Below are 144,179 nucleotides of genomic sequence, written 5' to 3' on the forward strand. Positions count from 1 at the left end.
CTGGCTGTCTTTAGCCAGAGGCAGAATTTGAAAACTGGGAATTTACTGCTTGGAAATGGGATAGAATTCTAAACATTTCCTTTTTGAGGGTTTATTCAGATGAATCCTGGGCCCCTAGTCTTAGGGAGCTGGAAGGCTGTCTTTCTGGAACAGGTATTCACTACTTCCTGGTCTCAGCTAAGTAGACCTGGAGCTACTCCCTGGCAGAATCTGGTGCACTCTTCTGGGCGCCTCCTCTTCCTATCTCCCCTCCAACATCCAGCTTCCACGCTACCCTTTCCAGAAACATTTCCAATTCCCATCAGCTAGGTTTTCTTTTATGGATTCCCTCTTGCATTCCTTGCATACATCACTTGGTACTTGGTACTTTGTCACGCTGTCTTCTAGACCTTAAGCTGGTTAGCTTGAGGGCAGGGCTGCATGCTGTTCATGTGTGCTCTGCCTGGTCTGGCACAGATGTAGCTGCTCCATGGCTACCTGCTGGGTCACTGAGCTGAAGCAGGTGGATGCTTGATACATTTTCTGGGGCTGGCTCTGATTAATGCTGAGTGAGTTCACCTCACATTAAGATGCTGGTAAGGTGGCTCGTGCCTGTAATCACAAATTGGGAGGCCAAGTTGGGAGGATCACTTGAGTCTAGGAGTTCGAGACCAGATTGGGTAACATAGCGAGACCTAGTCTCTATAAAAATTTAAAAAATTTTTATATGTCATGTCAGCCAAGCATGATGGTATACACCTTTGAGTCCCAGCTACTAGGGAGGCTGAGGTGAGAGGATTGCTTCAGCCCATGAGTTTGAGGCTACAGTGAACTACAGTTGTGCCACGGCATTCCAGCCTGGGTGACCAGACTGTCTTAAAAAAGAAAGATGCTGGTTTTTTTCAGACTGTAAAATAGTAGCAACAGGTCAAGGTATCTGAAAATCTTCTTTAGCAGTCATATATGGTTAGTGTAAATCTCTGTGATAAAAGATCTGGAATTGATACCAAAGCAGCTCAGTACTTTTTAGTGTACTAACGTTTTAATAACTTGTTCACAGCCAGTGCAATGTTCAGTTGGAGGATCAATAACCAATAACCTCTCCATAAGCATCTAGCGTATTACTGGACTCGTAATCTCTCAGCCTTCTAGGTTTTATTTCCACACATTTTCCTTCCCTTCAACCTGATTCCAACTAACTTCTTTTTTTTTTTTTTTTTTTTTTGAGACAGAGTCTCGCTGTGTCACCCAGGCTGGAGTGCAGTGGCGCGATCTCGGCTCACTGCAAGCTCCGCCTCCTGGGTTTACGCCATTCTCCTGCCTCAGCCTCCGAGTAGCTGGGACTACAGGCGCCCGCCACCACGCCCGGCTAGTTTTTTGTATTTTTAGTAGAGACGGGGTTTCACCATGTTAGCCAGGATGGTCTCGATCTCCTGACTTCGTGATCCACCGGCCTCGGCCTCCCAAAGTACTGGGATTACAGGCTTGAGCCACCGCGCCTGGCCTCCAACTAACTTCTTAGTATGCAGTTATTAAACAGGAGTGTTCCCCTAGCTTCTTCTTTTTTTGTTTTTAAAGGATGGAGTCTTGCTCTGTCGCTCAGGCTGTAGTGGTGCGACCTTGGCTCACTGCAACCTCCACCTCCAGAAGTCTAGAAATTCTCCTGCCTCAGCCTCCCAAGTAGCTACAGGTGCCTGCCACCATGCCCTGCTGATTTTTACATTTTTAGTAGAGATGGGGGTTTCACCATATTGGCAAGGCTGGTCTTGGAACTCCTGTCCTCATGATCTGCCCGCCTTGGCCTCCCAAGGTGTTGGGATTATAGGCATGAGCCACCGTGCCTGGCAAGTCTTGTTTTTTTCAAGAAGTTACTTGGGACTTAGGCAGGTATGATCCGTTGTCTTAGGTCCTCCTCCTCATCCCTGTAAGATGGTGATTAGAAGACCATGTGGTCATCCTTAAGCGATCCTGTATCAAGGTGTTAAGTAGGTATCACTTCCACCTTGACTGTTAGCTGGTACCTGCAGTACTTTTTCCCAGAACTTTGGACAAATTAACCAAGATCTACTTGTGAAAAACTGTATGTAGTAAAGAGGCTATAAGCTAATGCTTTCACTTTTTCCTCTGAATCCTAAGCACCGGGCACTTAAACTGGTGCACACCAAGACAAAGATGTGTTATCAAGTGAAACAAAGTCAGGGTGTCTGTCTCACACAGTTTATTTAACAATAGGTAATAAGAAATCAAATTTAACAGTCTATACAGTGATCCAAAGTTCATATTTATAAGTAATCAACTTTAATTGCATGATTTACAACAGTTGAGGGTTTTTGCTCTCTATTTTCAAGTTTTATAGAAAGTGTGTGTGTGTGTGTGTGTGTGTGTGTGTGTGAGTGGGGGTAGGGTAAGGAAGAAGAAAGCAAGCAAAGAAACCCCCAGGGACATTTTGCATGTTAAAATCATCCCACCGGAATCGTTTCTTACCCTCTTTTTAATTTTTTTCCTTTGTTAGATGTAAAAATAACGAAAAAAATTCTTTCAAGAAACAGAAACCACAATATATAATACATCAATTTGGCAGCTGCCCCTGTATATTTTTGAAAAAGTCATTTTTCTCTCTACATGTACAAATTATTTTAATACTTGAAGTTTTACGCTCAGACTTACAGAATAGAAAATTTTCTGGAGCACAAAAGTTGACTTGAGGGGAAGAAAGGGAGTTTTTTTTTTTTTTTTAAACGTTTTTTAAAAGAATGAACATCTTTGCACCCAGAGAAAAAAAATTGGTATTTTAATATATATTTATATATATTTATATATATATATAGAATGTAATTTTAAAGTAACATTAACCCCTTTTGTCCTCTGGTTTTAGAAATGTTTTAACTCTTCCATAAAGTGAGGAAAATAGGGAAAAATGTCAACCATCTGCACCAGTAAATAATAACTATTAATATTACATATTTTCATTAATTTAAAAAAAATAATAAAACCTATTGGAGGTGCAAGGCAGGAGCATATTGTTTGGCTTCACAGGCCTCAGCCTCCTCCCAGTGCACACTTGAACCACACACACAAGGGGAAAAAAAAGGCTGGTGGTAACCAGCCATAACAAAAATATATTCTTTGTATTCTATCATCCCTCAGGTTCATCTTGCATGTTTGCTTTAAACCACAAACGGCTACTGCACAGTTCTTATATGTTCCAAGGAAAATTGTCTTTTAGGCTATGAAAGATTCAAAAAAATTGTTTTCAGTACAAAAAGTCTTAAGAGAAAATAATTTTTGCTCCCAAAATACTACAAGGTGTCTCTAGTGTATGTCTAGTGTACTCTGTGAGAGGTTTGAATTCAAGTCTGAGTTATCGGTGCTGAGTCCCAGGTCTGTGGCGCTTGCACCATGGAGGTTTGCCATGCCTGGATTGCTAGCAAGCTGAGAAAGCATTGAATTCTGGTCCGGGCTGGCAAAATGCCCTTGTTCCATGGGGTTGGCCTGGGCAGCTACCAGTCCAGGATGCGGGGAACTTGTCTGTGGGGAAACGTGGTGTGGAGAAGGCTGAGGCTGCATCCTTGGAGAAGGGCTGGAGTGGGGGGGCTGGGACTGTGGCCGTGGAGAAGGGACAGGCTGCGGAGAGCGCACTTGATTGGAGAGAGAATTAGGGATCTGCTGGCCTTGTAGGTGTGGAGACTGGGCCTGATTTGGGAGCATATGCTGCTGGGGGCTCATGGGGTTGGGCTGAGCAGGAGATCCCATCTGTTGCTGAAGGAGTCGCTGCTGATAGGCCTGTAGACTGGCACCTGCCTCTGCTCCCAAGGCCTGGGGGAGCTGGCCCATCTGTCCCATATTTCCTTGTTGCATCTGTTGCATGTGATGTTGCATCCGCTGCTGCTGCTGTGGTGGGTAGCCAACTCCTTGGGGTTGCTGGAACTGGTTATGGTTAGCCATTCCTGGGCCTATTCCTGGCCCTGCTCCCTGTTGCTGCTGCTGTTGCATCATCTGTTGTCGTCTCAAGATGTCTCGGAATTGTGAAGGCATGGTGTTGTGGTTCATGTTCATCTGCTGAGACTGGGGGCTCATCCCTCCCATGGGCGGCTGGAGTTGCTGCTGGGGTTGCTGCTGGGGCAGGCCAGCCCTCTGGACGCCCGCCTGCATTGGATTCATGTTCTGCATGGCTGGATTGGAGTGGACCCCCTGCTGACCTGGCATGGTAGGTGGCTGCAGCCCTGGCTGCCCCTGGGGCATGCCAGGCTGCCCAGGGATGGGTTGTGGATTAGAGTTGGCATACTTGGCAGCCCGCTGCTTGATGAATGCAGCCAACAGCTGGGGGTTGGCGTGAAGGATACTAAGCACCTGTTGCTGCTGTAGGGGAGAGCTGGGAGACCTGAGAGTCCGCAAAAGGTTTTGTAAGGCTTGTTGAGACACAGTGCCTGGTTTGAGTGGGCTCACACCTACCTGGCCCAATCCTGGTTGTGGAGCCATGTTCAAGGGTTGACCATGCTGGGCCACTGACATCATGGCTGGCCTTGGCATCCCAGACTGTAGTTGCTGGGGCTGAGGCAATCCTCCTTGGCCCCAGGGTGGCTGTTGCTGCATCCCCGTCGGTCCCATCCCTGGCTCCAAATGCCCACTGGGACCTCTGGTCATGGGAGGTGGGTTCATACCCATGGGGGCCATGGGAGTCATCGGGGGCATCTGATGTTGGATTGGCCTTTGAAAAATTTGCACGTGGGCCATCTGGCGCTGCGTCTCTGCTGCTCTCTGAATCTGCATTGCCATTTCCACTGCTGCAGGTGGGGGCCCTGGAAGGGGTGGCTGAGCAGTCTGAGGAGGGGTTGGAGGGGTCACCTGGCCTGCTGCCTTACCCTGGGACACAGGGCCAGCAGCTTGAGTCCTGGGCAAGTAGGGTGGCATACTATTGGGAGGGGTAGGCTGAGGCTGAGAGGTGGGCTGGGGCGTCTGTGGGGTGGTTGGCTGTTGGCCAGTTGGTGTCGTTGGAGTGGCAGGAGTGGGGGAAGGGAGGCCCTGTTGCTGCCCGACCACACCAGTCCGCTGCATGCTGGCCATCCTTCTGCGAAGCATTTGGGCCTGTTGTAGTCGGTGCTGCAGCTGCTGCTGCCGGAGCTTCTGCTTGATGTTTAGGCAGAACGGCACTGGGCATTTGTTCTCCTGGCAGTGCTTGGCATGGTAGCAGCAGAGGGCGATGAGCTGCTTGCAGATGGGGCACCCGCCATTGGTTTTCCGTTTGCAACCCTTGGTATGCTGCACAACCCGCTTCATCTTCTGGCAGGATGGCAGGGAGCAATTGGCATTCCGACACTGGCAAGCATGGACCAGAGACTGGATGCAGCGCTGGATACTCAGGCGGCGAGAATCGCCTGGGCTCTGGGTGGCTGCAGCCTGCTGGTTGTTGCTCTCATCATCTAAGCCAAGACCTAGTTTCTCCATTTTGTGGTCATGGTTTTTAGTGTTATAGCAGGTGATACACAAGTCATAATCCTAGAGAAAAAACAGGAAGTGCAGGTAAACTCTCCAAGATTTAAGTCATTCAAAAGTATTTTGGATACTCTCTGGGCTGGAAAAGCCCCTTTTGTAGAACAAAAACCAGCCTCTTCAGCTCTGCCTCGCAAACACAAGGCCAGGCCCCTGCCATCCCACAGGCCTATATACAACACGAGGCTGCATGGCCCCTCAGAACAACGCTGCAGAGCTCACCTCCTTGTTCCCACAACCCAGTGCCTACCTCACAGACAGTACAGTGCCAGCGTGTCTCCACATGGTGCTTGCATTCATTGCAGGTGTAGACAAAGCGGTCCTGGCTCTGCGTGTGCAGCTCCACCAGCATGCACATGGTGGACCACTGGGCTCTTCGGAGTGAAGAGAACTCCAGGTGCTTGTCTCTTGCCAGCGTGAGAAACGCATCCCGACCATCCATCAGATCACAGGGGATGAGAGGGTCAGGATCAACAATGGGAGGCAGGGAGTTGGCAGTAGGGCCAGCAATGAGGCGGATCACAAAGAAGACCTGCAAAACACACAATCTCTTTTTTTGAGACAGGGCCTCGGTCTGTCACCCAGACTGGAGTGCAGTGGTGTGCTCTTGGCTCACTACAACCTCTGCCTCCTGGGCTCAAGCAATTATCCCACCTTGGCTTCCTGAATAGCTGAGACCACAGGCCCACACCACCACGCCTGGCTAATTTCTGCATTTTTTGTAGAGACGAGGTTTTACCATGTTACCCAGGCTAGTCTCAAACTCCTGAGCTCAAGTGATCTGCCTGTTTCAGCCTCCCAGAGTGCTGGGATTACAGGTGTGAGCAGGTAAAGCAGGCTAAGCACCAATGAGACTGGCGAATGCTTAGTTTTTTTTTTTTTTTTTTTTTTTTGAGACAGTGTCTCTGTCACCCAGGGTGGAGTGCAGTGGCCAGATCTCGGCTCACTGCAAGCTCCGCCTCCCGGGTTTACGCCATTCTTCTGCCTCAGCCTCCCAAGTAGCTGGGACTACAGGCACCTGCCACCTCGCCCGGCTAGTTTTTTTTTTTTGTATTTTTTTAGTAGAGACGGGGTTTCACTGTGTTAGCCAGGATGGTCTCGATCTCCTGACCTCGTGATCCGCCCGTCTCGGCCTCCCAAAGTGCTGGGATTACAGGCTTGAGCCACCGCGCCCGGCCATGCTGAGTTAGTTTTACCATACTCCTCCTGCTCTCTTTTCCTGCTTTACCTTTTTGGTATCTTGAGACTGACTATAAATAGAACTGAAATGCACATCCTGTGATTTTTTCTCCCTTATTCAATAACTCCTTCAGAGTAAGAATGGTCTAGGTCAGGTAGAGCACCACACACAGTGGACATTTTGCCCCAAGGCAGTCTACTTTAAGATGCAATCCATGGTTTACCCTCAAACTAATTACAACAAACCAGACAAATCCAAATATGGAGACAGTATGAAAAACAACTGGCCTGGACTCATGAAGGTCCCCTGTGCAACTTTCCTGTGTAACTTTTCCTACAGGTTTGAAAGGGAGTGAAATGGATAAAAAATCTTAGTCCTTGTAGACAAAGCAATAAAATTCTTGTTCACTGAAGTTTGAAAAGAACTCGTTAACAACCATCAATTTTCATAACCATTAGTGTAAAAGGTATAAAAAGCTGGTATTATTATGTATTTGACATTAATTAGTATATAACTATAAATGCCTATTAAAGTAACAAAATGTAAAACATCACCTTAAGAAATTAGGAACTTGTGAGAAACTGCTGTATTGATAACAGATTATTCAACATCTGTGCACACTGGCAGCCACACTCACAGTGTCTCTGGCCAGCAATGTTCGCTGCTTCTGCCACCCTACAACCAGGCCAATACCTACATTTACAACCTAAATTGAATGTGTCCACAATTTAAGTCAAACCTATTACAATATATTCTAAGGGCTTTTCCCGACTGCCTAGGATTCTGTGGCATTACTTACTGCTTGAAATAGCTAGTAACTATTAATTGTTAATAATCATTACCTAAGTGAGGCAACCTCCAAAGTGCTGGGATTACAGGCATGAGCCACCATGCCCAGCGAACAGTGATTTTATTCATTTTTTTTTTTTGGAGATGGAGTTTCGCTCTCGTTGCCCAGGCTGGAGTGCAATGGCACGATCTCGGCTCACTGCAACCTCCGCCTCCTGGGTTCAAGCAATTCTCCTGCCTCTGCCTCCCGAGTAGCTGGGATTACTGGTGCCTGTCACCACACCTGGCTAATTTTTGTATTTTTAGTAGAGACAGGGTTTCACCACGTTGGTCAGGCTGGTCTTCAACTCGTGACCTCAGGTGATCCACCACGCCTGGCCAGAAATCTTGCTGTTTTTCCCCAACTGCGTGGGTGGCTGCATCTTACCTCTTTATGCTTCTCCATGGTGGCATATAGTTTCTGTGAGAGGTCGTTAGATACATTGGGCATCCCAGGTTTCTTCTTGTTGCCCCTACTTAGGCTGCTCTTATTTTTGCTGGTTTTCTTATTATTCTTCTTTTTAGCATTTTTACTGTCTCCCTTGGTCACCTGCAGAGTAGCACAAAGGAGACAAGAAAATAAGGTTTTTGTTAAGTAATCTGGGAATAACACTATTGAATATCTCCATTCTTTGAAACTAGGTATCATAATCTTATGCTTGTATCTTATTTTACTAGCTGTTCTCTTCACTTATTCCTTCTCCTTTGTTATTTGAACTAATTTTCTCCCAGTGAACCTTCATTAAGGCAATGGCAGCCCTTTAGCTTTCTGCCTAGAAGAGGCCACAGAATGTACAGACCCTATAGATTGAATGTATCCCAGATTGGAGTTAGGGAACAAGGAAGGGTTGGCACTTTGGGGTAGTGAAGAGTGTATCAAAATGGGGAGCCAGAAGACCTTGGTTTTATCTCCTTCCACCCACATTCTAAAATGTATGAGCCCACAAATACTAAACGATAAGGCTGTAAGAGTTTGTTAAACTATTTAAGGGAGCCTTTTGTAAGTTAAATTCAATGGAGGTAATTCTAGATATGCTATAGGGAAGTAACTGGTGAGGTTACTAAGCCGTAATAACAGGTAAATTCTGGCTCAGGCCTGTTTTGCATAGCTAAGAATGGTTTTTACATTTAAAAAGAGCGTGTGTGGTTTTAGAAGAGAGAAAATATGCCAGAGATATGTGACACACAAGGCCTATAATATTAATAACCTAGTCCTTCACATAAGTTATCAGTTTTTCAGGATTTCCTTCAGTTTCTTTTATCATTTCACATTACTCATAGTCTGAGATACCATTTTAAAATGGGGTCTGATGTTTTGAAAGTTTAATACCACTGAAACGGAACCCTAGTAACCTTTCTAAGCCAACATTTCTTGCCCAACTTAAAGAGCTCTTTCACACCTGAGAGGTTTAAAACCCAATTGAAAGTTTAGGCCGGGCGCGGTGACTCACGCCTGTAATCCCAGCACTTTGGGAGGCCGAGGCGGGCGGATCACAAGGTCAGGAGATCGAGACCATGGTGAAACCCCGTCTCTACTAAAAATAGAAAAAATTAGCCGGGCACAGCGGCGGGCGCCTGTAGTCCCAGCTAATCGGGAGGCTGAGGCCGGAGAATGGCGTGAACCCGGGAGTCGGAGCTTGCAGTGAGCCGAGATTGTGCCACTGCACTCTAGCCTGGGCGACAGAGCGAGACTCCGTCTCAAAAAAAAAAAAAAAAAGAAAGTTTAAATGCACTTTTGGATTAAATATTATAGAAGTTTCAAAGGAAACTCAATGCCCTTACATCTGTGCTTTCATTGCTGGTGTTTTCTTCTCGTTTTCTCTCTTCTTCCTCCTGTTCCAGTTCCTTAATGCTTTCTTCCAGAACATTGGGCCAGAAATCACCCTCGAAGTAAGGCAATTCCTTTGCACTTGTTAATCTATCTTCAGTAGCTTGTTTAAAAATATCCTGTGAAAACAAGCATGTACAAATAGGAATTCCTATGTTCTTTTAAAGCATTGATTATAAAGAATCATGGCTGACAAGAAACATGAAAGCTTAAAATGTCTTGAAAGCTGGCAGAGACTATATACCTAAGCCATAAACCAGGGAGCTATTTAGAAAAACAGTGAAAAGGCCTGGCCTAAAGTCAGTATTTCTGGTTTTCTATTTCTTCTACCCACAAAAGCAGGGAGCTTATCTGCCTTTATATAATCAAGTGGCAATTATTCTGCGAGGATCGATGTCAGGGTGGTAGCACCATCATGCAAGCCATGGCCCTTACCACAGAGTATGTGGTGTGAGGCATGCCCTCCTCACACCCATCTTTGGAATTTCAGCAGCTTTTATTGATAGCTTTGTTCAAAATGCCCAAAACTACAAATACTGGAAACAGTATCTGCTGCAGAATGATTCGCTGGGCAGCTTAGGAAAACTTCTTTATTTAGTTGAACTACTAAATTGAGGAAGACAAGTCTGTATCATGAGACAGCCTATATTCATGAATGTTTAAAATAGTATTAAGAAAGAATATATTTTTGGCCAGGTGCAGTAGCTCACACCTGTAATCCCAGCACTTTGGGAGGCTGAGGCACGTAGATCACCAGAGGTTGGGAGTTCGAGACCAGCCTGACCAACATGGAGAAACCCCATCTCCACTAAAAATACAAAAAATTAGCCCAGTGTAGTGGTGCATGCCTGTAATTCCAGCTACTCGGGAGGCTGAGGTAGGACAATCGCTTGAACCTGGGAAATAAGAGATTGCAGTGAGCCTAGATCGTACCGTTGCACTCCAGCCTGAGCAACAAGAGTGAAACTGTCCAAAAACAAAAAACAAAAAAAAAAAAACCATATTTTTGGCTGGGTGAGGTGGCTCATGCCTGTAATCCCAGCACTTTGGGAGGCTGAGATGGGTGGATCACTTGAGCTCAGGAGTTTGAGACCAGCCTGGGCAACATAGTGAAATCCTGTCTCTACAAAAAATATACAAAAATTAGCCAGGTATGGTGGTGTGCACCTGTAGTCCCAGCAACTCAGGAAGCTGAGGTGGGAGGATGGCTTGAGCCTGGGAGGCACAGGTTGCAGTGAGCAGATATCATGCCACTGTACCCTAGCCTGGGTGACAGAGAGTGACCCTGTCTGAAAACAAAACATCCCCACCCCTAAAACCCTAACCAACCCAAACCAAACAAACAAAAAGATGTATTTTAAGGCCAGGCACAGTGGCTCATGCCTGTAATCCCAGCACTTTGGACTGCTTGAGGCCAAAAGTTCAAGTCCAGCCTGGGCAGCATGGCGATACCCCAACTGTACCCCCCTAAAAAAAAAAAAAATAAAATTTTGGTTACATGTTTTTTAAAACAGGGATCTCTTGATCTTCTTGATCTACCACTCTTCAAAACCTGGTTTTTCTTACATTAGAAAATTTTGAATATACAAAATAAAAGCAACAAATTAGCATTTTTAGGAATTACATGCAAGAGGTAGAACAAATAAGACTTTTGTTTAAAAAAAAAAAAAGTTAAATGACAGAATACAGAGCAGCAACATTAGTGTATTTCCAGATCTACTGTCAGCACCTGGCCCCCATGTCCCAACTGACCTTGTAGTCATGGACAATACGCTCTGATACAGCCTTGTCAAGCATTTTTTTGTACCATTCCTGCAGTCGCTTGGGCTTGGGTATCTTCTGGTCAGGAGGATGGCAATGGAAGATATAATCATCTCCCTCACTTGGTGGACATGCCCAAATATGCCCTGTTGTGTAACTAGCAATACAAAGAGAACATTAAGGAAAAAAGATCATCTATTCTAGAAGGCTACACTTTAAAACCACAAGGTGGAGTTGATATAGATACCAATAATTTTTCCCAAGATAACACAGTGTATAACCCAGCATGAGATTAACATTGTGAGACCAAAATTAGGCATAACTCACAGTAATTTAAACAATGGATCTCATACTGCCTCTACTTATTTTTGGAGGCCATGGCGGGATGTTGTGAATCTCAGCCAGAAAGCAGATGACTTAGCCCTGGATCCAAAAACCCTAAGTTTGCATGTTAAGACCAAATGAAGATTACGTTGTGAAGGAAAATTGACCCGTTTAACAAGAGAGCTAAATTAAAAGGCACACTATTCAGAGAAACAGTCTTCAAGATGAGGGAATGAATGTTTCCAATGACATACATACTCTAAAGGTAAGAAGTATTTCCAGAGCTGTTTCTGGTCTTGATACCCAGGTTATAAAAGGATCAAATGCAGTTAAAATTCTGCCCTCAAATGAGAGGCACAAATCAAACTTCAAAGCAAACTGGACCCAATAGCTCAGCTGAACAAAACAAAACTGATGTTGGATAGGTGATAGAGTCAACATATCCATTTCTCTCCTACTGACAACATTAACTTCGAAGGGGCTCTAACAAAGTTGAGAGACTTGTTAGGTAAGAACTAAAATGAGGAAAAAAAGGCAAAGAGTTACATATTTGCAAATTTAACCTGTATCTCACCAGAATGTCCTAATAAAAAAAAATTTATCAAAATATGCTTACCCTAATTTCTTGACATATTCTAAATATCCAATCAGGATTTCATGATAGACTGCAGTCCTCAAGCATTTAGGACGGAAGAAATGAACACTATCGAGGTAAGATATGTATACTCTCCTATACAAAATGAAGAGAAAAAAAGAAAAGTCAAATCTACTGAGTTATTTATTCCATGTGCCTAATAACTCTCTCTCACTCTCCCAGGCTCTTTGCTCACATCGTTATTTATGAAACTCATCACAGGCAGGTGGGCGACTCCACTGTGAACCCTTCAGGAAAGTTCAGCGAGCCTGTGGTTTCCTTCTATTTGAAGTAACTAGCAGTGCCTGGCACATACACATCCATCAGTATTTGGTGATTCCTATACATTATCCAGATTTAAGCTCATTTTCTGAAGAGTAGTACGTTTGTTTCCAAATTCCCATTTCAGGTTGCTATTCATATCCTTTATTATTATGGCCACAGAAGAGCAGAATCAAGCAGTTATTTTGTTTGGGGGTTTGCTTTTTAATCTGTTTCACTTTACAATTATTGTATACTTGAGATTTTGCATTTCCAAACCAAGCACACTCAACATTTTCTTGCCTGTTATACTCTTCCGCCTATTATAATTTGGAACTCCCACACAAATCCGGAGCTAGCCACTGTGAGCCAGTCATACCTCTGGTTGGGTGGAGGGCAGTCAGAGCCATACTCTTGAACATGCATGCCAAAGAAGCACAGGTCAACGCCATCAATTTCTTCAAAGGCAAAGAGGGCTTTGGTTCGGTATGGAAAGGATTCTGCCATCTCTCCACTGTCCACAAACCTATACAATTGAGATAGTGGGAGGACCACAACATAAATTCATTCAGATTGCAATCACCAATGGTAACCACGTATGAGCAATTTTGGATCCACAAGAGAAGAAAAGTGAAATGACTAGATACCTTGCTTTCATGCCTGGTTTTACTTCCACGGTTTTGTCAGAAGCATGAACTACTCTAACAGTGACCTCTCCTGACTCAGGGTGATTCTGTCGCCTCAGAAAGTCATTCACACGATTCTCTAGAAAGGTGCCAAGTCTGGTAGATGGCAACCCTAGGAATGTAGAAGTTAAAAGTTACTGAGGTGCAGATTTACTATTGTTAGTCTTAAGGTTCAACCTTAAATCTCATTTGTACTTTTTTCAATACAAACAGGGTAACTTGGTGAAATTTTAAAAAATCACAGCATATTTAAGTATTCACTACTTTGCAGATTTGCATGTCATATTAGTGCAGGGAACATGCTAATCTTCTCTGTATCATTCTAATTTTAATATATGTGCTGTTAAAGCAGACACAGTACTCAATAATTTCTAAATGTCATTTTCCCCAACTTTTCATTTTGAAAAATTTCCAATTTTGGAAGAGTTTATAAAAATACAGAACAGGGGCTGGTTGCAGTGGCTCACACCTGTAATCCCAGCACTTTGGGAGGCTGAGGCGGGCAGATCACCTGAGGTCAGAAGTTCGAGACCAGCCTGGCCAGCATGCTGAAACCCTGTCTCTACTAAAAATACAAGAACTAGCCGGGCATGGTGGCACACGCCTGTAATCCCAGCTACTCAGGAGGCTGAGGCAGGAGAATCGCTGGAACCCGGGAGGCGGAGGTTGCGGTGAGCCGAGATTGTGCCACTATGGGTGTCAGAATGAGACTCTGTCTCAAAAAAGAAAAAAAAACCCAAAAAACAAAAACAAACAGAACAATGGCCAGGACACAAGGCTCACACCTATAATCCTAATCCCTGCACTTTGGGAGGCTGAGGTGGGAGGATTGCTTGAATCCAGGAGTTCAAGATCAGCCTGGACAACACAGTGAAACCTTGTTTCCAAAAAACAAAAACAAAATGCAACCAACGGCCAGGCGCGGTGGCTCAAGCCTGTAATCCCAGCACTTTGGGAGGCCGAGACGGGTGGATCACGAGGTCAGGAGATCGAGACCATCCTGGCGAACACCGTGAAACCCCGTCTCTACTAAAAAATACAAAAAACTAGCCGGGCGAGGTGGCGGGCGCCTGTAGTCCCAGCTACTCGGGAGGCTGAGGCAGGAGAATGGCGTAAACCTGGGAGGCGGAGCTTGCAGTGAGCTGAGATCCGGCCACTGCACTCCAGCCTGGGAGACAGAGCGAAACTCCGTCTCAAAAAAAAAAAAAAAAAAAAAAAAAAAAAAAAAAGCAACCAACCATATATATATATATATATATCTATATAAATATCTATCTATATATATATAAAATATAATGAACATCTCTATGTACTTCACCTAGATTGCAGTACTATTTTAAAGTAACAAAGACTGGGCATTTTGAGAAACCTTACAAGAATCAAAGTAATCTGTAGATCAGTAAAACACACCAAAACTAAATCAAATGCTACATTTAGATTATTAGTGTTAATTACTTATATGATAAAATTTTTGACATCCTCCTGGCACAACAGAAAAGAATCACATACGGCCAAAAGGCAGCCCATATAAATGGTGTAAACTGAGGGGCTGGGTATGGTGGCTCACACCTATAATCCCAGTACTTTGGGAGACCAAGGTGGGTGGATCACCTGTGATCAGGAGTTTGAGATCAGCCTGGCCAACATGGCAAAACCCCATCTCTACTAAAAATACAAAAATTAGCTGGGTGTGGAGGCACATGCCTGTAGTCCCAGCTATACTGGAGGCTGAGACAGAAGAATCACATGAACCTGGGAGGTGGAGGTTGCAGTAAGTTGAGATCGTGCCACTGCACTGCAGCCTGGGTGACAGAGCGAGACTCTCAAAAAATAAAATAAAAAATAATAAATAAACAAACAGAGGGACGGCAATTCTGGCCAATCATTTCCACGCCTTATTCCTCCTTTATGAAATGCCTCAAATAGGGAAAAATATAAGAACAGGAAAAACACATATCTTGTGCATTCTACAAATCCGTTCCTTGGAAATTTTTCTTTGGTCTAATAAATTTCACACCAAAAAGCATATTACAGATCAACTCATAAGGAGATTATAGAATTATTTTATTTTTACTCTGATTACTACTGTGATTAAAAACAAAGTAATTCACTTTGAATGGTTTCTTATCTAGGCTTCAGGTAAGTTTTGCCAAAATTTACCTTTAAGAATAAAACTTACTTTTAGCAGAAAACTTATTTTCTTTCCTAGTTCGTGCACTTTTCTTTAAACAGCCATCACAGACGAATCTAAATGTAAACCAAAACTTTGCTTACACAACTTAAAGAAACCATTAAATTTATATTAACAAAAAGTTAAAATTCAAATCTAGCGGAAGTATTTCTAAACTTCTAGCGAAGAGGTAATAAAACTAATATACAAAGAGCTTTTAGAAACCAGTAAGAACAAAAAAGGTAACTGAAAAACAAGCAACAGACATGAAGGGCATATAAATTGGCTTACACATGAAAAGATGATCAAGGATCACAAATCAAGGTAGGATTTTTTTCCCCAACCACACTGGCAAAACCTAAGTGGTGACATTCCCTATATGCTACTAGTTGGAATGTACATTTTGAGAGTAGAACCAATAGTTTCAGTTACTGCAGATGCACATGATATGTGTCGCTAAGTAGAGTTTCTTGTATAAATTTGTTCACCAACCAAGTAAATAAATGGATTATAGTATATTACAGAATACTATGCATCCATTAAAAATGCAACAGATATACATAAGTGTCTATGACCAGCTGGGTGTGGTGCCTCATGCCTGTAATCCCAGTACTTTGGGAGGCCGAGGTGGGTGGATCATTTGAGGCCAGGAGTTGACCACCCCGACAACATAATGAAAACCTGTCTCTAATAAAAATACAAGAATTAGTCGAGCATGGTGGTACGTGCCTGTAATCCCAGCTACTTGGGAGGCTGAAGCAGAAGAATTGCTTGAACCCAGGAGGCGGAGGTTGCAGTGAGCTGAGATCGCACCACTGCACTCCAGCCTGGGCCATGAAAGTGATACTCAAAAAAAAAAAAAAAAAAAAAAAAAAAAAGTCTATGACCTATAACAAGATACAAAAATTAAATACACATAAATCAAGAAAATGTGCTGGGCGCAGTGGCTCATGCTTGTAATCTCAGCACTTTGGGAGGCCAAGACAGGCAGATCACCTGAGGTCAGGAGTTCAAGACCAGCCTGACCAACATGGAGAAACCTCGTCTCTACTAAAAATACAAAATTAGCTGGGTCAGGCGTGGTGGCACATGCCTGTAATCCCAGGTACTAGGGAGGTTGAGGCAGGAGAACTGCTTGAACCTGGGAGGCGGAGGTTGTGGTGAGCCCAGATTGCACCATTGCACTCCAGCCTGGGCAACAAGAGTGAAACTCCATCTCAAAAAAAGAAAAGAAAATGTATGATTCTATGTACAAAAGAGTGTTATTCCTGTGGCGAGGAATCTGGGTGGGAAGAAAGAAGACTGTCACTTTTTACTTCATAAATTGTCATACTATTCAAATTTTATAATGAACATAAATTACTTTTAAGAAAAAGGAAGCTTAACACAGTAATAACAGATTATTTTCATTCAGCTGACTGATCCTAAATTGGAAGAACCACGAGAAGTCTCTTAATCATTCTTACAAAGTCTGTAAGGAAAGCACTAAAAACGCACACTTAAAAGACAAGTCACGCTGAAGATAAAGTATCCACTAAACCATCACCTATTTTCCTTAGTGTTATTTTCTATGTGAAAATAACAGTGAAAAAAAGAAAAGTGAAATGTGTCAATTAGCCTGCCCTTTCTTGTAACCTCCAAATCAGGAACAACAATCAGTCCAAGAACAGAGCAGAAGACATGGAGATCCCATCCTAATGAGAGGCACTGGATGTCCCATATACCCACTTCCTTTGGAACATGGCTGGGATTAGTTCCTCTTGTACAGAGCGATAGCCCCTCCCTTTTACTAGGCAATTACACTATGACTACAGCCTTATAACTTGCTGTCCCTGCCCTAACCAAAAGGTGACACTTACCAGGGCCAGACCACTTGGTATGCCATTAGCAGCATGATCCTAGTTTCTAGATGCCTGAATAAAAGCATTTACTTTTTGCTTCGAGACAGAGTCTCACTCTGTCACCCAGGCTGGAATGCAGTGGCGTGATCTTAGCTCACTGCAACCTCCCACTCCCAGGTTCAAGTGATTCTCTTGCCTCTGCCTCCCTCCCAAGTAGCTGGATTACAGGCGTGCACCACCACGCCAGGCTAATTTTTCTATTTTCAGTAGAGACGAAGTTCTGCCATATTGGTCAGGCTGGTCTGGAACCCCTGACCTCAGGTGATCCACCCACCTCAGCCTCCCAAAGTGCTGGGATTACAGGCGTAAGCCAGCTTGCCTGGCCAAAAGCATTTACTTTGGATGTGTAATAACTACAATATAATTTAAAAAATCCAGCAGAATATATTTATATGGCTAAAAAGAATGCATAAAAATAAGATAAAAATCTATTTTTGGATACTAGGTTACTTAATTTTAAAAAAGTGAACTGTTAATTATCGAGGCCAAAGAAAACAATTTAAAGATAGTGACTTTGAAGATATAATACAGTCATTGCATAGAATAAAAAAACTTGTTAATATTCATGATAACGAAAAATTCCAGAGAAAGTAACAATGTAAGCCTTACCCAGCGGGCCAGATGATCTCATGGTGAAGGACACAGATCTGATGCATCTTTCTTCCGCACTCTGTACATTCAACAAACCTGGAAGAGCAGAGCCAGTTCCAACATTAACCCCACACCTTAACCAAATGAAAACTTCCAGTATTTCCCATGACTTCTGACAAAGACAGCCAAGGTCATGACCAAATAACCAAAATAGTTTAAATAAAGTTTCTGTTTCTTTAGAGATATGGTCTCTGTTGCATAGGCTGCAGTGGGTGGCATGATCACAGCTCACTGTAACCTTGAACTCCTGGGCTCAAGCCACTTTCCTGCCTTGGCCTCTCAGCTACCTGGCTAGGATAGGCACACACCATCATGCCTGGCTAATTGTTTTTTTTTAGATAGAATCTATCTCTGTCACCCAGGCTGGAGTGCAGTGGATCTCGGCTCACTTCAACCCCTGCCTCCCAGGATCCAGCGATTCTCCTGCCTCAGCCCCCCGAGTAGCTGGGATTACAGGCACGCACCACCACGCACAGCTAATTTATGTATTTTTAGTAGAGACAGGGTTTTGCCATGTTGGCCAGGCTGGTCTCGAACTCCTGACCTCGGGTGATCTGCCTGCCTTGGCCTCCCAAAGTGCTGGGATTACAGATGGGGGCCACCGTGCGCAGCCAAGAGATTACTGGTGCTGAAAATTCCAAATAAATCAAAATACCATCCCATCCATTTTAGGAACATCTAGAAAACACACATTTCAGTCCTCCATGCTCTAAAAGGCCTCACTGCAAACTAGAAGTTTAGATCTTTAATGTTTCGCATTCAACATCAAGAACATTAAAATTAACATTAAGAAATAATCTTCCTTAGTACTTCAATGTTTTCCATAGTTTTACTATCCATTAGATGTATGTTATGTAGATTTAGCCCAAGAATATAGGATCATCTGATTGGTCATGCAAACCAAGAGAATAAAAGGGAAAAAGAAAAAGCGTACTGACTATTCAAGGGGATCGTACTTACAGTTCAGGATCCAGTGTGTCATTTTTTCTTTTGGAAAATTGTTCTTTATTTATTGTACTAAGGAGAGAAAAGGGACACAATGAGAAAAAGTGATAGAGATGAGCAATCTGACTGTATTCTAACCAAAGTAACAAACTTCACAGTATAAACAGATTCAGGTTTTTTAAGAATACATATTTAAATAGCTGCATTCCTGGCTCACACAAAATGCATGTTTATGTAAAGGAATGTTCTATAGGACTTCATAGTAAATAAATTTCCTCTTACCAGAAATTGAGAACCCAGGAAGAACTAGAAATACGATTCCTTCTTTTCCTTTTAAAATCTTGTCTATTACTACCCTTGGTGTTACGTATTTGTATCTTTTTACAGTTTAATGTTCCTAGACTGAATTACAAAAGATGGTGTGTATACTGGGAAGTAAATCACTACTTAAATAAAAAGTCTTTTTTCACAAACAACTTTTTACATCAATATAAAATTTCAACATTAAGAATGCATGTTTTGGGGTAATTTTGAAGTACAAAAATCCCATATTTAACATTTTAAAATTTCACATGGCTTCCCATCCTGAAACCCAGCATTAACACACCGCTCATAGCCTCACTACATACAAAAGCTAACAGTCTTACCATTCTCCAACTAGAATTCACATTAGGGGGCCCAACTTGGACTTCCATTATACTTCCTTACAAAAATGAGGACATGTCCACACTGAAAACTGTGTCTTATACTAGTTATGGTCTAGAGATTCATTCGTCTCTGTTAATAGCCTGTCTTGCTACTCCAAGTGCAATCTGAAGACCAGCAGCACTGGAACAATCTGGGAGTTAGAAACAGACACTTGGGTCCACTATAGGCCTGCAGAATTGGGAAGGGTCTTGTTCCTACACTTTTCAAAGTTAGAGATGTACTGCCTTAAGGTTTAGAGTATTTGGTAAGCCACCTGAGAGAGTTCAATGGCAAGGCTTACATCTCTTCTGGCATCAAGGAAACTTACCCTAGAGCTAACCTTCCTGGCTTAACCAAGTGTCAAAATGTTTCAAGGATCAAAGGCTCCTAGTAACTACTCTCCTAGCTAGCACCCAGACACTGCTATCATTACAACCCAATTTAGAAAAATTAACCAGCTTTTCTCAGAAGCCCCATTTTTACTAGGAACAAGACAATTCCATATGTTTGTGCAATGTCCTAAACAGAAGAAAGAACCTGCAATAATATTAAATTTACACTAAACAATTTTTCCTTCTTAAATAGTCCCAGTATGAATTCTAAAACTATTAGACTATCTGTTTGAAATTTTTTTCTTGGCCATTTACTAAGTGGTAAGAGCTTGCGAGATTGCAAAGCACAAGCAAATCTCTTAAACCCCTGCATGTTGTTAAAGTCTATTATTCACTATAACAGTGACTTGGATCTTCTGTTAACCTACAAGAGAAGGGCATAAGGTGGTTATCAGTTCAATTACCCTCAAACTCAGAACAGTTAATAATGATATTTTCTTGTACTAACCTTCCAATTTTTCGAAGATAAGCTGATTGCTTCCTATACAGAACACTTTTACTAGAACTAAGATGACTGCCTACCGCTGACATATTCCCTAGTTCAGTGATGTCTCATAAAGCTTTATACTATGATGGATATGTTTTCTATCTGTGTTGACCAATATGGCAGCCACCAGACACAGCTATAGCTACTGAACACTTGAAATGTGAGTAGTCCATGTGATAAACAATTTTTATTTAAATTAATTTGCATTTAAATAGCAACATGTGGCTAATGGCTACCATATTCAACAGCATAGCTTAAGTTCATTTAGAAATAAGCCTATGCATAATCACCAGACAACAAATTAATCAGCACTTTTCAAAATAATGCAGTTACTTACGTTTGAGGCTGGGAAGGGTCATCCCCCAAAGAAACGCTCTCCCCTTGGATCTCATTGAAACACTTCTCACAGAAATGATACCTGTCGGCAAGAAGGCCATACTGGGGTGAACTGTTCCGTTCACACAACACAGCCCAAGCCAAGCAACGAAGCCACCAATCACAGCAGGCCAAGGAGGGGGACGGGAGCAGAGAGCAGGTCATCAACGGCGACAAGGACATTCAATGATGCAGATATATGGGCCCCACAGTTTGGGTTTTTTTGTTTTTTTTTGTTTTTTTTTTTTTGTTTTTTTTTTTTGCAATCAAAGCCAAGTGCAGACAACGACAAGCATGAGGGAGAAAAAAAAAACACAAAACAAACGAAGAAATGAGGGATTGCAAGACAACAAAAAACATAAAAGCAAGACAGAACAACACAAAGCAGAAAGCCAAGGCAAAGCACAGATTAGCATTAAATATCTCAAATGGGATCACAAGTAGCAAATGATTACTGCAAATAAAAGCAAAAGTTTCAATTACACAGACCCATATCCTTTCATTTCAGCAATTAACGCTATGTGATGTAAATAATCAAAAGGAGGAAGAAGGATAAATATACCAGGGAGAGAATAACTGCTACTCATTACCTAAGTATAGGCATCACACCTCTTCCCACTTACAAAACAAAAAACCACAGCCCCTGCCCCCGACCCCAAAAGCCCACTATAGATACAACTGCAGAAAACAATAATCTAAAGCAACCATTGCCAGGCACAGTGGCTCATGCCTGTAATCCTAGCACTTTGGAAGGCCGAGAGGGTGGATCACCTGAGGTCAGGAGTTTGAGACCAGCCTGGCCAACATGGTGAAACCCTGTCTCTACTAAAAATACAAAAATTAGCCAGGCATGGTGGCACACATCTGTAATCCCAACTATTTGGAAGGCTGAGGCAGAAGAATCGCTTGAACCCGGGAGGCGGAGGTTACAGTGAGCTGAGATTGCGCCACTGCACTCCAGCCTGGGTGACAGAGTGAGACCCTGTCTCAATAAACAAAGAAAAAAATTTTTTACTGAAAAGCCTGCACAAGTAGTTAAATACTGACTACAGCCATCAAGTGACACATTTCAAAAGGAAGTGATGTGTGCAGGTACCTGATTAAAGATGGCTTGGTGCAAAGATAAACACTTTAGACTACTGTTGTAGTAAACATGAGAAAAGTTTCCTGTCAAGTTACTTGCTTTTTTAAACATAAGATACTTATAAACAACTTGAGTCCCACCTTTTCTAGGTTTCAAATGAATAAAAAGCTAGATTTTTACTCACTGCAAAATCAAAGCATTAGAAGCACACCTAACTTTTTGTAAATAAAAGAAAAAGTTTAAGTGACTTTTCAAAGCTAGAAATGCATCTGCAGCACACAAGTTCAGCAAAAATGAACACCATGGATTTGGTATTAACAAATAAAGGGTAGGCTGGGCACGGTGGCTCACGCCTGTAATCCTAGCACTTTGGGAGGCCGAGGCAGGTGGATCACGAGGTCAGGAGATGGAGACCATCCTGGCTAACATGGTAAAACCCCGTCTCGACTAAAAAGACAAAAAAAAAAAAAAAAAAAAAAAAAAAAAAATTAGCCAAGTGTAGTGGCGGGCGCCTGTAGTCCCAGCTACCCATGAGGCTGAGACAGGAGAATGGCGTCAACCCGGGAGGCAGAGCTTGCAGTGAGCCGAGATAGTGCCACTGCACTCCATCCTGGGTGACAAGCAAGACTCCGTCTCAAAACAAAAACAAACAAAAAAAAACAAATAAAGGGTATTAATACCATCCTGCCTTATTATTGTATCAGAGCCCCAAATAAATACCCAATGCAAGCTGTATTTGTAGGTGATCACTGATAACAGCAGACAAATTGTGGCTAAGATAGATTAGTGAATGCGATTTATGTAATTACAGCCATTGATTGGGCAGGAGAAAATTAGGGAGGTGCCTCGTTTATTAGACTCAAATCATCCTCTGTCACATACAAGGCTGTATTGGGAAAAGTAAGGTAAAACCTATGTGAGGTTTTCCTTTTAATTTGCTTAATGAGGCAAAGAAAAGACTCCAGAATCCTGTTTTCATGTATTCTAAGAACAACTACTTAGGGATAGGCCTCATATAAAAAGGAAACATTTCCAAAAAGCTGTCTAGCGAGTTTCAAAGTTTAAGAATCTTCTCAGTTTTGCCTCAGTCTGTGGTGATCAATAAAAACACAGTAGAAAGAGAAGTGGGGCCTGGCATATAGGCCCATCTATGCCAACAACTCACAAAGTTGCTTAACTTCTCAAGGTTTTGGGAGGAACCCCGGTAACTGATGCAAGGCTCCTTTGATAGAAAATTTTATAATTCTGCAAACAAAGGCAGAAGACAAAAAACAGAACTTGTGCTATACAGCTGTCTTCAAGCAAAATACACATGAACCATGACTGTATGTGTGCTGGCCCATCCGCATGCACTCCCTGGACAAGTGGACGCATGGACCATAGCCCACACCTGGCCAAGCTTACCTGTTCTGGTAACTGTAATAAGTGGCATCACGAGGTATTGTGCACAACTGTTTGCCGTAGCAACACAGTGTCTGTGGAGAGAACTCCAACTGCAAAAGAAACCATTTGTTAAAATGCACAGAGGCCTTAAGGACAAGCTAGAACAGTAAGAATGGCAAATTAGAAACAAAAGTCAGTGGTGTCTTAGTTCTCATTTATGTTAATTATAATGGGCTAATTCAGTTCTTGAAAATCATTCTTGGTTTACTACTACATTATTTCAAAACATTGAGGTAAGCTTAGCAGTCATATCCTTCCATCACTTTACCAAAGAACCCAACAGGAATATGTGGGCAGGGTAGCACATGCCTGCAGTGCTCAGGAAGCTGAGGTGGGAAGACTGCGTGAGCCCTAGAGTTCCAGACCAGCTTAGGTAACACAGCAAGACCACAGTCTTATTTTAAAAACAAAAAACCAATAATGTGAATTAGTATGTACAGGAAAGTCAGCACATGCTGAGGAATCTGCACCCATAGGTGAATATAAGAATGCCCCTACTCCAGATGAGCTCACAGTCTGTTGATTATTTAATTGATCAACTTTTCCATACAATTGCCAGTTCTGAAAAAATGCCTTTAAAGAAAGTCCATTTCTTCTTTCTTTTTTCTTTTTTTTTTTTTTTTTTGAGACGGAGTCTCGCTCTGTCGCCCAGGCTGGAGTGCAGTGGCGCAATCTCGGCTCGCTGCAAGCTCCGCCTCCCGGGTTTACGCCATTCTCCTGCCTCAGCCTCCCAAGTAGCTGGGACTACAGGCGCCCGCCACCTCGCCCGGCTAGTTTTTTGTATTTTTTAGTGGAGACGGGGTTTCACCATGTTAGCCCATGTTAGGATGGTCTCGATCTCCTGACCTTGTGATCCGCCCGTCTCGGCCTCCCAAAGTGCTGGGATTATAGGCTTGAGCCACAGCGCCCAGCCCAGAAAGTCCATTTCATATTAAGAGACATTACTACTGTGGCACACATTAAGAGACTGTGTCGGCTGGGAGAGGTGGCTCATGCCTGTAATTCCAGCACTTTGGGAGGCGGAGGCAGGAGGACTGCTTGAGCCCAGGAGTTCAAGACCAGCCTGAACAACATAAGACCCTGTTTCTATAAAACAAATTTAATAAAAAAACCAGGCATGGTGGCGTACAGCTGTAGTCCCAGCTGCTCAGGAGGCTGAGGCAGGAGAATTGCTTGAGCCCAGGAGGTTGAGGCTGCAGTGAGCTATGACCTCACCACTGCACTCCAGCCTGGGATAGTAAAACCCTGTCAAAAAGAAAAAAGAAAAAGGGGGAGAAAAAAAAAAAAAAAGCCATGTCAAAGCCAGAAGCAGGATATTCTCTTACCCCAGACACCACTGTATTATTCTAGGCATCCTAGAAAAGTTAAAGTCAAATCTGAAACACATTTCTTACCTTTCTGCCACAACAGTATCCAAGGCTTTGCATCACTGGGTCAATTTCTTGTTCAAAGACCTCAGAGAGCTTGGAGCAGTATTTGTATACCCGTGATGTTTTCCGGTTATATAACCAGGCATTATTGAACATAAGCCAAATATCATCGACATATTGCCAGGGCTCCTGATACTGTCCAGTGTCTAACTTCCTCTTAATGGTAGAAAGATCCATGGGGCTCTTCACAATATCAAAGTAATCCTAGAAAGACGACAAGTGATATCAAACATTACTCAAGTCTAACTATTTTTACAGGAGATAGAGTATCATCCATTATCATTGCTAATCTTCCAGGCAGTGTTTTAGTTTCTGGCCTGTCTATATTCCCCAAGAGGTGACTGATGTCTATCACTTCTTTAAATCATTAGTCTACAGAGATATTAAACTACTCAAAGGGCAGAGAAACAGAACTACTATGGACTTTCCAGACTTCAGGCTGATAGTCTACTGAAGCAACTTCAGGTACTTTATGAAAGTACATGTGAGATCAGTAAAGTTAAAGACGCTTAAAATTTTAGTACTAGAAGGGGTGTACAATGAGGAAACTAAGTCCACAGAACTTAAAGTGTTCCATCTGAAATGACAGCAAGATACAGGAAAAGAAAATTCCTAAAAGGCTTTTGTCTCTGGAAGTGCTTGACCTTTGAGACAGAGTCTCTGTCAACATGTTGCCCAGGCTAGAGTGCAGTGGCGCAATCCTGGCTCACTGCAACCTCTGCCTCCCAGGTTCGTTCAAACTATTCTCCTGCCTGAGCCTCCCAAGGGATTACAGGCGTGCACCACCATGCCCAGCTAATTTTTATTTTTTTAGTAGAGATGGGCTTACAAGTTGGTCAGACTGGTCTTGAACTCCTGACCTCAAGTGATCTGCCTGCCTTGGCCTCCCGAAGTGCTGGGATTAGAGGCATGAGCCACCATGCCCGGCCAAGTAACAGTTTAAAACCACCAAATGAAACCTGCCAGCACCCCAGTATATGGAGGCAACTTTAGAGAAACTCCGTCTCTACTAAAAAAAATTAGCCGGGTGTGGTGGCGCATGTCTGGAATCCCAGCTACTTGGGAGACTGAGAGACAGGAGAATTACTTCAACCCGCTAAGCAGAGGTTGTGTTGAGCTGATATCGTGCCATTGCACTCTAGCCTGGGCAACAAGAGTGAAACTCCATCTCAAAATAAAACAAAACAAAACAAAAGTAAACAAACTGTATAACCCAGGAATTCTGCTCCTAGGTAAATACCAAGAAGAAACAAAAACTTAAATCCATACAAAACTTATACATCAATGTTCACTGTGGTCCTATCTTAATAGTCAAAACGTGTAAACAACCTAAATGTCTATCAACTCATCAACAGGTAAAGAAAAATAATGGAATATTATTGGGCCATAAATAGGTATGCGGTACTGATTCATGCTACAACATAACATGGATGAACCTTGAAAACATTATGCTAAGGAACGTCCTGGCACAAATAATCACATACTATATGTTTCAATTTAATGAAACGTGTAGAACAGACAAATAAATCCAGAGAGAGAATGAAGTCTGCTGATGTTGAGGACTGGGGTGCTACGGGAGAAAACAGTGAGTGACTATTAATGGTAAAGGATTTTTTTCAGATGATGAAAATAAAAGTGTCATGCACAACTCTGTGAATATACTAAAAATCACTGAATTAGGCCAGGCCCAGTGGCTCACACCTGTAATTCAGCACTCTGGGAGGCTGAGATGGGCCAATTGCTTGAGTCCAGGCGTTCAAGACCAGCCTGGGCAACATGACAAAACCCCGTCTCTACTAAAAAATACAAAAAACTAGCCAGGTGAGGTAGCGCATGAATGTAATCCCAGCTAACTCAGGAGGCTGAAATGGGAGAATCACCTGAGCCCAGGAGGTGGAGACAGTAGTGAGCAGATTGTGTTACTGCACTCCAGCCTGGGCAACCAGAATAAGACCCTGTCTCAGGAAAAAAAAAAAAACACTGAACTGTAAATCTGAAATGAGTGGCTACACTGTTTGGAAAGTAAATTATCTATCAACAAAGCTGTTATCAAATTAAAAAACAAAGTCAGAAGTACCACCAAATACTTACAGGAATTCCTAAAAGCTGAGGGTCCACAGGTTGACGAAAAGGAAGGGATTCTGGATCCTGACGGTAAAGTGCCTCCAATGTTGGCATCAGTGCCTGTCGTAGTTCTTCTGGTTTGAAAACTTAAAAAGTGCATTTGAAATTAGTTATCAATTAAGCAAAAGAACTTTAAAAAACCATTCAGGCTGAAGCTCTAAAAGCACCCCAAGAATCAAATAACAAAATTAACTACTCTGTCCCCATGGAAATATCGCTACGGGCTCAATTACTGGTTCTAGATTCTAAGCCCTGCTTTGCTTCAGGCAGCTCCTAAAAAACTGCATCTTATCACCTTTAAACACCCTTCACCCTCAGCTTAACTTTTCAGTCACAAATTCAGTGAAGACAGACTTGGTCAATTAGAAACAGAATCCAAAGGCTTCTAAAAATTTATGAAGAGACTGCCAAATGGGACAGTCCACGGGACCAAGCACAGTGGCTTGCGTCTATAATCCCAGCACTTTGGGAGGCTGAGGTGGACGGATCACTTTGAGGTCAGGAGTTTCAGCCTGGCCAACCTGGTGAAACCTCATCTCTACTAAAAATACAAAAAGTTAGTTGGATGTGGTGGTGCGCTAGTCTGTTACTCAGGAGGCTGAGGCAAGAGAATTGCTTAAACTCGGGAGGCAGATGTTGCAGTGAGCCGAGATCGCGCCACTGCACTCCAGCCTGGACAACAGAGTGAGACTCCATCTCCAAAAAAAAAAAAAGGGTTCACAAGATACAAGATACTCATGTTTAGAGGGAGATGCAGTCAAGCAAGAAAGGAAAAGTCTTTCTTCATGACATCAGTATTTAATAAGTCAGGGACTAGACTAGATCTGGTATTGTCTTATACTACAAGGAGTCAGGGGCACACAACAGAAGACTCCTTCATTAAACTGCTTGGTATTTTAGACCCAAAGAAAAAGAGACACGTACTATTTTAATGACGAATGTTAGGTTTAAGTTTAAGAGACGGCTGGGCATGGTGGCTCATGCCTGTAATCCCAGCACCCTGGGAGGCTGAGGCAGGCGGATCATGAGGTCAGGAGATGGAGACCATCCTGGCTAACACAGTGAAACCCCATCTTTACCAAAAATATAAAAAATTAGCTGGGCGTGGTGGCGGGCGCCTGTAATCCCAACTACTCAGAAGACTGAGGCAGGAGAATGGCATGAACCCAGGAGGCAGAGCTTGCAATGAGCCGAGATCGTGCCACCGCACTCCCTCCTGGGTGACAGAGCGAGACTCCGCCTCAAAAAAAAAAAAAAAAAGGCAGGGCGCGGTGGCTCACGCCTGTAATCCCAGCACTATTGGGAGGCCGAGACAGGGGGATCACGAGATCAGGAGATCGAAACCATCCTGGCTAACACAGTGAAACCCTGTCTCTACTAAAAATTCAAAAAAAATTAGCCGGGCGTGGTGACGGGCGCCTGTAGTCCCAGCTACTCGGAAGGCTGAGGCAGGAGAATGGCGTGAACCTGGGAGGTGGAGCTTGCAGTGAGCTGAGATCGTGCCACTGCACTCCAGCCTGGCGATGCAGCGAGACTCCGAATCCAACCAAAAAAAAAAAAAAAAAAAAAAAAAAAAGACAAAGAAAGAAATTATTAAATGAGACAATGTGGGTACTCAGCACACAGGAGGTGAATGACAAATACTATTATTATTGCTATTCTTTCCTGCATTTTAGTCAAGGCTATTTACAAACATTTCTCTCTTGAAAAATAAGAAAATTTTTAGGGGATACTAACACACGGAACCCTGAAGAAATGAGGGGAACGACTAACTCATTGGTTGCTGCAAGTGAATATTAAAAAATAAAGAAAGGAAGAAAGAAAAATTATTAATAACAATGAAGAGACCAGGCCCAGGGCTTCAAGGTTAATGAAATCACATTAATGGCAACTTCTGAGGCCTAAGAGGCATGATTGCAATTCTGCCCTGGGTTTTTGGTTTCTTCATGTTATCTCCAGAACAAACGGTTTAAGAGACTCACTCTTTTTCTTTGACTGTCCTGGAGCTGGAGATGACTGGGTAGCTGAAGTACTTGGCTGATCTTCCTCCTCTTTTATTTCAGTTTTTAACTCAGTGCTTCTCTCTTCTGTTTCTGTAGGTTCCATTTTACAGTCTTCCACTTTAGACTAAAAGGTAAGAGTTTTTAGTATTCCAAAGATATCTAGTTGGGAATCAGTAGTCTGAACATCCTTTCTCATGCAAAATCTATGCCATGAGATCTAATTATCAAAGTATTTTTCTGTAATATTTTTTAAAAACTGGGTTCCTAGACTGGGGTCCTAACCAAATCAAACAGTAATTGCCCTACTCTCTCACCTCTGAAATATCCTCCGGTTGAGTATCTGCTGGTTCTGGTTGATCCACTTCCATTTTGGCCTCCATCTTCACTTCCTGGGAAGGCTGCTTCTCAGGAATGGCCTGAGAATTCACTTCTGCGCTACTAGTAGATGGAGGGTTTGACACCTGTCCTTCAATGCTTACAGCTGGCTGGGAAAGCTGGGCAGAAAAACAAGGGGAGTGGGTGACACACACACAGTGTTTGCCAATGATACAATCAGAATGTAAGGTAAGCAACAAGACAGCAGAATTAGCCACCTATTTCTTGGCTTATATTCATTCACGGTGTTTTCATTTGCTCTGCCCATTTCACCTCCTTTAATTATACTTAAGAACAGGAGAATTAAGACTTGTAAATACTGGTTGTACATCAAAGAGCCAGCAACTATTTCATTGATAACTATCATTATCTGGCAGTGTGTGGGGATTTCAAAGATGTCTGCTTCAGAGGAGCTCACATTTATACAGAAGCGAGTGAAAGAAAATAATAAAGACTGGCTATCTTTTTTTTTTTTTTTTTTTTGAGACGGAGTCTCGCTGTGTCGCCCAGGGTGGAGTGCAGTGGCCGGATCTCAGCTCACTGCAAGCTCCGCCTCCCGGGTTTTTATGCCATTCTCCTGCCTCAGCCTCCCGAGTAGCCGGGACTACAGGCGCCTGCCACCTCGTCCGGCTGGTTTTTTTTTTTTTTTTGAGACGGAGTCTCGCTCTGTCGCCCAGGCTGGAGTACAGTGGCCAGATCTCAGCTCACTGCAAGCTCCGCCTCCCGGGTTTACGCCATTCTCCTGCCTCAGCCTCCCGAGTAGCTGGGACTATAGGCGCCCGCCATCTCGCCCGGCTAGTTTTTTTTGTATTTTTTTAGTAGAGACGGGGTTTCACCATGTTAGCCAGGATGGTCTTGATCTCCTGACCTCGTGATCCGCCCGTCTCGGCCTCCCAAAGTGCTGGGATTACAGGCTTGAGCCACCGCGCCCGGCCCCGGCTAGTTTTTTTTTGTATTTTTTAGTAGAGACGGGGTTTCACCGTGTTAGCCAGGATGGTCTCGAACTCCTGACCTCGTGATCCGCCCGTCTCGGCTTCCCAAAGTGCTGGGATTACAGGCTTGAGCCACCACGCCCGGCCAAGACTGGCTATCTTTTTTGTTTTTACCTTCTCACCAGAGAAAATTTCAAAGATACAGAAAAGGAGACAATAAATATAATGATGTCCCACAGGGTGGCTGTTTGGAATCACTAGATTCTAATGAGATAACTGGCATTCTCTGTCTTTTCCCTAAGGCTTGTCATAAGAAACCTCCTAATGAGAAGTCAGTATTTTCTGGAACTACTTTGATTTTATAAAGAATAAAATCAAGCAGATCCACTGGTTCCTCTCTCATTCTGTCCCTCCTTGTCTATCAGAGGCCACGATGAACCAGTTGTCCATCAAGTACAGTACTTTATAAAATGGCTGTGACTCATGGGACTTCTCAGTTCATCAACGTGACTGAGAATATATTAGTATCGATATCAAAGTAGAAGCTTCTAAACCCTTAAAAAAAGTTATATTAATAAGGATTCAACTATTAGATAAGAATTTGGATTTTTATTATATACATAACCAACCTCTCACAAGGAAGCTACAGGTTGTTCTGGGTATATAATTCTCTCATCTTAGATAATTTTTTAACTTTGGTTAGGGCCACAGGGACTCATAAATCTGCAATTTTTTTTTTCTTTAAAGACAGAGTCTCACTCTGTCACCTAGTCTGGAGTGCAGTGGCGTGATCTTGGATCACTGCAACCTCCACCTCCCAGGTACCCACTACCACGTCTGGCTAATATTTCTATTTTTTTGTAGAGACAGGGTTGACCTGTCTCTGACCACCACGTTGGCCAGGCTGGTCTCAAACTCCTGACCCCAAGTGATCTGCCCGCCAAGGCCTCCCAAAGTGCTGGGATGAAAGGTATAAGCCACCGCGCCTGCCCAAATCTGCAATTTTTCAATTTAATCTCTAAGTTTTAAAGCTCAAACTGTTTGAAAAAGATTCTTTAAATATATGTAAAATTTATGTGTTACACTAAATAATATACTAAATAAAGAGAAGGACTGTGTCCCCTTGTCATACCCCTCTACGTACCTTCAGACCTCAGGATACAACATGAAACATAATGGTCAAAGTCAGAGCTAAATAAAATCTTTACACTCCTGCTACGTTAGGTCCTATCACAGGAATGCAAAACAGGATAAGAAAGTCCCTAATGAAAAACAGATTACACTCTACTTGTGGAGAAAACAGTAAGAGATAAAGCAAAAGAGAGTAATAGAAATGACCCAGAAATAATATAATACTACAGTACAGCTCTAATGATTCTGCCTAAATCAAATCTCTACTTACTGGAGTTGCAGGCTGTGGAGCAAGCAGCGGTGCTGTTGGGGTAGGAACAGACGCTGCTGTGCTCTGCTGTGAGCGAGGCTGCTGCTGGGGCTGGTCAGCAGAAGGTGCAGCAGGAAGTGAAGGCTGTACTTGTTGGGGAAGTTGTGTTGTTGGTGGTGTAGGTGTCTGCCTTGGAGGGGGATGTAGAGCCTGGGACTGTGGTCCAGGTGGCATGGCAGGAGGTGTAGGAACAGGGGCTGGAATTGTTGTTGCTGGTGGCTGCTGAGCCCCTATGCTTGGGGGAGTATGGTGAGGGGTCGGGGTACGACTAGGTACAGGCGAGGGTGAATTCTGATGCAAAGCTGGTTGAGGAAGCTGGGGACAGTGAATGTGGCTCCCCTGAGACCCCGGAGGCATTATAGGAGAGTTCACCGGGCAGGAAGAACTAGACATTTGTGCCTGTTAAAATAAAAAACATAAGATAGCAATTCAAAACAGAATTAAAGAAATACTTACATGGCACGTTATATGAATTTAGGACACAAACTGGTTAAACAAAGAGTAGCAATGTGTCTATTTCAAAATGTGTAAAATACCCTGTTACTGGGGATATAGCTTTGGACAGCACCATTGATACAGTATTTAAGTAAACCGACTTCAAACCACTCAGCCGAATGGCCTCAGCCACTGCAGAAAAACGACAGAATTGAGAGCACAGTGCTCTAGGGCCTGCCTATGCTCTCTTCAGCCAGAATTCCTTCTACATTGTGTTTAATTCTAAGATTTATTTAAAAGTGTTCACTACTAAAAACAAAACCATCCATTTATATTATTTCCTAATTTGTAACAATTAACACCATTGCTATGTCACAGAATAATCTCTTAAGGTTCAGAACACCCTAAGTCTAAAACTGTTATTTTTTAAAAAAATCATCTGTTTTCACCCACTATCTGCTGCCACTCTTTCCTATAAAAACCTACGTCAAGAGAAATTTCAAGAATCAAAAAAAAGTAAAAAATCCACTTATGAGACATACTTGAGACACTGGAGCTTGACCACTGGACGGAGCCAAAGGCATATTTGTTACATTCATTCCCTGTGATGGGAACTGAGTCTGAGGAAGGAACTGGCTCTGGTTGGAAGGCTGTTGCATACGAGGCCCATAGCCCATAGGCTGCAAAAAAACACAGATCACCAAACTGCTTCATTACAGTTATTCTACTATAACTAAAATCATCAAAAGGTCCTAATGTCAGGTTTATTAAGCAAAGTCAAAGACAGGAGTATAGGTGAAGAGGGCTGGAGAGGAGAAGGAAGAAAGTTATAGAACAACTGACTCTTGTGCAGAAAAAGGGAAATAGCCTCACAGTTTACCTAGGTCTACTCTCAAGAAATAGTAAGAGGATGGAACAAACACACATTCTCTTGGTACACAAATATGTCTAGCACAAGGATAGCAGGTAACTTTCTTTGCATGCTCTGTTAAGTGAGGAGAGTTAATCACAATTTCATAAGCTCATGTCAGTGATGTAGTAATAACACAAATTCTAAGACCCATAATATGTAAAAACAAGTAAAATCTTACAAGTTGTGGCAGAATCTGGTAGCATTCATGGTCCACAAATGCTCTAGCAATGCTATATTTCATTTCTAAAATTACCCTACACAAATTCAGGCCTTAAAGAAAGAAATCTCCAAAGGCAAAAAACTTCATAAGACAAGAAGGGGCCCCAAAGGGGCCAAGATTCAGAGGCACCAGCTAACTCTAAAGGGCAGCAGGAGGGTCGGGGTCAAGGTAGAGAGATGAAGTGGTTAAGAGTTCACATAAGGAGCAGAAGCCTAGCCTCTCTTCTCCGAGCTCAAGAACCAGGCAAATGCACCATCAACCTTGCAAAAAGACAGTTCTCTGCCTGGAGAAGGGAAGACAGACATCAGGGAAGAGAGGTGACCATGAAAACGCATGCAGGCCACTAAACATGGACACTCCAGGGACAAGGGCCTGGCTGTTTTCGTTTTTTGGTCAGCTTTCTAGTAGAATTAAATACAGAAGAATTACAGAAGAACTAGGAGTTATGGTCTGTTTAAATAACTGTGAGCATTTATAAATTAGGAACAAACAGGATTTTCAAAATACCAGATAAAGGCCAAAATGATTACTAAAGACGTCAAACTAACCAGGTTGAGCGCTCCAGGCTGAGCCAACTGTCCATGGTGTTGAAGAGGAGCGGTTTGCCGGGGTACGATAGGGGGCTGGGCCATGCTCATCTGGCCAAATTGATTCAAACCTGTGAATATGTGCAAAATATTAGATCTGAACGCCTTTCTGAAACTGAAGAATAAAAGACAGAATTCTTATGTCTGATTCTACATCTTTTTTTGAAACAGAGTCTTGCTCTGTTGCCCAGGCTGGAGTGCAGTGGTGTCATCTCGGCTCACTGAACGCCTCCCGGGTTCACGCCATTCTTCTGCCTCAGCCTCCCGAGTAGCTGGGACTACAAGAGCCCACCACCACGCCTGGCTAATTTTTTATATTTTTAGTAGAGACAGGGTTTCATCGTGTTAGCCAGGATGGTCTCGATCTCCTGACCTCGTGATCCGCCCGCTTAGGCCTCCCAAAGTGCTGGGATACAGGTGTGAGCCACCGTGCCCGGCCCTGATTCTGTATTTTATCAGGACTAATAAACTGGCTTTCAACCTTGTAAGTATAAATAAATATGTCTCACAGCAGTTGTAAACAGACATTATTAACAGGATCTTCAAACCGAATTTTACAAATTTTACAATCTGCTTTTTTTTTTTTTTTGAGACGGAGTCTCGCTGTCACCCAGGCTGGGGTGCAGCAGCAAGATCTCGCTTCACTGCAAACTCCACCTTCTGGGTTTAAGTGATTCTCCAGCCTCAGCCTCCCGAGTAGATGGGATTACAGGCCTGTGCCACCACACTTGGCTAATTTTTGTATTTTTACTAGAAGGCAGGGTTTCGACACATTGGCCAGGATGGTCTCATACTTGACCTCAGGTGGTACACCAGCCTCAGCCTCCCAAGGTGCTGGGATTACAAGCGTGAGCCAATGCGCCCAGCCTGCAGTTGTTTTTAAATGGATGTTTGATCATTTAATGTCACCTGCCCTGTGATCTGCCAACCAACCTGCTCTTCACCCCCTCTTCCTCTATGGGCAGGTAATCATGACACTTGCTGTTGGTATAAAGTGGGTATCAAGGTAGCAAGTATTATCTTGCAGTACACCAGGGATTCTTTTAAAATAAATTTTTTTTTCACTATTTACCAGATTGTGGAGTTATCCGAGGCATCATCTGGTTTGGCACACTGCCACGGATCATAGTTGGGTCAGGCAGAGGACCATCTAGAGTAAAAAAGAGAAATAAAGAAGTATCTTTGCACCATCTGCCCTTAAACAACCAAAAAAAAAAACTCACTGCACACACAAACCCCACAAAATATTTTTAATAATACCTTTGAAAATTGAGTATGAATCACACAAAATAAAGCTCTGAACTAGACAGAAACTTGAAGAAAATGTTATTTCTGGAATACAGAAAAATGTCTCCAAGAGGATTTGTTGGTATTCCTTTATAAGCCCGGGTGCTTTCAATGTTGATAGAAAAATAAGCTATTGAAGCCATTATAGGCCAGGCACAGTGGCTCACGCCTGTAATCCTGGCACTTTGGGAGGCTGAGGTAGGTGGATCACTTGAGGTCAGGAGTTCAAAACCAGCCTAGCCAACATGGCGAAACCCCATCTCTACTAAAAATAGAAAAAAATTAGCCAGGAGTGTTGGTGGGCACCCGTAATCCCAGCTACTCAGGAGGCTGAGGCAGGAGAATCGCATGAACCTGGGAGGCGGAAGGTGCAGTGAGCCAAGATCGCACCACTGCACTCCAGCCTGGGCTACAGAGCAAGACTCTGTCTCACAAAAAAAAAAAAAAAAAAAAAGTGAAGCTATTACAGCATTTAATGTGTTACTGTTTAACAAAGTCTGCCTCTGGTTGGCATGCAACAGAGTATCTCCATGGATAATAGCTATGAATCATGTCTAATGGTGGCCAAATCTGATCATGTAGCACAATGTTTTTATGCACACAAACTGTGAACACTGATTTTAAATAATATGCACATTATACCACACTACATATCATGTACCTCTTAAATACAAAAATAGGAATAATTCTTAATAAAGTAAAATATACATACATAAATCCTAAGGTCTTCTTCCTGGATTATCAGCACATGCTCTAGTGTAGCACTTTCAATACAGTGCACAGAGAAAATAATATTTTTACAGCACCCTGAGAAAGGACAGATGTCTGCAGTGACCTGGCTCCACCCTGGCCACACCCTTCGTCAAGGGCTGTGCACTCAAGCCTAAGGCACAGGAGAGGAAGACATGCCTACTCTTCTAAGTAGATGTCTATTCCTTCAGACAAATTTCAACCTTTAGTAAACAAGCAAAACTGACAGAGGAAATGCTCAACATTTATATAAACTTTTATCTATAACTCTGCAAGCTTTATAAAAAGTACATGCGGCCGGGCGCGGTGGCTCAAGCCTGTAATCCCAGCACTTTGGGAGGCCGAGACGGGTGGATCACGAGGTCAGGAGATCGAGACCATCCTGGCTAACCCGGTGAAACCCCGTCTCTACTAAAAAATACAAAAAACTAGCCGGGCGAGGTGGCAGGTGCCTGTAGTCCCAGCTACTCGGGAGGCTGAGGCAGGAGAATGGCGTAAACCCGGGAGGCGGAGCTTGCAGTGAGCTGAGATCCGGCCACTGTACTCCAGCCTGGGCGACAGAGCCAGACTGTCTCAAAAAAAAAAAAAAAAAAAAAAAAAAAAAAGTACATGCATAATCCATGCTCGTTACATAAAAATTGTGCAGTGGCACAATCACAGCTCACTGCAGCCTCCACCTCCTGGGCTCAAGTAATGTTTCTGCCTCATCCTCCTGAGTAGCTGGGACTACAGGCACACACCCCCATGTCTGGCTAACTTTTGTATTTTTTGTAGAGATGGAGTTTCTCCATGTTGCCAGGCTGATCCTGAATTCCTGAGCTCAACTGATCTGCAGCCTTAGCCTCCCAAAGAGCTGGGATTACAGGCGCGAGCCATCACCATGCTCAACCCTTTTTATGCTTCTTTTATTTTCTGTGTATCAGATAAAGGTAAAAATCTCATTCTACAAAATGTCAGATTTAGTACGAGCTAAAGGTCAATATATACTTAAGGCTGATACTCAGTTCCACTACCATTTATTCCTGCTTACATCAGTACCATACTGTTTATACTGACATTAGAATACAATTTAGTATCTCAGAGACTTTAGACTTGGCTCAAATTTCACCCAGAACTTGAGTAAATTCTACCAAAACCAAGTATCTCATGTATGTCCACTTGTTTTTTTTTTGAGATGGAGTCTTGCTCTGTTGCCCAAGGAGGAGTGCAGTGGCGCAATCTCAGCTCACTGCAAGCTCCGCCTCCTGGGTTCACACCATTCTCCTGCCTCAGCCTCCTGAGTTGCCGGGACTACAGGCGCCTGCCACAACACTCGGCTAATTTTTTGTATTTTTAGTAGAGATAGGGTTTCACCATGTTAGCCAGGATGGTCTCCATCTCCTGACCTCATTATCCACCTGTCTCAGCCTCCCCAAAGTGCTGGGATTACAGACTTGAGCCACCATACCTGGCCTGTCCACTTTATTTTATTTATTTTTGAGACGGAGTCTTGCTCTGTCACCCAGGCTGGAGTGCAGTGGCACAATCTCGGCTCACGGCAACCTCCGCCTCCTTGGTTCATGCCATTCTCCTGCCTCGGCCTCCCGAGTAGCAGGGACTACAGGCACTCGCCACTATGCCCAGCTAATTTTTTGTATTCTTTAGTAGAGACGGGGTTTCACTGTGTTAGCCAGGATGGTCTCGATCTCCTGACCTCGTGATCCACCCGCCTCGGCCTCCCAAAGTGCTGGGATTACAGGTGTGAGCCACTGCGCCTAGCCTTTTTTTTTTTTTTTTTTGAGACAGAGTCTTGCTCTGTTGCCCATGCTGGAGTGCAGTGGCACGATCTCTGCTCACTGCAAGCTCCACCTCCCGGGTTCACGCCATTCTACTGCCTCAGCCTCCCGAGTAGCTGGGACTACAGGCACCCGCCACCATGCCCAGCTAATTTTTTTGTATTTTTAGTAGAGACGGGGTTTCACCAAGTTAGCCAGGATGGTCTCGATCTCCTGACCTCGTGATCCGCCCACCTCGGCCTCCCAAAGTGCTGGGATTACAGGCTTGAGCCACCGCGCCCGGCCTTTTTTTTTTTTTTTAAATCTTTAGTTACTACTCAAGTTCAAATCATGTACTGAAGCAGTCTCAACTCTAATCTCGACTTTTTCATTCCTCAAAATTTGTTCTCTAACAAACTACTCAAAAAATATGTGTTTTTCCTTACTATTGGGCAGCCTCCACATATGCTATTTCCTCAGCAATGTTGCTCCTGCCATCTTTTTACACATTAGAAAACAGTACCTGGCACACTTCAGTTAGCAAATGAGGCTGCTAAAGGCCAGTGGTAACCAATGGTTATTTACTTTACTACTTCAATGAATGCAAGAGATGAACTTCTTAGCCCACCTATAATCTACTGATGGTATGAGGTTTACTACCTGCTGGCTCAGCTGGCACTTTCTGATAGGTCATGAGCATTTCCTAACTCAGTAAATGCAGGTTTTTCCTATCACAGCCTTGCTCACAGCATTTAAACAGCCTGTGTCATTCCTGAAAATGGTGTGCCTGCTCCATATTTCACTACTTTGATCCTACCAATAAGTCAAAGATTAAGACAATTTATCATAGTCTTGGCTATCTGGTTAATTCATCAGGTCAATAATGATGCTATAACCAGAAACTGAAGCTGTCAAAATGTAATTTTAAATGATGCTTCTAGGCAGGGAGCGGTGGCTCATGCCTGTAATCAGTACTTCGGGAGGCCAAGGTGGGCTGATCATTTGAGGCCAGGAGTTTGAGATCAGCCAGGCGAACAGGGCAAAACACCATCTCTATGAAAAATAAAAAAATTAAGACAGGCGTGGTGGCACGTGCCTGTAATCCTTGAACGTGCCTGAATCCTTGCTTGATTGAATCAAGCAATCCCAGGTTGCTTGAACCTGGGAGGCGGAAGCTGCAATGATCCAAGATCACGCCACTGTACTCCAGTCTGGTTGACAGAGTGAGACTTGTCTCTTTTTAAAAAACAAAAACAAAAACAAAAACCTCTTTCTCTAAGCGGCCTGAGGTAATCTGTGAAAATGGTTCGCTGTTCACTTGACCCGGAGAACCCCACGAAATCATGCAAATCAAGAGGTTCCAATCTTCGTGTTCACTTTAAGAACACTCGTGAAACTGCTCAGGCCATCAAGGGTATGCATATTCGAAAAGCCACGAAGTATCTGAAAGATGTCACTTTACAGAAACAGTGTGTACAATTCCGACCTTACAATGGTGGAGTTGGCAGATGTGCCCAGGCCAAGCAGTGTGGCTGGACATAAGGTCGGTGGCCCAAAAAGAGTGCTGAATTTTTGCTGCACATGCTTAAAAACGCAGAGAGTAATGCTGAACTTAAGGGTTTAGATGTAGATTCTCTGGTCATCGAGCATATCCAAGTGAACAAAGCACTTAAGATGCACCGACGGACCTACAGAGCTCATGGTCGGATTAACCCATACATGAGCTTTCCCTGCCACACTGAGATGATCCTTACTGAAAAGGAATAGATTGTTCCTAAACCAGAAGAGGAGGTTGCCCAGAAGAAAAAGAGATCCGAGAAGAAACTGAGGAAACAAAAATTTATGGTAACGGGAGTAAATTCAGCATTAAAATAAATGTAATTAAAAGGAAAAAAAAAAAAGAAAAAAGAAAAAAAGAAAAGCGTTCCCAGCCTTAGAATATTTTATGTCAAGAAGGAAGTGTGACAGTGTAATATGATATTATGTGTGTTACAGGGCTCCTGAACCTGGTCAGCCTACAAACATCTACTGGCTACTTACCACACAAGCCAGTCTCAGAGAAATCTGTGCATATCTGTAGGCTATCGCTTTCCAGGTGTCACTATTAGAGAAGTTTACACCTTGGGCTCTAAAAACATTGCCAGATTATCAAGGTATGTTAAGTACCATGCCCAGACATCTTAAATATACTTGTTCTGCTGTTTCTACTAGTAGATGAGTTATTTTCTCTGCAAAGGCAAATGGTTATTTAAAAAACTCCAGAATAGTTACACAAGCTTATAGAAATTAATGACTCTGGATAGAAACTATTTTATTATCAATTCTCTCAAATAGAAATATAACAAAAAAACACTTACTAGAAGTCATTCCTGGTTGCGGCTGTCCCATGTTAGGCCCTGGATTCATGGAAACTGGAACCATGCCTGCAGCATTTGGTAGCATGTTCTGTTTCTGTAGTCTAGTCCTTCGTTTTTCTTCTAGTTCCTTCTGGATCTTATAGATTTTCTCAGCTAGAAGGTGGTAGTACTCCGCCTTTTGAATTGTTGAAGTAAAATAAGGGAGATGAGGAAAAAAGGAACTACCACCAGGTAACAGAAAAAATCTGAGAACAGATACTAGTTTCATTCTATATGGTGCCAATTTAGAAAGTTCAACTTACGTAGAGAAACTGAACTGCCGTTAACAATAGTAAGTTGCTACTTCATTATATTCCAGTGAAGAGAGAACAGAGCTGTTAACAGCTCAGCACCACCCCCTCCTGTTTTTGGGAGAGACAAGGTCTCCCTCTGTTACCAGTGGCACAACCATGAATCACTGTAGCTTGACTTCCAAGGCTCCGGTGATTCCCCCATCTTAGCCTTTTGAGTAGCTGGGACTACAGGCATGCGCCACCATGCCTGGCTAATTTTTTGTATTTTTTGTAGAGATGGGGGGTTTTGCTATGTTGCCGGGCTGGTCTCCAACTCCTAGGCTCAAGTGATCCGCCCACCTCAGACTTCCAAACTGCTGGGATTACAGGCATCGAGCCACTGCACGCACTCAGCCACTTTTTAGGTTGATAGGACAACCAGATAAAGTGCCACATGAGTGCATTGCATTAGGAGGAAAAACATAAAATTCTTGATGACATACACTTAAGAAATTGCATTGTTATCCTAACTGTGCTTGGTGATAATAAGACAGGTTAGCTACAGCGTGTCCCCGTCTGAAGCACATGTACTACTTGTACATGCCAAAAAGGAATAAAATAACCACAACAGGCTCGATCTTGGCTATTGATAGAAAAAAAACTAGACACTCACTCGATTGTTTGCAGATTCATACATGTCTCCTTCGACTTTCCGAGCATATGCAACTAGGTTTTCCATCCGTCTGTCTTTTAAAGCAGCAGGATCCGGTGTAGGAAATATGGCTTGGACGCTGGAAAAAGAAAATCCTACCAGTGTAATAGCATGTCAGCTTTTTTTTTTTTTTCTTCAGACGGAGTCTCACTCTTGTTGCCCAGGCTGGAGTGCAATGGCACGATCTTGGCTCACCACAACCTCCGTCTCCCAGGTTCAAGTGATTCTCCTGCCTCAGCCTCCCAAGTAGCTGGGATTACAGGCATGTGCTCCCATGCCCCACTAATTTTATACTTTTAATAGAGACGGGGTTTCTCCATGTTGGTCAGTCTGGTCTCAAACTCCCAACCTCAGATAATCCGCCCACCTCGGCCTCCCAAAGTGCTGGGATTATATGCGTGAGCCACTGTGCCCGGCCAGCATGTCAGATTTTAATTAGACTTTTTCCAATTTTTATACACTGAACACATAGAGGAACACATAAAGAAAAAGTGGCAAGGTGAGATACATTAAAATATAATACTTACTGAAATGAAATTGTCTTTCTGTGATAAAAGAATTTTTGTCTGTATTTCCGAGCACAATATAAGAAATGACTCTATAAAAAATACTCTTTGGTCCCTGTTACTGTAGATGTAAAGCAAAATATTACAGTGGGCTACATACTAGAGACAGTGAGGAAAACAGGCCTTGTCATAGTATCAGGTAGCAGAAGCCTTCAGAGCTCCATCTACTCTTCTAAATTTATTACTTAGCTTACTGAAATAAAATTTATTAACCACTCTAAAATGTGAAGACATCAAAAACTTGAAGTGTTCTGACAAAGGCTTATAAAAAACAACCAACCAAAAACCCGAAGTGGAGAGAGCAGAAATTCATAATGATTCTGTTAGATTGTTTTTCACTTTCATGCAATTCCCTAACAGAATGTTTTGCACTAGTATTTCTTATGACTAATAAATGTGGTCTTTAGGCATTAATTTTATTTGGATATCTCGTACTCAGATGCATAGGACTTGAAGGAACCAGATAAAGAAGATATAAATGGAAGTCCAGAAGAATACCGAGTTGGTAGAAAAGTTGAGCATATATAATAAACTTTTAATGTAAAGTCAAATATCAATCCCAAATAATCATCTCTGTCCACTAAATAAAAGTTACTGAATAGTTTGTCACAAAATAAGAGATTGGTTATTCTTTATTAAAGGAATAATTTCATTAAACTTGTGAAGTTCTTTCCTTGTCAAATTCCATTACTTAGTGCTACCAATGAAGAACTCCTGGCTGAACGCAGTGGCTCACGCCTATAATCCCAGCACTCTGGGAGGCCGAGGTAGGTGGATCACCTGAGGTCAGGAGTTCGAGACCAGCCTGGCCAACACAGTAAAACCCCATCTCTACTAAAAATATAAAAATTAGCCAGGTGTGGTGGCATACACCTGTAACCCCAGCTACTTGGGAGGATGAGACAGGAGAATCGCTTGAACCCAGAAGACGGAGGTTGCAGTAAGCCAAGATCATGACACTGCACTCCAGCCTGGGCGACAGAGCAAGACTCTGTCTCAAAAAAAAAAAATTCCTAAATGATTGGCAAGCATGGGTTCCTGGGAGAAAAAAAGAATTCCTAAATGAAACATATATAATTGGTAGTCTGGTGTAACTTAAAAACAAATTAAGACAAAATGATAAATAGTTCCTCAATTAAAAATGGATACAATAAAGGAGACCCTGCTATTAACTGGAAGTGAAATGAAAAGACTTCTCCAAGAAAAAATACTGCATGGTGTTTGAAGGGTAAACTCTGTAATGGGCGAGGTCCAAGCTCTACCTTTTTATGATGCTGAGCACATTTCATTACCTTGCTCTATATGCCTCCCCCTCCTTCATCTGACAAAAACTCTTTAGATTAAGATGGAGTTTGTAAGGGGAGAGTACCTGAAATATATCAACTTCTCAAAAAATAAACTGCCATGTGCACATTTGGAGGACAAGAAGCCCAGAGAGACCAACCTACCAGATTCAACTTATCAACATAATAAAAGTTCTACCAGGACAGGCGCGGTGGCTCATTCCTGTAATCCTAGCACTTTGGGAAGCCGAGGCAGGCGTATCACTTGATGTCAGGAATTTGAAGTCAGCCTGACCAACATGGTGAAATCCCGTCTCTACTAAAAATACAAAAATTAGCCAGGTGTGGTGGCGCATGCCTGTAGTCCCAGCTCCCTGGGCGGCTGAGGCAGGAGAATTGCTGGCACTTGGGAGGCGAAGTCTGCAGTGAGCCAAGATTGTGCCACTACACTCCAGCCTGGGCAACACAGTGAGATTCTGTCTCAAACAAACAAACAAACAAACAAACAAACAAAAAAACCCGCTCCACCAGGAGTAACAGAAAAGGATGTTATCACTGCAATATTTTAATGAGCTGAGGCCTAGTTTTTCTCAGATATTTAAGTTTTGCAAAGGCAATAGCTAAAAACAATGTTTAATTATTTACTGGCACTAGACAGAATAGTTTACATACTATTAAAGCTGAAAGACTACTATAGATGCTGAGAAAGGTTGAAAAGGAAAAAAGCAGCAGCAGTAAGAAATCCACAAGAGTAGAAGTATCGACATCAATGTCCATGCTACAGAAAATTTGCTAATATTCCTTTAGTGATTAAATGCCCAGGAGATTGAAAGCATGTTAACATAACATCTCTTTACGAATGAGAAATGTCCACGATCTTACTTACAGTTTGTGAACAAGATGATTTCGAAGATCCTGAGTAATATCTTCATGCCACTGTTTCCGAATTCCAGTACTGGATGGTTGAGCTGCTGTTGGCATAGGACCCAGGGAGGGCACACTCGCATTTTCACTCATCATTGGGCTTCAAAAAGGGGTCACCAAATAGTTTTAGTTAAGAAAGGTAGGAGAAAGAAGACCTCATTTAATTCAAGCTGACACTTATTATTGTAATGGGATCAATATGCTATGTCACTTCTATTTGCATTTAGGAGTTAGGAAGGGAGAAGTGTGTGACTAGACTGATTTTAAAGTGTGCATGCTCACACCAGGCCGGGCGCGGTGGCTCAAGCCTGTAATCCCAGCACTTTGGGAGGCCGAGATGGGCGGATCACGAGGTCAGGAGATCGAGACCATCCTGGCTAACACGGTGAAACCCCGTCTCTACTAAGAAATACAAAAAATAGCCGGGCGAGGTGGCAGCGCCTGTAGTCCCAGCTACTCGGGAGGCTGAGGCCGGAGAATGGCGTGAACCCGGGAGGCGGAGCTTGCAGTGAGCTGAGATCCGGCCACTGCACTCCAGCCTGGGCGGGCAGAGCGAGACTCCGTCTCAAAAAAAAAAAAAATAAAAAAAATAAAGTGTGCATGCTCACACCTGTGTGAGGGAAAGCTGTATTTCTTTGGAGGGCAGAATGACGTCCTAACACAAATCATAAGCCTTAATTTTCTGGGTTTTGTTGGTTATGTTTTCTTTTTTTCTTTTTTTTTTTTTTTTGAGACAAAGTCTTGCTCTGTCACCCAGGCTGGAGTGCAATGGTGCAATCTTGGCTCACTGCAACCTCTACCTCCCGCGTTCAGGCAATTCTCATGCCTCAGCCTCTTGAGTAGCTGGGATTACAGGCGTGCATCACCATGCCCAGCTAATCTTTTGTATTTTGTTTGTTTTTGAGATGGAGTCTTGCTCTGTCGCCCAGGCTGGACTGTAGTGGCACAATCACAGATCACTGCAATCTCTGCCCTCCTGGGTTCAAGCGATTCTCTTACCTCAGCCTCCGAAGTTGCTGGGATTACAAGGCACCTGCCACCACGTCTGGCTGATTTCGTATTTTAGTAGAGATGGGGTTTCATCATGTTGGTTAGGCTGGTCTCAAACTCCTGACCTCAAGTGATCCGCCTACCTGGGCCTCCCAAAGTGCTGAGATTACAGGCGTGAGCCACTGCACCCAGCCATTATTTTTTCTTGAGACGGAGTGTCACTCTGTTGCCCAGGCTGGAGCGCAGTGGCGTAATCTCAGCTAAATGCGACCTCCGCCTCTGGGGTTCAAGCGATTCTCCTGCCTCAGCCTCCTGCGTAGCTGGGATTACAGGTGGGCGCCACCATGCCAGCTAATTTTCGTATTTTTAGCAGAGACAGGGTTTTGCCATGTTGCCCAGGCTGGTCTTGAGCTCCTAAGATCAAGCAATCTGTCTGCCTCAGCCTCCCAAAGTGCTGGGATTATAGGAGAGCTGCCATGCCCAGCCTACACTTAGTTTTCTAAGGCTTGTGTTATCGGACTAAGCTGTCATTTTAACACAGCTCACCTCAGGGAATTATTTGGATGATGGACTAATTCTTTTTTTAAAATAATAATTATTATTTTTTGAGACACAGTCTCGCTGTCACCCAGTCTGGGGTGCAGTGGTGTAATCACGGCTCACTGGAGCCTTGACCTCCCAGCCTCAAGTGCTCCTCCCACCTCAGCCTCCTCAGTAGCTGGGAGTACAGATGCATACCACCACACCTAGCTAACTTCTTTCTGTTTTCTTGTAGAGAAGACGTCTTGACATATTGCTGAGGATGGTGCACTAATTCTTAACATCAGGATAAGGCCGACTGTTACGGAGCTGTAACCTTGCAACATCCTACTCTATTAGGGAAGGTGTAGGCTACACTAGATAATTAAATACAATTTCGATTAAGGCTGTAGAAAGAAGAAAGAATAGGCCGGGCAGGGTGGCTCAAGTCTGCAATCCCAGCACTTTGGGAGGCTGAGGCGGACGGGGGATCATGAGGTCAAGAGTTCAAGATCAGCCTGGCCAACATGGTAAAACCCCATCTCTACTAAAAATACAAAAATTAGCTGGGCATGGTGGCGTGTTCCTGTAATCCCAGCTACTCAGGAGGCTGAGGCAGGATAATTACTTTAACCGGGAACCAGGAGGCAGAGGTTTCGGTGACCCAAGATCGCACCACTGCACTCTAGCCTGGGCTACAGAGCGAAAAAAGAAAAGAATGGACTCAAACATCTGTCTGTATTCAAAGACATCGTCAAACCGAGGAAACTATGTTAAAAATTCAAACAATTAATTGTTAACCAGTATTTATAATATGACTCAGGGTATAAACCATGGTAAGACTTACTTTTGAGAATTTATGGCTGAATGCAACATTGAGTCAGAAAGAAGACTCGGCGTTTGAACTCCTACACCTCCATTTACTCCCATAGGACTAGCACCTAAGTCAAAATGAAATAACAAAAGACAGAAATAAATACAACAGCCACCATACAATAAATACCATAAAGTTAAGACACAAATGACAAATCAGGAAAAAAATATCAGCAGCACATACAGTAAATAATTGACAATATAACTGGCAACACATATGTAAAGGCTGATTTGAAGTACCCTTATAAGCAGGTAAGAAAAACATGAACCACCCAACAGTAAATCATAGAAATTTAAACAAAAATAAATGAATAAATAAATAAATGCAAATGTGGCCGGGCACAGAGGCTCACACCTGTAATCCCAGCACTTTGGGAAGCCAAGGTGGGCAGATCACGAGGTTAGGAGTTCGAGAACAGCCTGGCCTGGCCAACATGGTGAAACCCCCTCTCTGCTAAAAATACAAAAAAATAGCTGGGCGTGGTGGCAGGCACCTGTGATTCCAGCTACTTGGGAGGCTGAGGCAGGAGAATTGCTTGAACCCAGGAGACGGAGGTTGCAGTAAGCTGAGAACGTGCCACTGCACTCCAGCCTGGGCAACAGAGCGAGAATCTGTCTCAAAAAAAAAAAAAAAAAAAAAAAAAGGCCGGGCACGGTGGCTCAAGCCTGTAATCCCAGCACTTTGGGAGGCCGAGACAGGCGGATCACGAGGTCACAAGATCAAGACCATACTGGCTAACACGGTGAAACCCCATCTCTACTAAAAAAAATACAAAAAACTAGCCGGGCGAGGTGGCAGGCGCCTGTAGTCCCAGCTACTCCGGAGGCTGAGGCAGGAGAATGGCGTGAACCCGAGAGGCGGAGCTTGCAGTGAGCTGAGATCCGGCCACTGCACTCCAGCCTGGGTGACAGAGCGAGACTCCGTCTCAAAAAAAAAAAAAAAAAAAAAAAAAGCAAATTGTGCACAATAGCAATTATGGTTAAACTTAAAACATATTTTCATGTATGAAATTCTCAAAACTTTTAGAAGTTGATTTTCTAAATCCAAGTGTTCAGAATGATGTGTGGAAATACATATTTTCAACCAAAATGCACAGATGTATATAAACTGATAATCTCTTGGAAGAGCTATTTGGCAAGTGCTAACATAAAAACATTCTTGAATATATTCTTAGAATTTCCACTTTTGATGTCTTACAGTTATATATGTCTAGAAGGAGCAAAGAATTCTCAACCCAAAATTGTTTAGAGAATTTAACTACACATGCAAATGCTTCCATAAGCGACAAAAATTTATGTAAGCAGATAGGAGCCTAAGTACAGATCCTTAGAGAGAGGGACACAAAGCAGTGTACGGGTGAAAGAAAAACACATTTTATCGAACATTCCAACACTCCTTCAAAATGGCTTAAATAGCTCTAATGTGCATACAATTACTTCTTCAATTAACACCTTTAATGAATATCCTTTCTTTTTTATTTTTTGAGATGGAGTCTTGCTCTGTCACCCAGGCTGGAGTGCAGTGGCACAATCTCCGCTTGCTGCCTGCTCCGCCTCCCAGGTTCACACCATTCTCATGCCTCAGCCTCCTCAGTAGCTGGAACTACAGGCGCCTGCCACCACGACTGGCTAATTTTTTGTATTTTTAGTAGAGACGGGGTTTGAACACGTTAGCCAGGAGAGTCTCGATCTCTTGAGTTTGTGATCTACCCACCTTGGCCTCCCAAAGTAGATGCCGAGCGCAGTGGCTCACGCCTGTAATCCCAGCACTTTGGGAGGCCAAGCCGGGCGGATCATAAGGTCAAGAGATCAAGACCATCCTGGCCAACATGGTGAAACCCTGTCTCTAATAAAAACACAAAAATTAGCTGGGAATGGCAGCACGCTCCTGTAGTCCCAGCTACTTGGGAGGCTGAGGTAGGAGAATCGCTTGAACCCCGGAGGCGGAGGTTGCAGTGAGCAGAGATCACGCCACTGCACTCCAGCCTGGCTATAAAGCGAGATTCCATCTCAAAAAAAAAAAAAGAGATGAGGGTTCTCACTGCGTTGCCCAGGCTGGTCTCAAACTCCTATGCTCCTGTGTTGGCCTCCCAGTTGTTGGGATTACACGCATAAGCCATCATACCTGGCTGTATATTCTACTGCTTTAAACACTAATAACAACTTAAGTGACTGCAGAGATAAAACAACAAATGAACAAACAAGAAAGAAAAACTAAAAGCATTCAAACCCATGTTGTTCAATGTAAAACAAAAACAAAACAAAACAAACAAAAACACTAAAAACAACCAACAGCAACACTCACATCAAACCAAATTTTCATGTGGTTAAAAGACTTTTGATACACAGTTCTATTAATACACCCCTCAAGTTATTTTTAGTTAAAAACAAAACTTCCCACTAAAATGAAAATAACTGGCTCAATTTACAAACAATTTTTAAAGAGAGAAATGCTGTTGCCTTCCTTCATCATGCTCCCTAAAAGCTTAGGCTAAACTTTCCTTCACTGTTTTGTTTTCGAAACAAGATCTCACTCTGTCACCCATGCTAAAGTACAGGCACACGATGATAACAGCATCCTGAAACTCCTGGGTTCAAGCAATCCTCCCACCTTGGCCTCCCAGTGATGGAATTACAGGCACGAGTCACTGCACCTGGGCAGAATTTTCCTTCTAATATTATCAGGCTCGCTCTCTGAAATTTAGCTGTTAGAAGTGGTCTTTTTCAAATAGAGTTGTGATGTCATTAATTATGTATGTGTTACTGTAAAAATCTTGCGTAAAATTACATTTGTATATAAATTATTAATTTAACAATTTTTTTTTTAGTTCAATGAAATAAAAAACTGATTACACTGTACATGAATCTGCTTATCTTAGTGCCTTCTGATGGTACATGAAAATACAGCTACACATTCTTTCCAAGGTCTCCAGGTCTATTCTAGAGATTTTTGTTCACTAAGACAGTTATTACTACAAAGGTACTATTAACTGAAGAAATAAAAACAAAGGAAACTTGAGTGATCTTAAATCTAATTCTAAATAAGACACCAAGAAATGGGGGGAAAAATCCCCCAAAATTATCATTCAAATAATTCTGTATATATATAAAAGTACATAGGCGAGATAATATAATGAGAGGAAAAGAACTATAATAGGAACTATACATAGAAGTTTGAAAAATAAAATGGAACTACCCAATTACAACAATGAAATTCCAGGCCACGGGAAGACATCAACCTAAGGTCAACATCCTAAAACTTAAGCAAAAAGGTAAGATGCATTCTGCATAACACGGAATGGGAGATAAAAAAAAGTAATGCTGGGCATGGTGGCTCATGCCTGTAATCCCAGCACTTTGGGAGGCTGAGGCGGGCGGATCATGAGGTCAGCAGTTCAAGACCTCCTGGTGAAACTCTCTCTCTACTAAAAGAAAATACAAAAAGGTGGTCTCAGCCACTCTTGGAGGCTGAGGCAGGAGAATCGCTTGAACCCCGGAGGCAGAGGTTGCAGTGAGCTGAGATCGCGCCACTGCACTCCAGCCTGGGAGATAGAGTGAGATGCTATCTCAGAAAGAAAAAGAAAGAAAAAGAAACAAAGAAAAAAAAGAAAGAAACAATGCTAATTTCAAGATAGAAGATATAAAACAAGAGGGGAAAATATGCTAGTCTCCAAGTCCAACTTTCCATTACCCCTATACATGTATTTTCAATAAAGAAGAGGTAAACGGAAGCCTGAAAAGGCAAGATTGCTCCTCATCCCTTTTCCTAGTCCTGCTTAAAAACTCCTCACTCAATAATTATTTAACAAGTTAGCACTGATTGTCATGGAAGTAATGAAAAACACAAACTACTCTGGGAAGTTGAGGCTGGTGGATCACTTGAGCTCCAGAGTTCAAGACCAGACTGGACCACATGGCAAAACCCTGTCTACACAAAACATACAAAAATTAGCCAGGCGTGGTGGTGCATGTGTGTGGTCCCAGCTACTTGGGAGGCTGAGGTAGGAGGATCGCTTAAGCCCAGGAGGCAGAGGTTGCAGGCCAAGATCGCGTTACTGCATTCCAGCCTGGATGACAAAGCAAAACACACACACACACACACACACACACACACACACACACACCAATCTCAAACACACACACGTTTCTAGTTATCCGACCCAGTCTCAAACACACACACGCACAGGGAGACCAATCTCAAACACACAAATGTACGTTTCTACTTATCCAAAATTTATCTAAGAGAACTTATCTAAGTCCCTGATTAGATAAAAAGAAAAACATCCTCTTTGAAAATACTGCTTTCGGCCGGGCACGGTGGCTCAAGCCTGTAATCCCAGCACTTTGGGAGGCCGAGATGGGCGGATCACGAGGTCAGGAGATCGAGACCATCCTGGCTAACACGGTGAAACCCCGTCTCTACTAAAAAATACAAAAAACTAGCCGGGCGAGGTGGCGAGCGCCTGTAGTCCCAGCTGCTCGGGAGGCTGAGGTAGGAGAATGGCGTGAACCCGGGAGGCGGAGCTTGCGGAGCTGAGATCCGGCCACTGCAGCCTGGGCGACAGAGCAAGACTCCGTCTCAAAAAAAAAAAAAAAAAAAAGAAAATACTGCTTTCAAGACTGAAATCAGAAAAAAAAAAAAAAAAAAAAAAAGAATAAAATCAATGGACCAAGTAATAAACAATAACAATAGGGCAGGAATGAAGAATCTGAGGAGTATTAAAGTAGAATCAGTGTGGTACAATGAACATTATTAGCACAACTGTCTAAAGCAGTCATGCCAGTGACTGCAAAATCTGACTTACAAACTTGAATACAAGAAACTCCACGTCACTATCTATCTATCATTTTGGATCTTGAATTATTAAAAGTCAAAATAAAAATTGATGGGTCTAAAAATGTTTGCATTTCGCTCTCATAACTTGCAGTTTCCGACAAAACAGTTGTTAAACAGTTTATGAACACAGGTAGCATTAAAACTTCACTGCACACTGGCTCAATATGTGCTTAAAAGCAGATCACTGGTTTGAAAATACTATTATTACAGTAAAGAAAATATATAGCAAAGAAAAAGCGGAAAAAGAAAACACCCTGAAGATTAATTCAAAAACTAAAAATGGGAGCAACAGAACACAGCAGTGGAAAATAGGAAGAAAGTAAAAAATAGCAGTATGGGTTTGGCATCCCAAATACAAAAATCCAAAACTTTCTGAATGCCAACATGATATTCAAGGAAAATGCTCAATGGAGCATTCTGATTTTTGGATTTGGGATTCTCAACTCAACCAGCAAATATAAACATTCCAAACTCCGAAAAAAATCTGAAGTACTCTGTTTTCAAGCATTTCAGAAAACGGATACTCAATCTGTACTAAAAAACAATCTTAGAGGGCCAGGCATGGTGGTTCATGCCTGTAATCACAGCACTTTGAGAAGCCAAGGCGGGCAGATCACCTGAGGTCAGGAGTTCAAGACCAGCCTGGCCAACATGGAAAACCTTGTCTCTATCTAAAAACGAAAAAATAAAAAAATTAGCCGCGTGTGGTAGAGGGCACCTGTAATCCCAGCTATTTGGAAGGCTGAGGCAGGAAGAATTGCTTGAACCCAGGAGGTGGAAGCTGCAGTGAGCCAAGGTCCGTGCCACTGCACTCCAGCCTGGGTGGCACAGCGAGACTCTGTCTCCGGGGGAGGGAAATAATCTTAGGCCAGGCGCGGTGGCTCATGCCTGTAATCCCAGCACTTTGGGAGGCCAAGGCAGGAGGATTGCTTGAGCCCAGAATTTTAAGACCAGCCTGGACAAGACGACCCCGTCTCTACAATGCTGGATGTCTAACTACTCAAACAAAATAGCTTAGATATTTGAATTGCTTGACAGTAGAGGAATAGACACAGAAAAAAGCTGTTTGATTTTATCATATGCAATTAGAGAAACATACATATTCCAAAATTAAGATACTAGAACAATTCTCCCAATTTTATCGTATGCAATCAGAGAAACATATATATCCCCAAATTAGGATACTGGAATACTACTCCCTCTTCCCTCTCAGTCATACAACAGGAAGTGAGGCAAACAAGTCACAAAAAAAGTATTTGAAAAGGCACACTATTCCTCCTGCCAGACATGAGGAAATCATTACCAACTACACTCACTTCTATATGTTTCAACCCAAAATGCCTCAGGTCAAAACACAACAATTTCTGTTGTATAGTTTAAAACAGCAGAATAATTGCAGATCTTAATGTCCATCTGTAAGAGATTGTTGAGCCGGGCGCAGTGGCTCACGCCTGTAATCCCAGCACTTTCGGAGGCCCAGGCGGGCAGATCACGAGGTCAAGAGATTGAGACCATCCTGGCCAACATGGTGAAAACGCTATCTCTACTAAAAATACAAAAATTAGCTGGGTGTGGTGGCGTGCGCCTGTACTCCCAGCTACTCAGGAGGCTGAGGCAGAAGAACCACTTGAACCCAGAGGCAGAGGTTACAGTGAGCGGAGATCGTGCCACTGCATTCCAGTCCACCTCAAAAAAAAAAAAAAAAAAAAAAAAGCATGACATACTATACAACCATTTAAAATGATACGTGGAGTACTGACTATGAAAGATGTCTACACAGTTTTGTTTTTTTTTTTTTGAGACGGAGTCTTGCTCTATCACCCAGGCTGGAGTGCAACGGCTCAATCTCAGCTCACTAAAACCTCTGCCTCCCAAGTTCAAGCCATTCTCCTGTCTCAGCCTCCCATATAGCTAGGATTACAGGCACGCACCACCACACCCTGTTAATTTTTGTATTTTTAGTAGAGACAGGGTTTCACAGTGTTGGTCAGGCTGGTCTCAAACTCCTGACCTTGTGATCCACCTACCTTAGCCTCCCAATGTGCTGGGATTACAGGCATGAGCCACTGTGCCCAGACCGTCTAAACGATATTAATCAGAGTTTGTTGTGGAATAACATATGGGATCTCATTTCTGCAAATCTAAACTCACATAATGCAAAAAAGGATCAAGGAAGATACAAACCAGTGGCAGTTACCTCTTGCAGATGAACTGTAAGGGCCCTTTTACACTGTAATCTTTAACAAATTATTTCAAAAATTAATCTTGTAGCAGAAAAAACAAAAAGGAGCTAACGACCCTGCATTTATAGCTGTCATTTACTGACACAACCAATACTTTTACTAGGATGACACAAACTTACTCATGTTGCTCATGGGTCGCATGCCTTGGGGAGACTGCCCAGGCTGCTGATTCTGCTGGTTCTTTGCTTGCACCTGGGGTTGTGTCGGCATCTGATTTACTTGATAGGGTAGTCCGAGAGCTGCATAGGCTCTTTCTATAGAGCTGGGATCAATCTGACTAACAGTGCTTAGGTTGGGGGTAGACTGTTGACCCACCCCTAGAGAGCTAGGATTTCCAAGTCCAACAGGTGCTCCAGTCAAAATTGCTAGAGAAGACAAAAGATATAGTATTACAACATTAACGCTGGTGAGAAAAAAAGACTAACATGTCTAATAAAAAAAACACACACACACACAAAATTATTGTTACGTGACTATGAAACATCTGAGTATGTGGATCGTCTTCCATTATTTCCTTGAAGAAATTTCTAGATGCAGAACTGATTCGTAAAGGGGGACCACTGGCATAAAAGACTTTTGATTCTGATGCCCAACAGCCTTCCCAAAGGGCTTTATTAAAGTTCCTATCAAATGCTTTAGAGCCATTCAACTGCCAACACCCAGCAGCATCATTTCTGCCAACACGACAGGAGAGAAATGGTACCTTATTTCTCTTCTTAATAGTGAATTATATTGGGAGTTCCCTTCTCTCCTCCCGCCTCTGGTGAATTGTCTATTTTCTATTCCCAATTCTTGTTATAAAATTTAATTCCATTTTCAAATGCTGTACAATACTTCCCAAATTTGTCCTTTAACCCTAAAAGATTAAATTTTTGTTGCTACACAGATGTGGTAGTTATGCTTTTAAAATGTTAGTCATCTTTTCTCTTAAAAAAAAAAGTTCTCCTCTATCCCAATATTATAAAAATAATCTCAATTTTTTTCTTTTTAAAATAATTTCCAAGTACTGGAACGTTTAGATCACAAGTATAAAAGAGTAACTTGCCCAATGAGAAAGCAACAGTCTTTAAATTTTCATACGTTCAAAGCAGAACATAAATTTACCTATTGCTGCTTGTAAAAAGAATGAATATTGAGAGTTACTGGATCTTATTTTAGATGTTAAGCAGTGTTTAGTTCTTTCTTTTCTTTTTAGACAGGGTATCACTGTGTCACCCAGGCTGGACTGATGTGGTACAATCATAGCTCACTGCAGCCTCCAACTCCTGGATTCAAGCAATCCTCTCATCTCAGCCAGGCACACACCACACACAGTTACTTTTTAAAGTTTTTGGAAGATACAAGGTCTCGCTAAGTTGCCTGGCCTCAAGGAATCCTCTTGCCTTGGCCTCCAAAATTGTTGGGATGACAGGCGTGAGCCACTGCACTGTTTTTTTTTGTTTTTTTTTTTAAATAGAAGCAGGTTCTCACTCCATCACTCAGGCTGAAGTGCAGCAGCATGACCATAGCTCACCGTAGCCTCAAATTCCCTAAGCAGTTCAATTCTATGCACTAATATGAGGGAAGCAGAAAAATTAAAAGGGAAAAAAACATTTATTCAACATAGTACAATACCACAGGTCCCTCACGTAATCAAGTAGTACTATAAATGGCACTGGTGAGACTTTAAAAACTTTTCATATAAACTTTCAAAAGATTTCATCACTTACGCTGTTGATTTCTCTTATCACCAGCATTTTTGAGGGGCAGACACACAGGACAGTCATGTCTTGTACAATTCTTCCAGTGTGAAATGATTTGTCGAGAAGATGCACAGTGTGCCACTAAAGAGAAGAAAAATTTTTTTTTTTTTGTTTTTAAGAGCAGGTTATGTTTTTACATTAATAATAGCTAACTTGTTGACCACTTAATAAGTAATATAAATGCATTCACTTATTTCATCTTCTCAACAGTCCTGTAAGGTAGCTCCTATTAATACTCAGAATTTACAGTCAAGAAAGGCAAAAAGAATGGGTAAGCAATTTGCACAAAATCAGAGAGTACTCAAAGTGAGATTCAACCTCAAGCAGTCTCGCTCTAGAGTCCTCATTTTTCATCATACTATACAACCTACTTTATTCTAAGCAAATGTACTCTAAATCAATGGTACGACACACATGAACACTTTTTAATGATTCCACACAAATTGTATTAGATGGGGTAAAAATGATTCTAGCAAATTGTATTAAACTGAACACTTGCTTACATGACAGCAAACCCTCAATAACATTTAAAGTATGCTATGCTGGGGCAAATAAAAATCAAAGTCTATGAGGATCACCACATGGGAAAACCTTTGAAATTTCTTCTCTTCCCATATCCTTAGATACATGCTCACAAAAATGATACCGTGTTTTGGCTGGGCGCAGTGGCTCACGCCTGTAATCCCAGCACTTTGGGAGGCCGAGAAAGGCGGATCGCGAGGTCAGGAGATCGATACCATCCTAGCTAACACAGAGAAACCCTGTCTCTACCAAAAATACAAAAAAAAATTAGCCAGGTGTCATCGCGGGTGCCTGTAGTCCCAGCTACTCAGGAGGCTGAGGTAGGAGAATGGTGTGAACCCAGGAGGCGGAGCTTGCAGTGAGCCGAGATTGTGCCACTGTACTACAGCCTAGGCGACAGGGCGAGACTCCATCTCTCAAAAAAAAAAAAAAAAAAAAAAAAAAAGATACTGGGCCGGGCGCGGTGGCTCAAGCCTGTAATCCCAGCACTTTGGGAGGCCGAGACGGGCGGATCACGAGGTCGGGAGATCGAGACCATCCTGGCTAACACAGTGAAACCCCGTCTCTACTAAAAAGTACAAAAAACTAGCCGGGCGAGGTGGCGGGCGCCTGTAGTCCCAGCTACTCGGGAGGCTGAGGCAGGAGAATGGCGTGAACCTGGGAGGCGGAGCTTGCAGTGAGCTGAGATCCGGCCACTGCACTCCAGCCTGGGCGACAGAGTGAGACTCCGTCTCAAAAAAAAAAAAAAAAAAAAAAAAAGATACTGTGTTTTTATCATTTCCTAAAATAATGTCACTACCAGTAAAGGAGTCTCAAAATTGATTTTGTTTATGGCAGCTTTATCCATAATTGCCACAGAATGGACGCAGCCAAGACGACTTCTACTGAGTGAGTTAACCGGGATGATGCATTTAGTCAATGGAATTTTTAAAATGCTTTGAGGTATAAATATTTTTTAAGTTGCACATACTGGCCAGGTGCAGTGGCTCATGCCTGTAATCCCAGCACTTTGGGAGGCCAAGGCGAGCAGACCACGAGGTCAGGAGATCGAGACCATCCTAGCCAACACGGTGAAACCGTGTCTCTACTAAAAATACAAAAAATTAGCCGGGCGTGGTGGCAGGTGACTATAGTCCCAGCTACCCGGGAGGCTGAGGCAGGAGAATGATGTGAACCCGGGAGGTGGAGTCTGCAGTGAGCCGAGATGGCACCACCATACTCCAGCCTGGGCAACAGGGCAAGACTCTGTCTCAAAATAAATAAATAAATAAATAAATAAAATTTAAAAATTGCACATATTTATGCACACTTTGTTTTTTTGAAATAGGGTTTGGCTTTATCGTCCAGGCTGGAGTGCAGTGGTATGATGTCGAATCACAGCAACCCCTGCCTCTTGCGCTCAAGCCATCCTCCCACCTCAGTCTCCGAAGTAGCTGGGACTACAGACACACACCCAGACACCTGGCTGATGTTCTTTAGTATTTTTTGTAGAGACAAAGTTTCACCATATTGCCCAGGCTGGTCTTGAACTCCTGACCTCAAGTGATCTGCCCACCTCAGTCTCCCAAAGTGCTGGGATGACAGTCATGAGCCACCGTGCCCAGCCTTTTCTTTAAAGACATGGTCTCACATTGTCACCCAGGCTGGAGTACGGTGGTGCAATCATAGCACCCTGCAGCCTTGACTTCCTGGGCTCAAGCAATCCTCCTTTCTCAGTCTTCTTAGTCCCTTAGCTAGGACTACAGGGGCATCATGCCTGGAGAGGTCTTTCTATGTTGTCCAGGCTGATCTCAAACTTTTGGCCTCAAGCAATCCTCCCCACTTGGCCTACCAAAGTACTGGAATTAGAAGTGTGAGCCAACACACCTGTTCTAATGTATACATTTTGGTGACTTTGTACATACATAGACACCATCACTACCATTAAGGTACTAAACATATCCATCACCACAGAATAGACTTGATCACATTTTCCTTCTTCTCCCTGACTGTAAAAATTAATTGCTAAGTACAGTAACCCTGTGAATCCACTTACCTTGGCAAGACTTGCCTGACTGGCAGTGTGTCATGTGGTTTAGGACATTCTTCATTGTGCGACAGTGGGGAAGGTTGCACTGCCTCACTTCCCCATTGGCCTGCTCCCGGCGCTGGCACTTGTGAGCATGCAAAAGGAGAACAAGTTGCTGCTGGATGAGCTTGCGCTTCTCTGGATCAGCTGTATGTGCTCCAGAACCCATCCCTTGGGCAACTGGAGTCACCAGGCCTGGCTGCTGGACCTGCGGGGCTGGTTGTTGACCCTGAGAGATATAACAATATATTTAATGGTAGGAGTCATAGAGATGTGCATATTTTCAATTAAAACCTTTATGGTTAGTCTACTATAAGCCAGACTCCATTTTTCGACATAGCGAATTCATAAACCAAGGCTCCTACCTTTAAGAAGCTCGATTTAGTAGGAAAAAAATGACATTACGAAGTGATGTAAGTATGTATAATACACAGAGAGTAAAAGCAGAGAAAAGGCCATGGTAAACTCCAGTGGGAGAGGGAAGGGTGAGTAGGTGTCTGTAGTTAAAAGCACACCCAAATTAGGTTTTAAAGAGCAATGAACTCCTCAGGAGACTCGGCAAAGGGGTCTTTCAGATTGGTGAAAAACTAGTTTCTCTAAACTCTGGGAGAAATTTAGTTTTTTAAATTAAAAAGTGAATATTTCAGGCCGGGCATGGTGTCTCACGCCTGTAACCCTAGCACTTTGGGAGGCTGAGGAGGGTGGACCACCTGAGGTCGGGAGTTCAAGATCAGCCTGACCAACATGGAGAAACCCTGTCTCTACTAAAAATACAAAGTTAGCCGGGCATGACAACACATGCCTGTAACCCCAGCTACTCAGAAGGCTGAGGCAGGAGAATTGCTTGAACCCAAGAGGTGGAGGATGCAGTGAGCCGAGATCACACCACTGCACTCCAGCCTGGGCAACAAGAGTGAAACTCCGTCTCAAAAAAAAAAAAAAAAAAAAAAAGGGAACATTTCTCAGAATAGAGATGACATGTTTCATTCATCTGTATAGCTCTAGTACTTGGCAGAGTATCTGAAATATAGGCAGTCCATAAACATAATGACACAAAGGACAAAACTAAAACATCTGAAAGATCATTTTTTCAGACAATTTTTTCCAAAGTTGAATGCAGACACATTTACAATTAGTAATTTGAGTGTTGTTCAGAAACAACACTAGAAGTTTCTGAAAACTTTATGTAACAAAAATCACTGTTTAAAACAATACATTACTTTTAAGAGGGAATTTACTTTTGTGTAGTAGAATCAAATAATATCGATAAATATGGTCACTGAGAGTTCGAATCCTTTGCCAGAGAGTCCTTCCCCCAAAAGAGAAAGGTTCCACTTTCGCATCCTATGGAAATACAAGACCAAGCTGCTGAATGGCAGGCCCCTAAAACTTCAACGTAGCAGTCCACTTACTCCTGTTTGGATCAACACGCTCACTGATCAATAACCACAAGGAACAAAAAACCACAAGAAATGGAAAGGAAGCACAAGCCTCCTCACAGGGATGATGATTACATATCAATTTAGGATCCTAGTGGGTACAAACCCCGGTTTATATAATAGAAGGGTGAAAGTTTAACACAATTGTTTTGTCAAAATGCCAGTTTGAAAACAAGTCTGTAATGGATTAGTACTCACCATGTTGGGCATTCCTCCACCAGGAACTGTCTTTTTGTCCATAGCAAATGGAGATAAGTTATTTGATAGTACAGTCTTTGTCTGAATCTGGAGACCAAGGCCACTGGCTCCAATCTGCTGTCCAGGATTCTGAGTGTATGGTGAACTGTAAGGATTGGGGTTGTTCATCATTCCCATCTAAGAGTAAGAAACAAAAGAAAACAAAATGAGGAATAAAATTTAAGACACTATTACTCCTTTTCTGGTTTTACTTCCTAGTTCACAAACAGTTTCAAAGGAAATTCTCAGCTTCTATTAGAAAACACACTACAGGCCGGGCGCGGTGGCTCAAGCCTGTAATCCCAGCACTTTGGGAGGCCGAGGCGGGCGGATCACGAGGTCAGGAGATCGAGACCATCCTGGCTAACACGGTGAAACCCCGTCTCTACTAAAAATACAAAAAGAAATTAGCCGGGCGTGGTGGCGGGCGCCTGTAGTCCCAGCTACTCCGGAGGCTGAGGCAGGAGAATGGCGTGAACCCGGGAGGCGGAGCTTGCAGTGAGCCGAGATCGCGCCACTGCACTCCAGTCTGGGCGACAGAGCGAGACTCCGTCTCAAAAAAAAAAAAAAAAAAAGAAAACACACTACAGCCTGGGCAACGTGGCAAAACCCCAGAACTACTAAAAAAATACAAAAATCAGCTGGGCCTGGTGGCGCATGCCCATAGTCCCAGCTAATTGGAAGGCTAAAGTGGGAGATCAGTTAAGCCTGGGAGGTAGAGGTTGTAGGGAACTATGATCGCAATGGACCTAGTGGCGGGCCTGGCGACTCACACCTGTAATCCCACCATTTTGGGAGACCAAGGCAGGAGGGTTTCTTGAGGCGAGGAGTTTGCTAACAGCCTGGGGAACATGGTGAAACCCCATCTGTACCAAAATACAAAAAAACAAAGACAAACAAACACACAAAAAAACCAGTCCGGCACGGCGGCTCACGCCTGTAATCCCAACACTTTGGGAGGCTGAGGCAAGTGGATCATGAGGTCAGATCAAGACCATCCTGGCTAACATGGTGAAACCCCGTCTCTACTAAAAATACACAAAATTAGCCGGGCGTGGTGGCGGGCACCTGTAGTCCCAGCTACTTGGGAGGCTGAGGCAGGAGAATGGAGTGAACCCGGGAGGTGGAGCTTGCAGCGAGCCGAGATTGTGCCACTGCACTCCAGCCTGGGCGACAGAGTGCAACTCCATCTCAAAAAAAAAAAAAAAAAAAAAAAGAAAAGAAAAGAAAAAAAAAAAAAGAAAAGCTGGATGTGGTGGCATGTGCCTGTGGTCCCAGCTACTCAGGAGGCTGAGGCAGGAGGATCACCTAAGCCTGGGAGGTCAAGGCTGCAAAAGTGATCAGGCCACCGCACTCCAGCCTAGGCAACAGAGTGAGACGCTGTCTCCAAAACAGAAACAAACAAACAAAAAAACCCACCATACAAAATATGCTAATGACAATACATTTTCAAGATTAAGATCAAAATTCAGATTTAGGGGCCTTGGGTATGGTAAATTTACAGCGCTATTTTCGTAAATATTTGAAATAAAGATGTTTTAGAAATACTTTTAATCATCTTCATTTAATTCTATCTGCTAAACAAGGTTTGCCATTCATTTCCATTAAGTCATACATGATGCTATTTGGCAAATTCAACTTAATAAGCCATCTAACCCCTTTGTCATGCTCAAGCATTTGAATGTTTTCTTATTTTCTTTTCTTTTTTTTTTTTTTTGACTATTAAAAAATAGAGACAGGGTCTTGCCATGTTGCCCAGGCTGGTCTCAATCTCCTAGGGTCTAGCAATCCTTCTACCTCAGCTTTCCAAAGTGCTGGGATTATAGGTGTGAGCCACCACGCTCGGCCTCATTTGAATAATTCCTGTATTTTGTTTATATAGAAAGTAGAAAACAGAGGGTTTAGGAATATGTCTTTTTTGTATAGGGACACTGATAACAGTGGTTTTTTTAAACTTCTGATTCTGACTCCTTTACATAGAGCATGTGAAAGTCCAGACTCCACACCATTCCTTACTGTTTTAAACCTAGCTGTTCTATTAAGTCACCTGCTTGGCCCTTCAGGTCATTTGATTTTGCAACCCTGATGTACTTTTCTGTTTTTCAGATGAAGTCTCGCTCTGTCGCCCAGGCTGGAGTGCAGTGGGGCAAATCTTGGCTCACTTCAACCTCTGCCTCCTGGGTTCAAGTGGTTCTCCTGCCTCAGCCTGAGTAGCTGGGACTACAGGTGTGCGCCACCATGCTCAGCTAATTTTTTTACTTTCAGTCAGTACGGGGTTTCACCATGTTGGCCAGGCTGGCCTCGAACTCCTGACCTCAAGTGATCTGCCCACCTCGGCCTTCCAAAGTGCTAGGATTACAGGCGTCAGCCACTGTGTCAGCTCCCTATGTACTTTAAAAAGTAGTTTCTTTTCTATATTTAAGTTCACCTGGAGCCAATATACTATAATAATAATTGAAAAACAGCATTGATTATTCAAAGGTCAAACGTTTTACTGATAATTAAAATTATAAAAATGCATTTTCATTAATCTTTCAAATTAATTATTTTAAATAATTCAAAACGGGGTCAACTTTATATCCCAAACATAAGGTTTGAAGCCACCCGCCTCTTCTGTCAAATTACACAGAGGATCCCAACTATAAGTCAACATCACTACTAGAAACATTGAGTAGCCTGGCACAGGGGCTCACGCCTGTAATCCCAGTACTTTGGGAGGCCGAGGCGGGCGGATCACGAGGTCAGGAGATCGAGACCATGGTGAAACCCCGTCTCTACTAAAAATACAAAAAAACTTAGCCAGCCGCGGTGGTGGGCGTCTGTAGTCCCAGCTACTTGGGAAGCTGAGGCAGGAGAATGGCGTGAACCCGGGAGGCGGAGCTTGCAGTGAGCGGAGATCATGCCATGGCACTCCAGCCTGAGCGGCAGAGCAAGACTCCAACTCAAAAAAACAGAACAAAACAAAACAAAAAAAACATTCAGCAAGCACTCAGAATAACTCAAGATGCTATAGCTACTGCTCAAGCAAAGGATTCATACCAGACTTCTCTGTCTGCCAAGACCAGTCAAAGGGTCCTTCAATTCTACCTGTAAAAGCACACATGCACACTAAAATCCTTCCCATGTATTCCTACCTACTGTGACTGTCTCAACTCAAACCTATCCCAGTGCTTGTACAGACTGTGGACAACAGGTTTGCCTGTCCTCTTTCACCTGCCTCTATAAAAGAAAAAAATCAATCCCACAGTACGTATACCAAAGTCTTTATGAAGTCTGACTACCTACCTATGGTATCTTATATATTTCCCATACTGATTTTTTAAAATCTGAAAGTATCATGCTCCTTGAGCCTCCAGCATTTGCCTCAAGCTTTTCCTTTTCCCTACAACTGAACAGTAGCACACTTCCTTTCCTATTTGACTCCTTAATGCTAACCTGGAAATAAACACCAAGTTCACAGAGAGGCATTTTCTGTTGGTTAGATAGTACAACCTAACTAAGAAACACCTGCAGATTCTACTCATCCTTATAATTTCAAATGTTACTACCTCTGTGAAGCACCTGTTTTAGACAGGTACAGAGCTCTTGATAAAATCTTTTTCTTTTAAATTTTCTATAAAAAGACAGGGTCTCACTCTATTTGTATGGTACCACCATACAAATAGCTACCTCAACTAAAAAGACAGAGGGTGAAGAAGCCATACACAGTTCTAGGTAGCTACAAGAAATGGGTCCTGCAGACAACTGTTCTTTTTTGGAAAAAAGAAAAGTAGAGATGGGGTCTCATTATGTTGCCTGGGCACATCTAACTTCTGGCTTCAAGAGATCCTCCCACCTCAGCCTCTGTTGCCTAGGCTGGAGTGCAGTCACATTATCATAGCTCACTGTAATTCTCAACCTCTGGGCTCAAGCAATTCTCCCATCTCAGCCTCCCATGTAGGTGGGACTACAAAGCTGCACCACCATGCCCAGCTAATTTTCACTTTTATTTTTGTAGAGATGTTGTCCAGGAGTTGACTGAACGCCTAGCCTCAAGCAATCCTTCTGCCTAAGTGCTGGGATTCCAGTTATCTCCCACCATGCCTGGCCTAAAATTTATTCTTTAAATCATATGCAGTATCTATACTCTGCAAATGTATATAAATATGACATCTTTATTGGTTTGGCAGTTTGCCTCTATTTTAAAAAAGACAAAAAACATTTTTTTTTTTTTTTTTGAGACGGAGTCTCGCTCAGTCTCCCAGGCTGGAGTGCAGTGGCACGATTTTGGCTCACTGCAAGCTCCACCTCCCGGGTTCACGCCATTCTCCTGCCTCAGCCTCCCAAGTAGTTGGGACTACAGGCGCCCGCCACCACGCCCGGCTAATTTTTTTATTTTTAGTAGAGACGGGGTTTCACCATGTTAGCCAGGATGGTCTCGATCTCCTGACCTCGTGATCCGCCCGTCTCGGCCTCCCAAAGTGCTGGGATTACAGGCGTGAGCCACCACGCCCGGCCGACAAAAAATTTTTAATCTTCTTTATGCTATTACCAAAAAAATGAAAAAAAAAAAAAAAAGTTAAACATTTTCATTTTCCAGATGAAATTCAGAGACTAAGGTAAGTAATTTACAAGAATGATTTACAAGTACTTTACAAGTGGCAGTTTGATGGAAGCATAAAAGAATGAGGTGGCCTGAAATGAGAAGCATTCAGAGAAAATAATTTCTTGGCCAAGCGCAGGGGCTCACGCCTGTAATACCAGCACTTTGAGAGGCAGAGGTGGGTGGATCACCTGAGGTCAGGAGTTTGAGACCAGCCTGGCCAACATGGTGAAACCCTGTTTCTACTAATACAAAAATTATCTGGGCCTGGTGGCACACACCTGTAATCCCAGCTACTCGGGAGACTGAGGCAGAAGAATCACTTAAACCTCGGAGGCAGAGGATGCAGTGAGCCAAGATTGCGCCATTGCACTCCAGCCTGGGTGACAAGAGTGAAACTCTGTCGAAGAGCAGAGGTGGAGGGGAGGGGAGGGGAGGGGAGGGGAGGGGAGGGGAGGGGACCTTCTTGCCAAAAAGACTGCAGAGGCAACAGAATGCAGAAACAGGTTTAAATCAAGTCCAGGCTACTTTTGGTAGTTACAAATCTGGCTGCAAGTGCTGCTGCTGCCTATGTTTTTCTTTTTTAAAGTACTAGTATTTATCTAATGTGGCTCCAATAATATGCATACCTATACATGGGGGAGTTGTTTCACCTGTTTCTTATTAGCATGAAAATTCATGATAGACATAACATCAAAGTCATTCTATCACAGAACCCGCAAGACAGACAATAAATTATGCCCTCAAGAGTCCTATTATCTGAATCAACAAAATGCTGGAATTTCTAAGCTGCCTTGTTGTCTCTTGTTAATAAATGTAATGTCTTTATCCAAATATTTCCCCAATTTGGTCCTTCATGATTGCATGCCTTGCCTGCCTAGACCAACTGAATTTCAACCAGTTCCTGACACTGCTTGTTCCCTTAATCATGATGCATTACCTGGAAACTCCAAGCTCCTCTATGGGCAGACTATGGGTTCAAATACACAGACTACACTGATTGCTGAGATCAGCTGGCAGTAATTTCTTCCTGACACTTTTGGTCACTGTGACCAAAAAAGATTCTCTAGTTTTTGTTTTTCCATCTCCCACAGAGATCTGTTGAAGAGTTAGAAAATAAAATAACAACCAACCTCCAGATCATTGCCCCTTCTATCTCCTGAGCCCCACTTCTTTACTCCCCACACTAAATGTAATAAGGAATATTTTGTACTTAATTTCTGCTACACTATAGTTTTTTGATCTTGTTTCTTTCTCCATAGCTAATATGCTCCAGATGGCCAATGACCTACCACCATACAAATAGCTACCTCAACTAAAAAGACAGAGGGTGAAGAAGCCACACACTGTTCTAGGCAGCTACAAGAAATGGGTCCTGCAGACAACTGTTCTTTTTTGGAAAAAAGAAAAGTAGAGATGGGGTCTCATTATGTTGCCTGGGCACATCTAACTTCTGGCTTCAAGAGATCCTCCCACTTCAGCCTCCCAAAGTGGTAGGAATACAGATGTGAGCCACTGAGCCATGCCTATTTTTTCTTCTTGAAAAAAAATGTGGCCAGGCTCAGTGGCTCCTGTCTGTAATCTGAGCACTTTGGAAGACCAAGGTAGGTGGATTGCTTGATGCCAGGAGGCTGAGAACAGCCAGGACAACATAGTGAGACCCTGTCTCAACAAAAATAAAAATAACTGGCAGGGCATGGCAGTCCCTGTAATACCAGCTACTTAGGTGGCTGAGGTAGGAGGATCGCTTAAGCCTGGGAGACCAAGGCTGCAAGTGAGCTGTGATGGTGCCACTGCACTCCAGCCTGGGTGACAGAAAGAGATCCTGTCTCGAAAACAAAAGTAACTTAAAAACATTTTGGCTTTGATTAGTTTATGCTGAATCTAAAGATTGGGGTAAAAGGCAATATGATCCAAGTTTCTTCCCATAAATCACCATGGGTCAGACTTTTGGAAGACAGCTGTAGTAGTAACATCACCACCTGCCTGCACATCCTGAACCACAGATTCCTCCATGAAAAGAACTGTGTGCAAAAGCTGATGTCATTTGCCAACAGGCTTACAGTCATCCAATCTCACTGAAAACTTCCTCATACCTTAAGTCCTAATTCTTAAATATCATGAGTCTTAGGAGTTTTAGAAGAAACGTAATGAGTATAATTCACTCTACAAGATAATTTTAGGACTTGGTACAGTGGAAGGGCAACTGCTGGTGTGGGTGTGCCATAACACCAGGATAATTTTTTTTTTGGGAGAGATGGAGGTCTCACCAGCTGGGGCTGGTCTGGAATGATTCTAGGTGTGAACTGCTGTACCCAGCCTTAAGTGGTTATCTTATCCTAAACCTACATAACTTAAATTTTTTTTTAAAATTTATTAAACAGGAGCGATCGTTTCCTGGTCCTCGCCTCCTCCGCGGTCTCCCTGGAGTTCTTGCAAGGCGGCCAGGATGTCTCAGGCTGAGTTTGAGAAAGCTGCAGAGGAGGTTAAGCACCTTAAGACCAAGCCAGCTGATGATGAGATGCTGTTCATCTATGGCCGCTACAAACAAGCAACCGTGGGTGACGTAAATACAGAACGGCCCAGGATGTTGGACTTCACGGGCAAGGCCAAGTGGGATGCCTGGAATGAGCTGAAAGGGACTACCAAGGAAGATGCCATGAAAGCTTACATCAACAAAGTAGAAGAGCTAAAGAAAAAAATACGGGATATGAGTGACTGGATTTGGTTACTAGGCCATGTGTTTCTCCTAAACTGAGACAATGCCTTGTTTTTTCTAATACCGCGGATGGTGGGAATTCCGGAAAATAACCAGTTAGCCCAGCTACTCAAGGCTGCCCACCATACAGCTCTAACAGATTAGAGGCTAAAACGATCACTGACCTTCCCTGAGTAGTTTTTATCTGAGATCAATTAAAAGTGTATTTGTTACTTAAAAAAAAAAAAAAGGCCGGGCGCGGTGGCTCAAGCCTGTAATCCCAGCACTTTGGGAGGCAGAGATGGGCGGATCACGAGGTCAGGAGGTCGAGACCACCCTGGCTGACACGGTGAAACCCCGTCTCTACTAAAAAATACAAAAAACTAGCCGGGCGAGGTGGCGGGCGCCTGTAGTCCCAGCTACTCGGGAGGCTGAGGCAGGAGAATGGCATGAACCCGGGAGGCGGAGCTTGCAGTGAGCTGAGATCCGGCCACTGCACTCCAGCCTGGGCGGCAGAGCGAGACTCCGTCTCAAAAAAAAAAAAAAAAAAAAAAAAAAATTTATTAAACATTTAAATCTCCCTCATTTGTCAAACACTGATATAAGTACTTTACAAAATATCAATATAGGCAGGCTCACTTTAAAATAAGGAAATAGGTCCGGGAGCGGTGGCTCATGCCTATAGTCCCAGCAGCACTTTGGGAGGCCGAGATGGGCAGATCACTTGAGGTCAGGAGTTCACAATGAGCCTGGGCAACGTGGTGAAACCCTTTCTCTACTAAAAATACAAAAATTAGCCAGGCATGGGTGGCACATGCCTGTGGTCCCAGCTACTTGGAAGCCGAGGCAGGAGAACTGCCTGAACCCAGGAGGCAGAGGTTGCAGTGATACAAGATCACACCACTGCACTCCAGCACTGGCAACAGCAAGACTCTAATAAACATAAAATAAGGAAATAAAATATCATTTAACAGAAGTTTAAAATTTGAATTCCTCCTTCATATCAAAACACAAGCTCCACAAGGACAGGAATTTTTGTTTTGTTCACTTTTATATAAACCCATTTTCTGAAAGAAATTTAGATTACAACCGTAATAGTGCCACACCCCCAAGTAGTTGTCAATGAGCCTTTCCTTACTTTATTTTTCTCCATAGCACTTACCTGGCATACTCTAAAATTCGTATCTTATGTGCACAGTAGAAAGTAGGTTACATGAAGTAAATTCATTCACTACTTTAACCCTTAAGTATTTTGTCCACCAGGGAGGGTTTATTTTAAGTCTGGCATCCCTCCTCTCCATAGCAGAATTGGTGGCAAGGACTTTATCTCTTCATAGCTATGTTCCTAGATTCCAGAAAAGGTACTTAATAATTTACCTTATTGTTTCTTTTCTCACTCCAAATATTCTAAGTAAGCTACACGGACACGGCAATCTAAAAGTGTCAGAGGCTGGGTGCAGTGGCTCACACCTGTAATCCTGGTACTTTGGGAGGCTGAGACAAGAGGATCACTTGAGCCCAGAAGGAGTTTGAGATTAGCCTGAGCAACGTAGTGAGACCCCACCCCATCTCTTATTTAAAAAAAAAAAAAAAAAAAAAAAAATCAGCCAGGCGTGGTGGTGCATGCCTTTAGTTCCAGCTACTCGGGAGGCTGAGGAGAGAAGATTGTTTGAGCCTGGCAGGTTGAGGCTGCAGTAAGCCATGATTAAGCCAGTGCACTCCAGCCTGGGCAGCACAACAAGACTCTGTCTCAAAAACAAACAAACAAAAAAATAAGTGGCAGGGGGTGAGGGGCAGAAAGTGAGAATCTACAAAGCAGGAATGCTAAAACAGAATCCTAACTTGTCAATATTCTTGTAGCAAAAAAAAACATTTAAGGCTTCTGAATTCCTACATGTCATCTCAGTTTCCCCCAACACAAGTTTTTCCATCTGTCTTCAATTCACATTTGCAGTCTCTGTCACCATCAAGGTTCTTTTTTTTTTTCCCCCTTAAATAGAAGATGGGGGTCAATGCTACCTGGTTGGTCTCTAACTCCTAGGTGCAAGAGATCCTCCTGCCTTGGCCTCCCAAAGTGCTGGGATTATAGGCATGAGCCACTGCACCCAATATTCTCAGGAACACAGAAGTCCTGATATCTGCTCAAATTATTCCTGTTACAGAGAAAACTTGCTCCTGACTCCTTGTGAAAATCGTACCTATCTCCAACTTAATCTTCCAAGTGAAGCCATCATGCCAGGCACCGGCAACCATAGTGTGATCCCATTTTAAGAAAAACGAATAAAATATGTAAAGAAAAATATGGAGAAATAAGCACTGAAGTATGTGTGATTATGTCTTATTTATGTATACAGGGTACACATTTAAAGAGTTTAAAGTATTTTAAATAATATACTTAGCATTCTCTAAGCTAACAGAAGTCTTTGGCCAAGTTCTGGTTCACTGAAACATCTACACTGTTGAGGTGTCATATAAACAAATGCACCTTAACTTCCATCAACCAATAAAGAAAAATGCCAGTTAATACATTTCTTAGAATAAATGTCTCTCTTGAAAACCAAGGAGAGTCAAAGCAATAGGAACAAATGGAGTCTCCATCTGAAGATAGTGTAATGCCATCCATCTCCAAACTGTAATTTTATAAGGAGGCTACAAGGCTAAACTGGACTTGGAAATGAGATAAAAACATTCCAATACTTGTGCCAGAGAGAACCAGCATTAGCCAGCAATCATTTGGAAGTATGAAGTTATAGAATACCAGTTGTAAAATAAATGTTTTACTTAAATTTAATACAGGCACTTCTTAAAACTTATGACAGCCCACAGTAAATTCCTGTCGTGTAGTATGTGGAAACTGCTATACAATGTAAGGCAAACCCTCCATCCATCATGGCAATACTCACATGTGTGCCAATTGTGCACACAAACCATAACTGTACTTACCTTAAGAGGCTGGGGGCCTCTCAATCCTGTTTGTCCTCCCATCTGGGGAGAGCCCTGCTGAAGAGGCTCAGTCAGTAAGTTGCCAGCACTTCCCATGCCTGGGTTTGGGTACTGCATATTCTGTCGCCCTCGGCCTGCTCCAATTGAACCGTTCATGACTTGATTAGGCATTATCCCTTGTCCATTGCCTGCAGCCAACATTCCAGGATTCATGCCAGCATTCATCCCTGTGTTCATTCCCATGGCAGACTGATTTACTGGACTGTTCATCATACCTGTTGACTGCGTGGGACCCTGATTTGGTCCACTAGTGCCCATCCCCATGTTGGGAGAAGTCAAGCCTGCCTGTGTCATTGGGCTTTTCACCATGCTATTTATCAAACCTAATCCAGGACTGTTTTGTTGGGCCTGGCTGGCCATGACTTGACCTGGGCCACCAACTCCCATATTGAGGTTAGGGGAACTACCAGATCGCAGCAATTCTGATAGCTGTTTATGTTTAGAAGCTGCATCTTGTACTATGCCAAGACTTGTCTGAAGCTGATTAATATCACCACCATTGGTTAGTCCCAATTCTGTAGAGTTGATTAATTCATCTGGTAAGTCGTGCTCCAAGTCAAACAGAGAGCCAAAATCTAAAAGCAAAGGGAAAACATAAAGGTCAAAGTATGACAAAACCAAAATTTAAAAACTGCCCTATATTTTGTTCTTAATAAGCATTAAGTATCATTTCCAAACCTCACTCCACGTTTTTCTATTTGTTTGAGACAGGGTCTTGCTCTGTTGCCCAGGCTGGAGCGCAGTGGTGCAATTTTGGCTCACTGTAACCTCCATCCACAGGTTCAAGTGATTCTACCATCTCAGCCTCCCAAGTAGCTGCAACCACAGGTGCACACCACCACACCTGGCTAAATTTTGTATTTTTAATAGAGGTGGGGCTTGACATGTTGACCTGGCTGGTCTTGAACTCCTGAGCTGAAGCTATCTGTCCGCGTCGGCCTTCCAAAGTGCTGGGATACAGGCGTGAGCCACCACACGCAGCCCTATATATTATTTGTATCGTAGTTTTTTAGGTCATACCAAAACAATTGTATAGATTTTTTAAATTGAGGGGATATTTGGTTACCTCAACAGACTTAAAACACTTAAGAACTGTACCTAAAATAAGACCAAGGAATAAAGGGATTGAAAGTATAACACCCCCCCATCAATGATAGACTGGATAAAGAAAATGTGGCACATATACACCATGGAATACTACGCAGCCATAAAAAAGGATGAGTTAATGTCCTTTGCAGGGACAAGGATGAAGCTGGAAATCATCATTCTCAGCAAAATAACATAGGAAAAGAAAACCAAACACCGCATGTTCTCACTCGTAAGTAGGAGAGCGAACACATGGACACAGTGAGGTGAACATCACACACCAGGGCCTGTCGGGGAGTGGGGGGCTAGGGAGGATAGCATTAGGACAAATACCTAATGTAGATGACAGATTGATGGGTGTAGCAAATCACCATGGCACGTATATACCTATGTAACGAACCTGCATGTTCTGACATATATCCCAAAGCTTAAAGTATAAATTAAAAAAAAAACCCTAGCATTCTAAATAATGTTATAGAATCAGCATAATAATTGAAATAAAGTTTTATTTTTAGTTAAAAAAAAAAAAACACAACACCCATTATTACATGGGTTGCCAGCTAAAGGTTTGTATCCACCGTCATGGAAAAAAGAAATGCAATTAAGCTGTATTAATATTCCCAAGTTCCTTAGAAGAACAGTTAAAATAACTTATCTATACACAAACTAAACTCAGGATGGGAAAAAAAAAATTTTAAATATTGTAATACATAAAGACAGACAACTGATACAAAAGACCCGTCATTTGTGGAACATTCAGTGTGTGCTCCAGTTAAGCAGAGGGCTATCCACCATTTTTACCAAGTTCCTATATAGTACCTGTCTCAAAGTAGGCACTCAACAGGCTGGGTTTTTGACCTGTAGCCTACAGAATAGCTTTCCTTAACCAAAATCTAGCCAGAATAGGGTACAAAACCATGCCTCTGGCTCCTTCACCATCCAAACCACCCCTATCAAGAACAGTGCTAGACTAGCCCTGGTGGTTCACATCTGTAATCTCAGTACTTTGGGAGGCCAAGGCAGGAGGAATTCTTCAGCCCAGGCCAACACAGCAAGACCCTGTCTCTAGAAATAATAAAGTTAGCTGGGTGGGGTGGCACTACGCTATAGTCCTAGCTATTCAGGAGGCTAAGGTGGGAGCATTACTGGAGTCCAGGAATTTGAGGTTGTAGTGAGCTCTAACTGCACAACTGCACTCCAGCCTGGGTGACAGAGCAAGACCCTGTCTCAATAAAGAACAAACAAACAAAACAGGGTGCTAAGTATAGATTAATGCAGAGTTTCTTAACCTTGGCACTATTAACATTTTGAGCTGTGTGATAATTCTTCGTTGTGGGTGGAGGGGGATTGTCGTGCGCCCTCGAGTATCATCAGGAGACTCCTGGTCTTTCTACTTACGCCAGTAGCACCCATATCCCAATTGTGACAATCAAAACTGTCTCCAGACATCACCAAACGTCCCCTGGGGGAACAAAATTACTCAATATTGACCTACTGACAGTATTAACCTATTATAGAAATTATTTGAGTTTTCTTCCCTTTTAATTCTCTATAGTAGTTTTCACATTAAAGAGGCATTACTGGGAGCTGGGCACAGTGGTACACACCTATAGTCCCAGCTACTCAGGAGGCTGAGGCAAGAGGATAGCTTGAGCCCAGGAATTCACATCAAGTCTGGGCAACACTGTGAGACCCTGTCTACTAACAACAACAAAAACTCTACAGCTATTAGCCTCTTAAAAAACAGTCCATCCCTTGAAGACAAAATATTTTCTTAATGGTCTACTGGATCCAATCAATCTTGGTTCCTAAGTATGACTCTTTCTGTATGTGCCCTTCCTATTCTTGTTTTTTTTTTTCTTTCCTTCCCAGTCCTGCTCCTTCTATATCTTACAGCATTTTATCATGTCAATGAAATTATCTCCGGGTTTGCCTCCTCTCCTCCCCCTGCCATCCCTTGTGACCACCCCTCACTCCACTCATGCGCTCTTTGGGAAGGACATGTTTTACCACTTATACACCAACTCCTTGCCTACAGCGTAACATAGTAAGCACATGATCATATACGAACTAAACCAAATTGTATCCCAAGATCTCAGGGCATGATTTAGAGTCCCGAGTTTTACAGAATTACTCTTTCCTTTTAAAATATCATATGGGCTCCTCCATCAAAAATGTGTCACAAGGCTGAGTACTTTGGCTCACACCTGTAATCCCAGCACTTTGTGAAGCTGAGGAGGGCAGATGGCTCGAACTCAGGAGACCAGCCTGGGCAACATGGCGAAAACCAAACTGTACAAAAAAATACAAAACTTAGCCAGGCCTGGTGGCCTGTGCCTGTCCCAGCTACTACAGAGGCTGAAGGAGGAGGATCACGGCAGCTTAGGTGACTCTAGCCTGGGTGACAGAGGGAGATCCTATCTCAAACAACAACCACCACCACCACCACCACCACCACCACAACCAATCACCACCACCACCCAAATGTGTAACAAAACTGACTTAAACTCACTATTCAAAAATGACTGCTTAATATACTGATATAGTTCTTTATTTCCTTATATTTATGTGATTTACAAAACTGAGATCATACTTTACTTGCAATTTTTACTTTTCCCTTGGAGTATCCAAGAAAATATTTTATCATTAGCATAGTGAACATAGAGGGCAAAAAAAATCTTCACTTTAGAAATTTTAAAAGCAGGCAGTGGTAAGTTACAGCAGAAATCACAAAGGAAATTGAGTAATAAAAAATATATTTCAAAACCTAAAGGCCTATGTTAGAAAATAAAGTTAAAAATTAATGAATTCTCCAGTGAGTCTCCTGAGGTTGCTTAAAAATAGTGAATTAAGTATACAAATTATATGAGAAAAATAGTATTTATAGGAAGAAGACAAAGATAAAAGCATAAATGAAAGAGAAAATACGAATATAACAGCATTACCAAAACTAGAAGTTAGTTTTTTGCAGTAACAAAAGATGAACTTCAAGAAGGTTAAGAAAAAAAGAAAATTAAAAGACAAAGCAATACTATTATCAACTTTATACAAAAAAATGAAAATATACAAAACAAATACATTCCAGAGAAAATACTCAAAGCTTAGCAAAAAAAGAAATAATATAGGATATGGAATGTCCCAGTTTCTCCAACAAATTCATAGCGTAAGCTGGGAGGTGGAATCCTCATTCAAACAAGCCAACTATAAAAACATTTTGAAATGAGAGTAAGGGATATTTAAGTACAGACTGAGTAATGGGTGATATTAAGAAATCATTAACTTTACTGACTACAACAATGGCATAAAAGATACACACTGAAATATTTCTGGTGAAATGACATGGTTAGGATTTGCTTTAAAATACTCCAGCAAAAAAAGGGTGGAAGGGTGGTATACTAGTAAACTTGAAGCTGGGTAACAGGCACATGGGATTTCTTTATAATATATTCTATTACATTGAAATTTCCCATTTATAAAAGTTTAAAAGAAAACCACATGGGAAGCCAGACCACTGTAATCCTACTACTACTAAAGAAAATAAATCCTTGGTTAATCTTTCCATAAAGAAAGCACCATATCCGAACTGTTTACAGGCATGCCCTACACCAAACGTTCAAGAAAAAGACAATTTCAAGCTAACACAAATACTTCTAAAAAAACCAGAAATAATATTATAAAAATTACACATGGCCAATATAAAAAAACACAGGCCAACCTTCTTCATGGACACAGAAACAAGACTCTTTAAAGAGTGCAAACCAAAGTCTCAAAAACCATCATCAAGTTGGGATAATCCCACGAATCTAGGGGACACCAGAACATCTATAAACTGTCATTCACCATAGTAACAAAGGATAAAGAAAATATAAGATTCATCTTGGCCAGGCACAGTGGCTCACGCCTGCAATCCCAGCACTTTGGGAGGCCAAGGTGGGCAGATCACTTGAGGTCAAGAGTTCGAAACCAGCCTGGCCAATATAGTGAAATCCCGTCTCTACTAAAAACAAAACAAAAAACAAAACAAAACAAAAAATTAGCTGGGTGTGGTGGCGGGCGCCTGTAGTCCCAGCTACTTGGGAGGCTGAAGCAGGAGAATCGCTTGAACCCGGGAAGCAGAGGTTGCAGTGAGCAGAGATGGTGCCACTGCACTCCAGGCTGGGTGTCAGAGCAAGACTCCGTCTCACACACACACACATAAAAAAAAAAGGTTACAAATTCTATAAAGGAAAAAAAAGAAAGGCCGGGCATGGTGGTTCTTGCCTGTAAACCAAGCGCTTTGGAAGGCCAAGGCAGGTGTTCACCTGAGGTCGGGAGTTCCAGACCAGCCTGAGGAGAAACCCTGTCTCTACCAAAAATACAAAATTTGCGGTAAGTGGTGGCGCATGCCTGTAACCTCAGTTACTCAGAACGCTGAGGCAGGAGAATCGCTTGAACTCGGGAGGTGGAGGATGCGGTGAGCTGAGATAGTGCTACTGCACTCCAGCATGGGTGACAAGAGCAAAACTCTGTCTCGATAAAAAAAAAAAAAGAAAGAAAAAGGAAGAAACAAAACTTATTGTCTGCAGATAATATAACTGTTGACATAAAAAATTCAAAGCAAATATATATAACATCAACTATACCCCATGAATATACACAACCATTGTCAATTTTAAAGAAATACACACAACTGGAAATTCTGAGAGGTTAGCAAGGTGACTGATTATACCATAAATATAAACATATCAAAGTGAATTTCTGTATGGCAGCAACAAATGGTTACAAGTAATTTTTAAAATAATGTATAGCCGGGCGCAGTGGTTCACGCCTGTAATCCTAGCACTTTGCGAGGCTGAGACAGGTGGACTGCTGGAGGTCAGGAGTTTGAGACCAGCCTGGCCAACATGGTGAAATCCTGTCTCCACTAAAAATACCAAAATTAGCCAGGCATGGTGGTGCACGCCTGTAGTCCCAGCTACTGAGAAGGCTGAGGCACGAGAATTGCTTGAACCCAGGAGGCAGCGTTTTCAGTGAGCAGAGACTGTACCACTGTACTCCGGCCTGGGTGACAGAGTGAGACTCTATCTCAAATTAAAAAAAAAAAAAAAGATTTATAACATAGGAAAAAACTGACAATGTATAAAACAGGTGTAAACTCAAAAGTAAAGGCTGCCTAAAAAGAATATCTCAAACACTTAGACAGAAATCCTCAGTATTAAAGACATCATTCCCCAGTACTGACCTACAGATTCAATGCAATTATCAAACAGACTTCTAAAGTCTGTCAAGAAACTGGACAAGTTGATTCTAAAGTATACACAGATCCCAAGGACCACTGGAAGTGTGAAAAAATAAAAAGGAAAAGAAAGCCAGCAGAGTGGCTCACGCTTGTAATCCTAGTACATTGGAAGGCTGAGGGGCGAAAGACCACCTCTCTACAAAAAAAATTTTTGTAAATTAGCTGGATGCAGGCCGTATGCGGTGGCTCACGTCTTGTAATCCCAGCACTTTGGGAGGCCGAGGCGGGCAGATTGCTCAAGACCAGCCTGGCCAACACAGTGAAACCCCATCTCTACTAAAAATAAAAAAATCAGCCGGGAATGGTGGCGCGTGTCTGTAGTCCCAGCTACTCGGGAGACTGAGGCAGAAGAATCGCTTGAACACAGGAGGTGGAGGTTGCAGTGGCACCACTGCACTCCAGTTTGGGCAACAGAGTGAGACTTTGTCTCAAAAAACAAAAAAAATTAGTCGGATATGCTGGCATGCACCTACAGGTCCCAGCTACTCAAAGTGCCTGCTTGAGCCCAGGAGGTAGAGGATGCAGTGTGCTATGATCCTGCCACTGCACTCCAGCCTGAGTGACCGAGTGAAGCCCTGTCTCAATAACTTAAAAAAAAAAAAAAAAAAGGACGGGATGGGCGCAGTGGGTCACACCTCTAATCCCAGCACTTTGGGAGGCCGAGGCGGGCGGATCACTTGAGGTCAAGAGTTTGAGACCAGCCTGGCCAACATGGTGAAACCCCATCTCTACTGAAAACACAAAAATTAGCTGGGTGTGGTGGGGGGTGCCTGTAATCCCAGCTACTCAGGAGGCTGAGGCAGGAGAATCACTTGAGCCTGGCAGGCAGAGGTTCCAGTTAGTCGAGATCGCACCATTTGCACTCCAGCCTGGGCGACAGAGCGAGACTCCATCTCTGGGGGAACAAAAAAAGCACCGCCTGAAGCTGGGGTCTCAGAAGCTCCAAAAAAACCAACTCCGTCCATCCCCATCCTCCTCCCTCTGCCAAAAAATAAAAAATAAAAAATAAAAAATGCAGGGAATAACCTTGTTTCCATCTCCGCATAACAGGAAAGTGCCTACTTCATGCTATTTGTGATTAAATGAGTAAATAAATGTATGTTATTTGTGATTAAATGAGTGAATAAATGTAAAGTGTTTAGAACACCTGGCACACACTAAGCACTATAAACATGTTACCTATTGTTATTCAATGGACTCATTACACTATCAGGAGACAGCCCAGCTTACAATGATGACAGCATACATTTATCCAGCACTTTCAACGTGTCAGGCATTTTTCTTGGCACCTCACATGTATTATTCTCATTAATTTCAACAACCTCAGAAGTCCATACTAGCTACGTGTACAGAGTTCATCAAATAGTAATCAGCTTTAGTAATATGGAGGTCTTTGTTATTCTAGGGCCTACAGCGAGGGTTTTAATTTAATCTGTACTGAAGCCAAATCTATTGTATTTGATTGCTGTCTCATGTTTTTCCCTTTTTTTTTTTTTTTGAGACAGGGTCTTGCTGTGTCGCCCAGCCTGGAGTGGAGTGCCGGGATCACAGCTCACTGCAGCCTCACCTCCTGGCTCAAGCAATCCTCCTCAGTAGCTGCCACCAAAGGCACACATCACAACACCTAATTTTTTTTTTTTTAACTTTATTGAGGTGGCGGTCTCACCATGTTACCCAGACTGGTCTGAATCTCCTGGGCTCAAGCAAGCCTCCCACCTTGGCCTCCCAAAGTGCTGGGATTACATATGTGTGCCATGGCGCTGGGCCAGCAAGTATTTTTTCTAGATAGTAAAGTGAGCTCTTAGATATTTATCTACTTTTGCCCCCTTTATATTTAATTAAAAATTCATTAATCTGAAGTTTGTCCATCACCTTTTAACTATCCTACGGCAAATATTAAAAAACAGTATCACAAATAACTGTTGAAATGAATGAACTATCTCCAGTAAGACATTTCCTGCTTACTAAAGTATCAACCAATCAACATTACCAGGCTGCTTCTACCAAGTAGTCTGTTCACAAGTTCCTTTATGCCTTTAATGATGCTCCAATATAAAATTGACTTTCAGTAAAATGTTTCTTCTGCCTCACAAGGAGCAGTATTTTTTTTTTTTTAAGTTTCTTCATCTGAGTGTACATTTAGTCCAATCATGGTGAAGTACAACAGGACAAGACACATTTAAATCTGATGTGAAAAGTTTAGCATAGGTTGGACACCGTGGCTCACGCCTATAATCCTAGCACTTTGGAAGGCCAAGGCTGGAGGGTTGCTTGAATGCAGGAGTCCAAGGCCAGCCTGGAATGCAGAAAGACTCCAGTGTCAACAAAAAAATACAAAAATTAGCCAGGCATGGTGGTGCACACCTGTAGTCCCCGCTACTCAGGAGGCTGAGATGGGAGGATTGCTTGAGCTCAGGAGGTTGAGGTTGCAGTGAGCCATGATCACACCACTGCACTCCAGTTTGGGCGACAGAATGAGACCCTGTCTCAAAAAAAAAAAAAAAAAAGAAAAAGAAAAGTTTAGCCTAATACATGGTTTACCCAATGGACCATGTATTAGAAATGTGACAACTTAAACAACAACTGAATTTGGATTAAACACGTGGGAAACTAGTGTTGAGTCAAAACATCCTTTCATTATTACATACTGATTCTGTAGATCACCCTTGCTGTCTCCTATTATTTCTTGTGGTCTGCTCCTTACAACAGATTTAACCATATAATAATCCCTTATAAAATAAACTCGGTGGCCAGGCGTGGTGGCTCACGCCTGTAATCTTAGCACTTTGGGAGGCCGAGGCGAGCAATCACCTGAGGCCGGGAGTCCAAGACCAGCCTGCCTAACATGGAGAAACCCTGTCTCTAAGAAAAAAATACAAAATTAGCTGGGTGTGGTGGCACATTCCTGTAATCCCAGCTACTTGAGAGGCTGAGGCAGGAGAATCGCTTGAACCCAGGAGGCAGAAGTTGAAGTAAGCTGAGACTGCGCCATTGCACTCCAGTTTGTGCAACAAGAGCGAAACTCCAAATAAATAAAAAAAAAAACTGTTCATTTAGCCTTTCCAAAAATCAAAGGATCAAAACAATTCAATGATATGTGAAAAATTAAATGTAGTAGTATATATAAATGAAGCATAACCTTTAAAATTAGGACCATTAAAAATATAATCCCAAACACTGCACTATGAACATAAATCAGATAATTTTCTATTTACTTAACTATGACACAAAATGCAATTGAAAATTAAAATAATTTTGGCTCAAAATCTAATTCTACTATATTAGTATCTCTCTCAGTTCCTTTTTTTTTTTTAACTTAAAAGGCTCACACATTATTTGTTGAATAAACACACTTACCTTTGTAATTTAGGTAAAATGAAGTAAAATCAACTCAGTTCTCTTAAACTGTGTTCATTAAGTAAAATACTTTTATTAATTATTTCAAATCTAGTCAATTTTCTCAAATCCCACAGAATTCATCTACTGCTCCTCCTCCCTTTAGCTGGCTTTCTCCGTGGCATTAAAATGCTTTTAGGCCCGGGCACGGTGGCTCACGCCTGTAATCTCAGGACTTTGGAAGGCTGAGGATGGCGGAAGACCAGCCTGGCCAACATGGTGAAACCCCATTTCTACTAAAAATACAAAAATGAGCCAGGGGTGATGGCACACGCCATCCAGCTACGCAGGAGGCTAAGGCTCCAGAATCACCTGAACCTTGGAGGTGGAGACTGCAGTAAGCCAAGATCGCGCTACTGCACTCCAGCCTGGGCGACAGCGCAAGACTCCATCTCAAAAAATAAAAATAAAAAAATGCTTTTAGGCCAGACTAGGTAGGCGGCTCACACCTGTAATTCCAGCACTTTGAGAGGCCAAGGCAGGTCGATTGAGCCCAGGAGTTTGAGACGAGCCTGGGTAAGACAGCAAGACCCTGTCTCTACCAAAAAAATTTATAAATTAGCCAGGCATAGTGGTGCAGCTACAGGCTGAGGTGGGAGGATCATTTAGCCCAGGAGGTCGAGGTTGCCGTGAGTCAAGATTGCACCACAGCACTACAGCCTGGAAGACAGAGCGAGACCCAGTCTCAAACAAACAACAAAAAACACTTAATGTTTTTAAAGAGTGGACATTTCAAACTTTTCTTTCATCTAACCCAGAGGTTGAGTCCACGGGATGAGTAGGAGCTTGACAGATGAAGGGTGGAACAACCTAAGGTGGGGAGGAGTAAAAGCTCAGCCAGTTTAGCAGTTGAAATAAAGTGGGGAGAACAAAATGAGTAATGAGGTGGTCAGAGATCAGAACACTCACCGTACCTAGTCTAGGTTAGAGATTTGGAATTTTTTAAAAAACAAAACAAAAAAAGAATGGAGTTGAAAATCAAACTTACATTAGTCATTCTAATTGTGATAATGGTTTGGCTAAACACTGAAACTACCAATCTTACAAAGACTTCTTATTCTTATTGCTTTCGGACACTCCTACTCTTACACCGGATGCTTAAAAAGCGTGAAATTTTAAAACTGAAGCTTTTGAAATGAGCAAATTTTGTAAATCTCACAAATTTATCAGGTTCAAACAACTTTCCTAACCTCTATTCAGTACTTCATTTAAAAAAGGTACTTTAACCCTCCGTAGATGAAGAATTATCATATAAACAACCCACCTAGCAAGGAAATAAAGATGCACAAACATTTCAAACTACGTAATTTGAAGGAACATTAATTATAATAAAATATCCATGCTGGATTAAAATAAAATATCCATCCATATTAAAATAAAATATCCAAAATAAAATTTAATTTTATAATTAAAATAAAATATCCATTTATTAATTAAAATAAATAGCTATTAATTAAAATTAACATTTAATTAATTAAAATAAAATATCCAAGCAATAAAATAAAATATCCATGATAAACAAGATTTCTAATACTTCCAAAAAATTAGGATAACTTGTTAAGTTTTATACAAATTTGGATAAAAGATGGTAATTATACAGGATTACATAGCTACAAATGCTGGCAGCTATTGAATTTTGAAATCCAATAGTGAAAGGGCAAAAGTGCAAGCAAATTTCAAAATATGTACTCTTAACATGGTCCTTCTATCATGACATCAAAAGGTGTACCCATACTTTGGAAAGAGATTAACTTGAAGTTTACTCTTAAACCCCAACAACGCCGGGCGTGGTGGCTCACACCTGTAATCCCAACACTTTGGGAGGCCGAAGGGGGCGGATCATGAGGCCAGGAGTTCAAGACCAGCCTGGCCAACACAGCGAAACCCTGTCTCTACTAAAAATACAAAAATTAGCCGGTTGTGGTGGCATATGCCTGTAGTCCCAGCTACTCGGGAGGCTGAGGTGGGAGAATCACTTGAACCCAGGAGGCGGAAGCTGCAGTGAGCTGAGACCTCACCACTACACTCCAGCCTGGGTGACAGAGTGAGACACCATCTCAAAAAACAAAAAAACCCAACACATTTCAATTTTGAATAATAATAATAATTATTATTTTTTTTGAGACGGAGTTTTGCTCTTGTGGTCCAGGCGCAATCTCAGCTCATTGCAACCTCTGTCTCCCAGGTTCAAGAGATTCCCTTGCCTCAGCCTCCCCAGTAGCTGGAACTACAGGCGCCTGCCACCACGTCCGGCTAATTTTTGTATTTTTAGTAGAGATGGGATTTCACCATGTTGGCCAGGCTGGTCTCGAATTCCTGACCTCGAGTAATCTGCCCGCCTCAGCCTCCCAAAGTGCTAGGATTACAAGCGTACGCCACTGCGCCCAGCCTTAAGTCTTGAATTTTAAACAGAGATGAAGTGCTTTAATTGATCCAGAACGTGACCTGGGGCCATGTTTAGAAAATTCACATTGACAATCTACCTTGCTCTTTTTCAATGTATTAATATAGTGACACTTCTTGTGAAAATAACTACATGAGGCTGGGCACAGTGGCTCACGCCTGTAACCCCAGCACTTTGGGAGGCCGAGGCGGGCAGATCGTCTGACGTCAGGAGTTCGAGGTCAGCCTGGCCAACATGGCAAAACCCTGTGTCTACTAAAAATACAAAAATTAGCCGGGTGTGGTAGCAGGCACCTGTAATCCTAGCTACTTGAGATCACACTATTGCACTCCAGCCTGGGCAACAGAGCAAGATTCTGTATTTAAAAAACAAAAACAACAACAACAAAAAACTACATGATGAAGACACTATTATTCATTAAAATCCCACCTTAAGAATCAACTCAAGAACATGTTTTATAGTAAGCCTAAATTGTGTGCTAACTGAACTGTCACTGAACAGTTCCTGATTTTGAGCAAAACTTTGGATTTGTTACAAGGGAATGCCTATAGAGAATCCTGGATGGAGAAACATACCCTTTAAAAACGAAATGAAACAAAAAACAACAAAAAAACTTGCATATCTGTAAATAACAGGGAGAGTGAATGGTTTCTAAGTTGGTATCTGATATATTTTCTACATTTATGACAACTGGTAAACCAAACATGGATCTTGAACAAAATAAACAATTCACTTTATTGATTACAATTTACCAAAAATTTCCAAGGCAAATGACAAGCTTATTACAAAAGAGGTAAATAACATACTCCTAGTCTCCCTGCCATAGGTTCTACCTACTGCTGCTCTGTACAGCATTACCAGAATTAGTCTTTCCCCAACGTGGTCATAAAATTTTTACCCTGATGCTCAGATAAATGGCAAATTCCTTAACATATATCTTTTTCCATAATAGAACCCCAACATCCTTTCCCATCTGTCTCCCCTGAAAAGCCCTACCACACAGCGTATATTCTAGCCACATCAGAACCATGTTAGCTCCACCTGAAAAACTCTTCCAACTTTCCCTACCTCTAAGGTATGTTACTTTAATTTCCACCAACCCTATTCAAATGCATTTTCTCCGTGAAGTTTTCCACAAACACTCCAAACCCACTCTGTCAAAAACAATCCCTATCCCCTGCCTTTATACAGAACATTTACAAAACCTTTTAAAGCGTAACTTATAGGAAAATTGTGTAGACATGTATACCAACCCCACTGTATCTCTAAAGGTTGTGACAGCAGAAGGCACCTTAATTCGTCTTTACATTGCAAATGCCTAAGATTTGGTAGGTATCCAATGTTTGTTGGCTAAAATGAGATAAAGGTGCAGCAAATGAAAAGAACGACTGCTCAACTCAGAAGAACCACACGACTTCAAAATGCCCCAAATGTAACATCACTAGCCCTATCACACCTGCACACCCACTTCACAAATACTATGCTTCCTATGCTCCCCAATTTATTAAATAATTATCCAGCTGGGCACAGTGCCTCAGGCCTGTAATCTCAGCACTTTTGGGAGGCCAAGGTGAGCAGATCACTTGAGGCCAGGAGTTTGAGACCAGCCTGGCCAACATGGTGAAACCCTATCTCTACTAAAAATACAAAAATTAGCTAGGTGTGGTAGCGGATGCCTGTACTCCCAGCTACTTGGGAGGCTGAGGCATGAGAATCGCTTGAACCCGGGAGGCAGAGGTTGCAGTGAGCTGAGATCACACCACTGCACTCCAACCTGGGTGATGGAGAAAGTCTGTCAATAAATAAATAAATAAATAAATAATCACCCATCGAGTTGCTCAAACTTTAAACTTGGGAATTATCCTTGATTTATTCATCTTACTACCTAACTTCTAATCAATCACCAAGTTCTGTTGACCATCCATCTTCCCTCAAATCTTTCCACTTCTTTCCGTCTTCTATGGTAAGAGTGGCTGGAACCCTAAAACAGCTGTTTCACTGGTCTCCCTGCCTCCCATTTTTCCCTGCTTCTTCCCAAACTATTCCTCCTTTTACTTAACTGCCTAAGACACAATTCTGCTCCATCCATTAAATGGGTAAAACAGAAGGTCTAAATTCCTGTATTATAAGCCCTCCATGATTGGCCCCTTGCTCACCTCTACAGTCATGTTTTTGGCTATCCTACCAGTTAGATAGTACTTATAGGTTCCCAGAACAGGATATACTCTGGCCTCACACAGTCTCCTTTCTAGCCTGGGCTCATTTTTACTAACCCTGTCTCTATCTGTGAGATCCCAAAATCAGACACAATTCCTCAAAGAGAGCCACCAGGGCCTTTAATTACTGGGTTAGGTCCTTCTGTTCCTCCCACTATATGTGTACTTCCCAAATACAATGCTGATCACACCAGACTTAGTGAATGCCAGTCTTCTTCCCTTATCTATAAACTCCAGGAAGGAAAGAAGGAACAATGTACAGAGGATAAGTGCCTAGCATACAGAAAATGTTGGCCTAATACAGAATAACTGCCATCTTGTCAACTCTTCTACGCCAGTATTTTTCAAATTATGGCTCACAAGCCAACAGTGGATCATAAAAATCAATATAGTAGGCTGCAACCAGTACTAAAAAAAAAAAAAAAAAAAAAGAAAAAGAAAAAGAAAACAACAGAAAATATGAGAGTACATTACAATAAGGGTAAGTATTCTTTGTTTATGCTTTGAAACAGAAATCTCTAGTGCTACAAGTAAAAGGTAGTTCTTCCTTAACTGTTGTAAAAAAATTCTTTGGAGCACTGTACTGCTCCTACTTTTTTCTCCTTTATAAGAAAGTTTCTTGGAGCCAGGCATAGTGACTCACGTCTGTAAACCCAGCTACTCAGGAGGCCGAAGCAGGAGGATAACTTCAGCCTAGGCAACACAGCAAGACTCTACCTCAAAAAAATTTATTCTTTGCCAGGCGTGGTGGCTCACACCTGTAATCCCAACACTTTGGGAGGTCGAGGCAGGCGGATCACAAGGTCAGGAGATCGAGACCATCCTGGCTAACATGGTGAAACTACGTCTCTATGAAAAATACAAAAAATTAGCCGGGCATGGTGGTGGGCACCTGTAGTCCCAGCTACTCAGGAGGCTGAGGCAGGAGAATGGCGTGAACCTGGGAGGCGGAGCTGGCAGTGAGCCGAGATCGCGCCACTGCACCCTAGCTTGGGCCACAGAGTGAGACTCCATCTCAAAAAAAAAAGACCCAGGTAACAAAATGAAAAACAGAAAAAATAATGCTTAATTGGCCAGGCACTGTGGCTCCCGCCTGTAATACCAGCACTTTGGGAGGCCGAGGTGGGCAGACTAAAGTCAGGAATTCGAGACTAGCCTGGCCAACATGATGAAACCCCGTCTCTACTAAAAATACAAACATTAGCCAGGCATGGTGGTGGGTGCCTGTAATCCCAGCTACTTGGGAGGTTGAGGCAGGCGAATCGCTTGAACCCAGGAGATGGAGGCTGCAGTCAGCCAAGATTGCACCACTGTACTCCTGTCTAGGAAACAAAGTGAGACTCTGTGTCTAAAAAGAAGAAAGAAAAAATTATGCTTAACACAGTTCTTTATCAAGAAGCCATTCTTTTCTTGAACATTTCTAACAAGAACAATGTTTTCCATTTTCTCATTATGCCTTGAATATCTGATTTTCATTTCAATTACTTATGTACACAAGACATCTTTTTTTTTTTTTTTTTTTGAGACGGAGTCTCGCTCTGCCGCCCAGGCTGGAGTGCAGTGGCCGGATCTCAGCTCACTGCAAGCTCCGCCTCCCGGGTTCACGCCATTCTCCTGCCTCAGCCTCCGGAGTAGCTGGGACTACAGGCGCCCGCCACCTCGCCCGGCTAGTTTTTTGTATTTTTTAGTAGAGACGGGGTTTCACCGTGTTAGCCAGAATGGTCTCGATCTCCTGACCTCGTGATCCACCCGTCTCGGCCTCCCAAAGTGCTGGGATTACAGGCTTGAGCCACCGCGCCCGGCCAAGACATCTTAATGAGTGTGTGTGTGTGTGTGTATATATGGTTGTCCCTTGGTATCTGCTAGTTAATTGGTTCCAGAATCCACTCCCTCCACTGCAGATACCAAAATCTGAGGATGCTCCAGTTCCTGAGATAAAAGAGATATGTAATATTTGCATATAACCTACACACATCCACCTATATACTCTGAATTCTTTCTATATTATTAACAATATCTAATGCAGCGTAAATGCAACATAAATAGTTGTTATGCCGTATTGTTTAGGGAAAAATGACAAGAAGAAAAAGCCTGTCCATGTCTAGTACAGATGCAACTATGCATTTTTTTCCCCTAAATATTTCAATCCATGGCTGAATCCACAAACACGGAACCCACAGATATGGAAGGCTAACTGTACAGTATTTTTCTATTTTAAGCTCTGTTCCCATATTCTGATACTTCTAGAAAACAACCTTTGGATAGATGCCATAAGGCTTACTCCTAAGACTCCTCTATGAACATCATGCACTTGGCTTTCTCTTTATCCAGTCTATCTACACAGTAGTTCATCTTTATCTTCTGTTTTGCTTTCTACCATTTCAGACACCTGTGGTCCAAAATATTACAAAGAAAACTGCAGAAATAAACACTAATTTTTGTGGTTTTAGAAACAGAGTCCTGCTATGTCACCCAGGCTGGAGTGTGCAGTGGTGTGATCATAGCTCACTGTAATCTCAAACTCCTGGGCTCAAGTGATCCTTGCACCTTAGCCTCCCAAGAAGCCAGGACTACAGATGCACCCCATCACGCCTTGCTGATTTAAAAAAAATTTTTTTTTCTAGAGACGGTCGGGGGTTCGGAGGGATCTCACTGCATTGCCCAGGCTGGTCTTGAATGCCTGGCCTCAAGCAATCCTCCTGCCTCAAGTCTCCCAAAGTGCCAGGATTACAGGCGAGAGCCACAACAATGTTTTAAACTGCATGCCATTCTGAGTAGCCTGACAAAATCTCACTTGACCGGGTAGTGAATCTCCCCTTTGTCTAATGTATTCACCTGTATAAACTACCAGCCATTTGTCACTTAGTAGCCATCTCAGTTATCAGACTGACTGTCAGACTGACTATGGGGTAGGGCAGTGCTTGAGTTTTAAGTAACCCTTATTTTACTTAATGATAGTCCCTAAGTGCAAGAGTGGCAATGACAGCAATTTGGATATGCCAAAGAGAAGCTGTAAACTGCTTAAAGGTGAAAGTTCCTGGCTTAATAAGGAACGAAAAAAAAATTGTATGCTGAGGTTGCAAAGATCAAATCTATCTGTGAAATTGTGAAGAAGGAAAAAAATTTGCGATAGTTTTGCTGTTGCACCTCAAACTGCAAACATCACAGCCACAGTGCATGACAAGCGATCAGTTAAGAAGAAAAGGTATTAAATTTGTGTGTGGAAGACACGGACAGAAACATGTTCTGATGACAATTATGTTCACTACTATCCACGGTTTCAGGTATCCACTGGAGACCTTGGAATGTATCCCCCAACGATAAGGGGGGACTACTACATATCCACTTAAAAAAAAAAAAAAAAAAAAAAACAGGCTGGGTGTGGTGGCTCATCCCTGTAATCCCAACATTTTGGGAGGCTGAGGCGGGTGGATCACGAGGTCAGGAGTTCAAGATCAGCCTGACCAACATAGTGAAACCCTGTCTCTACTAAAAATACAAAAATTAGCCGGGCATGGTGGTGCATGCCTGTAGTCCCAGCTACTCGGGAGGTGAGCAGGAGAATCGCTTGAACCCGGGAGGTGGAGGTTGCTGTAAGCCAAGATCACGCCACTGTACTCCAGCTTGGGCAATAGAGCAAGACTCCATCGCAAAACAAAAACACAAAACAACCCCAAACCACCTACCACTGCTTTCCTTCTGGTATATTTAACAATAAAGTTAAAAACAGTTAACAATGAACACATACTACACAGAAGCAAGCATAGTCTTAAGCATCTGATAAAGAGAATTCTCATTTATTCTTAACCACAACCCTGTAGACTGGGTAAGTAAGGTGGATTCCTATAAGGTGGGTACCCACCTTACAGGGTTGTGGTTAGGAATAAATGTGAGGAGGTTGAGCCAAGTTAAGTATTGGGCCCAAAGTTCACAGTTAATAAATACAAGTCTGGGATATGAACTCTAGCAGTCCGACTCCAATACTCATTCTCTTAGCTACTCTCTTATTCTTTTCAATACTTTTAGTTTTACTCTCTCTCTCTCTCAACAAAATTACTTCTAATTGCTTTGGGGCATTTATAAAAAAGAATCTGTATCTAAAAACAAATTATATCCAAATTACTCAGAAGAGGCTTAACACCTCAATTAATATTTATCCTCTTAAGCATTTCTGGGAAAGTGAGCAGTAATAAAAAATTTCCCATTAAAATTTCAGAACAAAACTACTGTCTACTAAGTGGAAAAAAAAATCACCTGCGAAGTTCAATGTTAAAAAATTTTTGCCGGGCGCGGTGGCTCACGCCTGTAATCCCAGCACTTTGGGAGGCTGCGGCGGGAGGATTACGAGGTCAGGAGATCGAGACCATCCTGGTCAACATGGTGAAACCCTGTCTCTACTAAAAATACAAAAAATTAGCCAGGCATGCTGGTGGGCGCCTGTAGTCCCAGCTACTCGGGAGGCTGAGGCAGGAGAATGGTGTGAACCTGGGAGGTGGAGCTTGAAGTGAGCCAAGATCACGCTACTGCACTCCAGCCTGGGTGACAGAGCGAGAGTCTGTCTCAAAAAAAAAAAAAATAATAATTAGACTTGGTATAATTTGTTTCATTTGCCCATTAATTTTACCGCTTGCCTCACTTAAAAAAATTCAACTTTAGAAATCTTCAAAGGAGGAAATCCTAGAATCTGGACAAACACAAAAGTAGCATATTTTACTTTTCCATTAATTGCTGGGTATATGAATTGGCAGAATAACTCTCAAATTGTTTTTGTAAATATACCAGGAAAAAGTATTTTACACTCCCACTTGTATCTGCAACGTTCTTCCTACTCTTTTTTCTCTTTGCTATTTACCACTTAATGTCCCTACAAGTACCACTTCACATTAATTTTCAGCTGTTGCCATTTTTTTTCTTTTTATTAAATAGACTAAAAAGGAGATAGAAAAGCAAAGAAAAACACAAAATAATACCAAAAGGCCACCAAGGCAGAAATCTTTTCCTCCCTCCTCCCTATTATCCATTCACTGGACATGCCAATACAATTCCAACCTCTGCAAAAGAAGATGAACTCCTCCTGGAATACTGTAACGCATACAAGAGTTACAACTTAAAAGTCACTTTATCTCATTATCAACCAGAGACAACCTTATTGAAGTCCTATAAATGAACTTACAAGGCCTTGAGAATAATTGCCAGAAAAATTTAAGGCATTTTAGTAAAATGTTTTGCAATTTAATCTGAGGAGAGCAATGCCTCACTAAATCAAGGAGCTGTATCTGCAAGACTCCAGATGCAAACTCTAATGTAAACATTCAAGCCAAAATAAAATAAAACAAAGTATATCACAAGTTACAGAGCTGGAAAATAAATGGTCTTGATCAAAATGTTTTGGTTAGGATGATGAATCACTAACACACAATGGCATTTTAACAACATAGAGCCGACAGCCGGGTGTGGTGGCTCACGCCTGTATTCCCAGCACTTTGGGAGGCTAAGGCGGGTGGATCACCTGAGGTCAGAAGTTCGAGACCAGCCTGGCCAAAATGGTGAAATCCTGTCTCTATTAAAAAATACAAAACTTAGCTGGGCATGGTGGTAGACACCTGTAATCCCAGCTACTCAGGAAGCTGAAGCAGAGAATCGCTTGGAGGTTGCAGTGAGCCAAGATCACCCTACTGCACTCCAGCCTGGGTAACAAGAGTGAAACTCTGTCTCAAAAAAAAGGAGAGCTGACATTTTAAAAATCCTTACCACTTATCCACTGTGTACATTAATCTACTGGTCAAAAGGCAGGTATGCTTTTATATACTATCTGCCCTGTGTCTTTGAAATGGGGGAAAAACCCAAAAAACAAAAAAAGCCCAAAACTCAGGGTCACAAAACTGTACCAAGACCAGAAGGATCTTTACCCTACTTAATTATATGCCAGATCCTAAAATCCTATCTTTCCAGGTGCTTTTTAAGTACATATGGCATTAAGTGCTTACGAAGCAGTGACAAAACATGTTCACTGAATAATGAAGACAACAGATGACCCCATCATTTCCATCACTCAGATCATCAGAAACAGCTCCAAAAAATATTTCCAGGATTTGCCTAACATTAACTTTTCCAGTCTTGCGGTCATTTTTACAAAAAAAAAGTTTACAAGCGGCTTTCATAATCTTTTTTTGGAGGGAGGAGAGGTAGAAAAATATGTCATTTCTCAAATGATGTTTTACCCTAACGATACCAAATGAAATAAAAATTTCAATGGATCAAATGCAAATACTGAAACAAGAACATAAAGGTGTGAAGACTACAAATAAGTCTCTTCCCCATCCCAACACGTAAAAGTTGAGTTTAACTTATTTGAATCAACCTGGAAATTTCTTAGGAGAATATCTGAGTATTAAACAGAAATGCAGACGTTGAAACTTAAGTACTAATTTGGTTTGTAACACTTTAGCATGTCATCCCATTGGATTCCAGTTTTCTTTCCTTTAAAGCTGACATCAGAACGCTCTTGGTGGATATATTTACATCACGAGATTTGCAAGCCTAAATCACTTAAAAAAAAAATAGTTCCTACGTGCTAGAATTTAGGGCTTATTTCAACCAGTTCTAGACAAAAACCGTAATATCAAGGAAAAATTTTCTTTCACCCAAGTGACAACTCAAAAATCAAAAGTTACAAGTTTGAAATTTAAAGTTTTAAGAGGTGATGTGCCTCCAATAACAGTTACCTGAAAACATATTACAAACTGCAGAATGCCAAAAAAAAAAAAAACAAAAAAAACAAGATATAATGGTACCCCTGGCCAGGTGGCTCACACCTGTAATCCTAGCACTCGGGGAGGCCAAGGTAGGTGGATCACTCGAGGGCAGGAGTTCTAGACCAGCCTGACCAATATGGTGAAATCCCATCTCAACTAAAAATACAAAAATCAGACAGGTGTGGTGGCCTGCGCCTGTAGTCCCAGCTACTAGGGAGGCCGAGACAGAATTGCTCGAACCCGGGAGGCAGAGGTTGTAGTGAGATCACGCCACTGCACTCCAGCCTGGGTGACAGAGCGAGAGACTCTGTCTAAAACAAACAAACAACAAAAAAGGTATAATGGTACCCAGCTTGAATTAAGTTCACAGAGGGACAGTATTTCTTTATACTCATTTCTCCCCTCCCCCAAACCCAGATTGGTTACAATTAAAAACTGTACACCAAAGAATTCCTGGAGTAGAATCTTGATTTGGGGAGGAGGGAGGAAGTCAACCCTCATTACAAAATTTAGAAAAGTAACTAAGATAAACTCTGAGTATTATGAGTGAATGAATTAATCTTAATGTTGAGGGTTTTTTAAACTGTAAAAGCCCACTTGATACATTTAGAACTCTTGTAATTATTCGAAGATATTTCAAGTAGCAAAACAGACTGACATGGAGAAAGCAGTAGCACACCTGAACAGAAGTATTACAATACAGCTCCAAGACGAAGCTGCTCAAATCAGGATTCCTCAAAGTACATAAAAAAGTTTCCTCTACGTTCCAAGTCACTGGCTAACTCCAATGTAAAATCTCCTACCACGTTACACCAAAACTAAAAAGCAAAAACTACCACATTACACAAATACTAAAGAAACACCACAAAAATCTACAGGTGATTGATTAAGTGTCTAAAGATGATCTAAAAAATCCTTCTGAATGGCACTTTAGTAGGTGCAAAGGAATACAACGACGTGTGTATGTGTATGAATTCTGAAGGAAAAAACCCAGCTAAAAAATTCCCTGGACACTACAGTACCTTCATAGAACACGTACAGATCAAAGTTCATGCATAATCAATGTTACAAGAGAAACTCTGCAAGATTCCTACTGCTCAATTTTTGCAGGTTAACTTAAATTCACTTCACATCTTTCTTATAAAAGCAACGAATTCAAAGCATTAGCTCTGTCTTCCCATTTTCACTCTCTGAAATGAAGCCTACTTAGAAACATGCTCTCGAAGTTCTCCACAAACTCAAAGGGTACATTTAACTCCATTATGCACTCTCACTGGCAGATGGAGGGATGACGTTGAGCCTGTTCTCAGGGAGTTAAAGAGATGCTCCGTAGTAAAGGGGAACATCTTGTGGACTGTCAGATGGCCAGCCATTCTTCATCTTCATTATCCCAGCAAAGAAAAGGTCCTTACCCATCAGGATAACACCATTAAACTAACTGTAAGAGAAGAATGAAGGGATGATGGAGGAAGTCTCCCTGAACTTCTCCTGACAAAGGGGCTAGTCCACAACTGAATGAACTAAAAAATCCGCAAAGCTTTTACACGAAAATCTTGATCTCCAAGTATGTTTAAAAGTGTAAAAAGACAGAGACACACACAAACACAAAATCTAATGCACATTTTAAACTTTTGTACAATCAGTTCATGTTTGTAGTTGATGACTGGAACTCTTTTAACCTTGATTTCCAGGTACGTAACTCTACAAAATTGTTTATCTTTTTTATTTCCCCTAAAATGAGAAAGTGACTGAAACTGCAAAGAACATGCCCCTGTTCTCCCAATCTAAAAATCCGGAGTTTCAGACATTTTGGTCTCACACCAAAGAACTGGGAGATGTGAAATGAACTGCGCTCCATATTGATTCTTAAAGCAAATAAGAAGAAAAACAAAAAAAAAAAGCTAAGAATGGTAGGTGAGATAAAAGAATTGTTAAATTTCACCTCTAATCTGAAATCTTCGACCTCGCACACACAATATCAAGATTTTCTTACACCCTATTCTTCAACATAAAATATTCTGCAAAGGAGAAAAAATCTTGAAAAGAGTGGAAAGTAGAGGAAACAGAGTAAGTACAGTAAGGAGAAAGGATTCTAAATTCTTCATTTACCAAGAACAAAAGAATTGAAACTTAAATTGCATAGGAGTTCTTACACACAAATGCATTGGCATTTCCCAAATCAAACTGCACGGGAGCAACAATACAGGCCATTTCTATACAGCACCCACTTACGAGCTCTAATTCCAGAACACACACCGATATGACATAGTGTTGCAACCAATGTATTAGGAGGCAAAGAAAATGGTTGGGCTACTGGACGTCTTCGACCCGCTCATTCAAATACCTTTAAAATTAATTAAGGGGCAGGGAACTAGAGAGAGAGGAAGAAAAAAAAATGGAAGAATAAAGGCGCACCGAGTAGAAAAGATTAAGGGGAACGTGGAAGGCCGGGGCTGCCGAAACTAACCTGTGCCATCGCTGGCGGACGCCGAGAGGGCCGGAGATGAGAGTTTAGGCCGCTTGGCTGAAGGCGGCCCCGGTTCCACCACATTCTCGGCCATTTTTAATTCTTTCGGAGATACAAGCGAGGAAAACCAGAATCCTCAGGAAATCTCTTCTTCGGCCCAGGGTCCCCGCCCCGCACCCAGGGGTGGGCTGGGGGGCTCCGACGGCACCCGAGGGGATAGGGGAAGTTCCTTATTCTCTTCGCCGGGTCTCAGTGGCTGGAGAGGGATGCGGACTCGATAGAAAAGGTAAGGGCAAGTGCGAGGGGCCGGGCCTGGGCCCAAGCCCGGAGGAGGGCACAGGAGCACAAATTCGCCGAGCGCGTCCGCTGCGGCGAATTCCCGAGAACTCGCGGCTCTAGAGGCGCAGTCCTCGGCCCGCCACGGCCGGCCCCTGCCCAGCCGAGGTCTCTCGGAGCTCCGCCGCCGCCATCAGCCTCTTCCTCCTCGGCGCTGTCCTCCTCCTTCTCATCGCCACAAGGAGGCGGGGGCGAAAAGGGGGGAGAGGAGGAGGCGACAAGAGACACTCACCTCCTCCCCGTGCCCCCTCCCGGGCCTGCGCCCCCACCCTCCGAACCCTCCTCCTGCCGCCGCGCTCCGCGCCGCCGCCGCCGCACCGGCCCCTAATGGCCGCAGAGAGCTCGCCCGAGCCGAGAGCCAGGCTGGCGCCGCCGCCTCACATCGCGCGGCGGCCGGCGGAGGCGCGGCAAGGACGCCGGGAGCGGAGCCGGCCGGACCAGAGGGCCGAGGGGGCCGGGCCGAGCAGCGCCACCCGCACGCCCGCGCCGAAGCCGAGCCCACCGAGGAGGCCCCGCTCCGCCGGCGGCGGCGCAGGCGGCCCCTCCTCGCGCTGCGCTCCCCTCCGCCTTCCTCTCCCGCGGAAAATAAATAAATACGGCCGCCGCTACGGCCCCCACCGCCGGCGGCCAGGTGCTGGGAGCGCCCGCCCCCCGGGGCTCCGCTCGGGGCCGCCCGCGGCGGCGGGCTAAGGCGCCGCGGGGCGCGGGGTTATGTAATGGTCCCCCCTAGGCGTCGACGCCGGCCCGGCTCCGGGGCCGCGGTGGGGGTGTGTGCGGACGGGAGGGGGCTGGGGGTCGCCTCAGCCCGTGCGCCCCGGGCCCCCTGCCACTGTCTCGGCCCCTGCCGCCTCTCTCCGACCCGGCTCCCCTCCGCACTCTCTCGCTCCCGCAGTAAGCACTCAGCCCGGCGTCCCGCTTGCCCACTCTCGCCCGCTCCCTCTCGCCCTCTCTCCCCCCCAGCCTAGCACACAAACAAGATGGCGGCTGTTGTTTCTTCCCTCTGCCGAATCCTCCTTACAGGATAGCGGTAGCGACGGCGGCCGGAAATGAGCCAAGAGGGGGGTGAAAAAGGGGAGGGGCCGGGCCTCCGAAGGGAGGCGGGGCCTAGGCCCGAGCCGCTCACACAATGGGGGAAGTGGAGCCGGGGGCGGGGCCTGTTCCAATCACGGGATCCGCCCTAGGCCCCAACGCGGTTAGCGCTTCCGCAAACTCCCCCGGCGTCACCCGGTGGCTCCCTTTAAAGGGGAGGATTTTAGCGGGGGGAGGATTTTAAGGGGGGAGGGGCGGGGGCGGACTCAGAATCTATTTTCAGTCGGTGGATAGTTACGAGGGAAGGTGCCTGGCTTTGGTGTCTGCGTAAGGGACCAGTGGGAACCGGGACGACGGAACCCCGGAGCTGCGCCGAGGAAGGCGCCAAGTCGCCACTCAGGTGGCCAAATGGGAGCGCCCGTCGGGCGGCCCTGCTCTTCGGCCCTTGGGCGGCGGGTCCCTCAAATCCCGGTCGAATCCACCTGGCAGGGTGTACCCACTGCTGGCTGTTCCGGGCCAGATACCCAGTGCGTCCTCACTTCTCCATTGCCCTCCCAAAGGGAGCAGTTCACATCCAAAAAGCACGTTGATTACGAGTTGTTTTCATATTCTCTGAATTTTCCTTTTCCTTTTTATTTTTATTTATTTATCTTATAACGAGCACTATTACTCTGACCGGAAAACAAAAATCACAGCAGTGGGAAGATGTTTCGGCACCAGACTCAAATTCATTTCTTGCCTTCCACGTGTGTCCACACGCCCCTACCAGGTAGCACTCTCACCACAGGAGCCTTTAAGTATTTTTCTAAACACGCTTGGGACCTGAAGACAGTTTTAGGGTTTGTCTTTTTTTTTGTCCGCTCCCAATAGACCAAGTTAATAAAAGATCACGTCCAGCCAGTGGCTTATCTAATGTAATTATGGGGAAAAAAACAAAAATGTGGTAAAGGTAAGGATGGAAAAAAGCAAAAATGTAATGGTGGGAGGAAATGTTGGAATATAAAGCCTAGTGTGTGGGACTCCACAGTTTTGCAGCTGAGGTCGGAGACGTGGTTTCAGGTTCCTACACATTACCCTGTGTTTGGCCATGGCTAAATTGGTACTGGAGGAGGTGGCAAGGGTGTAAGTGACCCTCAAAGAAACCCCCAAACCAATATCTACTGATACTGGTTAAAAGCTTTTTCTTGGGCAGGCACGGTGGCTCACGTCTGTAATCCCAGCACTTTGAGAGACCAAGGCGGGTGGATCACCTGAGGTCAGGAGTTGGAGAGCACCCTGGCCAACATGGTGAAACCCCGTTTCTACTAAAAATGCAAAAATTAGCCGGGTGTGGTGGTGCGCGCCTGTAATCCTAGCTACTTGCGAGGCTGAGGCAGGAGAATCGCTTGAACCCAGGAGGCAGAGGTTGCAGTGAGCTGAGATTGTGCCATTGCACTCCAGCCTGGGCGACAAGAGCAAAACTCTGTCCCAGAAATAAAAGAAAAAAAAAATTCTTTTATTTCATATCTCATGCTCCGTAGTTGGTATTTGCGAATTGTTGGATTTTCTTTGTTTGTTTGATATTGTTTCTGTTTGTTTTTTAAATGAATGTTGGGATGAATAAATAAGAACCTAATAGTGACGATTCTAATGGAGCAATTGAAGTTGCTGACAGGGATGGATTCTGTCCTGTAATGTTCGGGCCTAGATCACCCAAACTGCAGTAGAAAAGCAGGCAAATTTAAAAGGACAGAACCTCTTTATCTTAAAGTTGTTACAGTATGAATTCAATGTGTAGGAGTAAGATCAAGATTGGCCTTCAGGGATAATTTTGTTATTTTTAATAGTTTATACCCATATTCAGACTAAGGAGTACAAAGCAAAGAATGTTGGTCGGGCACAGTGTCTCATGCCAGTAATCCCAGCGCTTTAGGAGACGGGGATGGGAGGATCGCTTGAGCCCAGGAGTTTAAGACCAGCCTAGGAAACATAAAGAGACACCCTTATTCCCCATCTCTACAAAAGTTAAAAAAAAAAAAATTACTTAGACGTGGTGGCGTACACAGCACCTGTAGTCCCAGCTACTCCAGATACTGAAATGGGAGAATCATTTCAGCCTGGGAAGTCAAGGCTGCAGTGAGGCGTAGTCATGCCACTGCACTACAGCCTGGGCAATAGAGTGAGAGATCCTGTCTCTTAAGATAAATAGGGCCGGGCGCAGTGGCTCAAGCCTGTAATCCCAACACTTTGGGAGGCCGAGACGGGCGGATCACAAGGTCAGGAGATCAAGACCATCCTGGCTAACACGGTGAAACCCCGTCTCTACTAAAAAATACAAAAAAAAAACTAGCCAGGCGAGGTGGCGGGCGCCTGTATTCCCAGCTACTCGGGAGGCTGAGGCAGGAGAATGGCGTAAACCCGGGAGGCGGAGCTTGCAGTGAGCTGAGATCTGGCCACTGTACTCCAGCCTGGGCGACAGAGCGAGACTCCGTCTCAAAAATACATACATACATACATACATACATACATATTTTAAAAAACAAAGGAAAGAAATGAGAAATGCGAAGGACACCTGGAAACTTGCTCTGTCATTTCCTGGTGGGAGATTGCTTGCCCTGTTTTGTTTTTTTTTTTTTTTTTTGTGAGGCAGAGTCTGGCTCTGTTGCCAGGCTAGAGTGCAATGGCGCCATCTCGGCTCACTGCAACCTCCGCCTCCCTCCCGGGTTCAAGCGATTCTCCTACCTCGGCCTCCCGAGCAGCTGGGACTATAAGCGCGCACCACCACACCCAGCTAATTTTTGTATTTTTAGTAGAGATGGGGTTTCACCATTTTGGCCAGGATGGTTTCAATCTCTTGACCTCGTGATCCGCCCGCCTTGGCCTCCCAAAGTGCTGGGATTACAGGCATGAGCCACTGCACTTGGCCTGTTTTTTGTTTGTTTGTTTGTTTGTTTTGAGATGGAGCCTTGTTCTGTCACCCAGGCTGCAGTGCAGTGGCATGATCTCCATTAGCTGCAACCTCTGCCTCCCAGGTTCAAGTGATTCTTCTGCCTCCCTGGTAGCTGGGATTATGAGCATGAACCACCACGGAGCCAGCTATTTTTTTGCATTTTTAGTAGAGATGGGGTTTCACCATGCCAGGCTGGTCTCAAACTCCTCACCTCAGTTGATCCACCCACCTCAGCCTCCCAAAGTGCTGGGTTACAGGAATGAGCCACCGTGCCTGGCCCCAGCTGTTTTTTTTTCTTTTTTTTGTTTTTAAGTTTCTTTTTTTCCTTCTTTTGAGACATAGTCTCACTCTGTTGCCCAGGCTGGAGTGCAGTGGCATGAACTTGGCTTACTGTAGCCTCTGCTTCCCAGGTTCAAGCAATTCTCCTGCCTCAGCCTTCCTAGTATCCCTAGTAGCAGGGATTACAGACATGAGCCACTGAGCCTGGCCTTTTTTCTTTTCTTTTTTCTTTGTTTTTTTTTGAGACAGAGTCTCACCCTGTCACCCAGGCTGGAATGCAATGGCGCGATCTCAGCTCACTGCAACCTCCGTCTACAGGGTTTAAGCAATTCCCCTGCCTCAGCCTCCCGAATAGCAGGGATTACAGGCATGCGCCACCATGCCCAGTTAATTTTTTGTATCTTTAGTAGAGATGGGGTTTCACCGTGTTGACTGGGCTGGTCTCAAACTCCTGACCTCATGATCCGCCCGCCTCGGCCTCCCAAAGTGCTGGGGGTACAGGCATGAGCCACCGCGCCGAGCTTTTTTTTTTTTTTTCTTTCTTTCTTTCTTTTTAAAGAGTTTCTGTAAACTTTAGGAAAAGATTTGTTTACTTTTACAGAGGATCCAGGTTGAATCAAAGCAGCATTCAAATATACCTTGCCCACCTGGCCAAAAACACTTTAGGACTAGATATAAGAAGTGGATTGAAGGAAATCTGAGGAACATCCCATGAGAAAATTCAACCAAAAGAAATCAGAGGCCATGGCCCCCGGCTCTGCTGTAAATGGAGAACTCTGATGCTTGGTGCATCTCCTTGAGATGTGCTCCTCTGGCCTTTCCCCAGGATCCTGAACCTGAAATTGGCCATGTTGGAAGTGGCTGATGGCAAGAAAATAAGGATCACACAAAGGCAATCAAAGTGACTCTTAAGATGGCTTCAGAACAGCAGAATTGAGGCTGGGTATGGTGGCTCACGCCTGTAATCCCAGCATTTTGGAAGCTGAGGCAGGCAGATCACTAGAGGCCAGGAGTTCGAGACCAGCCTGGCCAACATAGCAAAATCCATCTCTACTTAAAATACAAAAAAGTTAGCTAGGCATGGTGGCACATGCCTGTAATCCCAGTTATTCCGGAGGCCAAGGTATAAGAATTGCTTGAACTCAGGAGGTAGAGGTTGCAGTGAACTAAGATCGTACCACTGCACTCCAGCCTGGGCAACAGAGTGAGACCCTGTTTCAAAAAAAAGAAAAGTAGATCACGCCTATAATCCCAGCACTGTGGGAGGACAAGGCGGGTGGATCACCTGAGGTCAGAAGTTCAAGACAAGCCTGGCCAAGATGGTGAAACCCCGTCTCTACTAAAAATACAAAAATTAGCCAGGCTTGGTGGCGGGCGCCTGTAATCCTAGCTACTCGGGAGGCTGAGGCAAAGAATTGCTTGAACCCAGGAGGTGGAGGTTACAGTGAGCCGAGATCGCGCCACTGCACTCCAGCCTGGGCAACAGAGTGAGACTCGGTCTCAAAAAAAAAGAAAAAAAAAGAAAGAAAAATAGAAAAAGAAAAATATTTTATTAGCCAATATTGGCAAGGAAGTGGAGAATTTGGGCTTTCATACACTGTTAGTGGAAATAGAGTGTGGTACAAACTTTTAGGTTCATACTGAATGTTTATAGCCTTTGAAAATCTCAGAATCTAGGACACATTCTACAAGTGTACAAAGATGCGAGAATGTTCCCTGCAGCAGTGTAATAGTCCCTCCTCTCCACTTTCCCCAACAAAGGGAAACAAACTAACAGCCTGTATGTAGGCGATTGGTTAAAAAACAAACAAACAATGGATATGATTCTCCTTATATGAGGTATCTCCAGTAGCCACATTCATAGAGATAGAAAGTAGAACAGTGGTTGCCAGGGGCTGGGGACAGAAGGGAATGGGGAAATCTATTTCTTAAGTACAAAGTTTCCCTTTGAGCAGATGAGCAAGTTCTGGAGATGGATGGTGGTGTTGGCTGTACAACAGTTTCAGTGTACTTAATGCCAATGAACTGTGCACTAAAAAATGGTTAAGAGGAAGCAGGTGTGGTGGCTCATGGCTATAATCCCAACACTTTAGGAGGCTGAGGCTGGAGGATCGATACTTTGAGTCTAGGAGTTGGAGACCAGCCTGAGCAACATGGTGAGACCCCCCACCACCCCGTCTCTACAAACATTAAAAAAAAAAGTTAGGCATGATGAGGCACACACACCTGTGGTCCCAGCTACTCAGGAGGCTGAGGTGAGAGGATCACCTGAGCCTGGGAGGTCAAGGCTGCAGTGAGCCGTGATCATGCCTCCACTATACTCCAGCATGGGTGACAGAGAGACCCTGTCTCAAAAAAAAAGGAAAAAAAGGTTAAGACCAGAAATTTTATGTATGTGTATTTCATGAGAACTTATTAACATTTTTTAAATGGTAAAAATGATAAATTTTATGTTCTTTCTCTCTATATATGTTATATATATACATATATAAAACATATGTATATATTCTTTTTGACACAGAGTCTCACTCTGTTGCCCAGGCTGGAGTGCAGTGGTGCAGTCTCTGCTCACTGCAACTTCCACCTCCTGAGTTCAAGTGATTCTTGTGCCTCAGCCTCCCAAGTACCTGGGACTACAGGTGTGTACCACCACACCAGCCAATTTTTGAATTTTTTTTTGTAGGGATGGGGTTTTACCATGTTGGCCAGGCTGGTCTCGAACTCCTGACCTCAGGTGATCCACCCTCTTTAGCCTGCCAAAGTGCTGGGATTACGGTCGTGAGCCACCACACATGGCCTACGTACCACAGATTTTATCACAGCTAGACAACAACAAAAACTATGGAACAGTCTTACAATGATGGGATACTATGCAGTCATTTGAAAATGAGTAGGCAGATATATACTACCATAGAAAGATGCCCATGTATTACTAAGGACAAAAAGAATATTGTTGAATAGCAGGTATAGAATGTCTCTATTTTCACAAATATAATGATTAATAATAACAAGTTAGACCAGGCACAGTGGCTCATGCCTGTAATCCCAGCACTTTGGGAGGCTGAGGCAGGAGGATCATGAGGTCAGGAGTTTGAGACCAGCCTGGCCAACATAGTGAAACCCTGTCTCTACTAAAATTACAAAAATTAGCCCGGCATGGTGGTGTGCGCCTGTAGTCCCAGCTACTCAGGAGGCCGATGCAGGAGAATCGCTTGAACCCGGGAGGCAGAGGTTGTGGTGACCCAAGATTGCACCACTGCACTCCAACCTGGGCAACACAGCAAGACTCTGTCTCAAAACAAAACAAAACAAAATAAAAAATAAATAAAGGGTTAGGGCCAGGCACAGTGGCTCACACCTGTAATCCCAACACTTTGGGAGGCTGAGGCAGGAGGATCACGAGGTCAGGAAATCCAGACCATCCTGGCTAACACACGTGAAACCCCGTCTCTACTAAAACTACAAAAAAGTATCTAGGCATGGTGGCACGTGCCTGTAGTCCCAGCTACTCGGGAGGCTGAGGCAGGAGAATGGCGTGAACCCGGGAGCTTGCAGTGAGCCGAGACCACACCACTGCACTCCAGCCTGGGCGATGAAGCAAGCCTCTGTCTCAATAAATAAATAAATAAAGGGTTAGAAGCTGATGGAATATGCACCAAACTGTTAGCAGTACTGGGGTGAGAGAAGTGTTATGAGTCGTGTTCATTGTACACTACAAATTTTTGTGATGTTTGAAGTCAAAATCAGAAAGGATTTTTTCTAAAAAAAAAATTCACGCAGCCGGGCGCGGTGGCTCACGCCTGTAATCCCAGCACTTTGGGAGGCCGAGACGAGCGGATCACAAGGTCAGGAGATCGAGACCATCCTGGCTAACACGGTGAAACCCCATCTCTACTAAAAAAATACAAAAAAGCTAGCTGGGTGAGGTGGCGGGCGCCTGTAGTCCAGCTACTCGGGAGGCTGAGGCAGGAGAATGGCATAAACCTGGGAGGCAGAACTTGCAGTGAGCTGAGATCCGGCCACTGCACTCCAGCCTGGGCAACAGAGCGAGACTCCGTCTCAAAAAAAAAAAACAAAACAAAACACTAACATTCATGCCAGGCACAGTGGATCATGCCTGTAATCCTAGCACTTTGGGAGGCCAAGGCGGGTGGATTGCTTGAGCTCAGGAGTTTGAAACCAGCCTGGGCAACATGGTGAAACTCTGTCTCTACTAAAATACAAAAAAAAAAAAAAATTTAGCCGGCATGGTGCCAGCCGCCTGTAGTCCCACCTACTAAGGAGGCTGAGACAGGAGAATAGTTTGAACCTGGGAGGCGGAGATTGCAGTGAGCTGAGATCACACCACTGAACTCCAGCCTGGGTGACAGAGCGATACTCCGTCTCAAAAAACAAAAACAAAAACACCTTCAATGGTTACTCTTTGCTGTTAGGGTAAAGTTTCAATTGCAGGGTTTCGTACATGCTTACCTACCTTATTTCTCTGAACTTCCGTCCCTGCAGCCAAGTGGAATTATTTCTATTCTTCTGGTGCCATGCTTTCTCTGTTGTTGGGAGAGTGACACATATACTGCTTCTGTCTGAAACACCACTGCAGTCCTTTCTTTACCCACAAATTCCTGATCACCCTTCAGGTCTCAACTAACATATTCCTTTTTCTATAAAGCTCCGCCTCCAGAGCCCTCTGAGCCTAGTTACACACTCCTCCTGTGCCCTCCCTGGCAAATACCCTGTACTTATTTTATTATTTGTTTATTTTAAATTAATTTTATTTAGTTTTTGATTTTTTAATTAATTAATTAATTTTTTGAGATGGAGTCTCACTCTGTTGCCCAGGCTGGAGTGCAGTGGTGCAATTTCAGCTCACTGCAACCTCTGACTCCTGGGTTCAAGCAATTCTTCTGCCTCAGCCTCCGAAGTAGCTGGGACTTCAGGCATCTGCCACGCCCAGCTAATTTTTTTGTATTTTTAGTAGAGATGGGGTTTTACCGTGTTAGCCATGACGGTCTCGATCTCCTGACCTCGTGATCTGCCCCCCATCAGCCTCCCAAAGTGCTGGGATGTGAGCCACTGTGCCCAGCCTTTTTTATTCTTATTTTTTGAGACAGAGTCTTGCTCTGTCACTGAGGCTGGAGTGCAGTGGTGCAATCTTGGCTCACTACAGCCTCTGCCTACCGGATTCAAGCAATTCTCCTGCCTCAGCCCCCCAAGTAGCTAGGATTACAGGGGCCTGCCACCATGCCCAGCTAATTTTTGTATTTTTAGTAGAGATGGAGTTTCACCATGTTGGCCAGTCTAGTTTTGAACTCCTGACCTCAGGTGATCCTCCCGCCTCAGCCTCCCAGAGTGCTGGGATTACAAGCATGAGCCACTGTGCCTGGCCTTCTTTTATTATTATAGTTATTATTTTATTTATTTATTTATTTATTTTGAGACGGAGTCTCCTTCTGTTGTCCAGGCTGGAGTGCAGTGGCGCTATCTCGGCTCACTGCAAGCTCCGCCTCCCGGGTTCACGCCATTCTCCTGCCTCAGCCTCCCGAGTAACTGAGACTACAGGCGCCCACCACCATGCCCAGCTAATTTTTTGTATTTTTAGTAGAGATGGGGTTTCACCGTGTTAGTCAGGATGGTCTCGATCTCCTGAACTTGTGATCGGCCCACCTCGGCCTCCCAAAGTGCTGGGATTACAGGCGTGAGCCACCGTGCCCGGCCTATTACTATAATTTTAATAGAGACAGCTCTCAGTATGTTGTCCAGGCTGGTCTTGAACTCCTGACCTCAAGCGATCCTCCTGCCTCAGACTCCCAAAGTGCTAGGATTATATGTGTGAGCCACCATTCCCAGCCTATCCTGTACTTTTGAATCACCTACATTGCACATCATATTATAGTTGCCTGGGTCCTTGTCAGCCTTTCCTGCACAGCAGGGAAGGTGACCATGTCGTCCATCTCTCTCTCCCAGCTCCTAATTTAAGATCTGATGAAGAGGGACTCAACCCAAACTTATTGATCAGATGAATATTGATTTGTGAATCTGGTCGGAGTTAGTGGATCCTCACCTGCCCCAACCTCATCTATGCTGCTACAGCAACAAGGGCTTTCTGGCCCTGAAAAGGACATGATCTAGCTTACTTGTCCATCAGGGTGCCAGTCAACCTCTCTCTCTTCTGGAATCTCAGATAGCTTGATTGGATTCTTTATAATTACACCAGAAAAGAGGAAGTGTTTACTCTGGGCAGTGAGCTCTAAAGGAAATGAAATGTCCTTCATGAGACCCCAAACTGAAGCAAAAGGTGTTGGAATGGAGGTCTTCCAACATGATATCCAGGACTCTTTCTACAGAACCCTTACTACTTTCTTTGGGTAGGAGGCAGGTCTTATGCTTCTTCAAGACCCCAGCACCTAGGACAGGAACTGGGACAGAATTCATAGCCAATGAGTGTTTATTGAATGAATAAAGAAAGAGGGAAATTCTATACATAAACATGCTCACAAACACACACTCACATGCACACAATATCTTTTCCACAAAATTTAAAAACAGATTGGTAAACTCACAAAAACAGCCACAGAACTTGTGACTTTCCATATCATTAGGCATGACTGTGCCACCATCAGGAATGAAATGCACCAACGGAACAAAAGGTAACCAAGGATCTTGCACTCTTTTAAAAAGAAATTATTTTTATAGAGACAGGATCTCGCTCTGTTGCCCAGACTAGAGTGCAGTGGTGCAATCATGGCTCACTGCAGCCTCCAATTCCTGGGCTGAAGTGATCCTTCCCACTCAGCATCACTGCAGGCGTGCAGTGCCATGCCCAGCTAATTTTGGTGTTTTGTTTTTTTTTTCCAGACAGTATTTCATTCTGTGGCCCAGACTGGAGTGCAGTGACACGATGTTGGTTCATTGCAACCTCCAAGTCCCGGGCTCAGCTGATCCTCCCACCTCAGCCTCTCGAGTAGCTGGGATTACAGGTCTGCATCACCATGCCGGCTTATTTTTCTATTTTTTTTTTTTTTTTTTTGAGACGGAGTCTCGCTCTGCCGCCCAGGCTGGAGTGCAGTGGCCGGATCTCAGCTCACTGCAAGCTCCGCCTCCCGGGTTCACGCCATTCTCCTGCCTCAGCCTCCCGAGTAGCTGGGACTACAGGCGCCCACCACCTCGCCCGGCTAGTTTTTTGTATTTTTAAAGTAGAAACGGGGTTTCACGGTGTCAGCCAGGATGGTCTCAATCTCCTGACCTCGTGATCCGCCCGTCTCGGCCTCCCAAAGTGCTGGGATTACAGGCTTGAGCCACCGCACCCGGCCTATTTTTCTATTTTTAATAGAGACTTTAAACAAGAGGGAGAGTAAGTCTTTGTACTCATTAATCAAGGACATTTCACTTGCTTTAGAGCTCCATGTTGCCCAGGCTGGTCTTGAGCTCCTGGGCTCAAGCGATCTGCCCACCTCAGCCTCCCAAAGTGCCGGGGTTACAGGCAGGAGCCACTGCACCCAGCCAAATTTTTGTATTTTTTGTAGGGACGGGGTCTCGCTGTGTTACCCAGGCTGGTCTCAAACTTCTGGCCTCAAGCCATCCTCCTGCCTCAGCCTCCCAAAGTGCTGGAATTACAGGCATGAGCCCCCATGCCTGGCCAGAACTTGCACTCTTTATACCCCAACCCAACCCTTATGAAGCCTCTTCTCTGTGCCCAGCACTGTGCTGGGTACTAGGAATTCAAAGATGGGGTACACACTGTTCCTGCCCCGGTGGCACACCATCTACTTGGAGAGAAGCTCATAGAGATAAATAGTTACTGGCCAGAGTGGTGGGGCTCCTGCAAGGCAAACATGGATGGATAATGCATGAGCATAAGCACCTGTCACACTGGTGCCTGAATGCTGCTCACCATGGGTATAGCATCATGTGCCCAGGCAGGAGAGGACACTGAAAAGGTGGGCCCCGCCAGACCACAAAGGGCCATGGGTACCACGCTGGGAAGTTTGGGCTGACACCTAGGTCCTGCTTTTCGTTTGGAATATGTGGTCTTTTTTTTTTTTTTTTTTTTTTTTTTTTTAGACAGAGTCTCACTTTGTCACCCAGACTGGAGTGCAGTGGCGCGATCTCAGTTCACTGCTACCTCTGCCTGCAGGGTTCAAGTGATTCTCCTGCCTCAGCCTCCTGAGCAGCTAGGACTACAGGCGTGCACCACCATGCCCTGCTAATTTTTTGTATCTTTAGTAGAGACAGGGTTTCGCCACGTTGGCCAGGCTGGTCTTGAACTCCTGACCTCAGGTGATCCACCCGCCTTGGCCTCCCAAAGTGCTGGGATCACAAGTGCGAGCCACCATGCCCGGCCGTAGAATATGTGGTCATCTTATCTATCAATGAGCACATCTGTACAATAATTCAGTGGAATATTAAAATATGTTAACAGTATTGGAAACAAAAGCCCGATTGACTTCACAACTAGAAAAAATACCTAAATTTTTGTCATATATATATATATATATATATATATTTTTTTTTTTTTTTTTTTGAGACATGGTTTCACTCTTGTTGCCCAGGCTGGAGTGCAATGACGTGATCTTGGCTCACCACAACCTCTGCCTCCCGGGTTCAAGCGATTCTCCTGCCTCAGCCTCCTGAGTAGCTGGGATTACAGGCATGTGCCACGACGCCCAGCTAATTTTTTTGTATTTTTGGTAGAGACGGGGTTTCTCCATGTTGGTCAGGCTGGTCTCAAACTCCCGACCTCAGGTGATCTGCCTGCCTCTGCCTCCCAAAATGCGGGGATTACAGGCATGAGCCACCGCGCCCGGCCTGGTCCTTTATATTCTAAAAGGATTCTCCAAATGATGGCAAAAGAAACTGATATGCAAATAAGATTTTTTTGATGCCTTGTACCCCCTAAGCTGATGCCATGTGTGGTAACTATAGCCACAATGTGTGGACCTATCAGACTGTGACTTTACCTAAAGGATCTCAAAATAGCTCTGCTCTGCTCTCTGCAGCAAGCAAGCGTCTGCTCTATTCGGCAGTAGCTCTTTCTTTACTATTGTTGCTATGTGACAAACTATTGGCTCTCAGTGTTAATCCAAGCCTGCCAGAGAAGGAGGGTGGGCAGGCAGCTTTGGGAGAAGCATCTTTTCTAGAATGTAACAAACAGGTCCTGAGCATTTCTTAGGTAACTGGCCCTGAAGATACAAATATCTGATTCAGTTAAATGAATATGAATTAACTCCTATGTGGCAAGCACTGTGTCAGGCAGCAGGGATACAAGAATAAATGGGCTGGGCACGGTGGCTCACGCCTGTAATCCCAGCATTTGGAAGGTCGAGGCAGGTGGATCACGTGGTCAGGAGATCGAGACCATCCTGGCTAACATGGTGAAACCCCGTCTCTACTAAAAATACAAAAAATTAGCCAGGCAGGCCGCGCGTGGTGGCTTACGCCTGTAATTCCAGCACTTTGGGAGGCCGAGGCGGGCGGATCACGAGGTCAGGAGATCGAGACCATCCTGGCTAACACGGTGAAACCCACTCTCTATAAAAATACAAAAAAATTTAGCCAGGTGTGGTGGCGGGCGCCTGTAGTCCCAGCTACTCGGGAGGCTGAGGCAGGAGAATGGCATGAACCTGGGAGGCGGAGCTTGCAGTGAGCCGAGATCGCGCCACTGCGCTCCAGCCTGGGCAACAGAGTGAGACTCCGTCTCAAAACCAGGCACTTGTAGTCCCAGCTACTTGGGAGGCTGAGGCAGGAGAATGGCATGAACCCGGGAGGCGGAGCTTGCAGTGAGCCAGGATAGCGCCACTGCACTCCAGCCTGGGCGACAGAGCGAGACTCCATCTCAAAAAAAAAAAAAAGAATAAATGAAACTCACCTGGTTTCTGTCTTCAGTTGCTCACTACCTAGTAGGAGAGACAGACTCATAAATAGGAAACAGCAAGCTCATGTGGGAGATGCAATGATAGAGGCTTGGGTGCTGTATAGACATTCAGAGAGTGCTTCAGATGAGTTCAACAGTGGGCATGGTGATGTGCCCGTGGGATGCCCACATGGAGATCATGCATGGACAACTGGACAAACAAGTCCACAGGAAAACCAGACTCAGTCCATGTTCTTGAGGGTCTTACTATCTAGTGAAACAGAAATGTAAACACAATGACACAATAGATCTATGACAGTATTTTTTTTTTTTTCAGACGGAGTATTGCTCTGTCACCAGGCTGGAGTGCAGTGGCACAATCTGGCTCACTGCAACCTCTGCCTCCAGGGTTCAAGCGATTCTCCTGCCTCAGCCTCCCAAGTAGCTGGGATTACAGGCATGCGCCACCACACCCAGATAATTTTTGTGTTTTTAGTAGAGACGAGGTTTCACCATGTTGGCCAGGATGGTTTTGATCTCCTAACCTCGTGATCCGCCTGCCTTGGCCTCCCAAAGTGCTGGGATTACAGGCATGAGCCACCGTACCTGGCCCAATGACAGAACTTTGTAGTGGAAGTTAACACAGAGGTTCACACAAAGGTGATGATATAACTACCACAGCCTGGAAATGTTGACGTTCATCTAGGAGACAACCTAGGAGCTGATTTTTGTTTGTTTGTTTGTTTTGTTTTTGAGACAGAGTCTTGCTTTGTTGCCCAGGCTAGAGTGCAGTGGCTTGACCTTGGCTCACTGCAACCTCTGCCTCCCAGGTTCAAGCGATTCTCCTGCCTCAGCATCCTGAGTAACTGGGATTATAGGTAACTGCCACCATGCCCAGCTAATTTTTGTACTTTTAAATAGAGATGGGGTTTCACCAGGTTGGCCAGGGTGGTCTTGAACTCCTGATCTCAAGTGATCTGCCTACCTCGGCCTCCCCAAGTGCTGGGATTACAAGCATGAGCCACCGCAGCTGGCAGGAGTTGAGCCTTTTTTTTTTTTTTTGAGACAGAGTTTTACTCTGTCACCCAGGCTGGAGTGTGGTGGCTGGATCTCGGCTCACTGCCAGTTCCGCCTCCCAGGTTCACGCCATTCTCCTGCCTCAGCCTCCCGAGTAGTTGGGACTACAGGCGCCCACCACCATGCCCAGCTAATTTTTTGTAGTTTTAGTAGAGACGGGGTTTCACCATGTTAGCCAGGATGGTCTCGATCTCCTGACCTCGTGATCCGCCCACCTCGGCCTCCCAAAGTGCTGGGATTACAGGCGTGAGCCACCATACCCCGCCAGGAGTTGAGTTTTGAATGATTCCGAATGGTTTTCCTGGGCAAAAGGAAGAAGCCTGTGTGAAATAATTGGACAACTGCTTGGCTCTGCAGTCCAGGCACAAATAAGGTGGACATGGCCAGGGCTGGCACAGCAAATCTGTAAAGCCCAGCACCCGAACGATGGGCATGGTGATGTGGCTTTTACTAGAGAGGGGAATATATGGCACTGCCTGGTGACGGAAGACGTATGGGGGTATCCAGGTTGCTAGAGGCATACAAGACAGCACGCCTTGGCCAAGCATGGTGGCTCCTGCCTGTAGTCCCAGCACTTTGGGAGGCCAAGGTAGGAGGATCATTTGAACCAGTGGTTTGAGACCAGCCTGGGCAACACAGCAGGACTTCATCTCTACAAAATAATAGAAAATTAGCCAGGCTTGGTGGCGCATGCACACCTGTAGTCCCAGCTACTCGGGAGACTAAGGAAGGAGGATCACTAGAGCCCAGGAGTTCAAGGCTGCAGTGAGCTGTGATTGTGCCACTGCACTATAGCCTAGATGACATGGTGAGACCTCTGTCTCATAAAAAGAAAAGAAAAGAAAAGAAAAAGACAGCAAGGCTTCACCATTCCATGCTCCTCCAACTTGACAAACATCATATTCCATATGGACTGCCAAGACCGCAGGGCTTCAGGTGCATCTCCATGAGACACAAGAGGAATGCCTGCCTGGTCTTCCTCCTTGCAGTCTCACTGCAGGTTGATCTTTTGTACTACTTTGATTCATCTTTGCATAAATAAAAATAAATGCAATTTCAAATCAAATCCAAATTAGTACCTCGGTTTAAATTCTTGAACTTCAGTTAAATTCTGTGCTTTGACCTAGCTCAGCTTTCTGGGTAAGATAAACAGACTCTTGGCCGGGCGCGGTGGCTCAAGCCTGTAATCCCAGCACTTTGGGAGGCCGAGTCGGGCGGATCACGAGGTCAGGAGATCGAGACCATCCTGGCTAACACGGTGAAACCCCGTCTCTACTAAAAAATACAAAAAAACTAGCCGGGCGTGGTGGCGGGCGCCTGTAGTCCCAGCTACTTGGGAGGCTGAGGCAGGAGAATGGCGTAAACCCGGGAGGCGGAGCTTGCAGTGAGCTGAGATCCGGCCACTGCATTCCAGCCTGGGTGACAGAGTGAGACTCCGTCTCAAAAAAAAAAAAAAAAAAAAGAGAAACAGACTGTTGATAGGGCTGATGAAATCACTCTTGCTGCTGCCAAATGTGTAGAAAAACCAGTAGGGAGATTCATTAAGTGATTTATTTATTTATCAGAAATGTATTGAGGCCAGGCACGGTGGCTCACACCTGTAAAGCCAGCACTTCGGGAGGCTGAGGCAGGAGGATTGCGTGAGCCCCGGAGTTTGACCAGCCTGGGCAACATAGTGAGACCCTATCTCCACTAAAAATAAAAATAATTAGCCAAGCGTGGTTGTGCTTGTAGTCCCAGCTACTCAGGAGGCTGAGGGGGGAGGATTACTTGAGCCCTGGAGACTGAGATTGCAGTGAGCCATGATTGCACCACTGCACTCCAGACTGGACAACAGAGTGAGACTTTGTCTCAAAAACAAACAAAAAAATTATTGAAGTGGCACCTTATGTGGCAAACAAAGGGTGAGTTTATTTAATCTATAGAGGTCTTGTAAATGGATGAGAAAAAGAAAAGGGGGGAAAAATAGGCAACACCTCCCAAAACAATAAGCAGTTGTAGCTGACTAACCCTCAGGAGAGTGCTAATAATTCCCACCTCCTAGTGTCCACATCCTTGTATGATCCCCTCACTTTGCTTGTGGGCAGAACCTATGACCCACTTCTAATGAATATGGCAAAGGTGGTGGGCTGTCACTTCCAGATTATATCATGTTATATAAGACTCTATGTTAGCAGATTGAATCAGTAGATTTCCTTGCTGGCTTGATGAAATAACCCACATGTTACGGAAGCCCACTTGGCAAGGGACTCTGGGTGGCCTCTAGAATCTGCCAGAGGCCTCCTGCCAACAATAAAAAGCCAGGGCCCTCAGCCACATAGCCACAAGGAAATGAATTCTGCCAACAATCTGCACGAGCTTGCAAGCAGATTCTTCCCCACTGGAGCCTCCAGATGACAATGTAGCCCAGTCCATACCTTGATTGCAGCCCTGGAAGACCCTGGGCAGAGGACCTGGCTAAGTTATGCCTGGACTGCTGACCCACAGAAATTGTGAGACAAGGCCCGAGCACAGTGGCTTACGCCTGCAATCCCAGCCCTTTGGGACGCTTGAGCCCAGGAGTTCGAGAGCAGCCTGGGCAACAAAGTAGAACTCCCCACCCACCCCACCTCTTTTTTTTTTTCTTTTTTTTGAGACAGGATCTCACTCTGTCACCCAGGCTTGAGTGTAGTGGCATGGTTATAGCTCACTACAACCTCTGCCTCCTGGGTTCAAGCAATTCTTCAACCTCAGCCTCCCATGTAACTGTGTCTACAGGCTGGAGCCACAAACACCTAACTAATTTTTGTATTTTTTGGAGAAATGAGGTTTTGCCATGTTGGCCAGGCTTGTCTTAACTCCTGAGCTCAAAGCTATCTGCCTGCCTCAGCCTCCCAAAGTGCTTGGATTTGCCGTGTTGGCCAGGCTTGTCTTGAACTCCTGAGCTAAAAGAAATCCACCTGCCTCAGCCTCCGAAAGTGCTGGGATTACAGGCGTGAACCACCATAGCTGGCTAGGCATGGTGGCATGTATGTGTAGTCCCAGGGAGCTCGAGGATCACTTAAACCCAGGAAGTAGAGGCTGCAGGGAGCCATGTTTGTGCCCCTGCACTCCAGTGTGGGCAACAGAGTAAAACTCTGTCTCAAAAAAAAAAAAAAAAAAAAAAAAAAGAAGGAGACTGCGTCCGCCCCGCAAGCACAAAGCCTCTCCGTCACCACTCCGCTGCTTGTCCACACCCGCAGCCAGCTCACCATGGATGATGATATCGCTGAGCTTGTTGTTGACAACGGCTCTGGCATGTGCAAGGCCAGCTTCACAAGCGAGGATGTCCCCTGGGCCGTCTTCGCCTCCATCGTGGAGTGCACCAGGCACCAGGGCGTGATGGTGGGCATGGGTCAGAAGGACTCCTATGTGGGCAACGAGGCCCAGAGCAAGAGAGGCATCCTCACCCTGAAGTACCCCATCGAGCACGGCATCGTCACCAACTGGGATGACATGGAGAAGATCTGGCACTACACCTTCTACAACGAGCTACGTGTGGCTCCCGAGGAGCACCCTGTGCTGCTGACCGAGGCCCTCCTGAACCTCAAGGCCAACCGTGAGAAGATGACCCAGATCATGTTTGAGACCTTCAGCACCCCAGCCATGTATGTGGCCATCCAGGCCGTGCCGTCCCTGCACGCCTCTGTCCGTACCACTAGCATTGTGATGGACTCTGGCGGGGTCACCCACACTGTGCCCATGTACAAGGGGTATGCCCTCCCACATGCCATCCTGCCTCTGGACCTGGCTGGCCGGGACCTGACTGACTACCTCGTGAAGATCCTCACTGAGCACAGCTACGGCTTCACACCACAGCTGAGCGGGAAATCGTGCGTGACATCAAGAGGAAGCTGTGCTACGTTGCCCTGGATTTCAAGCAGGAGATGGCCATGGCGGCCTCCAGTTCCTCCCTGGAGAAGAGCTACGAGCTGCCCGATGGCCAGGTCATCGCCATTGGCAACAAGCGGTTCCACTGCCCCAAAGCGCTCTTCCAGCCTTCCTTCCTGGGCATAGAATCCTGTGGCATCCACGAAACTACCTTCAACTCCATCAAGAAGTGTGACGTGGACATCCGCAAAGATCTGTACACCAACACAGTGCTGTCTGGCAGCACCACCATGTACCCTGGCATCACCAACAGGATACAGAAGAAGATCACCGCCCTAGCGCTCAGCACAGTGAAGATCAAGATCATTGCTCCTCCTGAGTGCAAGTACTCCGTGTGGCTCAGCAGCTCCATCCTGGCCTCGCTATCTACCTTCCAGCAGACGTGGATCAGCAAGCAGGAGTACGACGAGTCCGGCCCCTCCATCGTCCACCACGAATGCTTCTAGGTGGACTGTGACTTAGTCGCATTACACCCTTTCTTGACAAAACCTAACACGCAGAAAACAAAATAAGATTGGCATGGTTTTATTTTTGTTGTTGTTTTGTTTTGGGCTTTTTTCTGGGCTTGACTCAGGATTTAAAAACTGGAACGCTGAAGGTGACAGCAGTCGTTTGGTGCAAGCATCCCCCAAAGCTCTACCATGTGGCTAAGGACTTTGATTGTACGTTGTTCTTTTTTTTAATAGTCATTCCAAATATCGTGAGATGCATTGTTACAGGAAGCCCCTTGTCCTCCTAAAAGCCACCCCACTTCTCTCTAAGGAGAATGGCCCAGTCCTTTCCTGAGTCCACACAGGGGAGGTGATAGCATTGCTTTCATGTAAATTATGTAATGCAAAATTTTTTAAATCTTTGCCTTAGTATTTTTTATTTTGTTTTATTTTGAATGATCAGCCTTCATGCCCTACCTTTTTTGTCCCCTAACTTGAGATGTATGAAGGCTTTTGGTCTCCCTGGGAGTGGGTGGAGGCAGCCAGGGCTTACCTGTACACTGACTTGAGACCAAGTTGAATAAAACTGTACACCTCAAACAAAAAAAAAAAGGCAGAGGCTCTGCCCTCATGACCTAATCAACCTGACCACCTCTCAGAGTCCCACCTCCTAATATCATCACCTTGGTGACTAGATTTCAACATGATTTTTGGAGGAACATATATATACATTCAAAGCTGGCAATCATACACACAAGGCATACGTGAAATATAATAAGTACAATTTAAAGATAAAGCCAACATTTGTGTAATCATTATCCAGGCCATGAAATAAAATATAGCGAGTCTTAGCAGACCAGTTCCCAACTGTGTGACCTTCCCATATAGCCTTTGCTTCTCTGAAGATGTCACCACTACACTGACTCCATCACTGTTATTCCCTTTCCTTCTGGCAATCCAGCCACATTGATGTGTAAAGCTGTGATTTGTTCGTTTTATTGCTGTGTGATTTCCACTGTATTAATAAACCACAATTTAGTTTTCCACTTTACTATGAACAAACATTTGAGGTCCCCCCCTACTTTCTTATTTTTTTTTTTTTTTTTGAGACGGAGTCTCACTTTGTCCCCCTTGCTGGAGTGCAGTGGCCGGATCTCAGCTCACTGCAAGCTCCGCCTCCCGGGTTCAGGCCATTCTCCTGCCTCAGCCTCCCGAGTAGCTGGGACTACAGGCGCCCGCCACCTCGCCCGGCTAGTTTTTTTGTATTTTTTAGTAGAGACGGGGTTTCACTGTGTTAGCCAGGATGGTCTCGATCTCCTGACCTCGTGATCCACCCGTCTCGGCCTCCCAAAGTGCTGGGATTACAGGCTTGAGCCACCGCGCCCGGCCCTACTTTCTTATTTTTAGAGACAGGGTCTCACTGTGTTTGTTGCTCAGGCTGGAATGCAGTGGTTAAATCACAGTTCACTGTAGCCTCAAACTCCTGGGCTCAAGTGGTCCTCCCACCTTAGCTTCCTGAGTAGCTGGGACCACAGGTGCATGCCACCAAGCCCAGCTAGATTTTCCATTTTTGTTCTATTAGAAACACTTCTGCTCCGAACAATAATCTGTAAGACTCCTGGAATGCATAGGGAAGGCTTCATCAAGGAGTGTGTATACTAGGAGTGGAATTGCTGGGATAAAGGGTAGGTATATCTTCAGTTTTTCTAGATAATGCTAAACCATTTGTCTATACAGTTTACCAATTTCTACTCCTGCCCCAGTGTGTGAGAGTTCCCACTTTTCCACTTCACTGGCAATATTTGGTTTTCACGGACTTCTTAATTTTAACCACTCAGATGAGCGTGCAATGGCGCTTTATTGTGATTTGAGGGTTGTTTTTTTTTTTTTTTTTTTTTTTTGAGACATATCTCACTCTCTTGCCCAGGCTGGAGTGTAATGGCACGATATCGGCTCACTGCAACATCTGCCTCCCGGGTTCAAGTGATTCTGGTGCCTCAGCCTCCCGAGTAGCTGGGATTACAGGCGTATGCCACAATACTGGCTGATTGTATTTTCACTAGAGACAGGATTTTGCCACTTTGGCCAGGCTGGTCTTGAACTCCCAACCTCAGACGATCCGCCCACCTCGGACTCCCAAAGTGCTGGGATTATAGGCGTGAGCCACCATGCCTGGCTGACTCTAATTTTTAATTGGTCGTTCCTTTATTGCCCATTTGGATTTCTTCTTTTGTGACATTCCAGTTCAAGTTTTTGTTCAATTTCTTGTTTATCTTCGTCTCATTGATGTGATTTGTAATCTCCCACTTTGTTATTTGCCCTTTAAGTTTGCAAATGGATCTTAAGTATATGATAAGATGTTCAACTTCAACTATAAAAAGAGATATGACAAAACCACAATGATATTCTTTTTGACACTATCAGATAGGCCAAAAACCAAAGGGTTAAATAATACCATGTTGACAGTCATGTGAAGAATGTATGGATCACAGTGTAAATTGGTGAACTTCAGTGGAAAGCAGTCTGGCACATCTAACACAATATTAAAATTGTGTGAGGCTGGGCCTGTAATCCCAGCACTTTGGGAGGCCAAGGCAGGAAGATCACAAGGTCAGGAGTTCAAGACCAACCTGGCCAATATGGTGAAACCCCATCTCTACTGAAAATACAAAAATTAGCCGGGCATGGTGGCGTGCGCCTGTAGTCCCAGGTACTCAGGAGGCTAAGACAGAAGAATCGCTTGAACGCAGGAGGCAGAAGTTGCACTGAGTCGAGATTGCACCACTGCACTCTAGCCTGGGTGATAGAACAAGACTCTGTCTCAAAAAAAAAAAAGAGTGTGTGGGCCGGGCCTATAATCTCAGCACTTTGGGAGGCTGAGGCAGGTGGATCACTTGAGGCCAGGAGTTCAAGACCAGCTTGGCCAACATGGTGAAACCCTGTCTCTATTAAAAATACAAAAATTAGGCCGGGTGCAGTGGCTCACGTCTGTAATCCCAGCACTTTGGGAGGCCGAGGCAGGCGGATCACCTGAGGTAGGGAGTTCGAGACCAGCCTGACTAACATGGAGAAACCCTGTCTCTACTAAAAATACAAACATTAGCCGGGTATAGTGGTGGGCACCTATAGTCCCAGCTACTAAGGAGGCTGAGGAAGGAGAATTGCTTGAACCCGGGAGGCGGAGGTTGTGGTGAGCCAAGATTGCACCATTGCACTCCAGCCTGGGCAACAAAAGCGAAACTCAAAAAAAAAAAAAAAAAATTAGCCAGGCATAGTGGCACTTGCCTGTAATCCCAGCTACTTGTGAGACTGAGGCATGAGAACCACTTGAACCTGGGAGACGGAGGTTGCAGTGAGCCAAGATTGTGCCACTGCCCTCCAGCCTGGGCAACAGAGCCAAGAGAGCGAGACTGTCTCAAAACAAAAAAAAAGTGTGTGTCCAGTTTCCCTCAACTATTTCACTTTTCAGAATTTGTCCTATGGATATACTCACTTATGTGTGAAATGACAGGTTCAAGGATATTCAGGGTAACATTGCTTATAATAGCAAAATATTGAAAAGAACTTGACCAGGCGAGGTGGCTCAGACCTGTGATCCCAACGCTTTGGGAGTCCAAGGTGGGTGGATCCCTTGGGCTCATGAGCTGGAGACCAGCCTAGGCAACATGATGAAAGCTCATCTCTACAAAAAAAAAAAAAAAAAAATACAGAAAGTAGCCAGACATTGTGGCATGTGCCCGTAGTTCCAGCTACTCGGAGGCTGAGGCAGGAAGATCAATTGAGCCCAGAAGATTGAGGCTGCGTGAGTCCTCATCATGACATTGCATTCCAGCCTGGGCGACAGAAGGAGACCCTGTCTCATGGCCGGGCGCGGTGGCTCAAGCCTGTAATCCCAGCACTTTGGGAGGCCGAGACGGGCGGATCACGAGGTCAGGAGATCGAGACCATCCTGGCTAACACGGTGAAACCCCGTCTCTACTAAAAAATACAAAAAAACTAGCCGGGCGAGGTGGCGGGCGCCTGTAGTCCCAGCTACTCGGGAGGCTGAGGCAGGAGAATGGCGTGAACCCGGGAGGCGGAGCTTGCAGTGAGCTGAGATCCGGCCACTGCACTCCAGCCTGGGCGACAGAGCGAGACTCCGTCTCAAAAAAAAAAAAAAAAAAAAAACAGAAGGAGACCCTGTCTCAAAAAACAAACAAGCAAACAAACAAACAAACACAAAATACTAAAAAACCCAGCCTGGACAACATGACAAAACCTTGTCTCTACCAAAAAAAAAAAATTAGCCAGGCGTGATGGCATGCATCTGTAGTCCAGCTTCTCAGGAGGCTGAGGAGGGAGGATTGCTTGAGCCCAGTAGGTTGAAGCTACAGTGAGCTGTGACTGCATCACTGCACTCCAGTCTGGGTGACAGAGTGAGACCCCACTTCAAACAAAACAAAAAGAACTTAATTTAATTTATTATTTATTTGAACTTAAATAAAGAACTTAAATGCCCAGTGATGAAGGCTGATTAAAAAATTTATGATACGGCCGGGCGCGGTGGCTCACGCCTGTAATCCCAGCACTTTGGGAGGCCGAGGCGGGCGGATCACAAGGTCAGGAGATCGAGACCACGGTGAAACCCCGTCTCTACTAAAAATACAAAAAATTAGCCGGGCGCGGTTGTGGGCGCCTGTAGTCCCAGCTACTCGGGAGGCTGAGGCAGGAGAATGGCGTGAACCCGGGAGGCGGAGCTTGCAGTGAGCCGAGATCGCGCCACTGCACTCCAGCCTGGGCGACAGAGCAAGACTCCGTCTCAAAAAAAAAAAAAAAAAAAAAAAAAAAGACAAGCAAAGCCGGGCGCGGTGGCTCAAGCCTGTAATCCCAGCACTTTGGGAGGCCGAGACAGGCAGATCACGAGGTCAGGAGTTCGAGACCATCCTGGCTAACACGGTGAAACCCCGTCTCTACTAAAAAATACAAAAAACTAGCCGGGCGAGGTGGCGGGCGCCTGTAGTCCCGGTTACTCGGGAGGCTGAGGCAGGAGAATGGCATAAAAACCCGGGAGGCAGAGCTTGCAGTGAGCTGAGATCCGGCCACTGCACTCCAGCCTGGGCGACACAGCGAGACTCCGTCTCAAAAAAACAAAAAACAAAAAACAAAAAAAATTAGCTGGGCGTGGTGGCAGGTGCCTGTAATCCCAGCTACTTCGGAGGCTGAGGCAGAAAAATCACTTGAACCCGCGAGGTGGAGCTTGCAGAGAGCCAAGATCGCTCCATTGCATTTCAGCCTGGGCAACAAGAGAGAAACGCCGTCTCAAAAAAAAAAAAAGGTATAGAGGTATAGTCAGTGGGTGATTGGGGAATCAGGGTGAAAAGAGATCTTTTTGTTTTTACTGTACATCACTTTGCACCTTTCAGATTTTCTATGATATGCATGTATTCCCTATGAAAAGTAAGTCAAATGGCCAGGCACAGTGGCACACGCCTGTGATCCCAGCACTTTGGGAGACCAAGGTGGGTGGATCACCTAAGATTAGGAGTTCGAGACCAGCCTGGCCAACATGAGGAAACCCTGTCTCTGGGCGACAGCGTGAGACTCCGTCTCAAAATAAAATAAAATAAAATAAAAAATAGTAAGTCGAGTGATTTCAACATGTCAGCCTATACTAAATTCTAGAGGTACAGTGGTGAACAAAACAGAAACCTTGCCTTAGGGAGCTGCCAGTCTGATGCCGGGAGACACTCCCTGAACCCAGCGCTGCAGGGATGTGTGATGAGCGCTGTGACGGGGCACACCAACACCAAGGCACTTCGGAGGAGAGGGATGCACAGCAGGGATACCCAGCAGTCTTGGAGGTGGGCAGGCAGCCTGAAATTTACATGGGGGGCAGAAAGAAGAGGGAGCCAGTCCATGGAGGTGGCTTAAGGGACAGGAGGCCCCAGCAGAGAAAACAACATTTGTGGAGGAGGGCAAAGCTCTGTCAGTTTGAGGAACTGAAAGAAGTTCAGCTCAACCGGAAGCTGACATGAGTCAAATTGGTTTTCAGAAAAAGCCATGCTAGAAATGTGGAGAAAGGATTGAAAGGGGTAAGAGTGGAGTCAAGAAGATGGGTTAGGCCAGGTGCGGTGGCTCATGCCTGTAATCCCAACACTTTGGGAGGCCAAGGTGGGCGGATCACCTGAGGTCAGGAGTTCGAGACCAGTCTGGCCAACAAGGCGAAACCCCATCGCTACTAAAAATACAAAAAAATTAGCCGGGCGTGGTGGCGTGTGCCTGTAATCTCAGCTACTTGGGAGGCTGAGGCAGGAGAATCACTTGAACCCGAGAAGCGGAGGCTGCAGCGAGCCAAGATTGAGCCACTGCACCCCAGCCTGGGCGACAGAGCAAGACTCCATCTCAAAAAAAAAGAAAAGAAAAAAAGAAGAAAAGAAAAGAAGATGGGTTAGGAAGCTTCCGTAGTCATCGGACAAGAGAAGACAGGAGGCTGGATTAAGGAGGCTAAAGCAGGCAGATCTCTTGAGGTCAGGAGTTCAAGACCAGCCTGTCTAACCTGGTGAAACCCCATCAACACTAAAAATACCAAAAAAATTAGCCCGGCATGGTGTCGGGCACCTGTAATCCCAGCTACTCGGGAGGCTGAGGTTCAAGAATCACTTGAACCCAGGAGGCAGAGGTTGCAGTGAACCGAGATCACTCCACGGCACTCCAGCCTAGGTAACAGAGAGAGACTCTGTCTCAAAAGAAAAAAAGGAAAAAAAAAAAAAAAAAGAATTTCCTATATGGGCAGCACCTGTCCAGCACTTGGTGTGATTCCGTCACTCAGTCTTCTCGGCAACCAGGGAAGTAGGTACTGCCGTAACGAGAATTTACAGATTAAAAGTTGAAGAAGGTTAAGAAACTTCATTGAGGCCAGGCGTGGTGGCTCGTCCCTGTAATCCCAGCACTTTGGGAGGCCAAGGTGGGTGGATTGCTTGAGCTCATGTGTTTGAGACCAGCCTGGGCAACACCACGAAACCCCATCTATACCAAAAATACAAAAATTAGCTGGTCATGGTGGTGTGCACCTGTGGTCCCAGCTACTTGAGAGACTGAGGTGGGAGGATCTCTTGAGCCCAGGAGGCAAGGCTGCAATGAGAGACCACCAAGTCCAGGGAACACAGAGACAAACCCAACCCTGTTTGTGTCCTCATGGAACTTCAGGGCCAGGAATGGTGATGTTAGTGACCTTTATGCTAAGAGAAGGGTAGCAGGGCACCGGGAGCTGTGGGAGCATAGGGCAGGGAGAGGAGATCTAACCCAACTTGGGGAGAAGGTTCCTTAATACAAGATGTGGCTGGAGGTAAATCTTATTTAAAAAAAAATTTTTTTTGAGACGGAGTCTGGCTCTGTCACCCAGGCTAGAGTGCAGTGGCACGATCTCTGCTCACTGCAACCTCCACCTGCCAGGTTCAAGCGATTCTCCTGCCTCAGCTTCCCAAGTAGTTGGGATTACAGGCATGCACCACCATGCCTGTCTAATTTTTATTTATTTATTTATTTTTGAGACCGAGTCTCTCTCCATCATGCAGGCTGGAGTGCAGTGGCGCAATCTCGGCTCACAGCAATCTCCACCTCCCGGGTTCAAGCGATTCTTCTGCCTCAACCTCCCGAGTAGGAGGGATTACAGGCATGCGCCACCGTGCCCGGCTAATTTTTTTTTTTTTTGAATTTTTAGTAGAAAGGGGGTTTTGCCATATTGGCCAGGCTGGTCTGGAACTTCTGAACTCAGGTGATCCACTTGCCTCGGCCTCCCAAAGTGCTGGGATTATAGGCATGAGCCACCGTGCCCGGCCAATTTTTTTTTTATTTGTATTTTTTTTAGTAGAGACAAGGTTTCACCATGTTGACCAGGCTGGTCTCGAACTCCTGACCTCAGGTGATCCTGAGGCCTGCCTCAGCCTCCCAAAGTGCTGGGATTACAGGCGTGAACCACTGTGCCTGGCCTGGGTAAATCTTGAAGGACAAGTAGTGACAGACAAGTAAAGGAGAGAGCCTCAGGCGGACAGAGTGGTGTGGATGAAGGTGCCTGCCATTAAGTGAAGGTGTCTCATTACACTGTACCCTATCAGCACACATCTTCTTATTCCTTCTTATTCTGGAAACCATGCTGAACAATAGCCACTATCTGGGGCACATTGCTTTCACAGAGGAGGACTAACCAAAAGTACCCCAGCCAAGCTACACAATTGCATTTCAAGCTCTGCTCAAATGTGACAAAGTTCAGGCCGGGCGCAGTGGTTTACATCTGTAATCCCAGCACTTTGGGAGACCGAGATGGGAGGATCACTTGAGCCCAGGAGATCCAGACCAGCCTGGGCAACATGGTGACACCGCTTCTTTAAAAAAAAAAAAGGCCGGGCATGGTGGCTCACGCCTGTAATCCAGCACTTTGGGAGGCAGAGGCAGACAAATCATCTGAGGTCAGGAGTTCAAGACCAGCCTGGCCAACATGGAGAAACTCCATTTCTACTAAAATACAAAGATTAGCTAGGCATGGTGGTGCACGCCTGTAATCCCAGCTACTCCGGAGGCTGAGGCACAAGAATTGCTTGAATCCAGGAGGTGGAGGTTGCAGTGAGCCAAGATAGAGCCACTGCATTCCAGCCTGCGTGACAGAGTGAGACTCTGTCTAAAAAAAAAAAAAAAAAGGACAAGGCCGGGCATGGTGGCTCACGCCTGTAATCCCAGCACTTTGGGAGGCCGAGGTGGGCGGATCACGAAGTCAGGAGATCGAAACCATCCTGGCTAACACAGTGAAACCCCGTCTCTACTAAAAATACAAAAAATTAACTGGGTGTGGTGGTGGGCGCCTGTAGTCCCCACTACTTGGGAGGCTGAGGCAGGAGAATGGTGTGCACCCGGGAGGCAGAGCTTGCGGTGAGCCGAGATTGCACCACTGCACTCCAACCTGGGTGACAGAGACTCTGTCTCAAAAAAAAAAAAAAAAAAGGGACAAAATTCATGTCCACTCATGTCCCTTTGTTCAAAACATGTCATAATGTCATATGGCCAATTCTTTTTTTTTTTTTTTTTTTTTGAGACAGAGTCTTGCTCTGTCGCCCAGGCTGGAGCGCAGTGGCGCGATCTCCGCTCACTGCAAGCTTCGCCTCCTGGGTTCACGCCATTCTCTTGCCTCAGCCACCTGAGTAGCTGGGACTATAGGCGCCCGCCACCACGCCCGCCTAATTTTTTTTTGTATTTTAGTAGAGGCGGGGTTTCACCGTGTTAGCCAGGATAGTCTCGATTTCCTGACCTCCTGACCTCCTGACGGTGATCCGCCCGTCTCGGCCTCCCAAAGTGCTGGGATTACAGGCATGAGCCACTGCGCCCAGTCTCTATATGGCCAATGCTAAAGTCAGTAGGGCAGGCAAACATGTTAAGGGTTGGAGGGTCATTGTGAACTTGTAAGATAGTGTGTGGCAACCTGTCATTGGGGACAGAGAGGAGAAATAGGTTAGAATCTTGAGATTTGGTGGCTGATTTGATGTAGGGGATCTGACATGGATTGCCTCAGGTGATTAAGTAGAAGATACTACTATTAAACAAGAAAAGGGGTGCAGGAAAAGGAGCCTTGTCATAGATGTTTGTTGATGTCCAACATCGAATCTGGCTTCTTGACTAGTCCAATGGTAGTGTGTTGTCAGAGCTTGTTAACATTAGTGTCACTACATTTGGTATACAACCTCCCACTGCTCAATTTGGCTATAAAAAAAATTGTCATAACAGTACCTTGTTTTGTTTTGTTTTGTTTTGTTTTGAGACAGGGCCTTCTTTGTCACTCAGGTTTTTGCTCAGTGGCACAAACACGGCTCACTGCAGTCTCAACCTCTTGGGCTTAAGTGATCCTCCCGCCTCAGCCTCCTGAGTATGTGGGGCTACAGGTGGCTACCACCACGCTTGGCTAATTTTTAAATTTTTTGTAGGGACAGGGTCTTACTTGGTTGCCCAGGCTGATTTCAAACTCCTGGGCTCAAGTGATCCTTCCGCCTCAGCCCCTCAAAATGCTAGGATTACAAGCATGAGCCACTGAGCCCGGCCAATGTTTTGATATATGCATGCATTGTGGAATGGCTAAATCAAGCTAATTAACATATCCATTAACTCACACACATCTTTTTTTTTGTGATAAGAACATTTAAACCTACTCTTCACAATTTTCAAGTACACAATATATTGACATTAACATGTTTGACAATAGATCTCCTGTACTGTGTGCTCCTGTCTAACTGAAATTTTGTATCCTTTAACCAAAATCTTTATAATCCTATTATTCACTGAGCAGGTAGAAATATTGATATGAAACATGATAAATGGCCGGGCGCGGTGGCTCAAGCCTGTAATCCCAGCACTTTGGGAGGCCGAGACGGGCGGATCACAAGGTCAGGAGATTGAGACCATCCTGGCTAACACGGCGAAACCCCGTCTCTACTAAAAAAAACACAAAAAATTAGCTGGGCGAGGTGGCAGCGCCTGTGGTCCCAGCTACTCGGGAGGCTGAGGCAGGAGAATGGCGGGAACCCGGGAGGCGGAGCTTGCAGTGAGCTGAGATCTGGCCACTGCACTCCAGCCTGGGCGACAGAGCGAGACTCCGTCTCAAAAAAAAAAAAAAAAAAAAAAGAAACATGATAAATTGGTTGCAAACGGAGATTAGCCTTTGAAAGTATCATCATATAATTAAGACTTGATGCTAAGGGGTGAATGAGCTTTCTCAGGGAGACCTGATAAAGCTAAAATTTTGGGTCTTGGACCTTGGAGAACCGCATCATCTAAGGAGCTGGCCGTGGTATGTGGAACAGCACAGTGTCAAGACTCAGAAGGCAGGTCATGGAGGAAGGAGAGGGGAAGCGCTGCAGAGGCCAAGGGATTCAGGAGTCTCCAAAAGTAGGAAATCTTTCTTTTTTCTTTCTTTTCTTTTCTTTTTTCTTTTTTTTTTTTTTTTGAGTCAAGAGTCTCACTCAGTCACCCAGGCTGGAGTGCAGTGGCACAATCTCGGCTCACTGCAACCCCCGGCCCCGGGGTTCAAGCGATTCTCCCACCACCACGCCAGGCTTTTTGTTTTTTGAGATGGAGTCTTGCTCTGTCACCCAGGCTGGAGTGCAGTGGTGCGATCTCGGCTCACTGCAACCTCCGCTTCGGATTCAAGCGATTCTCCTGCCTCAGCCTCCCAAGTAGCTGAGACTGTAGGTGCATGCCACCATGCCCGGCTAATGTATTGTATTTTTAGTAGAGACGGGGTTTCACTGCAAGCTCTGCCTCCCGGGTTCACACCATTCTCCTGCCTCAGCCTCTGGAGAAGCTGAGACTACAGGGGTTTCACCGTGTTAGCTAGGATGGTCTCGATCTGCTGACCTCGTGATCCACCCCCCTTGGCCTCCCAAAGTGCTGGGATTACAGGTGTGAGCCACCGCGCCTAGGGCCAATTTTTGTATTTTCAGTAGAGATGGGGTTTCTCCATGCTGGCCAGGCTGGTCTCTAGCTCCTGAACTCAAGTGATCTGCCTGCTTTGGCCTCCCAAAAAGCTGGGATTACAGATGTGAGCCACCGCGTCCGGCCTACATTTAATCTTTTTCATGTAATCTTTCTTTTTTTGACTTGTTGCCCAGGCTGGAGTGCAGTGTCTTGATTTTGGCTCACTGCAACCTTGGCCTTCTGGGTTCAAGTGATTCTCCTGCCTCGGCCTCCCAAGTAGCTGGGATTACAGGCACCCACCACCATGCGTGGCTAATTTTTTGTATTTTTAGTAGAGACGGGGTTTTTATCATGTTGGCCACACTGGTCTTGAACTCCAGACCTCAGATGATCCACCTGCCTTGGCCTCCCAAAGTGCTGGGATTACAGGCACGAGGCACTGCACCCGGCCGTCATTTAATCATTTTTATGAAAAAATGCTTAGGGGAAAAGCAAATGAATTGTTGGAACAAAAAGGCCAGGGAATCTTTATCATTCACTTTATCATAAGTGAACAAAGGAAAATCCTATCAATAGGAAGAAATTATATTTTTCATGTGACTACCCGGTGTGAGGTTGGGAGAAAATGAATTCTATGGCGATGAGGTAACTTTGCCCTTTGGTAACTGAGGAGCAAAACACCTCCAGCCACTGCTGATAGAGACTGAACCGAAGAGGAAATGCCAAAGATTTTACAGCTCCCTAGGAGGTCCAGAGCTCCCTCTCTGCCCCATCTTCTGTGGAGACCAAGTAGACCTCCAAGTAGAGGAAGGCTCCACTGGAATGCGACATCAGAAGTGAATCAGCTGGGACTGCTGTCACACCAGAGGGATGGGGAGAGAGGGGAACAAGGGAGTATTCACGTGCTGGCAATGGGGAGGCTTCACTGCTCTTCAATCTCATTTTCTGGGCTCTCCGCCCCTGCTTTTAAAATGCTGAGCTTGGCCTGGCCTGGTGGCTCATGTCTGTAATCCCAGCACTTTGGGAATCCAAGGCAGTCGAATTACTTAAGCCCAGGAGCTCGAGACCAGCCTGGGCAACATGGCAAAATTCCGTTTCTAAAAAATACAAAACTTAGCTGGGTGTGGTGGTACTTGCCTGTAGTCCTTGCTACTTGGGAAACTGAGGTGGGAGGATTGCTTGAGCCCAGCAAGTTGAGGCTGCAGTGAGCCTTGATTGAGCCACTGCATTCTAGCCTGAGCGACAAAGTGAGATCCTATTTCAAAACGAAACAAAACCAATAAAATGCAGCACTAAGGGCCAGGCTCGGTGGCTCACGCCTGTAATCCCAGCATTTTGAGAGGCCAAGGCAGGAGGATCACTTGAGCTCAGGAGTTCAAGACCAACCTGGGCAACATAGCAAGACCCTGTCTCTGAAAAATAAAATAAAAAATAAAATAAAATAGGCCAGGCGTGGTGGCTCATGCCTGTAATCTCCAGCACTTTGGGAGGCCAAGGCGAGTGGATCACCTGAGTTCAGGAGTTCGAGACCAGCCTGGCCAACATGGCAAAACCCCATCTCTAGTAAAAGTGCAAAAATTATCCGGCCATGGTGATGGGCGCCTATAATCCCAGGTACACGGGAGGCTGAGGCAGGAGAATCACTTGAACCCTAGGGGCGGAGGTTGCAATGAGCTGAGATCGTACCATTGCACTCCAGCCTGAGCGACAGGAGTGACCTTTTGTCTCAAAAATAAATAAATAAAATAAAATAAGAGAAAATAAAATAAATACTGAGCTCAGCCTGGGCACATTGGTTCACATCTGTAATCCCAATACTTTGGGAGGCTGAGATAGGAGGATGGCTTGAGCCCAGGAGTTGGAGACCAGCCTGGGCAACACAGGAAGACCCCACCTCTACCCCTCCAACCCCCCCAAAAAAAAGAAAGAAAGAAAGAAAGAAAGAGAGGCTGAGTTCCCTAGGACACTATTCTTAGCCCTTTATGACCACAGCCTATCCCTAGACAGCCTCATCCACAAACACGGTATTAAGTGCCATTTCTACATGTTTAGTAAATGTGTATTGAATGACTCAGTGAATAAAGGAAGGCAAAAGTTTCTGGGAAAGACGATGTATGGGACTGAATCATGCTCCCCTGCAGATTCGTATGTTGAAGTCCAAACCCCTAGTACCTCAGAATGTAATGATATTTGGAGAAAAAGGGCCTTCAAGAGCTGATTAAATTAAAATGAGATCATTAGAGAGGGGTCCTAATCTGGTATGACTAGTGTTATAACTAGTGTTCTTTTTTTAATTAAAAAAAATAAAAAAGAAATAGACATGGGGTCTCACTATGTTGTTCAGGCTGGTCTTCAACTCCTGGGCTCAAGTGATCCTCCTGCCTCGGCCTCCCAAAGTCCTGGGATGACAGGTGTGAGCCACTGAGCTCAGCCTATAACTGGTATTCTAACAAGAAGAGGAAGGGACACCAGGGATGTGCACATACAGAAGAAAGGCCACACGAGCACACAGTGGGAAGGTAGCCATCTGAAGCCAAGGAGAGAGGCACCAGGAGAAACCAAGACCTTGATCTTGGCCTTCTAACCTCCAGAACTGTGAGAGAATAGAGTTGTGTTGTTTAAGCCACTTATCTGTAGTATTACGTTCTAGCAGTCCTAGCAAATTACAGATGATGAAGCCATCAAGACAGATGGGCCTGGGAAAGGACCACGCACTAGGGCAGCAGGCAGCTGGATACCTGTGTATCAGCCTCACGGTGGGGTCTAAGCTGGATAAAAAAATTCTGCAGGGCCGGGCGGGGTGGCTCATGCCTGTAATCTCAGCATTTTGGGAGGTGGAGGCAGGCAAATCACCTGAGGTCAGGAGTTTGAGACCCGCCTGACCAACATGGTGAAACTCTATCTCTACTAAAAATATAAAAATTAGCTGGGTGTGGTGGCATGCACCTGTAATCCCAGCTGCTTGGGAGGCTGAGGCAGGACAATTGCTTGAACCTGGGAGGCAGAAGTTGCAGTGAGCCAAGACTGCCACTGTACTTCAGCCTGGGAGACAGAGCGAGATTCCATCTCAAAAAAAAAAAAAAAGAAAGAAAGAAGGAAGGAAGGGAGGGAGGGAGGGAGGAACGAAAGAAAGAAAGAAGGAAGGAATGAAGGAAGGAAGGAAGGAGAGAAAGAAGGAAAGAAAGAAAGAAAGAAAGAAACAACGAAAGAAACAAAGAAAGAAGGTTTAGTGGTTCTTCAAAAAGTTAAACACAGAATTACCCTATAATCCAGCAATTCCACGGTATATATCCAAAAGAACTGAGAGTAGATGTAGGCTGGGCGTGGTGGCTCACACCTGTAATGGCAGCACTTTGGGAGGCGGAAAGCGGGAGGATCACTTGAGCTCAGGAGTTCAAGGCTAACCTGGGCAACATGGCGAAACCCTGTCTCTACAAAAACTACAAAAATTAGCTGGGCATGGTGACTTGCACCTGTAGTCTCAGCTACTTGGGACTCTGAGGTGTGGGGATTGCTTTGGCCCAGGAGTTTGAAGCTGTAGTGAACTATGACTGCACCACTGCACTCCAGCCTGGGCAACAGAGTGAGAAGAGGCACCAGGAGACCCTGTCTCAAAAGAAAAAAAAAAAAAATTGCTGGGCATGGTGGCTTATGCCTGTAATCCCAGCACTTTGGGAGGCTGAGGCAGGCAGATCACCTGAGGTAAGGAGCTTGAGACCAGCCCGGCCAACGTGGTAAAACCCCGTTTCTACTAAAAATACAAAAATTAGCCAGGCATGGTGGCGGGCACCTGTAATCCCAGCTACTTGGGAGGCTGAGGGAGGAGAATTGCTTGAACCTGGGAGGCAGAGGTTGCAGTGAGTGGAGATTGCACCAGTGCACCCCAGCTTGGGCAACAGAACAAGATTCCATCTCAAAAACAAACAAACAAACAAAAAACACACAAAAACAAAAAAGAAACAACAACAACAAAAAATTAGCTGGGCATGGTGGTGCATGCCTGTGTTCCCAGCTACTGGGGAGGCTGAAGTGGAAGGATCGCTTGAGCCAGGGAGGTGGAGGTTGCAGTGAGCCTAGATCTTGCCACTGCACTTCAGAATGGGCGACAGAGCCCGATCCTGTCTCAAAATAAATAAATAGATAAAAATAACAATACAGATGTTTTAAAGTGTCATAGGTTGAATGATAAATTATATCATCTATATATATACACACATCTATATCAATATATAGAGATGTATATATATATTTTATATATATGTGGAAAGATATATATCTTTTCACATGTAAAGCACTCACCTGCTCCTGAATAGAGAAAACAGGGTTGGAAAGGCAACATCTTTACTCCCAGTGTGTTCAGATCACAGTCCATAACTATTCATTAGGTCTGGATACAGCTACCACCTGTAAACTGAAAGACAAACTATCTTTCAATATACAATTATGGAATAGGAAAAAAATAATCACAATAAAAATGACCACTGGCCTGGGTGTGGTGGCTTGTGCCTGTAACCCCTGCACTTTGTGAAGCTGGGGCAGGAGAATCGTTTGAGCCCAGGAGTTTGAGAGCAGCCTGGGCAACATAGCAAGACCCCATCTCTAAAAAAAAAAAAAAAAGAATTAAAATAAAAAGGCCAGGTGCGGTGGCTCAAGCCTGTAATCGCAGCACTTTGGGAGGCCGAGGCGAGCGGATCACGAGGTCAGGAGATCGAGACCATCCTGGCTAACATGGTGAAACCCCATCTCTACTAAAAAATACAAAAAATTAGCCGGGTGAGGTGGCGGGCGCCTGTAGTCCCAGCTACTTGGGAGGCTGAGGCAGGAGAATGGCATAAACCCGGGAGGCGGAGCTTGCAGTGAGCTGAGATCCGGCCACTGCACTCCAGCCTGGGCGACAGAGCGAGACTCCGTCTCAAAAAAAAAAAAACAGAATTAAAATAAAAAAATTAGCCTGGTGTAGTGGCACATGAACACCCATAATCCCAGCTCCTTGGAGGTGGAGGTGGGAGGATCCCTTGAGCTCAGGAGGTTGAGGCTGCAGTGAGCCCTGATTGTACTACTGCACTCTTGCCGAGGCAACAAGAGCTAGACCCCGTCTCAGGAAAGAAAAAAAAAAAAGGGCACTCTGAAAGTGAGTGGATATGAAATGAGCTGCAGATGCTGGTCCCTTGCAGTCGTAAGGGTATCTGGGCAGGAACAGGTTAGATTCTCTTATATGGCAGTAGAATTCGTTCTTGGGTGCAACTGTCTGATAGCCCCTAGCTCTGCCTTCTGGGAGGTTCTTCCTTTGGCATTATCCCCCGTGGACTCGGGAGAGGTAGGCATTGGAGAGATGTGGCCTGTTGTAAGCTGCCCAGTTTTCAGAGCCTACATCCTGCTAGTGCAGGTTTTGGAGCCTGGAATAGCTTCAGGGGTTGAGTAGCTACAATTTTTGTGGGCCAGCTAGTGGTTTCTTTTGTAATATAATTCCTTCAAACATTTAGCAGGTTTCTGACTATTGGCTGAACTGTGCTAATGACTACAGCCAAAGATCTCATCTAGACACACCTTTTTTTGTTTTTGAGTTCTTTTTTTTTTTTTTGGAGAGAGAGTCTTGCTTCTATCCCCCAGGCTGGAGTGCAGTGGCGCGATCTCGGCTCACTGCAACCTTTGCCTCTCACGTTCAAGCAATTCTCATGCCTCAGCCTCCCAAGTAGCTCAAATTACAGGCACCTGACACCACAGCGGCTAATTTTTGTATTTTTAGTAGAGACATGGTTTCACCATGTTGGCCAGGCTGGTCTTGAACTCCTGACCTCAGGTGAGCCACCTGCCTCGGCCTCCCAAAGTGCTGGGAGTGAGCCACCACGCCCGGCCTAAACACAACTTTTAAGCCTCAATACTGTTCTTTGGTCTTCTACAAATGAGCCTCTGTGCTGAGCTTGAAGGTGGTAGCCACCTTCAGTCCTTCTGAAACAGGGTTGGGAAGCCAACATCTTTACTCCCAGTTTTGCCTTTCAGCTCATAGCCCCTGGGGGAAGTTAAGTCTTATCTCTTGCTAAGGCTACTGCTCCCAAGCCACTCCTTATAAGTACTTAGATCTGAAATACCAAAGCAGATGGCTTTTTTTTTTTCAGCCCTGAAAATCTCTGCATTATAGAACTCTTGGGCAATTGTAACTGGGGATTACCAGCAGAGTACATTACTTTTATATAGGTAAATACAAAAGACAAGTATAAATACGTTTTGTTTCTCTTTTTTCTCCTGTGTGATTTAAAAAACAACTGCATAAAGCAAGAATTACAAATCTGTTGATGAGCACACAGGGTATAAAAATGTAATTTGTTTCAAGGACATGTTATCTAAGAAAAAAATGTAATTTGTGACAATAACAGCACAAGGGAGGAGGAAAACAGCCCGAGAAGTAAAGTTGTAGTTTATTAATTGGACTTAAATTGTTATTAATCCCAGCCAGAGTGTTATACTACACTAGATCCCCCCGACTTATCAGCAATTTTGATTTCTCTGGTTACCTGCCGTTAACCGCCCTCTGAAAATATTAAATGGAAAATTCCAGAAATAAGCAATTCATGTTTTAAATTTCGAGCAGTTCTGAGTAATATGATGAAATCTCACACCATCTCACTCCATCCTGCCCAGGATGAGAATGATCCCTTTGTCCAGCGTGTCCAGGCCCTAGATGCTACCAGCCGTCACTTAGTAGCTTTCTCGGTTATCAGACTGTCTTGGGATTGCAGTGCCTGTGTTACAGTTATCCTTATTTGGTTTAATAATGGTCCCAAAGCACAAGAGTGGTATATTGTTATAATTGTTCTATTTTATTGTTATTTTTGTTAATCTCTTGCTGTGCCTGATTTATACATTTATAAATTAAACTTTATCATAGGTATGTATGTATACGAAAAAACATAGTATATATAGGGTTCAGTACTATCTGAGGATTCAGGCATCCATTGGGCCTTTTAGAATATACCCATGTTAGGCCGGGCGCGGTGGCTCAAGCCTGTAATCCCAGCACTTTGGGAGGCCGAGACGGGCGGATCATGAGGTCAGGAGATCGAGACCATCCTGGCTGACACGGTGAAACCCCGTCTCTACTAAAAAATACAAAAAACTAGCCGGGCGTGGTGGCGGGCGCCTGTAGTCCCAGATACTCGGGAGGCTGAGGCAGGAGAATGGCGTGAACCCGGGATGTGGAGCTTGCAGTGAGCCGAGATCTGGCCACTGCACTCCAGCCTGGGTGGCAGAGCGAGACTCCGTCTCAAAAAAAAAAAAAAAATAAAAAAATAGAATATACCCACGTTGGTGGTGAAACCCCATCTCTACTAAAAATACAAAAAATTAGCCAGGCGTGGTAGCGGGCGCCTGTAATCCATGCTACTCAGAAAGCTGAGGCAGGAGAATTGCCTGAAACCGGGAGGCAGAGGTTGCAGTGAGCTGAGATCGTGCCACTGCACTCCAGCCTGGACGACAGTGCGAGACTCGCTCTCAAAAAAATAAAAAAATAAATAAGATAATAATCATAATAATAACATATCCCTGTTGGATAAGGGGTAGGGACTGCTGCAGTGTGTTGTGAAGACAAGTGAGTCATAACCAACATTTTTTGGAATGGGGTAGAATAGAATAGGAAATATCAGATGTATGCAGGCCAGTAAAGCTGTGCTTTACTCAATTCTCTGCTCAGGCTCCTTCCAAATCCCTGATCCACCCTCCATTGCTAATGGGTAGCCTTTGTCCTCAAGCTCCGAGGCAGTATCTGCAGTCCAGGCAGAAGTTTGGGGAAAGAGATGAAGAAGCTGCAGGCAAAGGGAACACCAGCAGTCTTTTATTTTCTATTCCTTGAAGCGTCAATAAAGCCCCCCCCCCAGCTAGAGCTTAGACATATGGCTACATCAAGAGCAAGAGAAGGTGGGAAATATTATTCCTATTCTTGGTAACTGTGTGCCCATCTAAAAGTTATATTAGAATGGATAAAATGGGCCAGGCGCTGTGGCTCACGCCTGTAATCCCAGCACTTTGGGAGGCCGAGGCGGGCGGATCATGAGGTCAGGAGTTCAAGACCAGCCTCGCCAACACAGTGAAACCCTGTCTCTACTGAAAATACAAGAAGTTAGCCAGGTGTGGTGGTGGGCACCTGTAATCCCAGCTACTAGGGAGGCTGAGGCAGGAGAATCGCTTGAACCCGGGAGGCAGAGGTTGCAGTGAGCCGAGATCAAGCCACTGCACTCCAGCCTGGGCAAGAGCACAAGACTCCATCTTAAAAAAAAAAAAAAAAGAATGGATAAAATGGAAAAAGGATGTTAATTATAAGACAACCAACAGGACTGTGTGAGTGTGTGTGTGTCTCTGTGTGTGTGATTTTTGTTGCTGTTGTTTAGTTTTGGTTTGTTTGTTGTGAGACAGGGTCTCACAGTGTTGCCTGGGCTGCAGCGCAGTGGCATGATCATGGCTCACTGAAGCCTCGACCTCCCCAGGCTCAGGTAATTCTCCCACCTCAGACTTCTGAGGAGCTGGGACCACAGGTGTGCACCACCACACTTGGATATATACGTATATATTTTTTGTAGACATGGGGTCTCACTTTGTTGCCAGGCTGGTCTTGAACTCCTGGGCTCAAGGGATCCACCAGCCTTGGGCTCCCAAAGCACTGGAATTACAACATGAGCCACTGTGCTCAACCTAGATTTTTTTTTTGAGACAGAGTTTCACTCTTGTTACCCAGGCTGCAGTGCAATGGTACCATCTTGGCTCAACGCAACCACCACCTCCCAGGTTCAAGTGATTCTCCTGCCTCAGCCTCCCGTGTAGCTGGGATTACAGGCATGCACCACCACACCCTGCTAATTTTATATTTTTAGTAGAGACGAGATTTCTCCATGTTGGTCAGGCTGGTCTTGAACTCCCGACTTCAGGTGATCTGCCCGCCATGGCCTTCCAAAGTACTGGGATTACAGGTGTGAGCCACTGCGCCCGACTTATCTTTTAATAACATTTTTTTTCCAATTAAAAAGTAACATGTTTCCAATTAAAAAGGCACGGTGGTGCACGCCTATAATCCCAGCACTTTTAGGAGGCTGAGGCAGGCAGATTGCTTGAGCCCAGAAGTTCAAGACCAGCCTGAACAATAAGGCGAGACCCCGACTCTACAAAAAAAATACAAAAATTAGCCGGGCATGGTGGCAAATCTGTAGTCCCAGCTATTCAAGAGGCTGAAGTAGGAGGATCACTTGAGCCTAGGAAGTCGAGGGCTCAGGGAGCCATGACTGCACCACTGCACTCCAGCCTGGGTGACAGAGAGAGACCTTGTCTCAAAAAAATAAAATAAAATAAAAAGTAACACAACCTAACAATTTCACCTCTAGGAATCTATCCTAAACAAAGGATTCCCATGAACACAAAAAGATTCACCTGATGGCATTGTGTGTAATAATATCAAATTAGAGGCTGGGCGTGGTGGCTCAACCTGTAATCCCAGCACTTTGGGAGGCCAAGGTGGGCAGATCACTTGAGGTCACGAGTACGAGACCAGCCAGGCCAACGTGGTAAAACCCCATTTCTACTAAAAATAAAAAAATAAAAAGAAAAAAATTAGCTGGGTGTGATGGTGGGCACCTGTAATCTCAGCTACTCAGGTGGCTGAGGCAGGAGAATTGGTTGAACCCAGGAGGTGGAGGCTGCAGTGAGCCAAGATTGCGCCACTGCACTCTAGCCTGGGAGACAGAGCAGGATTCAATCTCAAAAAAAAAAAAAAAAAGGAAAGAAACAACCATCAATAAGAGAACATTTCAAAATTATGGAACAGCCAGAGTCTAGAATCCTATGAGCCGTTTAAAAGACAGACTTTGACTTGCCCTTATACCACTCTCCCCAAGTCCCTGTCTCTGCCCACACTAGCCTCCTGAGGAGTGTCAAACACACCACTCCTGTTCTACCGCGGGACGTCTGCATGGGGCCTGCCCTCACCTTGGTGTGTTCCATTTCTGACAGATTGCAGCTAAGATATTGCCTGCCTTGTTCCCATCCCCCAATCTAAAAGAGCCCCCACTGGTCAATCTTTAGCACACCGTCATATTTTATTTTATTTATTTATTTTGAGATGGAGTCTTGCTGGTCGCACAGGCTGGAGTGCAGCAGTGCAATCTCGGCTCACTGCAACCTGCAACCTCTGCCTCCCAGGTTCAAGAGAGTCTCCTGTCTCAGGCTCCCAAGTAGCTGGGACTACAGGCGCCCGCCACCATGCCTAGCTAATTTTTGTAGTTTTAGTAGAGATGGGGTTTCACCATATCGGTCAGGCTGGTCTCAAACTCCTGACCTCAGGTGATCCACCTGTCTCAGCCTCCCAAAGTGCAGGGATTATAGACGTGAGCCACCGCACCCAGCCAAGGCAGAAATGTATAACTGCAAATGCCTATGTTAAAAAAAAAAAAAAAGAATACTCTCAAATCAGTAACCTAAATTTTCACTTTAAGAAACTTGGAAAAAAGAAAAAAAGAGCAAACTAAACCCAAAGCAAGAAGAAGGAAGGAAATAATGAAGATAGAGGAGAAATAAAGGAACTAGAGAATAAAAATAGAGAAATAAGCAAAACCAAAATGTGGCACGTTGAAAACATTGACAAAAGCAATTCAACTTTTAGTTGGACTCTTGTTTCCTGTTAGGACTCGGAAAAAAAAAAAGAAAGAAAGAAAGAAAAACTTTTAGTTACTGACCAAAAACAAAGGAAGAAAGCCAGGTGCAGTGGCTCAGGCCTGTAATTTCAGCACTTTGGGAGACTGAGGCAGGAGGATTGCTTAAGCCCAGGAGTTCGAGACTGGCTGGGCAAAATAACGAAATTAGCCGGGTGTGGTGGCACGTGCCTGCAGTCCCAGCTACTCCGGAGAGGGAGGAGGATGGCTTGGGTCCAGGATGTCGAGGCTGTAGTGAGCTGAGATGGCACTGCACTCCAGCCTGGGCAACAGAGTAAGACCCTGTATCAATAAATAAATAAATAAATAAAGATTACACTGGGCACGGTCACTCATGCCTGTAATCCCAGCACTTTAGGAGGCCAAAGTGGGTGGATCACGAGGTCAGGAGTTTGAGACCAGCCTGACCAACATGGTGAAACCCCGTCTCTACTAAAAATACAAAAATTAGCCAGGCATGGTGGCATGCACCTATAATCCCAGCTACTCAGGAGGCTGAGGCAGGAGAACCACTTGAACCTAGAAGGTGGAGGTTGCAGTGAGCCGAGATCACACCACTGCACAAGAGCCTGGCGACTCTGTTTCAAAAAAAAAAAAAAAGATTAAAAGGGAATACTATAAACAGCTGTAGTCCAACAAATTAGATAACTTAGATGAAATGGACAAATTCTAGGAAAAAAATTACCAGAACTGACTCAAAAAGATACCAAAAATCTGAATAGGCCTATAACAAGTAAAGACATCAAATTAATAATAAAAACTTGCCAGGTGCAGTGGCTCATTCCTGTAATCCCAGCAGTTTGGAAGGCTGAAGTGGGTGAATTGCTTGAGCTCAGGAGTTTGAGACCAGCCTGGGCAACATGGCAGAAACCCGTCTCTACGAAAAATACAAAATTTAGCTGGACATGTTGGTGCGCACCTGTAGTCCCAGCTACTTGGGAGGCTGAAGTGGGAGGATGGCAAGAGTCCAAGAGTTTGAGACCAGCCTGGACAACATGGTGAAACCCTGTCTCTACTAAAAATACAAAAATTAGCCGGTATGGCGGTGCCCATGTGTAGTCCCAGCTACTTGGGAGGCTGAGGCAGGAGAATCGCTTGAACCCGGGAGGCAGAGGTTGCAGTGAGCTGAGATCGCGCCACTGTACTCCAACCCGGGAGACAGAGTGAGACTCTGTCTCAAAAAAAAAAAAAAAGTGTTTAAAAAAAATATAAAATTAGCCAGGCGTGGTGGCACATGCCTGTAATCTCAGCTACTTAGGAGGCGGAGGCAGGAGAATTGTTTGAACCCGGGAGGCGGAGGTCGTGGTGAGCGTGATTGCACCATTGCACTCCAGCCTGGGCAACAAGAGCAAAACTCCATCTCAAAAACAAAAAAACAAAACAAAACAAAAATTGAAAAATAAATAAAAGGAGTGAAGTTCTGATACATGCTACAATATGGATGAACCTTGAAAATACCATGCTAAGTGAAAGAAGCTAGCCATAAAAAGTCCGTGTTGTATGATCCCATTTCTACGAAATGTCCAGAATAGGCAAATCCATATAGACAGAAAGCAGATTAGTACTTGCTAAGGCCTGTGGAAGTCAGAGGGAAATAGACAGTGACTGTTAATGGATTTGGGGTTTGTTTCTGGGGTAATGAAAATGTCCTAGCCAGGCATGGTGGCTCATGCCTGTAATTACAACACTTGGGGAGGCTGAGGTGGAAGAAGAGCTTGAGGCCAGGAGTTTGAGACTACCCTGGGTAACTTAGTGAGACCTCGTCTTTACAAAAAAATTTAAAAAATTAACTGGGTGTGGTGGCATGTGCCTGTGGTCCCAGCTACTTAGGAGGTTGAGGTGGGAGGATTGCTTGAGTCTAGGAGGTCGAGGCTGCAGCGAGCCGTGATGATAACACTGCACTCCAGCCTGGGTGACAGAGCAAGACTCCATCTCAAAGAAAGAAAGAAAGAAAGAAAGAAAATGTGCTAGGTTGGTCACAGTGGCTCATGCCTGTAATCTCAGCACTTTGGGAAGCCAAGGTGGGCAGGTCACGAGTTTGAGACAACCCTGGCCAACATGGTGAAACCCCATCTTTACTAAAAATACAAAAATTAGTTGGGTTGTAGTGCCTGTGGTACCAGCTACTCAGGGGGCTGAGGCAGGAGATTCCATCTAAAACAAACAAACAAACCAAACAAACAAAAAAAAACCCAGCTGGGCGCGGTGGCTCACACCTGTAATCCCAACACTTTGGGAGGCTAAGGCGGGCAGATCACCTGAGGTCCAGAGTTCGAGAACAGCCTGGTCAACATGGTGAAACTCCATCTCTACAAAAACACAAAAATTATCCAGGCACAATGGCAGGTGCCAGTAATCCCAGCTACTTGGGAGGCAGGGATGGGAGAATCACTTGAACCTGGGAGGCAGAGGTTGCAGTGAGCTGAGATCGTGCCATTGCACTCCAGCATGGGTGACAGAGCAAGTCGAGACTCCATCTCAGAAAAAAGAAAGAAAGAATGAAAGAAAATGGTCTAAAACTGACTGTGGTAATTGGTTTCACAGCTTTGTGTATATACTAAAAACCACTGAATGGTGCACTCTAAGGGGATAAATTGTATGTGATTACATCTCAATAAAGTTGTCTAAAAAAATGTCCAGTGGAGCAGACAGTTGGGTGTGTCACCCTAACAACTGAGGATGGAGGAGAAATAAGTTGGGAATGACTTGGCCACAGGTGGGGCTGAGTGAGGTCTCACTGGAGAGGCATAGGGAGGTAGGTGGGTGCAGGCAGGATCAAGTCTTGAGGCCTTTCCACGTTGGAAGGCGAGAAAGGAGGGGGAATTCAGGAAAGAAGACTCAGTAGAAGCAGCTAACGGGTTAAGAGAAACCCACGAAAATGTGGATTGGCCGAGGCCAAGAGAAGAGCATGTTTGAGGAAGGCTGAGGACTCAAGTGTGTCAAAAGCAAGTGAGTGGACAGGAGGGTACAGGTAGAAAGCAGTGCCCACCCCAAGCTGTCCTGGCCCACTGGCAAAAAGTGAATGGCCGGCCGGGGGTGGTGGCTCACGCGTATAATCCCAGCACTTTGGGAGGCCGAGGCGGGCAGATCATGAGGTCAGGAGATCAAGACCATCCTGGCTAACACAGTGAAACCCCATGTCTACTAAAAATACAAAAAAATTAGCCGGGCGTGGTGGCGGGCTCCTGTAATCCCAGCTACTTGGGAGGCTGAGGCAGGAGAATGCCGTGAGCCTGGGAGGCGGAGCTTGCAGTGAGCCGAGATCACGCCCCTGCACTCCAGCCTGGGCAACAGAGCAAGACTCTGTCTCAAAAAAAAGAAAAAAAAAAAAAAAAAAGGCTGGGTGCGGTGGCTCATGCCTGTAATCCCAGCACTTTGGGAGGCTGAGGCAGGTGGATCATGAGGTCAGGAGTTCAAGACCAGCCTGGCTAAGATGGTGAAACCCTGTGTCTACTAAAAAAAAAACAAAAATTAGCCGGGCTTAGTGGCAGGTGCCTGTAATCCCAGCTACTCGGGAGGCTGAGGCAGGGAATTGCTTGAACGTGGGAGGTGTAGGTTGCAGTGAGCCGAGATTGCGCCACTGCACTCCAGCCTGGGCAACAGAGCGAGACTCCGTCCCAAGAAAAAAAAAAAAAAAGTTCTGGCCCCAGAGACAGGCACTAGCCTAGCTGTGTGACCTTGGTCAGTTTCCTCACACTCTCTGAACTCCCATTTTCAGGAGGTTTAGGGAAATATTAGTAACCCTACAACACTGACTTGTTGCAAGGGTTAGATGTGCAAACCCAAGGGAAGCATTTGGACAGGGCCTGGTCCACGGTGAGGGTTCCATAAAGAGCTGGTTGTTCCCTTCCTCTCTCAGCCCTTACTCCAAGGCACGTTCCTTCTTAGGTGACAATCAGGTGATGCCATGGAACAACAGGACAGCAGCTCTGACAACCCACATGTTCCAGCAGGGCTACACAAGGCCTCCTGAACAACCTCTCAGTTCAGCCTGGCATCAACGGCCACGCAGCGGATTCAGACCCAGAGCAGAGCTTTGGGCCTTAGCTGGAGGGGGCAAGTGCATGTGTGTTGCAGGGGGACCGACAGCCCCTCCTTAGCTTGCGTTGGCTCCCAGACTGGCAATATGATCGCCCCCTTGACCCCGGGAGGGAACAACTGCACTGGGGCCATCCTGTGACTTGCATCCCTCACACAGGGCCTGCTTAACCTTGAGCAGCTGCTGTGTCCACGGCCAACAGCTGGGCCCCACTGGGCCATAAATCACTGGTGACACTAAACAGGTCAGCATGGTCAGCGGCTGCTCCTCGCCACGGGAGGTGGGCTGGGGGAGCAAGCAGGGGCTCAGAACTCACTCCCCTATAAACTCCACCCATGGTACTCAAGCCAGTGGTGGCTTTGTGTCTGGCTTTGAATCCTCGCTGTACAAATGCTTCCCTCAATAACCAGAGGTCTGTAGACTCCACAGCAGAAGCAGTGTGGACTTGCAGGGGATGGACACTTGGATAAGCCAAGTTGGAAACCAGCAGAGAAAGTCTGAAATAAGCCACTGTGCCCACACTACAGGACCGCGGGGAGAAGCCTGTGCCTCCCGCATCCATCTTGCCTCTGCCCTCACTGTGAAACCGGCGTGAGCAGGAAGCACTAATCCGACAGATTCCACTAATGCTCAAAACACATGCTCTGTGCCCGGGCCCGCCCCCTGGCCAGCCACAGCCCGCAGCCCTCTGGCCACCAGGCAGAGCCCGGGAAAGCAGCGCCAAGAGGAATCGGAAACACAGCCGCAGGGAAAGGGAGCTGCGGTGCAGCAAGAGGCAGCTAGATTCTTCTCTTATCTGATGAAAGTGGATTCCAGGCAGTTCATCCACGTGTTTACTGCTCCAGTGCGATTTGCCTAGAAATGTCTGTAATGGCATTTTCCCTTTAATATCATAATAGGCACCAGAAAGGAGAATAGCATTAATGATTATGTTGTCATTAGGTACATAAAGGTAAAAAAATTGATGGGGGTGTGTGTGTGTGTGTGTGAAAACAAAAGTGCATGTCAACTAGTTCCAACTGTCAGCACCTGTTTACATCTTTTTTTTTTTTTTGAAATGGAGTCTCACTCTGTTGCCCAGGCTGGAGTGCAGTGGCGCAATCTCGGCTCGATGCAGCCTCCGCCTCCCAGGTTCAAGCAATTATCTTGCCTCAGCCTCCCGAGTAGGTGGGATTATAGGAGTGCGCCACCACACCTGGCTCATTTTTTACTTTTAGTAGAGACGGGGTTTCACCATGTTGGCCAGGATGATCTCGAACTCCTGAGCTCAAGCGATCTGCCTGCCTCAGCCTCGCAAAGTGCTAGACTTACAGGCGTGAGCCACTGCGCGCGCCTATATTTACATCTTGAAAAGACTGGAAAGAAAAGTGCCAATGTGAATGTAGTTGTTTTAGGATGCTGGAACGATTTGTTTTTAATTGTCCTTGGCAAATCTAATCTATGGGGTCAGGATAATGGCGGCCCTGGGGGTGGTAGTGACTGGAAGGGTTTTTGGAGAGTCAGATGGATCCACATGTGAGTTACAGGAGTCTGTTCACTTGATTCGCCAAGTTGAACACTTGTGAATTCTGTGCTTTTCTGTGTTACGCTGTGATAAAACGTTTACTTTAACAGATGTTTGTGAGTTGTATCTTTTTTGTAAACAACTTAAAATATTTCCAAAGAAACTCAAAAAGTGAAAGGAACTTTAGGATTACCTAATCCAATTCCATTGCTGTACTGAAAAAGAAACGAAGGGTCAAAGATAAACCAGTTACTACATTGTGCATTTCAAAATTGCTAAAAGAGGACAGGCGTGGTGGCTCATGCCTGCAATCCCAGCACTTTGGGAGGCTGAGGCGGGCGGATCACCTGAGTCGGGAGTTCAAGACCAGCCTGGCCAACATGGTGAAATCCCGTCTCTACTAAAAATACAAAAATTGGCCATGCATGGTGGCAGGCGCCTGTAATCCCAGCTACTCAGAAGGCTGAGGCAGGAGAATGGCATGAACTGGGAGGCAGAGGTTGCAGTGAGCCGAGATCGCGCCACTGCACTCCAGCCTAGGTGACAAGAGTGAGACTCCATCTCAAAAAAATAAAAATAAAAATAAAAATTCAAAAAATTGCCAAGAGTATATTTCAAATGTTCTTACCACAAAAAAATAAGTATTTGAGGTGATCGATATGTTAATCAGCTTGATTCAGTCATTTGACATTGCATACATATAACATCATGTAGTACTGCATAAATATATAAGATATAACTTGTCAATTTATGAAAGAAAGGAAGAAAGTAGGGAAGAAAGAAAAAGAAGGGCAGGAAGTGAGGAAAGGAAGAAGAAAAGGCAGAAGGCAGTCACTATTGCCCACTGATTCAGAGGCAGAACCAGGACTGAGATTTCAAACTCTCCCTGCTGCCATCCCATTGAACCAGGTGATTTCTGCAAGAAATTAAGAAACCTTTTAAAGGACCATGATTTTATTAATTTTAAAAATAATAGTGACCGGGTGCAATGGCTCATGCCTGTAATCCCAACACTTTGGGAGGCCCAGGCAGGCGGATCACCTGAGGTCAGGAGTTCGAGACCAGACTGACCGAAATGGAGAAACCCCATCTCTACTAAAAATACAAAATTAGCGAGTGTGGTGGCGCATGCCTGTAATCCCAGCTACTCAGGAGGCTGAGGCAGGAGAACCGCTTGAAACTGGGAGGCGAAGGCTACGGTGAGCCGAGATTGCACCATTGCACTCCAGCCTGGGCAACAAGAGTGAAACTCCATCTCAAAAATAAATAAATAAATAAAACAAAATAATAGTGATTATCTTTTTGCATCTTTTTAAATTAAAAAAGATATTATTTTATTCAGTTGGTTTTTGAATTAGTAACATGCAAAAGCTACAAAATTCGAAAGTTACAAAGAAGGTATATAAGGCTGGGTGAAGTGGCTCATGCCTGTAATCCCAGCAGTTTGGGAGGCCAAGGCCGGCGGATCACTCGAGGCCAGGAGTTTCTAGCCAACATGGAGAAACCTGTCTCTACTAAACCTGTTTCTCCAACATGGAGAAACCTGTCTCTACTAAATACACAAAAAAATTAGCTGGGCATAGTGGCATGCGCCTGCAGTCCCAGCTACCTGGGAGGCTGAAGCAGGAGAATCGCTTGAACCTGGGAGGCAGAGGTTGCAGTGAGCCGAGATCCCACCACTGCACTCCAGCCTGGGTGACAGAGCAAGACTCTCTCTCTCAAAAAACAAAAAGGTATATAAAAAGAAGCCCTGAGGCGGGCTTCCTGGCGTATACCTGTAGTCCCAGGAGGCTGAGGCAGGAGGATCACTTGAACCCAGGAGTTTGAGGTTACAGTGAGTTATAATTGTGCCACTGCACTCCAGTAGTAGTGACAGAGCAAGATCCTGTCTCAAAAAAAAAAAAAAAAAAAAAGCCGCCTTACCATTTTTCTTTTGTGACTCTGCCCCAAGAACCACCAGAGACTTCTGTGCCACCTGCCAGGGATAGTAAACGTGCTTTTTTTTTTTTTTTTTTTTTTTGAGGGGGAGTTTTGCTCTTGTTGCTCAGGCTGGAGTGCAATGGCACAATCTCAGCTCACTGCAACCTCCGCTTCCCAGGTTCAAGCGATTCTCTCACCTCAGCCTCCCGAGTAGATGGGATGACAGGCATGTGCCACCATGCCCAACTAATTTTGTATTTTTAGTAGAGGTGGGGTTTCTCCATGTTGGTCAGGCTGGTCTCGAACTCCCAACCTCATGTGATCTGCCTGTCTCAGTAAACATGCTTTTTTTTTTTTTTTTTTTTGCCAGTCAAATTTAGCAGTGGGAAGTTGTATACCAACTTTAGCAACACTGATATTAGTAAATTCTGATAATCCACTATCCTTAAACCAGCCTTTTTTGTTTGTTTCTTATTCACGCAAAGGGAAACACACTTTACACACCTTGCTCCTAATCACTTAAGACTACCACGCTGAAGAGTCTTCATTTCAATGCGCTTAGCTCCTGTCCCCATCCTTTTTAGAGGCTATGGAATGCTCCTTTGTGTGAACTATTGAAACAAACCCATATTAGGGGACATTTATAATAGATCATTTCCAATCATTCAGTATTACATCAATGCTGCCATAGATAAACCTTTTTTATGTTATTTTGTATACATTTCAGTAGATCGTACAGTAACTTCTCAGAAGTGGAATTAGAGGGACAGAGACAGATCTATTTTAAATTTAGTAAATATTGACAAATTGCTAGCCACAAATAGTACCATTTTACAGACTCATAAGCAAGGTATGAGAGCACATGTTTACCTATACTATTGTAACATAGTGTTATCAAATGCTTTGGACCCTGCCAATCTGATAGATTTAAAATGACATGTCAGGGTCAGGTGCGGTGGCTCACTTCTGTAATCCCAGCACTTTGGGAGGCTGAGGAAGGTGGATCACTTGAGGTCAGGAGTTCGAGACCAGCCTGGCCAACATGGAGAACCCCGTCTCTACTAAAAAAAAATACAGGCCGGGCGCGGTGGCTCACGCCTGTAACCCCAGGACTTTGGGAGGCTGAGGCGGGTGGATCATGAGGTCAGGAGATCGAGACCATCCTGGCTAACATGGTGAAACCCCGTCTCTACTAAAAATACAAAAAATTAGCCGGGCGTGGTGGTGGGCGCCTGTAGTCCCAGCTACTCGGGAGGCTGAAGCAGAAGAATGGCGTAAACCCGGGAGGCGGAGCTTGCAGTGAGCCAAGATCGCGCCACTGCACTCCAGCTTGGGCGACAGAGTGAGACTCCATCTAAAAAAAAAAAAGCATACAAAAATTAGCTAGGTATGGTGACGTGCACCTGTAATCCCAGCTACTAGGGAGGCTAAGGCAGGAGAATCACTTGAACCCGGGAGGCAGAGGTTGCAGTGAGCTGAGATTGTGCCACTGTACTCCAGCCTGGGCAACAGAGAGAGACGCCATCTCGAAAATAAATAAATAAACAAACAAATAAAATGACATGTCAGGCTAATTATAACTTGCCTTTCTCCTATTATGAGGAAGGCTGAATGCTTTTTCATGTGTTTGACTCATTTGTATTTCCACTGAGAGCTCCTTTGTTCATTTTTTAATTCCATTTTTGTATTGGGCTGTTGATTTTGCATCATTATTAAATTTTAAAATAAAATCCCAAATATTATTATTATTTGAGATAGGGTCTCACTCTGTCACTCAGGCTGGGGGTGCAGTGGCATGATCAAAGCTCACTGCAGCCTTGACTTCCTGGGCTCAAGTGATCCTCCTACCTTAGTCGCCTGAGTAGCTGGGACTACAGGCATGTACCACCATGCCCAGCTAATTTTTTTTTTTTTGGTATTTTTCTTAGGGTT

General features: G+C 44.5%; 1 protein-coding gene, 2 long non-coding RNA genes, 1 other non-coding gene and 2 pseudogenes across 6 annotated transcripts; 4 read left to right on the forward strand and 2 right to left on the reverse strand.

Moving 5' to 3' along the window:
• Positions 1–2,180: 2,180 nt before the first annotated feature.
• Positions 2,181–93,377, reverse strand: EP300 (E1A binding protein p300). Of its 2 annotated transcripts, NM_001266486.1 has the most exon segments (31): positions 2,346–5,475; positions 5,720–6,001; positions 7,866–8,027; positions 9,260–9,424; positions 11,058–11,223; positions 12,007–12,120; positions 12,665–12,811; positions 12,933–13,083; positions 15,151–15,218; positions 17,652–17,729; positions 18,654–18,710; positions 20,542–20,622; positions 23,068–23,156; positions 24,501–24,740; positions 26,628–26,746; positions 28,643–28,787; positions 28,978–29,157; positions 31,373–31,810; positions 32,389–32,526; positions 33,528–33,637; positions 34,639–34,716; positions 39,715–39,889; positions 40,660–40,777; positions 43,434–43,571; positions 45,828–45,921; positions 53,053–53,298; positions 54,643–54,756; positions 57,233–57,494; positions 58,903–59,079; positions 69,165–69,799; positions 92,827–93,241. In NM_001266486.1, coding segments are annotated over 31 exon segments (7,245 nt in total). In that variant the 5' UTR covers positions 92,921–93,241; the 3' UTR covers positions 2,346–3,291.
• On the reverse strand, positions 13,221–13,323 carry LOC114670631 (U6 spliceosomal RNA). Its single transcript, XR_003720333.1, has one exon. It is a non-coding gene; the product is annotated as a U6 spliceosomal RNA (small nuclear RNA).
• Positions 65,912–66,471, forward strand: LOC706367 (acyl-CoA-binding protein; annotated as a pseudogene).
• LOC144331647 (uncharacterized) lies at positions 87,431–90,385 on the forward strand. The gene is made up of 2 exons (XR_013398989.1): positions 87,431–87,952; positions 89,119–90,385. It is a non-coding gene; the product is annotated as an uncharacterized LOC144331647 (long non-coding RNA).
• Positions 93,378–111,260: 17,883 nt separating the features above from the next.
• On the forward strand, positions 111,261–112,824 carry LOC706151 (actin, cytoplasmic 1 pseudogene; annotated as a pseudogene).
• Positions 112,825–114,533: 1,709 nt separating this feature from the next.
• LOC144331650 (uncharacterized) lies at positions 114,534–119,060 on the forward strand. Of its 2 annotated transcripts, none has more exons than XR_013398993.1 (3): positions 114,534–114,895; positions 118,185–118,607; positions 118,951–119,060. It is a non-coding gene; the product is annotated as an uncharacterized LOC144331650 (long non-coding RNA). The 2 variants fall into 2 exon arrangements; XR_013398992.1 differs by having other exon boundaries at positions 114,541–114,895; positions 118,185–118,617; positions 118,955–119,060.
• The last annotated feature ends 25,119 nt before the right edge of the window (positions 119,061–144,179 follow it).

Source organism: Macaca mulatta, chromosome 10 (assembly GCF_049350105.2).
Source record: "Macaca mulatta isolate MMU2019108-1 chromosome 10, T2T-MMU8v2.0, whole genome shotgun sequence".
Classification (NCBI taxonomy): domain Eukaryota; kingdom Metazoa; phylum Chordata; class Mammalia; order Primates; family Cercopithecidae; genus Macaca; species Macaca mulatta.

Bases quoted from the DNA above. Each gene is read 5' to 3' on its own strand.
- EP300 (XM_077948429.1), bottom strand. From the start codon at position 92,920: ATGGCCGAGAATGTGGTGGAACCGGGGCCGCCTTCAGCCAAGCGGCCT. The intron at 43,572-45,827 runs GTAAGTCTTACC...CCCTTTTTGAAG, and splicing joins TCAGCCATAAATTCTCAAAA to CCCAATGATGAGTGAAAATG. The intron at 20,623-23,067 runs GTAAGCTTGGCC...TCTTGCCGACAG, and splicing joins TATTACAGTTACCAGAACAG to GTATCATTTCTGTGAGAAGT.